This window comes from Harpia harpyja, chromosome 4, assembly GCF_026419915.1.
Source record: "Harpia harpyja isolate bHarHar1 chromosome 4, bHarHar1 primary haplotype, whole genome shotgun sequence".
In the NCBI taxonomy this organism is placed as follows: domain Eukaryota; kingdom Metazoa; phylum Chordata; class Aves; order Accipitriformes; family Accipitridae; genus Harpia; species Harpia harpyja.
The window spans coordinates 85,327,038-85,461,002 of NC_068943.1; the positions used below are offsets into that span (position 1 = coordinate 85,327,038).

General features: G+C 63.1%; 10 protein-coding genes and 2 long non-coding RNA genes across 12 annotated transcripts in view; 7 read left to right on the forward strand and 5 right to left on the reverse strand.

The window, feature by feature from the left end:
- The window catches only part of LOC128140945 (nuclear receptor subfamily 1 group D member 1-like), a 6,046-nt gene extending 3,244 nt beyond the window's left edge, over window positions 1–2,802 (reverse strand). Inside the window, 2 exon segments of the mRNA XM_052785429.1 lie at window positions 1–311; window positions 2,543–2,802. The exon segment at window positions 1–311 is cut by the window's left edge and continues 25 nt beyond it. Of these exon segments, the coding sequence (XP_052641389.1) occupies window positions 1–311; window positions 2,543–2,570 (339 nt within the window). The 5' untranslated portion in view covers window positions 2,571–2,802.
- Window positions 2,803–3,464: 662 nt separating this feature from the next.
- LOC128140664 (uncharacterized) lies at window positions 3,465–4,094 on the reverse strand. The gene is made up of 2 exons (XR_008234806.1): window positions 3,704–4,094; window positions 3,465–3,555 (listed from the first exon to the last, which is right to left on the reverse strand). It is a non-coding gene; the product is annotated as an uncharacterized LOC128140664 (long non-coding RNA).
- Window positions 4,095–9,647: 5,553 nt separating this feature from the next.
- On the forward strand, window positions 9,648–17,038 carry MSL1 (MSL complex subunit 1). Its single transcript, XM_052785439.1, has 8 exons — window positions 9,648–10,160; window positions 12,684–12,907; window positions 13,288–13,673; window positions 14,612–14,676; window positions 14,981–15,048; window positions 15,351–15,475; window positions 15,591–15,663; window positions 15,825–17,038. Exons 1-8 carry the CDS (start codon window positions 10,017–10,019, stop codon window positions 15,913–15,915), a joined length of 1,176 nt encoding a protein of 391 aa, XP_052641399.1. The 5' UTR covers window positions 9,648–10,016; the 3' UTR covers window positions 15,916–17,038.
- A 592-nt stretch (window positions 17,039–17,630) lies between these two features.
- On the forward strand, window positions 17,631–31,252 carry CASC3 (CASC3 exon junction complex subunit). Its single transcript, XM_052785433.1, has 13 exons — window positions 17,631–17,920; window positions 19,287–19,314; window positions 19,669–19,706; window positions 21,435–21,593; window positions 21,685–21,836; window positions 22,267–22,443; window positions 22,691–23,385; window positions 24,967–25,031; window positions 25,284–25,398; window positions 26,017–26,115; window positions 26,877–27,091; window positions 28,324–28,446; window positions 29,381–31,252. Exons 1-13 carry the CDS (start codon window positions 17,663–17,665, stop codon window positions 29,420–29,422), a joined length of 2,166 nt encoding a protein of 721 aa, XP_052641393.1. The 5' UTR covers window positions 17,631–17,662; the 3' UTR covers window positions 29,423–31,252.
- A 3,122-nt stretch (window positions 31,253–34,374) lies between these two features.
- Window positions 34,375–41,785, forward strand: RAPGEFL1 (Rap guanine nucleotide exchange factor like 1). Its single transcript, XM_052785434.1, has 15 exons — window positions 34,375–34,912; window positions 37,191–37,269; window positions 37,766–37,916; window positions 37,990–38,087; window positions 38,380–38,492; window positions 38,694–38,861; window positions 38,950–39,047; window positions 39,196–39,318; window positions 39,414–39,592; window positions 39,675–39,765; window positions 39,867–39,917; window positions 40,177–40,264; window positions 40,360–40,424; window positions 40,771–40,825; window positions 41,526–41,785. The coding sequence occupies exons 1-15, from the start codon at window positions 34,477–34,479 to the stop codon at window positions 41,648–41,650; spliced, it is 1,920 nt and encodes a 639-aa protein (XP_052641394.1). The 5' UTR covers window positions 34,375–34,476; the 3' UTR covers window positions 41,651–41,785.
- A 9,458-nt stretch (window positions 41,786–51,243) lies between these two features.
- Window positions 51,244–59,966, forward strand: WIPF2 (WAS/WASL interacting protein family member 2). Its single transcript, XM_052785438.1, is given in 9 exon segments — window positions 51,244–53,628; window positions 54,415–54,542; window positions 55,050–55,182; window positions 55,347–55,469; window positions 55,968–56,627; window positions 58,019–58,163; window positions 58,165–58,229; window positions 58,396–58,497; window positions 59,446–59,966. Coding segments are annotated over 8 exon segments (1,335 nt in total). The 5' UTR covers window positions 51,244–53,628; window positions 54,415–54,476; the 3' UTR covers window positions 59,487–59,966.
- Window positions 59,967–61,737: 1,771 nt separating this feature from the next.
- On the forward strand, window positions 61,738–65,485 carry CDC6 (cell division cycle 6). The gene is given in 13 exon segments (XM_052785436.1): window positions 61,738–61,886; window positions 61,888–62,002; window positions 62,347–62,565; window positions 62,643–62,842; window positions 62,989–63,152; window positions 63,326–63,431; window positions 63,591–63,647; window positions 63,649–63,732; window positions 63,816–63,916; window positions 64,050–64,114; window positions 64,291–64,490; window positions 64,602–64,742; window positions 64,828–65,485. Coding segments are annotated over 13 exon segments (1,653 nt in total). The 5' UTR covers window positions 61,738–61,775; the 3' UTR covers window positions 64,918–65,485.
- Window positions 65,486–68,826: 3,341 nt separating this feature from the next.
- RARA (retinoic acid receptor alpha) lies at window positions 68,827–91,026 on the forward strand. Its single transcript, XM_052785437.1, is given in 14 exon segments — window positions 68,827–68,988; window positions 76,374–76,678; window positions 87,955–88,103; window positions 88,199–88,340; window positions 89,312–89,449; window positions 89,452–89,471; window positions 89,557–89,733; window positions 89,813–89,903; window positions 89,906–90,016; window positions 90,241–90,279; window positions 90,282–90,398; window positions 90,677–90,765; window positions 90,767–90,793; window positions 90,795–91,026. Coding segments are annotated over 13 exon segments (1,374 nt in total). The 5' UTR covers window positions 68,827–68,988; window positions 76,374–76,500; the 3' UTR covers window positions 90,891–91,026.
- Window positions 91,027–92,180: 1,154 nt separating this feature from the next.
- On the reverse strand, window positions 92,181–93,997 carry GJD3 (gap junction protein delta 3). Its single transcript, XM_052785440.1, is given in 3 exon segments — window positions 92,181–92,727; window positions 92,729–93,040; window positions 93,380–93,997. Coding segments are annotated over 3 exon segments (1,158 nt in total). The 5' UTR covers window positions 93,802–93,997; the 3' UTR covers window positions 92,181–92,303.
- Window positions 93,998–96,007: 2,010 nt separating this feature from the next.
- Window positions 96,008–117,053, reverse strand: TOP2A (DNA topoisomerase II alpha). Its single transcript, XM_052785431.1, is given in 36 exon segments — window positions 96,008–97,512; window positions 97,816–98,039; window positions 99,092–99,217; window positions 99,539–99,600; window positions 99,743–99,893; window positions 100,319–100,459; window positions 100,759–100,864; window positions 101,813–102,010; window positions 102,636–102,719; window positions 102,815–102,961; window positions 103,551–103,642; window positions 104,914–105,109; window positions 105,680–105,880; window positions 106,005–106,139; window positions 106,268–106,499; window positions 107,213–107,361; window positions 107,931–108,052; window positions 108,371–108,485; window positions 108,967–109,059; window positions 109,825–109,934; window positions 110,585–110,690; window positions 110,785–110,895; window positions 111,366–111,491; window positions 111,918–112,075; window positions 112,357–112,495; window positions 112,673–112,810; window positions 113,339–113,440; window positions 113,648–113,821; window positions 114,027–114,239; window positions 114,559–114,656; window positions 115,037–115,182; window positions 115,693–115,756; window positions 116,234–116,324; window positions 116,508–116,596; window positions 116,599–116,653; window positions 117,021–117,053. Coding segments are annotated over 36 exon segments (4,677 nt in total). The 3' UTR covers window positions 96,008–97,362.
- Window positions 117,054–119,449: 2,396 nt separating this feature from the next.
- LOC128140957 (uncharacterized) lies at window positions 119,450–120,215 on the reverse strand. The gene is made up of 4 exons (XR_008234864.1): window positions 120,155–120,215; window positions 119,969–120,037; window positions 119,722–119,790; window positions 119,450–119,528 (listed from the first exon to the last, which is right to left on the reverse strand). It is a non-coding gene; the product is annotated as an uncharacterized LOC128140957 (long non-coding RNA).
- Window positions 120,216–128,445: 8,230 nt separating this feature from the next.
- The window catches only part of IGFBP4 (insulin like growth factor binding protein 4), a 10,253-nt gene continuing 4,733 nt past the window's right edge, over window positions 128,446–133,965 (forward strand). The window contains exon 1 of the mRNA XM_052785441.1: window positions 128,446–128,935. Coding sequence (XP_052641401.1) covers window positions 128,488–128,935 — 448 coding nt within the window. The 5' untranslated portion in view covers window positions 128,446–128,487. The remainder of the gene's footprint in view (window positions 128,936–133,965) is intronic.

Sequence of the window (133,965 nt, forward strand, 5' to 3'; positions counted from 1 at the left end):
GGGCGAGCTGCGGCGCCGCTCATCCACGGGGACCTGCTGCACCCCAGGGAAGTTCACCGAGGAGCCGTACGATGAGGAGGAGGAGGAGGAGGAGGAGGAGGATGAAGGGGAGCCGTCCTCACGGGGGGCCAGCGAGCCCCCGCCGTAGGCGCGGGAGTCCTGGAGGGAGCCGGTGGGCGACGGGGGAAAGTAGGTGGGGAAGGGCTGGGAGCCCGACTGGGAGCTGCCGTTGGAGCTGTCGCTGCAGAGCGAGACGGGGCTGGTGCGGTTGGGCGAGGTGCCGCTGGAGCCCACGTAGCTGATCACGCCGCCTGCGGGCAGAGCAGCAGGGCCACACATGCACCGAGCTGCACCGGGCTCAGCCTCTCCCGGCCCAGAGGGGACCCCAAAAGGTAGATCGCAGCCCCGAGTGGGGTGGGCAGGGGGGGTCCCCAGGGAAGCACCCCGGATGCATCCCTGCCCCGTAGGCGTCCTGCTGCGCCGTGGCCGCACGTGTGCCGCCCTCCCTGAGTCAGGCAGGGTGCCTGCCAGCTGCCACGAGTGCCGGCCCCACGTGGGACCGGGACAGCCGGGTTGCCCAGGTGCGTGCCGACCGGGAATACGGGCACAGCGCCCCGGAAGCGCCCGTGGGAGGAATGCGGGCCGAGAACCCGTCAGAGGTGTAACCGGGAGGTCACGGCAGTTACAGCCACCGGCTCCAGCCCCGTGCCCGTGGCACAGCCCGGCTCCCAGCCCCACAGATCCAGACGGACCCCCACGGCGAAGCCCCCGCATGGCACCGGGGGGGGGGTACAGCACAGCCCCCTCAGTTGGGGTGATGCAGCCCCACCGCAGGGCTGCATTAAAGGGCAGAGGCTGGGGAGGCTCCCCGTGGGAGAACCCCACAAAGGTGGGGACCAGCGCCGGTGCTGTGCCCACGGCCAGCCCTGGCAGAGGTCACAGCCCCCCCCCCCTTCATTCCCCCCTGCCCCCCCCCCCCCCCCCCCCACGCACGGGGCAGAGGCAGCAGCACCGGGACACGGCTCCGGCGGAGTCCGGGACACGTGGAGGGTGACGTTGGGGACACACGGGATCACCGGGGCCATGTGCCTCCCGCCGCACACGGTGCCGCTGGCACAGATGCCACAAGCCGGAGCCAGCCTGCCACCACCAGCCACCCCCCCACACACCCCCCCCTCACCAAGCCACCTCCAAAGGGGGTCACCGAATTGGGGACAGTGGGTCCCGTACCACCACCCCCCCCCAAAAACTGCAGCTCCTGGGGCCCCCCCCAGCTGCTGGGACACCAAAATACTGGGGGGATTCCCCCCCCCCGAAGCCCCGGGACCCGGGGCTTCGGGGGGGGGAATCCCCCCCAAGGGGCTGCACCAGGACAGAGGGGCCATTCCTGACCCCGCAGCACCACGACCCCCTGGGGACCCCCCCCCAAAAGCAGCCGCTCCACAGCTTCCCCCCCCCCCGCCCCCGCCAGCTCAGGCGGCCTCACGCCGCCGCCCCACGTGCTCGAGCCGCACGTGGCCTCCCGCGGGTCCCGCCCCTTCACGCTTTGCCCCGCCCCCTCTCATCCCATTGGCCTGTCGCGACGCCCCGCCCCTTCTCGTTGCCCCGGAGACAGCCCCAACCCCGCCCTCCCCTTCCCGCGTTGGAAAGGGCGAGTGGAACGCGGCGTCCCCGCTTCCGGGTGTGACGTCACGGCGAGAGGAGGGGGGCAGAGATGATGTCATGGGGCGACCAATGGGCGGGGGCGGGGCGGGGCTGCGGGGAAAACAAACTCCGCACGTGGCAGCGGCGGGGAGGGGGACACGTGCCGGGGAGGGGGGGGGGCACCGCCTCCGTTCGTGTCGTGTCCCCCCCCCCCCCCCCGCTTCTCCCGGTGCGCGTCCCCGCGCGGGTCCCCCCGGCACGCGAGGCTCCGCCTCCGCCGCCCACGGGCTGCCCGGTCCCCGCCGCCCCGGTCCCGGCGCTCTCCCCTTCGGTCCCGGTGTCCGGGCGGCCCCGGTGCACCGATCCCGGTTTTCAGCCTTCCTACACCCTCCGCCCCTCCACCCTCCGTGTCCAGCGCACCCCGGCGTTCGGGACTTCCCGGTCCCGGTCTCCGTCCCTCCCGCCCCGGCGACCGGAGCGAGCCGGTGCCGGCGTTCAGGTCGTCCCGGTCGTGCGAGACGTCCCGGTGGCGACGCGCATCCCTCCCTCCCGGGGACGCCCCGGCCCCGCTGCCCGATCCTTACCCCGCTATGCAGGACCGCCCGGTCCCGGTAGGAAGGAGCCCCGTTCCGGGATGCGGTCCCGGTGCGCATCCTGCCCGCCGGGGTGTGCGGGACACCCCCCCGGGTCCCGGTGTCCGGCCCCCGCCGATTCGCGGTCTCAGCGCGCAGCCCCTCGCCGCGGTCCCGCTGCACCGACCCCGACTCCCGTCCGGTTCTCGGGACCGCTCCCGGTGCCGGTGCCCGTACGCTCCCGGCGCGCACGCCCGCGGGCGAGAAGCGGAACCGGGGGTTGGGGAGGGGGGGGGGGTCGGTGGTCGCTCCGGCGGGGCACTGACCTGTGCTGCCGGTCTCGGGGGCGGCCATCCTCGGGGCGGGGAGCGGGGTCGGGGCGGGGGGGGGGGGGGGGGGGGTGTCCCGGGAGCGCCCGTCCCGTCTCCGCCGAGCCTCCCGCAGCCGAAGAGGCGGGGAGAGGTGTTGGGGCGGGGGGGGGGGGGTGTGGGGGGGGGGTGGGCAAGGGAGCCGAGGCGAGGGGAGCCGCGCCGAGCCGTGCCGCGCCGCCGCCCGGCAAGGGCTGTTGTGCGCCCGCCGCCCGCCCCGCCGCCCGCCCGGCACCGGCCGCGGCTGCGCACTGGGCCGCACGCGGCGCCGCCGCCTCCCCCATGTGATTCCCGGGGAGAGCCTCGTGCCCCAGTGACACACTTTCCGCCGGCGGCCCCGGCCCCGCGCCGGGACAACGGGGAGCCCCCCCCCGGGCACGACGGGGGAGACACCCCCCCCCCCCCCGCCCCCCGCAGCGGGGCCGTCTATCCGGTCCGCGGGGACCGGCACCGGTACCCGGACCGGCAGCGGGACCGGCCGCTGCGGCGGGGACGCCCGGGCGCAGCACTTGGCGCTCCTGTCGCCCTGCACGGCACCGGCCCCGGGCGCTGGGGACGCGGGGGGACGCTTGTCACCCTGCACTGCGTGGTGCCTGCACGGGGAACACCCCAGCACGGCACTGTCCCCTGCGCTGGGGACAACTGGGTGCAGCACTTGGCACCCCTGTCACCTTGCATGGCACTGTCCCCTGTGCCGGGGACACCCAGGCGCAGCAGTGTCCCCCCTGTCACCCTGCACAGCACCGTCCCCTGTGCTGGGGACAACTGGGTGCAGCACTTGGCACTCCTGTTGCCCTGCACGGCACCGGCCCCGGCGCTGGGGACGTGGGGGGACACTTGTCACCCAGCACTGCAGGGTGCCTGCATGGGGAACACCCCAGCACGGCACTGTCCCCTGCGCTGGGAACACCCAGGCACAGCACTGGCACCCCTGTCACCCTGCATGGCACTGTTCCCTGCGCTGGGGACACCTGGGTGCAGCACTTGGCACCCCCATCGCCTTGTACAGCACTGTCCCCTGCACTGGGGACACCTGAGCGCGGCACTGTCTCCTGCACCGGGGAGACCCAGGCGCAGCACTGGCACCCTGCACGCCACTGTCCCCTGCACTGGGGACACTGGGGGTCACCTGTCAGCCTACACAGCATGGTCCCCGCACAGAGAACATCCAAGCACGGCGCTGTCCCCTGCGCTGGGGACACCCAGGCACAGCACTGTCCCCCCTGTCACCTTGCATGGCACTGTCCCCTGCACCAGGGAGTCCCAGGCGCAGCACTGGCACTGTCCCCTGGGGACACCTGGGCACCTATGTCACCCAGCACAGCATGGTCCCTGCACTGGGAACACACAGGTGTCCCTGTCACCTCACATGGCACCGTCCCCTGCACTGGGGACACCCAGGTGCAGTGTGACACCAGCACCGCAGGACCCCCCCGCACCAGGGATGCCTGTGCATGGCACAGCAGCGGCACAGCCCCTGGCACAGCCCCAGCACACACCACAGTGCGGCACAGCCAGACCCCTGCCCAACTGGCCAAGGCCAGCACCCCACTGCGCCCCCCCCCCCATCCATGCCCCCCCTGTCCAGCCCCTGCCTGTCCCCAGTGCCACCGGGGCGATTCACTGCCCGCGGCGGGTGCCCGGTGTGGCACGTGCCTGGCAGCCGCAGCCCAGCTTGGCCCCGCTCCCGGCTGCCGCAGGGGCTGCAGCGAGGTGCTGTACCCGGTGCCGTGGTGCCAGGATGGAGCCACCCAGCAGATTTGGGTCGCGGTGCCAGGGCCAGCCCAGCCCAGTGGCACTGGGGTCTCCGCGGATGCTCATGGCCCTGGGCAGGAAGGGTTTCAGGGGTGCCAGCACCCTCCTGGGTGCCACGTGCCGGCTGCTGCCCTGGCCCCCAGCCAGGAGAAGGTGCAGAGCACGGATGTACCAGCGCCGGGAAATCCTCAGAGCTAATCCCACGGGAGGGGAGGCCTCGGGCGCCCTGCCTGTGCCGGGAGCCTGTGGGGCGCCCGGGGGGACACCAGAGCTCTGTGCCCCAAGGAACCCCTGGTGCCAGCGCCGGCGGGTTGCGTGGGGCTGCTCCTTGGCTGGGAGCCCCCAGGGACCCCTGCTGGGTGCTGGGGCTGCTCCCAGTTTGCAGAGCACCCTGCGGCACTGGGGCGGTGGGGACACCCCGTCACCCCGCAGGAATTGTCCTCACCCTGAGTCACCGGGCGGTTTGCGCGGTGCCGTGGCCACGCTGCAGCCGGCACCTCCGGCAGGGAGAAACCCTGGCAGCTTCCAGAAGGATGTGTGGCGCCAGGCTGGCATGGGGGCCAGCGGACCCGGGGAGATGCCGGCCCCAGGGCCGGGGGGCCCTTGCTGCCCCATCCCTGCTCCCAGCGGCGCAGCCATGCTCAGCCGTGCCCTGGTTGCCCCGAGCGTGCAGGTGCCACCGGCCCCGTGCGGTGCCTCGTTCCCCTCCTCGCACGTTCCTGGGCCGCGGCAATTAGCCGTGACTCAGCCGCTCATCTCGGTTCAGAAAACAACCCCGCGCACGGCGCTGCGGCACACGGCACAGAGCCGGCCCTGTACAGGGATCCTTGGCCGGACCTGGCTGCTCAGCTCCCCCGGGGGTCCCCAGGATGGTTGAGGGGCTGGGAGGGATGAGATAAATCCCATGGATTCCCGCTGTGGGGTCCCGCTGTGGGGTCCCACCGTGGGGTCCCGCTGTGGGGCTGGGACCCCGGCACAGCAGGTCGGTGTGAGGGTGCTGTGAGCAGGGCCCCCAGGCTGGGTGCAGCGGGGGACATCCCAGCAGTGGGACGGGGATGGCAGCCGGGGGACGATCCGTGGGCAGCAGGGCTGGGGCGATGGGGCCACCAAAGCCACCGGGAAGGCGGGGTGCTACAGCTGGGCACGTGCCTGCTGTGCCCTGCGCCGGACCCTCAGCAGTCCCGCGGCCGAGCTGTCCCGGGGACCCTCCCAGAGGCCGGAGCTGTGCCCTGGGGGGGCTCCCCGCGGGTCCCCATGCACCCCAACATGGCAGTGCCCATGCCGACCAGTCCGTGGCACAGCCGGGGCACCTCAACCCCCCCTCTCTGATTGTCACGTGCCGCCACGCTCAGGCACCAGGTGAGTCCTGCTTGGCAGCAGCGGGGGGACACGTGCGCCCGTGCCCCCTCCCGTGCCATGCCCCCCCCCCAGCTGCACCCCCTCCGCCGTCCCCGGCCTCCCACTGCCACGTCCACCCAGAGGGTCTGGCTCCGGCCCCCCTCCCCTGCGGCAAGCACCCCGCTGCTCCCCAGGGACAAGGAGGCAGCTGAAGAATCATCTCCCGGTGCCAGGGAGTGGGCGCGAGGGCCGGCGGCCCGCGTGCCCCGGTGCCCGGGTTGCCGGCGGTGCCGTGCGGCTGTGCCACGTGACTGTGCGCTCCGCTTGCCCGTGAACGCCTGCGTGCAGAGGGATTTATTTTTACTCCAGGCTGGCCGGGTTGTTTACCTTGCTGTACCTTTTCCAGGAAAGGGGGGGGTGTCTCTGCCAGGGACGGGGGTTTCTTCCTGCTTGTAGCCCCCCCCCCCCCCCAAGCTGGGCACTGGGGGTCTGGCAGGGTGCAGACCCCCCCCAGCCCTGCAGCCTCGGCACCCACCCGTGCTTGGACGCCCTCCAAACCCACTGTGGGGCTGCAGGATCCCTGTGGGGTTCAGGATGCCATCCTGTGCCATCCTGTGCCTCAGTTTCCCCAGCCATAGGTGTGATGCTGCGGGGGGGACAACCAGAGCTGCCGGGGTCTCACCCCACTTGCGGGGTCCCGCACCCTCGAGCCCCCCTTTCGTCCCCACAGGGTCCCACTGACGGCAGCGGGTGGGAGGGCAGGAGCCCTGGTGCGGCTGCGGGGTGCCAGGCAGGGCTGGGTGCTCAGGGTTTTGGGGTGTTTTCCTGCCGTGCAGCAGCAGATCCGTGGCTGAAAAGCAGAGCGCAGCCCTGGCTCGTCCCCACGGCTCTTGGCTGGGGCTGACAGCTCTGCGCTGCCAGGACTCGCCTTTCCCCTCCCCGCGGAAAGGGAAAAAAAAATCAGGTAAACAAGGCAGGCCTGGCCCGGGGAGGGAAGGTGGGGGCACCCCACGGCAGGCAGGGGCACCCCAACAGCACCCCGGCACCGGGGGATGAGGCAGAGCTGGGTTGGGGGGCAGGCACCCCGGGAGGTGCAGGGTCTGGGGATGCAGGGGGGCAGGGAGGAGCTGGATCTGGGGGTGCAGGGACCCTGGGGCGGGATCTGGGGGTGCACATATCCGTGGAGGTGCAGGATTTAGGGGGTGCAGCTGGGAGGGTGCATGGACCCGGGGATCCAGGGATGGCGCAAGGTGCCCAGGGGGGTGCAGGATCTGGGGGTGCAGAGACCCCAGGAGGGTGCAGGGACCCAGAGATCAGGAGGACGCTGGGATATGGGGGTGCAGAAGGGGGGGGGCAGGGGCCCTGGGGGAGGGGGGCACCCCAGTGTGTTCACCATATGGGGTGGCCCGGGACACCCCCACACGGGGAGCAGCTGGGGTGGGTGGGGGGCACCCCCGTGGCCCCTGCCTGCAGGGTGGGGCTGCGGCAGGGCTGGCCCCCCCCTCGCCCGCACCCCTCCCAGCCGCGGCCCCATAAATCTCAAGCGCTGATGTTTGTGTTCTCCTTGCAGCGCCACGGACCCGGATCCCCGAGCCGCCGGGGGGGGGGGGCGGCACGGGCAGCGCCGGGGGGCCATGGGGGCTCCTTCGGCCTCACGGACCCCCCCACCCTGGGCACGAACGATGGGGAACCCGCGCCCCTTTCCCACGCCTCCGTGGCCCCCTATTCGGCCTTCCCAAAACACGGCTCGGCGGGAATGTGGGGCAGCCCCCAGCAGCCCCCGACCCCACGGGGGACACGGCGGCCGCGGGCTTCGGGGCACCGGGCCGGTTGGCGTCTGTGCCAGCCCATGTGAGCGGGCGCTCCCCTCCTCCTCCTCCTCCTCTTCTTCTTCTTCTTCCTCCTCCTCGGGTGCAGGGAGCCCTCTCCATCCCAGCGAGCTGGCTGCGGCGTCACGTGGCGCTGGCATGTGAGCCCTGCTCCATTTTTAGCCCCAGCAGCCCTCCCTGCGCGGCGGCCCTGCTGCAGAGCCATGTGCGGGCGGGCGCCCGGCCGGCACGTGGGCCTGCCGCAGCGGGGACCGGGTGCCGGGAACCCCTCGGTCCAGGCCGGCGTGGCCGCGCGTGGGCGAGCGTGGCCGGTCGGGCGCGCGTACGAGGACGGCCACGCTCCCGTGCGCACGCGGCGGGAAGGCACGGCCGTCCGTAGGGTTTGGCGCGACACACGGCACGGTGGCGGCGAGAGCCGAGGGGCTTCCCCTGCACCGCGCCGTGGCGTGGTGGCGTTGCCACCGCGGCCCGGCCAGCGCGGCGGAGGGGGACCCCGCGACTCGCGGGGGGCCGCTGTGCAGGGGTGTTGGGGGGGGGCCACCCCACTGTGTGTGCGTGTCCGTGTGTGTCCCCCCGTGAATGCAGCTCTGCGGAGAACCACGTCCCCCACGTGTCCCGTGCGTGTCACCGGCACGTGCCCTGCGTGTCCCCAATGTCATGGCCCTGTGTGCTGCGGGGGGGGTGTTTGTTCATCGCGGGGGGGGGAATGCTGTGTGTGTGTGTGTGCGCGTACGTGTGTACACTGGGGCTGCAGTATGGGGGGGGGGCGTGTGCGAGTGCGTGCAGTGGGGCTGCAGTGCCTGCAGGGTGCGCGTGTGCCTGCAGTGGGGGCTGCGGTCCCTCACTGCGGGGGGGGGGGGGCATGCGTGTGTGTGCGTGTACGTGTGCATGTGTGTGCGTGCGTGTGTGTGTGCTGGGGCTGCAGTCTCTGCGGGGGGGGGCGGTGTGTGTGGGGGTGTGCATGCACTTGCACATGTACACCAGGAACCGCAGGCTCTGCAGGGCTCTGTGTGGGTGTTGGGGGGGGTGAACACGGGGGGGGGGGGGGGGCTGCAGACCCGCGGGGGTGGGTGTGTGCACACGGAGGGGGGGGGCTGCAGACCCGCGGGGGCACTGGCAGAGCCCCGACTCACGCAGGACAAACCCGCCCCCGCAGAACAGGACCTCCCCCCTCCTCGCTTCCCCCCACCCCCCCCGCGTGGGGGGATCGTGGCCGTGGCCCCCCCCCTTCCCCCTCTCCCCGGGACACGGGCTCCCCGCGCCCCGCGGGCTCCCCTCGCCGTGGGGCCGTGCCGAGACCCGACAGAGCCCCGGTGGGCGGCGGGACGGGGCCTGGAGGGGGGGGCGGGGGGGGCGGGCCCGGGACCCCGGCGCGCTCCGGGCGGAGCCGCCGCGCTCGGGAGCCACCGGGCGGCCGGGCCCCGGTACTGCCGGCCCGGGACCCCCGCCCCGTCCCCACCGGGCAGCGCCCCACGCGGGACCAGCGAGTCCCCCGCGTGGAGACCACCCCACGGCCCGGGAGAGCGGGGCAGGGGGAGCGGGTGGGAACTGTCCCCCGGGGGGGGTGGTGTGTGCGTGCTCCCGGTCTTTCCCCCGCGCAGACCTGCCCCGTTCCTCACCCCCCGGGGTCCCGGCACACCCCCCCCTCCCGCCTCCTCCCCGCCCCGGCCGGAGCCACCGCCGGCGCATGCGCACCGAGCCCGGTTTAAAGGTAACCGGGGGCCGCCGCTCGGCCCCGGTCTCGACCCGCCCCCGGTACCGGCCCGCGCCTCCCGCCCCCCCCTCCCCCCCGCGTGGAGCGGTCCCGCGTGGGGCCCCGGCTCGGCCCCTCCCCTGCCCCGCACAGGGGAGGGGGCGGCGGGGCAGCCCCTGCCCGTGTCCCGCGGCCCCCGCCGCCCGGGGCGGGGGATGCGCTACGCTGATGGCGGCGGGGCCCCGCCGCCCCCCGGGCCGCGCAGCCGGTGGTGGTGGTGGCGGCGGCCGCCGCCGCCGCTACGCCGCGTCGTCGAACGATAACGGGGCGGTACGGAACGGTGGGCCCCGGCCATGAGGTCTACCGCCTTCCGGGCGGCCGAGCCGCCGCCGCCGCCGCCGCCGCGGGGGGGGGCAGGAGCAGCAGCAGGAGGAGGAGGAGGAGGAGGGAGGAGGGAGGAGGGCTCCGCACCGCACCGCCCCGCCGCTCCGCCGGCCCCGGGAGCCGCCGCCGCCGCCGCTGGGGGCACACAAGGGCCGCGGCGGCGGGGGTGGCGGCGGCGGCGGAGCAGCAGCAGCAGCGCTGGGCCGGGCTGGTGCCGCTGGCCGGCGGCAAGCAGGCCGGCGCGGGGGATGCCGGCGCCCGGCCGCGCTACCAGGCGGTGCTGCCCGGGCGCGGCGCCGGGGAAGGCTCGGCGGGGCCGGGAGCGGGACCGGGAGCGGGGCCCGCCGAGCCGGGCCCTCCTCCTCCTCCTCCGTTGCCGCCGCCGCCGCTGCCCGCCGAGGGCAAGTGGAAGAGCGGTTCGCGGCGCGGCGGGATGGGGGCCGGCGGGGGCTCGCCGGGGCAGGCGGCCTGCCTGCGGCAGATCCTGCTGCTCCAGCTGGACCTCATCGAGCAGCAGCAGCAGCAGCTGCAGGCCAAGGAGCGGCAGATCGAGGAGCTCAAGGCCGAGCGGGACACGGTACGGTGGGGGGGGGGGGGGGGGGGGAGAGGGGGGGGGGGTGGCGGGAACGCGGCACAGCAGGGGTTAACCCCCTCCACCCGCGGGGTTACCCACCCAGGGTTAATGCCCCCACCCCAGCACCCCGGGGTCCCCCGGGGTTTCCGCCCACCAACAGGTAAGTGCCCCCCCCCCTCCCCCCGTGGCACCCCAGGGGTTAATGCCCCCCCTTGGGGGTTAACGCCCTCCCCCGTGGCGCCCCAGGGGTTAACGCCCCCCCCCAGCACCCAGGGGGTTAATATGTGTGTGTGTTCCCCCCCTTGGGGAGTAATACCCCCTGGGGGGGGGCGTCAGTCCCCCTCCCCAAGATACCCGGGGGTTAATGCCCCACCCCGGGGGTTAGTGCCCCCCCCCAGGGGCAATAATGCCCCCCCCCTGGGGGTTAATACCCCCCCCATAGGGACTATGCCCCCCCCCCCCCAGGCACACCCCGGAGGTTAATACTCCCCCAGGGGCTTGATGCCCCCCAGGTACTGATGCCCCCCCCGGGGGTCGGTGCCACCCCCCCCCCCCAGACAAAGGCCGGCGGGGGGGCGGGGTGACCGGCGGGGGCACAAAGGGCCGGGGCGGGGCGGGCCGGCGGGGGTTAACGGGCCGCCGCCCGTCGCCATGGCAGCGGGCCCGCGGGGGGGCCTTAAAGGGCCCGCGGTGCCTTCCCGCCCCGCCGCGCGGGGGTGAACTTAAAGGGGCCGCGTCACCCTCGTCGCGGGGGGGGGGTACGGCGGAGCACGGTCACGCGTGGGTAATCACCCCGCAGAGGCAGGACCGGCCGCAGCCCTGCCCTGCCCCACCGAGGGGGGGCTGCCCCCCCCCCTCCCCGAGGGATTGGGGGGCCCCCTACAGCCCTGCGAGGCTGCCTGCCTTGCCCCACGCACTCGCGGGGGGGGCCCTGCTGGGCATCGCCTATGCTGTGTGCACCCCACTGCGCGCCTCGGCTGAGGTTTGTCCCCCCCCCCCCCCCCGCCCCGTGGCTGCCCTGCCTGCATTGCCCTATAGGCACCGTGCATTGTCACCTATGGGTGCCCTGCCTGCGTAGCCCTGTGGATGCCGTGCATTGCCCTCCACGGGACCCCTGCCCGCATTGCCCCACGCATGCGGCTGCGCCTCGCCGTGCGCTCGCACCCGCATCGCCCGCCTGCCAGGCCGTGCCCGCCCCAGCCGTCCCCGGCGGGGCGGTGGGTGCCGGGTGCCGGAAGACCGCGCTGGCTCGCCCTGACTGCAGCGGTGGTGGTTGCAGTGGCCCCGGTTGCAGTGGCCCCGGTTGCGGAGGGAAGGGCCATCCCACGTGGTGCAGCCGGCGGGGCCGCACGGCGATGCCGCGTCCCCGCGGTGTGTGCCGAGTCCTCCAACATGGAGGAGCCGCTGCGACGAGGCTGCGACGGGGCTTCACCGTGGCGCATCCCTCCCATGGGGGTTAAACTGCTGGGGAGACGGGGCAGGCGAACCCCGGGAGCTGCTCCCAGCTCCTCTCCTTGAGGCCGTGCCCCCCCTGCAGCCACGTCCCGGGGGGGGGGGGGGGTTGGTTCTTGGGACCCCCCTGCTGCGCTTTGCCAAGTCGACCCCCTCTAAATGGCTGCAGCTCCCGGCTGGTGGGGTACGGGCGAGGGTCGGGGACGGGTGACCGAGGGCAGGTGTGTCACCGAGTCGGGTGCTCGCTCTCAAATGAAGCCCACGTCTAATTATGAACCGCCCTCTCCCTCCCCAGGGCTGGCGGCGCTGCCTCGGCACTCGGGAAGGATGCAGCAGTGGTCGAGACCCCCAAATTGCTCCTCGAAACATGCAGGGTTTGCAGCTAGCTGCAGCCCTCCTGCCACGGGGATGGGCAGCGCCGGAGGGGGAGAAGCAGCCGGAGAGCGAGTGGCCATTTTGTGCTGTTTGGACATCTTAGCCCCGGCCTGCCAGCACTGCAGTTGAACTGTCCGGGTGGTGGGATGCCCGCAGCACCCGGTGCTCGTTGCAGACGCTGCCCTTGGCCTCTTGTCCCCTCTGGGAGGGCAGGCGTTGAGCCATGGCACTCCCGGTGTGCCGGGAAGCCCGCGGTGCAGGCTGAGCCCAAGTGGGTATGGCTCAGGCACCGTTTAGGGTCTCCTCGCAAACGTGCTCCTGCACCCCGAGCATTGCCAAGAAGTTGCCAGGTAAATGCCGGGACGGGCACAGTTTGCCACGGGCAGAAAGCAGGCAGGGCACCGCGGCGGTGTGGCACGGGTCCTCTGCTGGTCCTGCACCGCGTGCGACGCCTGTGCCGGAGCGCTTCTGCGAGCGGCTGATGGCTCAGGTGTGGGTGCTGCGGGTCAGCTCTTCCCCGGAGTGTTTCCCTGCCGTTGAAGGGATGTGCAGGCAGGGCACCGTGCAGGCAGGGCACCGTGCAGGCAGGGCACCGTGCAGGCAGGGCACTGTGCAGGCAGCTGCCCGGGGAGCAGGGGCGCACGCGGGGTTCACCCCCGGGAGCGCACCCGCGAGGTGAGCCCTCGCCCTGCGTTGCAGCTCCTTGCGCGGATCGAGCGCATGGAAAGGCGGGTGCAGCTGGTGAAGAAGGACAGCGAGCGGGAGAAGCACCGCATCTTCCAGGGCTTCGAGGTGGACGAGAAGCCGGAGGCGGAGGCGTGCGAGAAACTGCCGCTGGAGTGTCCCCAGGACCTGCTGGAGCCCCCCCCGACCCTGCAGCCCAAGCACTTCCCCTACGGCAGGAACGGGAAGGGGCATAAAAGGTAGAAGGTGCCCGGCTCTGCTTGCGTGGGGCCTGGGGGGGAAGGTGGGGGGACCTTCCCCGTGGCTTGGCCCTCCATCTGTAGGGCTGGCACTACCCAGGGCACTGAGGTGCCAGCTCAGCCCAGCGACCCTCAAGCCGCTCGGAGAGGCTGCCCGGCACTGGGAGCGCATCCCGTCGAGCACTGGCGCTGGCCAGGGGCAACCTCGTGAAAGTCTGGGCGAGGAGGAGGGGGAGTCCCGAAATGCCAGGGAAGGCCCTCTCGCCTTCAGAAACTTGCCTCCGGCCGGCCCTGGTGTGAGCATGCCGGTAGTCTCCCATGGCAGCCCCTGTGCTGGGTGAGGATCCATGCGCCCGGCTCAGCTCCTCTTCCTCCCGCAGGAAGCCGACGTTTGGGAGCGCAGAGAGGAAGACGCCCGTTAAAAAACTGGTGTCCGAGTTCTCGAAAGTGAAGAGTAAAACTCCAAAGCACTCCCCGGGGAAGGAAGAATCGAGCGGCTCCTTGTCCGAAACTGTTTGTAAACGAGAACTGCGGAGCCAAGAGACTCCAGAAAAACCCAGGTCGCTCCTGGAGACCCCGCTCCGAGCCTCGGTCCCGCTGAAGGGCCCCGGCGCCCACCCCAAGGAGAAGGGCTTCTTCAGCAGCGAGACAGACGACCTGCCCTATCTCTCAACCACGGAAATGTACTTGTGCCGCTGGCACCAGCCGCCCCCGTCGCCGCTGCCGTTGCGGGAGCCCTCCCCAAAGAAGGAGGAGACTGTAGCAAGTAAGCGATGGAGAGCCCGCCGTGGCGCTGGCACCGCCGTGCTGGGTGTTGGGGCAAAGCCGGCGGCCAGAGAGGGGCTCACCCGCCTCGGGGCGGCTGGGGAATGGGACTCGGCACCCTCACCCCGAAGCCAGCAAAGGGCAGAATCCCAATTGCGGTGGGAGAGGTGCAGCCAGTCGTGCCGTGCCGCTGGCTCCTCCCGCGGCAGCAGGTAGCAGCTCTGGTGCCGGCGATGGGCTCTCCTGAACCACGTCTCTGGCTTACCCTGCTCCGGCGTGTGCCGGGCTGCCACTGCCTGCATGGCCGAGCCAAGGGCAGCGCGCTGGGCAGGGCTGCCGGCCCCGCTCCGCTTTAGCCGCCCGGTTTGCCAAGCAGCCCCGTGTGCCCGTTTGAGCGAGGGGTGAAGCAACTTCCCGTTTGCGGTTGGGAAACGTCTCTCTGGCTTGTGCCACCGTGGCACAGCGCGGGTTCCTCCACGGGGTCGCCTGCTGCCCCCGAATCCGGTGCCTGTCCTGCCGGCTGCCCCTTCCCAGCCGGTCTCCTCGGGTCCTGCAGCACGGTGAGCACCGGCGGTGAGGAGCACTGGGCTGTGCCAGTCGCCGATGCTGCCGGCGGAGGCTGCGCTGGATGGCCGAGCGCTCTGGCGCGGGGGGAGCTCGGTGTGTCTCCTCTTGGAGCGGCTCAGGTTTGCTTGCGTGCTTGGCTGGGGGGATGGCGATGAGCTCTGCCTCCCCATGGTCCCCCCCGCCGCCCCCCTGGCAAGCTCCCGCTGCCCTCAGCCGGTGGCATCGCCCAGCCTGGCTCGGGATGGGGGTTTGGGGGAGGCTGAGCGGCACCCTCCAAGGGAGGGATGGGCTGGAAAAAAGCAGCGAGGCGGTGGGAATGGGGCTGGTGGGGGTCCCAGCATGGGGCTAACAGCCTGGCCTCTCGTCCTACAGTTCCGTCTTGGAGGGACCATGTCGTGGAGCCCCTGAGAGACCCCAACCCCTCGGACATCCTGGAGGTACGTACGCCGCCCCGGCGGGTGCAGCGGCTGCTGTCAGAGCCGGCGTTGCCGCAGGCTCCTTCCCGGCTGTTTCACCGCTCCAGGAGAGTGGCTAGTGGCATTTGCTGCCGCTGCGGCTCTGGCGGCATCTTGTCCCCTCATCCGGCACAAACAGCATGGCAAACCCCGGCTGCAGTTGGAGGGTTGGGGTGGGGGCGAAGGGCCAACCCCTCTGTGCCGCGGCGGCTCTGGCTGCCGGCTTGGGGCTGTGCCAGGGCTGCCAGCACCCGGCGGACGCGCTCATCCCCGTCTGTCCTTGCAGAATCTGGATGACAGCGTCTTTTCCAAACGGCATGCGAAGCTGGAGCTGGATGAGAAACGAAGGAAAAGGTGGGAGCAAAGAGGGTGATGGGGGTCTGGGGGCTCCCGGCAGAGCGGGTGGTCTGCATCTGCTCCTGCAGGGATGGGTCCTGGGGTGTCACCAGGAGCGGGGGGACATGGGACCCGGCCGCCCGCAGTGCAGCCGGAATGGGAACCAGAAATACTGCCGGAGAAGGGATGCTCCTGCATTGCTGCCAGTGCAGCAGCCCCGGCACAGCCCCCTGAGCTCCCCGGGAGGGTCAAGCTGCCTGCCTGCTCGCTGCCTGCAGTTTCTCACTGCCCCCTCCGCCTGGGGGCATCGCATTTTCCAGGTGGGACATTCAGCGGATCAGGGAACAGAGAATTCTACAGCGGCTGCAGCTCCGAATGTACAAAAGGAAAGGAATTCAGGAGTCAGAGCCTGAAGTTACCTCATTTTTCCCTGAGCCAGATGACGGTGAGTGCCTTTGGCATTGGGGGGCAGGCAGGGGTGTTGGGGGGCAGGCAGGGGTGCTGCCTGCAGCGGGGGGTGCGGGCAGGGGCTGTGTAACACTCCGGTGTCTCTCCCGCAGTGGAAAGCTTGCTCATCACCCCATACCTGCCTGTCGTCGCCTTTGGCCGGCCCCTACCAAAACTGACCCCACAGTGAGTACCGGTGTCACCGGTGGCGGGAGGGGACGGAGCTGGGCTGAGCCGGACACCGCTGCTCAGGCCGGCATCCTCGGCGTTGCCCGCCGGGAGGGTGCTGGCATGTTTTGGGTCGGGGTCGGTGCTTCGCGGCGCGCTGACGGCGGCTCTGCCCGCAGGAACTTCGAGCTGCCCTGGCTGGACGAGCGCAGCCGCTGCCGGCTGGAGATGCAGAAGAAGCAGACGCCACATCGGACCTGCCGGAAATAGCGGAGCCGCCGGGAGCTCCGTACATCACCGGGTCGTGCCAATGGCCGCTGCCCTCTCCTGCCTTCTCGTTGACGGATGGTTTAGTTCCTCCGTGACCCCAGTTTTGTTCTCTTGGGTTTTGCAACACGTTTCCTGGACTTGTCCGCCCGTGCTGGCAGCCGTATCCCCAGCGGCACCGGTCAGCTACCGGCCGAGGCTTCCCACCGGCTGCTCCGGTCCCAGGGGCAGCGGGTGAACCCCAGACCCTGCCTGCCCATCCTGCCCGTCCTCGCTGCCTGCCGCTGCTCCGCACGCTGCCCCTGCCCTCCCGCAGCCGACGTTCGGTTTATTTTGGACATTTGGCTTCGAGCCGCGGGCGGGAGCACGGAGAGCGCCGGGGCCAGACCCCGGTGTCAGGGGGTGCCGCGTCCGCCAGCCGGGGAGGCCGCGTCCTGCCAGGACTCTGCCCGCCGCTGCCTTCTTGTTACGTTTAGTTAGAAAATGGGATAAACACCGGTTCGTGTCCAAGTGGTGTGAGAGGCGGCAGCGGGTGCTGCCGGTGGGTCCCAGCGCTGCCGGCCGGTGCCCTGCCGTGGCGAGGAGCGGGGTGCCGGAAAGTGCTGGGAAGCCTCTTTGTTTTTCTCCCTCCCCCCCCCCCCCCCCCCCCCCTTGAGTGGCTGTAATGGGGTCAGAGGGGAGAGTTTAAAAACAAAACTTTTTTTTTTTTTTTTTGTGAAATAGAAATCCTATACGCACAATTTTGGTTTTTTTTTTTTTTTAATTTTTTTTTATAATTTAAATGTTTCGAGGTTGGCGAGGTGTGCCGTAAGGAGTTGGGTTGGTGTGAGAGCTGGCGCCGTGTCCGCTCTGCTGCGGCGTCCCCTGTCCCAGCCGAGACCCCCCCGGTGCCACTGGACCCCCCCGCCCCAGCCCTGGCCCCTGGGTGCTGGGGACCGGACCCCTGCGGTGCTGCCGGATGGGTCGGGGGTGGGGGGGTCTCTCTGCGTCCCCCACTCCGGCCAGGCTCTCCCCAGCCTCCCCTTCAGCAGAGATTAAATAGGAAAAACGTTCCGTTTCTTTTCTTGTCTCGTCTTTCCTCCTGTCCCGTCCCGTCCCTGCGTGGGGCCTGTCCCGTCCCCCCCCCCCCCCCCCCCCCCGAGTTTTATTCCCCCCGCCTTCCACCGCACCCAGCTGCTTTCTGGCACCGAGGTTAATTAGCGGAAGGAAACTTGTTTTAAAAAAAAAAGTTAAAAAAAAAAAACCAAACTAAAAAAAAAACCCACCAAAAGAAAGGAAATGTGTTTAAAAAAAAAAAAAGTTATAAACACGTTAGCGGTGGGCGCTGCCCGTCCTGCCCGCGGGGGGGGGGGGAGGGAGGGAGGAGATGGGGGGGTGTCACACGTGGACACACCCGCGCGCGCCTTTTTTTTTTTTTTTTTTTTTTTTTTTTACAATAAACGAGGAAAACGGACGCTGCGTGCTGATGGTGTCTGCTTGTCTCGTCCGCCCTCCCCGCGCGCGCATGACGTCATTTCCGCCGCCGTGACGCCACCCGCGCCGTGACGTCGGCGCCCTGCCCGGCGCGCGCCTGCCCCCTGCCGGGGAGCGAGAGCGGGCGGGGAGGGGAAGGAGCGGCCGCTCGCTCGCTGCCGCAAGGGCTGTCGGGACGGTGGCGGCGGCGGCGACGTCACGGGCCGCGGGGGCCGCCGGGAGGTGTAGTCCGTCCCGTGGTGCCCCGCGCCGCCGCCCGCCCCTGCGGCTGCCCAAGATGGCGGACCGGCGGCGGCAGCGCGCCTCGCAGGACAGCGAGGACGACTCGGACTCGGCCGCCTCCGACAGCGCCGACTCGGCCGCCAGCGCCGCTCGCTCCCGCTCGGGATCCGCCTCTGGCTCCGGTTCCGGTTCTCCCCGCCCGCCTCACCGCCCGCCGCGGGGTGCCGCCGGGGCCCTCAGCGCTGGGCCGCGGGGCCGCGGGGCCGAGAGCGCTGCCGGGGGGGCGGCCAAGAGCGCGCCCGAGTCCGAGTGTGTGAGTGCGGGTGTGGGGGGGGGTGTCACCGGGAATGGGGGGGCGACTGGGGGGGGGGGGGCTCTGGTGTCGGTGGAACTGGGGGAACGGGGCGGGCGGGGGGGGTCTCTGGTGTCGGTGGAACTGGGGGGAATGGGCTGGGGGGGGGGGTCTGGTGTCGGGGGAACTGGGGGAATGGGCCGGGGGGGAGGGGTGTTCTGGTGTTGGGGGAACTGGGGGGGGGGGGGGGGCTCTGGTGTCGGGGGAACTGGGGGGCGCGGGGGGGCTCTGGTGTCGGGGAATGGGGGGGCAGTTGGGGGGCTCGGAGGGGGGTTGGGGCTGGAGAGCTGAGGGAGCACCAGGCTGGAGAATTGGGGGAGCAGGGCTGGGGGGGGCGGGGGGCAGCCCCGCGGGGGTGAGCTGGGCTCTGTGGGCCCCCCCAGCCCCAGGCAGGGGCTTCCCCTCCGTCCCCCCACGGCAGGGTCCTGTCCCCCCACCTGGACTCCCCACAGCGGGGCACAGGAGGGTGGGTTTGCTGCCAGGTCAGGCCTCTTCCGCTCTTTATCAACTCTGAGCAGCCTTCTTGTAAGTGGGGGTGTTAAAAGCCTTTTACGTGTGTGTGTGGGTTTGTGGTGCTGCTCGCCCCCACCGCTGCAGGGTGATTCTCCTTCTCTGGCCGTTTACGGCGGGGTGTGATTTTGTCCTGTCACGGGTTTATAGTGCCGGTTATTTCAAGTTTCTCCTGGATCGCGGCGTATTTCTGCTCGGTTGTTTTGGCGTTTGGGCTTATCTCGTTAACGTGTTGGCTGGTTTTATTTTTGATCTGAGGTTGTTTCTACTGCAGAGCTTGATCAGTCTGTTCTTTCACTAGAAGCTTTTCCCAATCTGAGCTGTTCCGCTTTGTCCGGCATCTTCTCTCAGGCACCGGGTTGTGTTTCTGTCGCCGGAGCCTCTAGCAGATGTCTGCCGGAGTTCGGTCCTGCTCGGCATCTGCTCGTTATTCCTGGGCTCCCGCTTTAAGTAATCCTCTTGTCATTTCCTGAGTTAACTGTCTGGCTCCCTGTTATTGAGGGAGGGGAGCCTGCCTTCTCTGTCCATGTCGCTCTTTTCCCTCCAAAGATCCCCAGCAGTTAACACAGTTTGTGCTTTTATTCCTGAGCTGCGTTCCCCCAGCGTAGCTCGCTCTAGAAGGATCTTAGAGAAAGGTATGGGGAGCCCTGAATTTGTTTCTTCTTTCTGGGTCACTAAAGCTGAACTTCCAAGGGCAGAGGCAATAGGACGGGGGCCAAACCTTGTTGGAATTGTGCCTGGGATCGTAGGATGCCACAGGGACCCGGCTGCTGACCTTCCCCTCCACTAACACACCTTTCTCTGCCTCTCTCCGCAGGAAAGTGAGGATGGCATTGAAGGAGATGGTGAGTAATGACTCTCTGGTGTTGCAAGTGCTGCTTGTGTGCAAAAAGTAAAAACCAGACAAAACGCCTTTCCCGATAGCCCTGTGGTTGTTGTCATCTCAAATAGTAATTCGTAATAGTAGGCAAACGTGGGGTGCAGGGACAGTGAGCCCCAAACTTGCCCTTGGTTCCTCCTGCGTTAGCTGGCAGTGGTGTTAGTCGGGGGATGCTTTGGTGCTGGCCTCTGACTTCCCCTTGCAGGGGCTGTTCAGCGTGTGTTTGCCAGCGGTCGCCCGCGGCGTGGCGTGTTACGCTCGGAGAGAAGCTGCGTTTCTGCTTCTGCCCTGACACCAAACTCCTTTTTCTCCCGCACAGCTGTACTCTCAGATTACGAAAGCGCAGAAGACTCGGAGGTAAGAGGAGTCTCTGTCCTGGTGTTTAAAGGGTTCTGCCGAGTGACTGTATCTCACGTAATTTTAGCACAAAACCCAGTTTGTGTCCTTCGTTCTCTTCCACTGACCCTGTCAGCAGCAATTGCCTTTGTCTCAAGGTACCAGCGCGTGTGCTTTGCACCAGAGACTCGGAGTGAGCCACGCTGCAGCGTAGCCATCGCCGTTGCAGAGGAAAACAGTTTCTCCCAGTCCAAGCCCCTCGCTGGGCAGTTCCCGCACTTACAGTCCACGGCGCTGGGCCCAGCCCTGGGGAGAAGCCACCTGTGCTGCTGGGGGGGTGGATGTAGGGCCAGTGTGTACGGGGGGAAAAAATGCCTGGCTCCTCAGACGTTGGATACTGGGAGCAGAATTTACGATGGCTAAGAAGGGTGTGGAAGGAAGCGCAGGATGCTGGTTGCATTCTAATTAGCTGAAATTAAAAAAACTAAGTGCTGGGTTGGAAGCGTCCCAGGCAGCATCACTGTCTTCTGCAGCTGGAGGGGTGATGCACCCCGTGAGTGCTGGCAGCTCTGTGCTGGGTGTGTGCTGAGAAAATCCTGCCTCGTGTGCACTGAGACCCCCTGCCCCAGCCTGGGCAGCAGCCTGTGGCTGTAGGTTTCCCTGAATTTTTAGTGCAGAACCATAAGTTTAACATCTCCAGGAAGTTTAGAGAAGTTCCGGTTTCTAATGATGACACTGAAGGTTTTCTAGTGAAAACGCTTCTCTTGAGGCAGCTGTTTTGGGGATCTTGAGGGGGGCAAGAATTGGAGAAAAGACAAAACGGGAGGGCAGATGATGAAATCGAAGCTCGTAGGGGCTGTTAATTTGTGAATTAATCTCTGCCATTAGTGAGGAAGGAGCGTGGCGGGCTGTAGAGGCAGCACGTGGAGGGTAAGGGGCAGCTCCCCGTGTTCACCGTGCAGCAGCTATTCAAGCCTGGAAACCTGTGCGGAGGCTCCCTGGAGGCTCGGCGTGCATAGAAGCAGAGCAGCGCTGGTGCACGCTGGGCTGTTGGAGCAGTGGGGGTATTGCATCACTGACATGCCAGGATGACTCTGTTCCTGTGCCTAAAAATAATGCCACGTCTGGGTTTCCCCAACGTAAACAAAAGGAGCAGTTGATGTGCAAATACGCTGTGTTGAAAGAGAAAAATAGAGCAGTCTTTTTGTTAATCACGCAGAGCTATTTTTAGTGTCAGTTCCAGCCTAAGCAAGGCTTGCAGGCTCCTGGAGGGTGAAACGAGGTCATGCTCCTGCGAGCAGAGTGCTCCGAGTGAGTCAGCTGAGTAACTCCAGGGAATTTGGAAACACGGCCCTGGTTGGATCCGGGCCCTCGGTGTGGGAAGGAAGGGACCGTCTGAGGGCCCTTGTTCACTGGTCTCCCTGGCTTGCACAAGCCCTTTGCTTTCAGAGCGGTGAGAGGCTGTGGCTTTGTGGCAGAGATGTTCCCGGCTGTGTTTGGGAAAGCCTGACTGTTGGATCTGATGTTGCTGGTGGGAGTTGGTGGGGAGAGGTGTTGGGTTTAGTCTTTGCTTTTTCCGTAAAAATACAGGGATAGGAAGGATCTCGAGAGCTAATCCTCTGCTTTGAAAGAGTCAGGTCTCTAACAACTGGAACAGCGATCTAACTCCAGATCTGGGGACTTGTGTGGGGAAATTCCTGGGGGACCTGCTGCTAAAGGTGTGTGTATGAGTAACTGGGGCTCTTTCAGGCAGAGGAAGAGGATTACAGTGAGGAAGAAAGTGCCAAAGTGGAACTGAAGCAGGATAGTAATGATTCCTGTGAGTCAGCGGCAAAAGCAGAGAAAGGGGATGAGAAACCTGACTCCAAAGGTGCTGTAACTGGTGAGAGGCAAAGCGGGGATGGGCAGGTAGGTGTTAAATGTGTTCTCTGGGCCATGGGGGGCTTCTCCATGCAGCAGAGGGACTGCTGCAGTGGTAAGAGCTCTCTGATTTTGACAGGAGAGCACTGAACCTGTTGAGAATAAAGTTGGAAAAAAAGTTCCCAAGCACCTGGACGACGATGAGGATCGGAAGAACCCAGCTTACATCCCACGCAAAGGGCTCTTCTTTGAGCATGACCTCCGAGGGCAGACGCAGGAGGAAGAGGTCAGGTATGTGAGCATCCCCCACGTGTCTGCCTTTCTCTGGGAGGGTGAGGCCAACTTCCAGGCCAGTGTTTGGCACCACAGCTCCTTGCTTTGGCATGAAGTGCTGGGAAGGTCTGTGCTTTGGTTGCCTGCTTGCAGTGTCCTGCCAGGACGTTTTAGCTCTTTGTTTTGAAGGAGAGACTGAGTGTGGTGCAAAAAAAACCACAAGGAAAGCCTCTTGTCAAGGAGCAGTGACCCTTCTTGCTGCTTTTCAGAAATAGCAGTGGGTAGAGCAGCAGCTGTTGGGCAGGAAGAGTGGGAGGAAGAAGAGACGCTGTCTCCTGTGCATGCCCTGCCCCAGAAATGCTCGAGCTTTGTGTGTGGGGCTGGTTGAAGCTGCCACATCCCTTGGCTTTGCAACATCTTCTTGGTCCTCCCTGTGTAACTGTTCCAGGCCGAAGGGTCGTCAGCGGAAGCTATGGAAGGACGAGGGCCGCTGGGAGCACGACAAATTCCGGGAGGACGAGCAGGCCCCCAAGACCAGGCAGGAGCTGATCGCGCTTTATGGCTATGACATCAGGTCAGCTCACAACCCCGATGACATCAAGCCAAGGAGGATGCGCAAACCAAGGTGAGTAGCAAAGTCAAACCAGAGGCTGGCTCGTCCCGGAGGGAGACCTCGGCCCTTGTGCCAGGCGCTTCAAACAACAGGTCTGAAGCCCCAAAGGGGGAAAGCCCTGTTGTTGGCTTCAGCCCCGGGGTGGGACCTTGGTCCTAGGAGTTATGGACGCTGCATCCCGCAGAGGGGTTCCCTGGCACAGCAGCACCTTTCACCCATCGATTTATTCCCAGTCCTTTGTGCGATTTTTCTTCCTCAGATTTGGGAGTCCTCCTCAGCGAGACCCAAACTGGTCCAACGAGAGGCCAAATAAGCCCCCAAGGCACCAAGGTGCAGACAGCACTTCAGCTCCCCCGCGAACCTTCACCAGCAGGAGCTCTGCAGGTACAGGGAGGATGCCCCCACCCAGAAACTACCCAAGGATGGGGGGCTACAAAGAGACCCGTCCAAGCTACCGAGCTTCAGAAGCAAGCGTCCAGCATCTGTCTCGAAACGGTGAGCAAGCAAAACAGGACAGCAACTATAGAGCAAAGCGTGCAGACCAAACTCCACCGAGAGACAAGTCACCAGAGATGGAAGCGGCACACATCCACGGCAGCCCTGTGAAGGAGGAGGTTGCTTTGGAAAATCAAGCCATGGCTGCTGATGCTGCACAGCCACCACCAGACAGACCAATTGAAAAGAAGTCTTATTCCCGGGCAAGAAGGACCAGAATCAAGGCTGGCGATGCGGGGAAGCTGGCAGATGAAGTGCCTGCTTCAGAAGGGCTGACTCCTGTGCCTCCAAAACCTGTGCAAGCTGAGACGTCCCCCCCACCAGCCAAGAACAGTAACTGGGAGTCACCGGTAGAATCCAACTTGGATGGACTTGAGCAAGAGATGACCCAAATGAATCTCACTGAGCAGAACTGGACTCCGGGGCAGTCGCAGTTCATACAGCCCCGGGAGCTGAGGGGTAAGTGGGTGCAGCCTGTTGGTTTTCCACTGCAGCCGCAGCCAAATGTAATTCTGCATTCGTGTAGTCGATCAGAGCTGAACTGTCTCTGCCTTAGTCCAGTCTCAGGGTAGGTACGTGGTGGTGATGCATGCTGCTGAGAAAGTGCAGTGGAGATGGTTAGAGAGGACAAAACAGAAGAGAATAAAGGGGAAATGAAACATTCTGGTGTAGGTTAATTGAATTAGGGCTGGGAAGGACATAAGAGTAGATCCTTTCCCTCTCTCTGCCCTGTTTTGTGTTGAGGACGGGGAAGCTTCAGTGAAGCTGAAAGCCTGTGTGTGGAACAGGCAACAGGGACTTTGTGCGGTGTGAATCACAGATCGGCTGCTGCAGCAGGAGTTCGGGAGATAAGGAGTGTTATGCTCAGTTGGCAGGTAAGGGTAATGAATTATCGGGCTCCTGTAACGTCCTGCTAGGAGGGAACTTTCCTCTGTTTATCAGCTTATTTCCTAGCATTGAGATTTGGTTGCCACTAGCTAAGGCCTGACGGGGGTTGGCAAACTCATTTGTGCCCGGTAGGAGGAAGCAGGCAGGCGGGCTGAGGAAGGGATATGTGGCAGAGTCACCCCCGTGCAAGCTAAGGACTGAGTTCTAGTTGAGCATCCATGCGAGAGGTCATTCAGGTATAATTATCTCTTTGCAAAATTAGAGTCTTTTGTGGGGAGTGTTAGAGTTCTTCCTGAGGGAAATAAAACTGGAGCAAGGAGAAGAAAGCAACTTGCTGCTTTCATAAGCATCTCTTGAGGTTTAGGTCATGAAACCATAAGTTGTCTTGTACTGATGTGACTGGGAAAATCTTTGTGTGAACAGACCCTTGGTCTCAACTGTGGATGCGAGTAGACAGGTATTACTCTCCTGTCCCTTTTTTTCTTCCTAGCAGAGAAGGTAGGAGTTAATTCTGGGAGGCATTTGGCTAGGTGAGCCAGCCATCAGGTCATTCTGTATGTACAGCAGGTATGCCTCTGCGTATATTTGCAATATCAGCGATCCATGGGCACTTTCAGTGTTTGTTTTGTCCACTTCAGCTCCCCTGGAATCGCCTGTGATCAGTTTGGCACTGTGGTTTTAAATGTGTGCCCTAACTTTGTTGTTTGAATTGAAAGGAGCCCATGATAAAAGTGGTTACGCCCTGTAGAGGGTTTAAACCGCAGCTTACCCAGTCCCACATGGATCCTTGTTTCTACTCTGAAGAGGTCCTTGTCTCAGCGGGAACAGAGCTTAGATCAGGACCTGGATTTCAAGCTGAGGATTTTTTTTTTTTAGCAAGATTTAAAAGGTGTTGAGCAGCGTGGATGATTATACAGCGGCACAACAGCTTCTAATTTGTACCAAAATATTTAAAATTGTAACCTAAGAAATGAAGTCGCTAGGAGGTTTCTCACCATGAAAGCAAGAGCTGTGCCTGTTTGTAGTACAATAACGTCCCCAGGCTGTCATACGGCCAGCGACAGGCGTCTCCTGGCAGCACCCTCAGCGGGTGAGGTGGCTCTTAACTGGGAACGAATGCGAACCATAATAACCAGTTTGTTTCTTCCTCAGGTATTCCTAACCATATGCACGTGGGAACTGGGCCACCACCTCAGTTTAACAGAATGGAGGAAATGGTAAAGCATGTTGCGTGGAGTGTGACTCTTGCTTTTAGAAGCGCGGAAGCCGAGCATTTACTTGTTTCTGGGTTGTAGTAATTAGAGGCTGCCTGTGACACCTCAGCCTTTCTCTTTTGTGGGTGTTCATAGTTTTTACTGTGTGACCCAGATAGAGGTTTGCAGGGGCTGGTGGGGGAGTGGGTCGGTGCTCCCTCACTGGAGGGAGGGCTCCTGCCCCTCGCTCTGACCCTCGCCTTTGGACTCTTTCAGGCGGTGCAGGGGGGCCGTGTGAAACGCTACTCATCGCAGCGGCAGAGGCCGCCGGTGCCGGAGCCTGCCCCCCCCATGCACATCAGCATCATGGAAGGGCACTACTATGACCCACGTGAGTGTTTCCCTCCCGCTCTTGAGGCTCCCTGTGTGCTCAGACCTGAGCAGCTGGAGCAGGAGTCCCTCTGCTCCTGTTAGGGTCAGGCAGATTGGGGGCTTTGTCTTCCCTTTCCTTTGTAAATAGCATCATGGCATTGTCTCGTATGGTAACTAACAGGCTGTTCTGAGCCTCCCTGGTCGGTGTTTAAACCCACTGAAATAAAATCAGTGTTACCACCACCCCTCCCTGTGCAAGGGCTCTGTAGGACACTGCTTCTCTTCATGGGAACTAGGATTTAAAATTAACTTGAAATCAGAACAATGTCTTTGACATTTAAGAGCGGGGGGAATTACAGAATGAGGCTGAGGATGGATTAGGAATTTACTCCAGCATTTAAAGTGTTGGAGAAGAAATTCCCCGAGTATTCTCCTGCTTTGTAAAGGGAGTAGGAGGCTTTTCTGTTGGGAGTATGTAGCATCTGTGAGCCTGGTAGACTGTGTGTGCCGATGGGAATGTAGCTTGCAGCACTGCGTTCAAGTCTTGTAACTGTAGCTGGCTGGGGTGTGCGTGTGATTTGCTGCAGGAGCATAAAATTCGGTGGAGCTTCTCCTTACCAACCATTGTGTGTTGCAGTACAATTCCAGGGACCAATCTACACCCACAGTGAGAACCCGGCCCCGCTGCCGCCCCAAGGGATGATTGTACAGCCAGAAATGCACCTCCCTCATCCAGGTGAGGAACCAGCTCCTCGGTGGGGCACGGGGCAGCTGATACCGATGTTGTGGTTGTGCCCTGGGGCAGCTCAGCCTGTGCCAGGGAGCAGATTACTCTGGTTTCACATGGCTTCTGTCACTGGGGGAATCCATTTTCCCTATTTCTACAACATGGAAGAGGCCTGCTTCCCTCATCCAGTGGCACTGAATCAATATAAATTTTGAGGAAAGAAAAATAGGCATTTCTGGCCCTTGCAGCCAGTGCAGGACTGAGGTGATCTGAATGTTTTGGCAGCCTTTAGCTGGATGTCTGCAGGTTCTGTGCAGACCCTCCTGGCTGAGTCACTTCCCCTTCAGTGGGACGTTTGGCTTTGCCAGTTGTGCTAGGCTGGTTCTTCAGTCCCTGCTGCTTGTAGGTCAGAAAAGCAGAAATGAGAGCTGTTGAATTGACATGTTCTCTGTCTTGCCCACAAAAACTGTTTCCTGAAGTGGATGTGCTGACGGGGGCCGTGTCCGGTTCCAGTAAATCGGGACCTTGGCATCAGGGAGGGGGCTGAGCTCTGCTGTGCTGAGAAGCGCTTCCCTTTTTCCCTCCCCAGCACAGGAGCTGAGGTCTTGTGGCTGCAGGAAAGGCCTTTGAGCAAAGTGCTTCTCCTTCCTGCTGCAGCAGGGAAGGCGCAGCCGTGCTGACCTGCTGGCATTGTAGTTGCGCCGGCCCTCCATCGGACGCGCTGGCTTTATATGCGACATCATGTTCAGTTTATTTTTGTCTCTTCCCAGGTTTACATCCCCACCAGACGCCAGCCCCCATGGCAAACCCTGGGCTGTACCCTCCGCCAGTCTCCATGCCCCCAGGCCAGCCCCCGCCACAGCAGCTGCTCGCACCGACTTACTTCTCCCCTCCTGGAGTCATGAATTTTGGGAATCCTGGCTACCCCTACCCCCCAGGAGCACTACCCCCTCCGCCCCCTCCTCACCTCTATTCCAACACGCAGGTAAGCCAGCTGCGCGTCTCCTTCCTGAGCAGGAGCTTTCGAGAGCAGATGGGATCCTGTGGAGTGGGGGTATATTCTCTGAGGCTTCCTGGGAGAGGATGTGGAGCAGCTGGGCTGCTCCGTGGTGGGAGGTTGTTTACTGTCATCCCTCTCTCTGCTTGGGGCGGGTAACTGGAAGGGGCTGCTCCCGTGCCTGCTGTGCAGCTACCCTGGATTCAAGGTCTAGTGGATGAAATGCCTGTATTGGTGGATCTCAGAATCGAGGTCTTCCCCTTCAGAAGAGGGAAACAGCCCACCGGGAGCCTGTGAATTGTTACATCCCCTCCAGGTCCATGCTAAGCCAAGGACACCTTGAAAATCCTTTTGGAAGTCCTTTCTGTTTGAGATGGAGGCAGGAGGCTGGAAACTGGCTAGTGCTGTTCTTCGGCACCGGCCAGGAAAGCCCATGGTGTGACCAGCATGGGGCTGGCTTTTTTGGTTTTTCTGGGGGGACGGCTTGGCGTCCGACCTCTGTATCTGCAGTAGCTGCTGGGCAGCGAGGAGGCAGATCTCTGTGGGCATCGTGATGACGAACCTGCCGCTCCCCGTGGCTGCCGTGTGAGCGGCACACGGCTGACACGCAGTGGCAGGCGAGAGATGTGCATGCTCCCCGAGCCCTGCAACCTCTCTGACCTTCTCTGCTGCCCTGGGCTGATTCCAGCTGCCCTGGCAGGGAATCACCCTGCTTTTGGGGCAGATCCCGAGCCCCCGGGCAGCTGGAGGGGATCTCGGTGTGAAGGGGGACTGTTACCTGCCTTGTCTGTGCAGAAAAGCAGTAGCTGCTGCTGTTGCAAAGCACAGACATTATATGGCAGTTCAGAAACTCTGTGGGGTGAAGGAAGCCCATCTGCCGCAAACTTCAATCCGGTGTGGCTACGGGTTGCTGCAGCCTGTACCTGCCCACCCTGCTGAGAGCAGGGAGACCCTGGTAAGGGGCAGCAGCAGGCGAGGGTCCTCCGGGAGCTGTTAAGTGCTGCTTGTTCTTTGTAGCCTTGGGGAGCACAGCACAAATCAACCCCCATCCCCCTGTGGCTACTCACCTTCGGTGCTAGGTGGTAGCATCTTTTCACAGCCCAGGTGTGTGCCATAAAGGCTGTCTGAGGCACATGGTGCTCTCGCAGGGGATGCGGCTTTCTGTGCCCCCCCACCCGGCCGCAAAGAGCACTGACCCTTCTGCTCTCTGGGGAATGCAGGCCCAGTCCCAGGTGTACGGAGGGGTCACATACTACAACACTGTCCAGCAGCAAGTGCAGCCCAAGCCTTCTCCACCTCGAAGGACGTCCCAGCCTGTGACTATCAAGCCACCGCCTCCTGAGGTACTGTCTCCTCGGCATGAGTCTGCGCGTGTGTGATGCGGGTACCGTTGGGGTGTGCGTGATGCTGCAGTCTCCCTCTCCCATCCAAAAAAACACATTGTTCCAAGGAAATCTTAAACTGTCTTATCTTTGACATGTCCCAAACCTCAGCTTCTCGTTGCAGGTGGTAAGCAGGGCTCCAGTTAATTTGAGTTTCTAAATACTTTAAAACTAAACCCATGTAAAAAGTAAGTCCAAAGTTGACCCTTGCTTTTTTTTTTTTTTTTTTTTTTTCAATTTGCTCAGGGTAGAAAACAGAACACTTCAGAGAGAGAAAAATCCAGTCCTAAGCTAGGAGGTAGTGACTTCTCTGGAAAAATAAATGTCGAGACCTTAGTAGATAATTCAGGCAGCAGACTTAAAGGCTTCCAGAGATGAGAGCCGTTTCTCTGTGCTGGGAATGGTTTCCTCGCTCCAGTGCCGTGAGCTGTGCGTGTGTGTGCGTGCCAGAGTGCCACATGTGTGTTTGGTTTCCTTTTTAGTACCTTGCTTAGCGTACGGGAGCTGAGCGAGCCTGAATTGTGGCAAGTCCAGACCCGGGCAGGCATGTGCCGGTTGTTTCCCCGTATGCAGGGAGGCAGCGCGCGGCATGGTAGAGGGCTGGGAAACATGCAGTGTTTGTAAATCCACTGCGAGATTGTCTGATTGAGGTGCTCTTTGAAAAGCCTCGCGATGGAAAAATGTTTAACCGCGAGGAGAGCTTGGCTGAAGGGAGCTGGTTGTGCCCAGAGTGGGCACGGAGGAAGCCGGAGGCGTGGGCGGGCGGTGGTTGTGTTTTGGCATCCAGGCGTGGAGAGTGTTTCTCACAGGACCCTGGCGATAGTGCTGCAACCGCTGCGCAGTGTTTGTGGTGGAGCAGCCTAAGCCTATGCTTCTCTTTCCTCTTCCCCACCAGGACAGCAAAGGTGAAAAATCAAAGGAGAGGAGCAACACGTAGGGATCCGGCCGTGGGAGTCCCATTGCCAGACTCGGCACCTCGGCAAGGAGGAAGCTCCTTCTCGGGAAAGGCTCCTTCCCTGTGCGTAGGTGAGGCAGCCGGATGAAATCAGCTGCACCGTCTTGTGCTCAGGGCCAGGCACCTTCCCTCTCTGGTTTTACTGGTGCCCTCCCGAAAACCGTCTCGCCGCTGCTGATCTGCCCTCCTTCCCCTTCCCTCACTGGGGCACAGGGGTCACCGAAGAATCAACCCCCAGAGTCGGTCCTTGGCCACAAGTTCTCGCAACTTCGCTCTTTTACTAAACGTCTGCCCTTTTCCCTCTCTAGGATGTTAAACTCGACTGGCTTGATTGTGGTCTCTGTTTTTATTTAAGAAATGAACCAGCTCCATCAGTAAAGCTGATTTGTTTCTTTTGGGTATTTCAAATTTGTTTGTCTGGCTAACTGGAACATAACATCCCCTGCCCCCTGTGGAGACAGCTGATAGGTTAATTCTTCGTTTCAACTCTCTTTTTAAATTAGCAAGTTTATTTCTGCCATTGTTTAAGCATAGGAAGGGCAGCTGAGCGATAGGAGTCTGTCAGGAACGCGCTGGCTGTGCAGTCACCACTTAATTTAGAAGCTCCTCCCGTTTCTTTTTCCGAACAAGCCCTGTTGGTAACTTATGTCGTTGACGGTTTCTGTCCGTGTGTGTGCAAGCTCTCAACTCGCATCAGATGGGAATCCGTATGCACGAGCATGGGGCGACCCCCTTCCCTGCTGCCACAAGCTCACCTTGCAGAGCAGGGGGAGATTTCCACCCTCCTCCCGCACCTCTGCCAAATCAGCGGCAGAGAGGGAGGTTTATGGGCGTCCGGGCACCTCGACGCTGCCAGAACAGCCCTGCCAGCAGACAAACCAGCTAGACAAGGCAAGCAGAGGAGTGATTTGCTCCTAGCACTTGGGTGTTGCTGCTGTGGAAGTGGAAGGGGGTGTTGTAACCCGCCCCAACGCATCCAGCCCAGGCTTCCATCCCCAGGAAGGAAGCGCCTCAGCCCCGCGCCTGCCACCACGTAAACCGGCGGTCCCCCGGGGACCTCAGCAGCCTTGTTTCCCCCGTTAGGATTCCGAGGCCGATCTGCCGGGGTGACTGGCACCGCAGCACCGAGCGTGCCAAGCCGGGCTCGGCTGGCTCTCCCGTGCCGCAGCGCTGCGCCGCCTCTCTGCAGCACGCATCCCGCCGGCACCGTGGCAGGCGGAGCGGCTCTGGCTCCCAGTCACGCTCGGGCTTGGCCGTGTCCTTGCAGCCGTTTGCAAATTGCATTAGGAAACTTGGCAAGGCAGGCTGCCGATTCCTGCCGCTCGCCCCGAGCACGTGCTGGGGCAGCATGGGGAGGTGCCAGCTGCTGGTGCAGGCCGCTCGGCGAGAGGGGGAACGTCGCCGCTCCAAGCAAGCGGCATCTTGGCCTCCGAGTCCCCATCTGCGGCGAGGGAGGGGTGCCCAGCGGCCCACCTGCCTGCTCCCTGGTCGAGGTCGTCTCATGCATGCCCGGCTCTCCAGCAGAAATCCCTTCTTTGTTTGTTGTTTGTAACTCGATGACCTTTTGTACCTAATTTCAGACGTCAAAGCGACATTTTAAAAGCAGAAATCCCTTACGTTTTACATGTAACTGTTTCTCTGCCTTAAGGCTGAAATGTATCGTTAACATATCGGTCGCGTGACTGAAGTCCTGGACCTTACAACACTGTGATGGGTTTTTGGTTTTGTTTATTTGGATTCCTGTCCCTTAGGAGTGCACATTTGTAACCAGCATTGTATTGGCACGCAGATGAGAATACGTTTTAGAAAGTAGCCAGCTCTCTTGTCTCTCCTTCCTCGCGCTGAGACCCGCAGGGGCAGCGGGCACACGCACTCTCCCGGGGAGGACCGGTGTCCCTTCCACCGCGCTGCCGGAAAGCTCGGCCGCGTGCCGGGAGCTGCTCTCCCCTTTCCAGGAGCTCCCGGTGGGACTGGAAGAGTGGCTTCTCTGCAGCCGGCGCCAGCCGCCCTCGCCCCCGCACCAGCGTCCCCGGGGAGCAGCTGCAGCCTGTCCCCAAGCCCAGCTCTGCCCCGGCAGCGGGGCTCGGCGCAGAAGCGAACCCCCTCCTCTCCTCTCCTGCAGCCTCGCTCGCTCGCGGAGGAAGGAACAACTGGTGTGTAGGTGGTGCGGGAGCTGCCGCCTGCGCGCTTCTGTGCCGCGCTGCCTCCCTCCGCCTCGGCACCGCCGCCACAGCCTCCCTTTGGCCCGCGGCCCGGCTTCCCATGGCAAAGGGGAGGGTGGGTGGCACGTACCCCCCCCCGCTCCTGCACCCTCCCGGTATGCCCCCATCACAGGGGTATCGAGGGAGCACCGCGGTGGGGTCTGCCCTCCTGCAGTCGGCCCTGGGCTGGGCAGGGGGGACACGGGGAGGGGGAAGGATGCAGGCAGCGTCTGCCAACGCTGCGGTGGAGGGTGGCTTGGGAGGGCAGGGGGACCTCAACACACCCCCCTTTGCATCCTGCCCCAGCCCCTGCAGCTCTCCCTGGCTTCTAGCCTCGCTGCCGGCAGCGGGGTTGGGGTCTCTGAGCCCATCCAGCAGCAGAGGCAGGAGCCATCAACCTCCTGCCCCTACTGCTGTCCTGCCCCTTCCCTCACCAGCACCCCTGCCTCAGTTTCCCTCCCTGGCAGAGGGCTTGGGGCTGAGCCTGGTCCAGAGGCCAGCTCGGACCATCGCAGGGACCTCGTGGAGAAGCTGCCAGCTGAGAAGCCCCTTGACTGGGGGCTCTCCCCTTCCCCAAATGCTGAGATTCCCTCTCCCGGCACTGCAGCCGGGAAGTGGGTTAAGGCGCTGGCTCGGGGAGGGATTTTTCCCTCGGTGTAATTTTTCCCTCCTACACAAGGTCTGTTTTGAGCAGTGCCTGGAGGCTTCGCACCCCCCGCTCGGCTGCCAGGGCGGGGGAACGCAACACGGCTGCAAATGGAGGCGCAGGCTTTGGGAGGGAAGTGCCTGCTCCAGATCCCAGCTCATTAGGAGAAATAACAGCAAATTAATTAAGCTAATAGCTCGCTCTGCGCCAGCAGTGCCCCCGTCCATGCCAAGCCGGGGGAGAGGACCTGGGCCGAGCCGATGGGCCCGGATCTGGGGCGCGTTTCCTGGGGGCGAGCGCGGCCCTTGGCATGGCACGACGCTCCGGGTCCCTCCTGCCCGTGTGGCCCGGCTGCAGCCCTGCTGCCACCAGCAAGTGTGGCCTCTCTGTGCCTCAGTTTCCCCTCCTGCTTCCTCCAGCCTTTGCTGTCAGGAGAAGCCCCTCTCCATGCCGCCACAGCTTGCACCCAGGGCCGGGCACCCTCGTCCGGCTGCCCCAGGCAGAGGGGACGGAGGAGCTCGGCCGGGTGGGAGCGATTTGGGGTCTTGGGTGGGATGTGGCGGGGTCTGAGCACTGGGGCCTGGTGGGGTAGATGGAGGTGCCATGGGGTGGAGGAGGACCGTGCTGTGCCATGCCGTGCCATCCCACCGGGGCCCCATGCAGCTGGGGATGGGGACGCGGGGACACGTTTTGCCGCTTTCCCGCGGCCGCACGGATGGAGTTGCCAAGCAACTGCCTGGTGGAGGCGAAGCGGGAACAAAGCAGGAGCTGCTGGGACCCCCGTCCCTCCATCCCTTCCGAAACCCCCCTGGGGTCTGCCTGCCTGGGCACGGCGGGGGCTACGGGGTCACCCACCGTGTCCCCCCGGCCATTGCCACCATCCCACCCCGGGTCTGTCGCAGGGCCGCCGGTTTGCAAGGAGCCAACCCCGGGAGATAGCAATTGTGGGGGTACGTGGGGTCTTTCCCCCCATCGCTGTCACCACCGTTGCCGTACCCGGAGGGCTGCGGAGCGGGTCCAGGCTCCTGCGCCTCCCCAGCTGCTCGCGGCGGGGCCGGGGGCAACGGGGCTCGGGCAGGGCGGGTGCTCGGCACCCAGCGGGCAGGGGGCACGACGGCTCTGCCCCGGGCAGGCGCCACGTCCCACCCTGCCCTGCCCCGGCACCTGCCCCGGCTTGCCAGCCCGGCAGGGCCTGTTCCCGGCCTGGCAGGCGGCGCGGGGGGCAGGCAGCTGCCCCGACCTGCCTGGCCCTGCCCGCCGGGCGGCCCTGGCCCCAGGGGGGTGCCCACACCGGGGTGGGGGGGTCCTGCACCCACCCCCGGCCCTTTCCCACGCTGTGATGGGGTGCAGCGAGCTGGGCTGGGGGGGCAGGGGTGAGTCACTCCACGCCTGGGGATGTGCCCCCCTTGGAGGGGACACCAGGGAGGGACACCGCGGAGTGGGGGGGGGGACGGTCCCATGTGCCCCAGGGCTGCCGGGTTGCTGGGCTGATATGGGGGGGCCACGTGGGTGTGCCGGGGAACAGGGTGTCAGGGTGTGACAGGGGTGTGACACGGGTGTGAGACAGCACGTGGGGGGGGGGGTGAGACTGTGTCCCTCTGTCGGGGTGTGTGATAGTGCCACCGGTGTGACGGCGTGGGGGGGGTGACAGGGTCCCCCCCCCGGCAGGCCGTTCTGCGGCGTGAGGGTGCGGGGGCTCCGCCGATGCGTCCCCTGCGCGTGACTGATGGCGTGTGGGCGCGTGGCCGCGTCCCCGGTGTGACGGTGCCGCGGGTGGGGGGGGGCGGTACGGGGGCGTGCAACGCATCACCTGTGCGGGGCTGCTGGGGACGGGGCGGGGGGGGCCGCGACCGCGTCCCGGTGCGTGCCCGTCGCCCGTGCGGCTGCACCCCGGTGTCACCGCATCCCCGGCCCGGGTCCCGGTCCCGGTGCTCCGGTGCGGCGGGCGGGCGGCCGGGGGGGGGGGGGGGGGGGGGGCGGGCAGGTGCCGGCGGCGGGGCCGGGGGCGGCGGCGGGGCGGGGCGGGGCGGGCGCTGGCGGCGGCTCCGCGGGCCGCGGCGGGGCGCAGCGCGCAGCAGGCGCGGGGCCCGAGCCCGACCCGAGCGGAGCGGAGCCGCCCCGCCGCCGCCGCCGCCGCCGCCGCCCATGGCCCCCTGAGCCTCCGCCGCCGCCGGCGCGCCCGGGCGGCCATGAAGCCGCTGGAGAAGTTGCTGAAGAAGCCGGGCTCGCACCTGCCCGCCCGCCCCTCCGCCGCACCGGGACCGGCACCGGGTCAGGGATCGGGACCCGGAGCGCGGCGGCAGAGCCTGTCGCGCCCACCCGCCTCTCCCGAGGAGCCGGCGGGGCCGGCGGGGCCGCAGCCGGGGGGCGAGGGCCGCTGGTTGGAGCTGCGGCCGCCGGAGGCGCCGCTCCGTTCCCCCGAGGAGCCGTCCCCGGGCGGCGACCGGGACCGCGACCGCGACCGGGACCGGGAGCCGCCGAGCCCCGAGCCGCCGCCCGCCGCCCGCTGCTGCTGCTGCGGCTGCGGCTGCGTCCCCGCCGCGCCCGCGCCCCCCGAGCGGCTCCTGGCCGCGCTCCTGGAGCGGCTGCCGGCGGGCGGCGCGCACGGCCGCGGCTGCGGAGCAGGTACCGGGGGTCGGGGCTGGCGGGGGCGGCCGCTGCGGGACCCCCGGGACCGCGGCCGCGGGGCGGGGGGGGGGGGGGGGGAGGATGGAGGGGCCGCGGGCACCGGCGAGGAGAGGCTGCGGGGGTGCCCGCTGCGACGGGGAGACGGGGGGCGATGCGGCAGCGGGCGGCGCTGGGATGGGGGGGGGGGGGGACGGACCGGGGGTGTCTGACGGGCAGCGGGGGGACGCCGCCGGGGTGGGAGACGCCGGGTGCCCGGTTGGGGTGGCACGGTCGGGCCGGGTCCCCGCCGGGCCGGGGCGTCCGTGGCAGCGGGGACGGGCAGAGGCACGGCGGGGTGGGCAGGGGTCCCACCGGGCATCGCTGCCCGCCACGACCCCGCGGCGGAGGGGGGTGGGCAGGGGCACGGCGGGGGCTCGGCGCGGCAGCGAGGGGGGCGGCAGCGCCGGGCCCGGGGCTCGGGGGGTGTGGGGGGGGGGGGGGGCGAGCTTGGCCGGGCACCCACTGCGGCCGCACCGCGCAGAGCCGGCAGCCTCCCGGCTGGTTAATCTTTAACATTTTCCCGGTGCTAAAATTAGCCCCGACGGGAGCCGCAGCGCGGGGCGGGGGGAGCCGGGCGGACGCCCCTTCCCCCCGGTAGCCCCGGTGCCGTCCCACCGCCGGGGGTGTCGGGGTGGTTCTGGGTGCGCGGAGCTGGGTGGGAGCCAGGCTGGGTGCAGGGGGGGTGGGAGGGCTCCCACGCCGCGGGGATCCCTGCTCCGGCCGACCCCCCCCCTCGGCTGCCGGGGTGCGGGGCCGGGGGTACCCGGAGATGGGGGGGGGGGGCAGCGGGGAGCCCCAGCCCCACGCTCCAGGGACCCCCAGGGCCGGGGTGGGGCTCACCCACCGACACGAGGGAGCCCTTCGGGTAGGAGCGAGATGGGACTGGCAGCGCCAGGCCCTGCCTGCACCAACACGCTGCCAGGCCCGGCCCTGCGGTTCCCCGGGCTGGCGGGGAGCGGGGGGGCAAGAGCCAGCGTGGGGGTCCAGAGGGTCCCACCAGCCCCACGCTCCCGGTGTGGGAAAGCCATCCCTGCGGCTCTGGGGGATGCTGTGGGTGCTGCAGAGGGATGGGGAAACTGAGGCAGGGCTGGAGGGGACTGCAGCCTGCAGGGACATGGAGCGGGGGGGTGTTCGATTCCTTCAGCCCCCCAGGCAGAGCCCGGGAAGGGGCTGCACCAGGGGCAGGGGGGGCTGGGGGCCATGTACCCGCACCCCCTGCGCCGCCAGTGCCCCTGCCCACCCCGGTCCCCACGCAGGTGCAGGGCGCTGGATGTGGGGTACCGGCCCAGCGGCACTGGGGGCCGGTGTGTCCAGCCTGTGTCCCAGACCACCGTGTCCCGCTTTCGGCAGCAGCTTGTCCCCCACGGGCGCTGTGCCCCAGCGCGGTGGTGCCAGGGGAACCTCAGCCCCAGCTTGGCACAGATCCGTGGCCGGGTTAATAGGCCCGGGGGGCGGCCGGGGGGACGCTCTGCATGGCCCCTCCCGCAGGGACAGGTCCTTGGGCCTCGGAAGGACCCTGCGGGGGCACTGGTGTCCCACCATGGTGCCCCTGGGGCACGCAGGCACAGCCCTCTGGGCACCCATCTGGCCGGGGACCCGCTCAGGGCCCAAGGTCGAGGGTTGCTCCAGTGCTGGGTGAGGGAGCGGTGCCTCATCCAAAGGTCGCAGCGGTGGCAGGGTGCTGGCGCTGATGGGCACCGCTGCCGGTATCAGCCCCTCGGTTCACCCGGCCGTGCTGTGCCAAAACACCCTCCCCGCGGCCGGTGCTGCCTGTGCTGGCCCTGAGAGTCCAACCGTGGGCACCGGCTTCCCGGGCACCAGCGCAGTGTGCCCTGAGCGTGGCTGCCCAAATAGTTGCTGCTGCCACCTGCCCTCACCGCCTGCCTCGGTTTCCCCATTGCCCTGATCCGTGTCCTGGTTTGCCCAGGCTCTCGCCGGGGCCGGCGGGTGTGCCGGGGTGTCACGGCTCAGGTCCTGCCCTGCCGGTGCCTCTGCCCCTGTGCCACGCTCCTCCCGGGACCCGGCTGCCCCGCAGGGCTGGGAGTGGGTTTGTGAGTCAGCATCGCGCACGGGGAGGGGGGGGCTCAGCGTGGGGTTCAGCGTCTCCCGGTGTCGCCCTGGGAATTAACGTCGCTCCCCTCGGCCGCCCGCTCCTCCGGATGCGGAGCCTCCCGGGGGTGTCCCCGGGGGGGCTGTGTAGGGCAGGGTGCCCACGCCTGCCCCCCATCTCCCCCAGAATCGCTGCTGGACGACATTGTGCTCACGCACTCGCTCTTCCTGCCCACCGAGCGCTTCCTGCAGCAGCTGCACCAGCAATATCCTTGGGGGGCACGGAGGGCTGTGGGTGGGTGTGGGGAGGGCATTGGGGTGCCACGAGGGTGGGCATGAGGGTGCAATGAGGAGGGGTCCGAGGCTGGGCATGAGGAGGACACCGGGGTGCAATGAGGGTGGGCACAAGGGTGCCGTGAAGGTGGCAGGAGGGTGGGCACGAGGTTGCAATGGGGAGGGGTCTGAGGCTGGACCCAGGGAGGGCGTGAAGGTGGTACAAGGGCGAACGTGAGGGTGCAACCAGGAGGGCATCCGGGTGGGCATGAGTGTGCCGTGAGGGTGACAAAAGGGTGGGCGTGGGGAGGGCAGCAGGGTGCCATGGTGGGGGCACATGGGAGCAGCAAGGAGGGAATTGGGGTGCCATGAGGGTGGGCATATAGGTTTCGGTGCAAGGCGGGCAGCGGGGTGCCACCAGGGTGGGCAGTGGGTGCCGGCGGGTGGCTGGGGTCCCTCCTTGCCATGGTGTCTCCTTGACGGTGCCACCTTCGTGCTGGCGGTGGGCAGCCCCCCGCCGCGCTGGGAGGAGGGGGCCGGGCTGCAGCGCAAGCGGGCAGTGCTGGCCGTGCTGCTGCATTTCCTTGAGACCTATAAGGGGCTGCTGCAGGAGGAGGAGAGTGCCGGGAAGGTGATCAAGGTGGGTGTCGTCGTCCCCGTGACCCCTCAGCCCCCCGCAGCTCCCCGCGCTGAGCCCCTCTTGCCCCCCCCAGGAGCTCTACCTGCTCATCATGAAGGACACATCCCTCTACCAAGACCTGGAGGACGAGATCCTCAAGCTGCACCAGCTCGTGGAGACTGTGGAGCTCAAGTGAGCAGGGAGGCAGGGGGTCCCCGGGGAGGGCAGGGGGTCTTGGGGGGCCAGGAGGTCCCTGTGGGTCAGGGGGTTCCTGGGATGGACAAGGAGTTGTGGTCCTTGGGGATGCCCAGCAGCTGGGGGGGGGGGTCATTAGGTCATTAGCAATCCTTGGGTAATGAGCAAGGACCTGGGGGGGGGTGTCTGGCCCCTGCTCTGGCAGAGCACCCGAACAGGGCTCGTGGTGTGGCACCCAAGGGTGCTGGCTGTGCCGGGGCCCCTGCCTGACCCCGCGCCGGTACCGCAGGGTGGCCGACGAGACGCCCCCCCCGAACAAGCAGGTGAAGCCGCTGTTCAGGCATTTCCGCCGCATCGACTCGTGCCTGCAGACGCGGGTGGCTTTCCGGGGCTCTGATGAGAGTGAGTGACTGCGGCCGGGTGCCAGGATGGGTGCCGGGTGCTGGGATGGGTGCCGGATGCCGGGGTCCCTTCCCTGGCCCGCCGTCGGCCGCCAGGGGCCGTGCCTGCTCTGTGCCTCAGTTTCCCCAGTCAGGGCTCCGGAGCGCCCCGGGGAGGTGCGCGGGGTCCGGCGTGGCCCTGATGCCCCCCCCCTCTCCCCAGTCTTCTGCCGCGTGTACATGCCCGACCACTCGTACGTCACCATCCGCAGCCGCCTCTCGGCCTCGGTGCAGGACATCCTGACCTCCGTCACCGAGAAGCTGCAGTACTCGGAGGAGCAGAGCGCCCGCGAGGACGCCCTCATCCTCGTCACCATGGCCTCGTCCGGAGGTGCCCGCTGGGCCAAGGGGGGGGGGTGTTTGCAGGCAGGGGTGGGGGTCCGGCCGGTGCTGACCCCCTGCCCACACTCTGCCTGCAGAGAAAGCAGTGCTGCAGCCCAGCGAGGAGTGTGTCTTCACCACCCTGGGCATCAACAGCCACCTCTTCGCCTGCACCAGGGACACTTTCGACTCCCTGGTGAGCACCGCGCCGTGCCGGGGACCCCCCCAGCCTGCCCAACCCCCAGGGCTGCGGTGACCCTCTGGGCAGAAGAGGGGGGACCCTCCTGCGGGACCCCCGTGCTCCAGCACGCTCCGAGCGTCCCTGTCCCCACGTCCCCTGGCAGGTGCCGCTGCCCGAGGAGATCCAGGTGGTCCCGGGGGACACGGAGATCCACCGCGCCGAGCCGGAGGAGATCGCCAACCACCTCACCGCCTTCCACTGGGAGCTCTTCCGCTGCATCCACGAGGTGGGGGGTTGGCTGGGGGGCTAGTGGGGGGGCTACGCCGTGGCAGGGGGTCCCTGACGATGTGCGTGTCATGTCCTGCCCCCCCCCTCCGGCAGCTGGAGTTCGTGGACTACGTGTTCCACGGGGAGCGGGGCCGGAGGGAGACGGCCAACCTGGAGCTGCTGCTGCAGCGGTGCAGCGAGGTGCAGCACTGGGTGGGCACCGAGCTGCTGCTCTGCGAGTCGCTGGGCAAGCGCGCCCACCTCCTCAAGAAGCTCATCAAGATCGCCGCCATGTGAGCGTGGGGCCGGGGCCAGGGGCGGGGGGGGTGCGTGGGGGGGTCCCCTGCCTGCTCCTCACCCTCTCTCCCTCCCCAGATGCAAGCAGAACCAGGACATGCTCTCCTTCTACGCCGTCGTCATCGGGCTCAACAACGCTGCCATCAGCCGCCTGCGCCTCACCTGGGAGGTAAGGGGCCGTGGGGTGCCCTGGACACCCCCAGGTGCTCCCAGACACCCCCCGCCCGCCCCGGGTGCTCATGTCTGTCCCCACCCCGGCTTATCTTGCAGAAGCTCCCAGGGAAATTCAAGAACCTGTTTCGGAAGTTTGAGAACCTGACGGTGAGAGGTGCCTGGGCACCCTGTGGGTGTTGGGGGAGCCCTGGCCCCCCCCCTCCCGGGGTATTTGGGGAGCTGGTGGGCAGGAGGTGTCCTTGCACCGTCCCGGGATGTCCTTGCCCCTGCCCAGGCCACCAGTGATGGCCGCAGCCCTGTGCCCATGGCAGTAAGCGTGGGCAGGGGGGTCCAAGGCAGGCTGGGCAGGGTGCTGGCACCCATGCGGAGCTGCGCCCCCCAGCCCTGACCTCCCTCCCCCCCCCAGGACCCCTGCAGGAACCACAAGACCTACCGGGAGGTGCTGGCCAAGATGAAACCCCCTCTCATTCCCTTCGTGCCGCTCATCCTCAAAGGTGAGGGGGGCACGGGGGCTGCCCACACCCCATGTGGGCTGGGGTCTTGCTGCTGCCCCATGGGGCCCCCCCTCACCCCCTCGCTCACCCCCCAGATCTGACCTTCCTGCACGAAGGCAGCAAGACCCTCCTGGATGGGCTGGTCAACGTGGAGAAGCTGGTGGGTGCCCCTTGCTGGGGGGGTGGGGGGGGGGGAATGTGGCCAAGAGACCCCCAGGGTGAGGCCAGGGAAGGGGGGGAGCCCACCGAGGGGCTGGGGCCCTCCTCCTGACCCTGCAGTGGAGTGGGGGGCCCTGGGGGGTGCAGGGGCCCTGGGGTGCAAAATAGGATCCGGGGAGGTGGTGGTGGTGGGGTGTCCCTGGTGGTGGGTATGCCCCAGGGTGTGCAGCAGGGTCCCAGAGGGGGGGGGACAGTCCCCAAGGTCCTGGGGGGCAAGTGGTCCCTGGGGAGCTGGACAGGGTCCTGTGGGGCTGGGGACTGACGGGGCTGTGTGCGGTCTGCCCCAGCACTGCATCGCTGAGAAAGTGAGGACCATTCGGAAGTACCGGAGCCGCCCGCTCTGTGAGTATGGCGGGGGGGGAGCCGGGACCCCCACAGCCCTGGCTGGGCAGGGGCGAGGGGCCAGCGCTGCGGGAGGGGGTTGACCCCGCAGGGTGGGGGGACGTGCATGGCCCCTCATCCCTCCATCCCCGCATCCCTCCATCCCCGCATCTCCATTCCCTCATCTCCATCCTCCCATCCCTCCACCCCCGCATCCTCCCATCCCTCCATCCCCGCGTCTCCATGCCCTCATCTCCATCACTGCATCCTCACATCCCTCCATCCCCGCATCTCCATCCCCTCATCTCCATCCCCTCATCTCCATCCCCTCATCTCCATCCCCGCATCTCCATCCCCGCATCCTCCCATCCCTCCATCCCCGCATCCTCCCATCCCTCCATCCCCGCATCTCCATCCCCTCATCTCCATCCCCTCATCTCCATCCCCTCATCTCCATCCCCGCATCTCCATCCCCGCATCCTCCCATCCCTCCATCCCCGCATCCTCCCATCCCTGCATCCTCCCATCCCTCCATCCCCGCATCTCCATCCCCGCATCCTCCCATCCCTCCATCCCCGCATCTCCATCCCTGCATCCTCCCATCCCTCCATCCCCGCATCCCTATTCCTGCATCCCCGCATGCCTCCATCCCCCCATCCCCATCCCGGGGGCTGCGTGGTCCAGCCCCCACCCCCCCCCCAGCACTGACGACCCCCCCCAGGCCTGGAGCTGGAGGCCTCCCCCAGCCAGCTGCAGACCAAGGCGTACGTGCGGCAGCTGCGGGTCATCGACAACCAGAACCTGCTCTTCGAGCTCTCCTACAAGCTGGAGCCCGGCAGCCAGTGAGGGCCGGGGGGGCCCCCGCCCCGGGGACCCCCCCCACCCCGCCCGGGGGGGCCCGGCCCCCCCCCAGCACTGACGCACTTTGGCCAGGGGTCCCGGCCTCGCGCGGGGAGGGGGGGGGGGGGGCACAGCTGGGTGCTGCCCCCCCCCCCCCCGCTCCTTGGCACGGGGGAGGGGGGGGCAGGTTTGGGGACCCCGGGCGCACTCCCCCCCCCCCCATTCCCCCTGGCACCCCACTGCTCCCCGCCGCCCCTCCCCCTGGCTGGGGTGCAGGGACCCCCGGGGGGGCCATTCCTCCCCCCGGGGGGGGCCCCCGCTGGGTCCTCCCCCCTCTATTTTTGTACGTGCCCCCACCCCCCCCCGCCCGCCCCTGCCTCGCCCCCCAGACGTGTATATTTTGTACCGAGCCGCCGTCCGGAATTGTACATTTATTTTTTAAGAAAAAGAGGAAAAAAAAAAAAAAAGGAAGGGGAAAAAAAAAAAAAAAAAAAAAAGCCCGGGGGAGGCGGGGGGGCGCGGAGCCCCAATAAAAGGCTGTCCCGGCGCCCGTCTGCTGATGTCATGCTGCGGAGTGATGTCATAACCGTGCTGCTGGGTGAGGTCATGCCGGGAGCAGCGGGAGGGGTCACGGGCACTGTCCCCCCGTTACCGACCGGGGGGGCCCCCTCGACCTTCTCAAGGTGGCAGCAGCGCGGAGTCACGCGGGGTGACCTCCTCAATATGGCGGCCGTCAGCGGTCCGCCCGACCTTCCCAACATGGCGGGCGGCGCGGAACTGGCGGCCGTTGCCGGGTGTTGGCCACGCCACTTCCGGCCCGTAGCGGCGGCTGGGCTCGGAGCGGGGAGTTTGTCCCCGGCGTCGCCGCGCTCCCCTCGCTCCTGTGGACGCCCGCGGAACCAGGCTCTCCCGCCGCGGGGGTGACCTTCCCAAGATGGCGCCCCAGACCCCTGCGCAGCTCCCCGTCCGTAGGCCCCTTCCCATCATGGCCGCCCGACCTCCCCAGCATGGCGCCGCGCCCTTACCGCCCCGCCGCGCCCCGCCCACATCCCCCCCTCCAAGCGGCGCAGGCGCAGGAGGCGCGACCGGGCCGCCATTTTGTTTGGCGGCGGCTGAAGGCCGGACGGCGCCGCGGGGCCGCGTTTCCGGGTGCGGCGGGAGGAGGCCGCGGGCGGCGGGTGAGGAGCGGGGGCACCGGGCCGGGGGCTGCGGGGTCCGTGGCCTCGACCCGCGGGGCCTCTGTGTGGGGTACGGTGGCTGGGGGTGGGCTGCGCGGGGTGCAGGGGGGGCTGCGCGGGGCCTGTGAGGAGCCCGGGGACCGGTTGTGGGGTGGCCCGGGGTCGGTGGGGTGAGGCCGGGCGAGGGGGGGGGTTGTGGAGGCGCTGGGATCTGTTTTTGGGGGGGGGGGACGCGCTCGCCGGGGTCTTTCGGGGTGCAGGAGGGCGGGGGTGGCTGTGGGAGCGCTTTGGGGGTTGCGGTGGGACGGGGGTGGCCGTGGGTGCGGGGGGCTCTGCGCGGGGGTCAGCGGGGTCCGCAGGGACGGTTGTGGGGGAGTTTCCCAGGGGAGGCCCTGGTGCAGCTGGGAACGGCTGTGCTGGAGGGGTGTTGGCAGAGGGCACTGGTGGAGGCCGGGGGTCTCTGCGGGGATGCCGGGGAGAGCTTCTTCCCCCCCCACGCCCTGCTTTTCCCCGTGTCACGGGAAGGTGCCCGTCACGTTCTTCACTTTGTCCCCCTTCCAGTAGTGCATCCCTGGGGGAACGGGGGAGACTCCGGGTTTGGGTGACCGGTTGTGCTGTCCTGGGGAGGGGATGATGCTGCCAGGGTCAGGCCAGGACCAGGGTCTCCAAGCAGCGTCATGGTCCGGTCACTCCTCTTGGCTCAGCCCTGGCAAACTGCGGCCTGAGCAGCCTCTGCCTGCGAAAACCCAAGCACGGGGCAGCATATGGCCGGGCATCAGAGTGCTGCGAGTGCCACGGTGGAGGCTGAGCTCTCCCTTCTGCTCTGGGTAAACACGGCCGCGGCTGCGTGCTCCCGGTCTGCAGGCCCTCCCCACCCATGTAGCCGCACGGCGGTGCCTGCCCCTGCCAGACGCTGCCCAGGCAGTGCCCCGGCCTTGAGGACCAAATTCCTGCTGTGGGTTTACACTCCAGACCCCTTCAGAGCCCTGGTTGTAAGCAAACAAAATAAGTAGCATATTTTTTTCCGTGTGTCCTTTGGGACAGAGGAAGAGTGGCGGCACCGTGGTACCAGCAGCCGCAACCTTTCCTCCCCAGGAAGACTCAGCAGAATTGATGCGGCTTGCGCCTGCCCTTGAGTTTGCGGCTGGCCCTGGCGAGCGGCTCTCGCCCACCCCGGCTCTCTGTTCGCAGTTCCCAGTACGCCTCGATATCCTCGGCCGTGATGCGGGAGGGACACGGATGGGTTCAGGCTGTGGGGTACGTGTGCCGCGTGGGGATGAGCCCAGCAGGTGGGCTGCATCCGTGAGCCAGTGTGCCTGGACGCTGAGCTGTCCCTCCTCGGGGCTGTGCTCCCGTCAAGGTGTTGCTTGTTTTGGTGTTTGCCCCGTCACAGAGAAACCACAGTGAGCCCAGACCTGGGGGAGGCAGCGGTCAGGTTGGATTTGGGGCACTGCAGGCCAAAGCTCCAGCAAGCCTACTGCTGCACAGCATTCTCTGAAACAGTTTATTCTCCAAGCACTGCTCAGAGACAGATTTTTTGCAGTGGTTTACCTTGAGTCCCTGTTGCTGTTAACCACGGCTCTGCTCCAGCTTACCCCCCTGCGGTGAGCGGGTTGGGGGCCCAGGCTGTGTCCCATCCGTGTCCTCCCCCCAAACCTGCTTGGACTTGGGGCAGCATTTCCAGGGCCTGTGGGGTGGGATGCAGAGGGAGGAGATGCTGGCTGCCTCCTGACCCTCAGCTGATGGGTGGATGTGGGGAGTTGAACGCCTCGTGACTGCTCCGGGTTTCCTCACCCTGCCGTCCAGGTCAAACATGGGCTGGGGGCTGCTGCCACCCCCAGCTGGTGGGAAAGGCGGCAGCAAGGAGCCGGTGCAGCAACGTCCTCAGGCCAGGTGGAGGCAGAGGTTTTGCATGAAAGTCATTTCAATGAACCGCAGCCTATGCGCTGGGCTGAGCAGGAGCCCTTGGAGAGGTGCCGCGATCCCAAATCGGCCTCGTTTTACCTTTGGCAGACTTGGCTGCGGGTGGGTGTCCGCCTGGGTTGCTCTGGCCTGGCCTGATCTCTGGTGTGGAGTGTCACTGCCCTGCTGATGGCTGCCAGAGAGGATCTAATCTGACCTGACTCCCGTCTCCGCTGCCGAAGGAGTCGGCTCGGTTTGCAGATGAGGTGTGAATCCGCCCGGCTCTGTCTCGGACATGCTCTCCGGGGCAAAGCTACCTGGCGAGTGCGTCCTCTGCTTTTCACAGCTCAGCTGCCTGCCTTCATTCCTGCCTGTCTCGGCTTATCCAGTGTGTCGTGTCCCTGAGGTGTTCTGGCATCGCTGCTTTGGCCGAGACCCCTGGGGAGATGTCCCCTCTTTGCACCTCGCGTGACGGTGGCTGCGCTCCCCGCAGTGGGGGCTGCCAGGCGGTGGCACGGCGGCTCCCCCACTCGCAGCCATGCGTTGTTGCTGGAATGCAAAGGCAGAGCCTGTTTTCCCGTGGTTGCTCCGGGACCGGGAGCACAGACCCCTCTTTGTGCCCTGGGGGGTGAGGGAGGGCTTGGCTTCATCCTACCGCGAACAAATGGGAACTGTCGGCCACGGCCTGCCAAGCGGGTGCCATCTGGAGCGTGTGTCGTGCCCGGCGCTGAGACGTGAGCGTGGCACGGAGGGGAGCGCGGCTGACCGGTGCCACCTTTACCACCGCTGCCCACCCTTCTGCCTCCCTCTCCAGTGAATTGGGCTTGTTTGAGTTAGTTTCTGCCACTAAAAGCAGGTCTGCGGTTCCGCACCGTGGCAGGCCGGCTGGTGCTGCAGACGTGCGAGGCTGCAAAGCTTTCGGCTGCTGCGGCCGCGGGGTATTAGACCCTGACACAAAAGTCACTGCGCAGAGTGCCACTCTGCTGCTGTTGGATTTTCTGCTTTTGCTGAACGCGTTCCCTCCGAGGTGAGGCATGCCGGGCCCCCCCTCTCCGCCAGCGCCAAGGTGACGGGGCATGTTCCAGGTCAGGGCTCGCTTCCCACTTTGCTTTGCTTTAAAGTGCTGTTGTCGAGGCGCTCTGGTCCTTGTCTGACCTACTTACTTACATCTGGCTGCTTGGAAGGAAGGCAGATTTGCTCTGCCAAAGAAGTAGCTTTCTGCTGGGAAGCGAAGGTGGGAGGAGGGAGCGGTGGGGGAAAGTGCCCTCCTAACAAGGGGCTGAGCGTGTTGGGTTTCTCCTGCTGCCTTTGCCAGGGCAGCTCTGGAATGAGCACAGCTCCCAGGGCTTGCTCCTTGCTCTGATGTTACAAGGTTGGTTCAAAAATTAAATGGTCTCTTCCAGAGTTGAGCCAGCTTCTTCATCACCGGCCTTGGGGGGGGGCTGTGGTACTGGGAGCCGAAACCGGCTGCGGGGTCTCTTGCAGCACAGAGGCTGTGGAGCTCCATGCCCTGGTGTGGCTCTGGGGTTTGGGTGCCTCTCTGCTTCCTTTGGCCCATCCCCACTCCCCTTTCTTCCTCTGGTGTCTCCCACATGCAATACCATAACCGTAGACATTCCTGCTGCTGGGCAGGACTGGCTGCACCAGCCGGAGCCGCAGCAGCCCCATGCCCTGGGCGCAGACTCTCCCTCTGGCAACCCCCGGGGCGGAGGCAGCTCAGGAGGAATGCTTGTGGGGAAAGGGGAGAAGCTGCCGGGTGGGTGCCGAGGTTTGCGGGGAGCTCCGCTTTCCCCTTTCCAGCGGGAGCAGGTGAGGGGAGTTGCAAATGCTGTTCGGCAGGTAAATGTTGCTCGCAGCGTGGCCCCTGGGTAGTCTGGGCCGTGGGGAGATGTGGGTGTGCCGGGCCCTGCGTGCTGGGATTCGGTGCTGCCGCGCTCAAGTGTCCTGGTCAGGTCTGACCTGCTGTCGCGGTGCTCCTGCAGCGATGCATGCTGTGCTTGCTTTCGCCCAGGGCCTGTCTCTGCTTTCACCAAAGCAGCTGGGCACCTTCCCTGCGTGGCCAGCGGTGTTTCCTCCTGCAGACATGGGGTTTAAATCTTCCCTCGCCTGGGCTGGAGTCTGGGTCGGTGGCCCGGGGGTGCTCGTGACTTTGCCCAGGAGCTGGCAGTGATGGGGTTGCCTCTGCAAGGACCGTCCGACCCTGTCGCTGAGTCTCTCCATCTGTCACACCCCATTACTAGATCATGTCTCAAAGCAAGCCCTCCTCTCCCTCTGCACCGGCTGTAAATTTGCAGCGTGTTCTTGGCACCTACCGACCTGAAAAGCAGCCGAGTGTGGATCCGACTGTGCGGAGAACTCGCTCTGACAGGGCTTGGCTCAGTTTCCCCTTGGCATTGACACAGGCGCTTCCTTCGCACTCTTACACCTCCCGCAGCTGTGGCTGTCGCCGGGCCCTTGCCACCTTCAGCCTCCTGCCCCAGCAAGGGCTCTGCTCGCCATAAGCCGTCCTGTTGATCCTGTGGCACAGATCAGCCCCATTTGTAAGGTTTCTGTAGCTTTAGGGTCTTGCAAAAACATCAAGTGTATATGTGTGTCCCAAAATAACACTTAAGTGCTGGGTATTCTATGGTAGCTTGTAAATTTTCTCCTAACGACTCTGACAGCAAACCTAGTTAGAGGAAAGATGCATTTCTTTAGCCAATTAATTTTTTTAGAAGCAGTCAGCGATGGTTTTCCGAGTGGCTGCTTCCTTTCTGCGAGGCCGTTGCGGCTTTGGGGTGGTTCGGGGTGACTTTGTTCTGTGGCAGGGACTGCGCCCTTCCAGCAGGCACCTCCTGACGGCGCCCAGCGACTTGCACTCTGCCTCGGTTACTTGCCCTGTGTATTCTGGATCGTGAATCGGCATATCTCTGCTTGGCCTTTGCCTAGGAAAACCCTGAGAATACTTGGCTGGGTTTCGTGGAACAAAAGGAGACCTCGCGCTCCAGCCCTGCTCTGCTCGTCTCCTTCAGGGCTGCTTCCCGCAGCCGGGCTCGGACCAGCTCTTGCAAAAGAGTCGGCACGGGAGACTGGTGAGCAGGCAGAGCCCCAGCACCTCTGGCCTGCAGGAGAGGGGTGGCAAAAGGGACTAGAGCTGGAGGTCTCTGTCCTCAGCCTCCCCGAAAGCCCCATCAGCAGAGGAAAAGGGAGGGAGCATCAGAGATCCTTGGCAGGAGGTGGGAGAGACCCCAGCGGGGGGCACAGTGGGGGGCTGTCTGTCCTGGAAGCTCCTGGCCAGGGCAGGGGAGACCAACCCAGCCCTGGGTGCTGCCTTGCTGAGCGAAGGGGCCGAAGGACTGCAGGCAGAGCAGGAGGGCGGCCGCTGCAGGGGCACAGTGGGGTCTCGGGTGTGTTTAAGCCAAGTGCTTAAACACAGACGGTGGCTGGTACAGGGGTTTAAGCTGGAGCTGGTCTTTAAAGGCACAGTTACGCACCATCCAGAGCAGGAGACCTCCAGGCAGCGTGTGTGTGTAGCTCATGGATTTTCACCAGGATTTTTTTTCACGGTTATAACCAAACTCTCTGGGTGGGGGCCTGGGGACTGGGCAGACCACTGGCTTTTCTCCTAAAACACCGGCACAGCCTGTTTGGTCTCATGGCACAGTGACTTTTTGCAGAGACGCTGCCTGTTAGACCCACACCAGGGCAGGGCTGCCTCTCCCAGGGGGCAGAGGAGGAAGACCCAGAAATGTCAGACCCTCAGCATTGGCCTGGCATTGCTTCTGCTGAGAGGGTGGGCCGGCTTGTTGCCAACCTCTCGGGATTGGGGTGAGTTTGGGAGAAAAGCTTGGCGCAGGGGTTTGGTTTGAAAGTGTGGCCTTCAGTGGGGGCCCCCTCCAATTAATGTGCTTTTTTTGGCAGAGAGTTTCACCTGGGCATTTTGCTGTTCCTGCCTCGTGACTCAGACCTGTGTTGGCAGACGCTGCGGCAGCGGACGGCGTCAACTCAGGGTGGCAGGCTGGAGCTGGAGACTGGCTGCCTGCTCCTGTATAAGGCTGCTGGTACCGTAAGCTCTGCGCTGTGGAGTGTCTGGTGCTGTTTTACAGATAACTTTGCGCACTGTCGGTTTTGAGTGACGGTCGGAAGAGCCACGGGTTCATTCGGTGTTCCTTGCTCTTCACTGGTAGTGTGTCAGCCGCAGCCTGGCGGAAACGAAAGGCTGACACGGTGCTGGGTATGCCGTGCAGAGCCTCAGATGTGGCTCGTTAGTGCCTGCTGCTAAACGAGCCTGGCATGAGTGGGCTTTAAAAGGCTCTCAGAGGTGGCTGGAGCTCTTCTCTGTTCCCTGTCCTGCTTGGAGCAGCCTGAAGTCACCAATATTTTCCTTGCTCCCCTTGTGCCTTGAGGGGCTCCCGGCTCTGCTCCAGCATGCAGGCATTGTTTGCTCTAAATGCACAGACAGCTTTGGAGCACACAGAGAAGGGGATGGTGCACGTTGGCAGTGGATAAAAAGGCATTTTTATCTGAACAGTAACATCACCGGGCTCGGGACCTGCTTTCCATTCAGCGGTGTATTGTTCTCCATGAGGTGTGGGCCGTGCAGCTTGTTGTTCCCAGCCGTGGGTCACCTCGAAGCAGCCGGGAAGTCCCTGCGTCTCCCGCCGCTTCCTCCTGCTGGAACAATTGGAGATGTCTGTCGGAGAGAGCGGTGGTTCAGAGCGGTTCCTGCCCGGTCCCCTCGTGTGCCACCTCTCGCTCCCCGGCTTCCTTTCCCTTTTTGCCTGGCACATGGGACAGGGAGAGGCAGGGAAGTCTGCGGGCCCTTCTGGGACGGGCTTTTCCTGCTCTTCCCTTTGCTGCAGCCCCTAATGTCAGGACATGATTCCTCGCTCCTGATTAAAGGTTTCCTCTGCCAAGTGAACCGAGCTGAGCTTGGTGGAAAGCTGCTGAAGGATGGCCTGGCTCTGGGGTCTGTCCCATGGTCAGGGATGGGGAAGCCGTGGCTCCACCAAGGGCTGTGGAATTCAGCCCCGAGGCGTTAGAAACTTTTGTGTTCAGGGTTTTGTTAAAAATGCATTGTCAGTGACCGTGGATTGTTAATAATTCACAGTGAATGTCTGAGTCCCGCGGGGCTGGAGTGTGTCTGTCTGTCTGCACGCAGAGATGCACCGGCTCTTTGAGACGCTCCAAATCGAGATGGCAGCTCGCTCTCTTAAAGCATGCTGATACGATTTTAAAAGCCTGAATGACCTTAAATCCTGCGATGGCTGTCTTTCAGGATAAATTATTTATGTCGCATCTTCAGCGCTGCCGAAGCCCTCGCTCCTCAGGAACGGGCGGAAATGTCAGGCTTTGGAGGACAGGCTCTGAATTTGGAAGGACTGTGCTCAGGGTAACGAGGAACTGAGGGTTTGGATGGGAAGAGGTGGAAGATAAAGGCGCCCTGCGAGGCGGGGGCGGGAGGGAGGGTGTTTGAGAGGTCCAGCCTTGGAAGTCGTCCCCAAACCGGTGCAGCCGCATTCTGCAGCCGACATCAGAGGTTTGGAAATTCCTCTTGATCTGCAGTTCAAAGCCGCTGCCTCCCTGAGGATGAAGCGCTTCATCTCGGGTTTGCAAATGCAGGCTCGCCGCGGCAGCCAGCGTAGCTGTGAAATACAAATCTGCCACAGCACCCAAATCCCCCTGAAAAGCGAGGAAACGTGCTTATGGCATCTGAAGGTCACTGCTGCCTGTCCTGCTAAAAAAGCAAACCCTCCCGAGGGATGAGCAGGATCCAGGGCTGCTTGCTGGAGAAGGCATTTCATTTCCCTTCACAGCAAATGGGGACTTGAAAAATGCCTGAAAAACATGGCGTCTTGTCCTGTCCAGGCCAGATCTGGCTACTTCAGCTGTTTTATGGGAGAGGGGGGCTGCTGAATGTAGCATTCTTGGGTTTTAATAGTGTTTTGAACCCAGGGTTGGCAAGGGAGTGCTGATTCAAAACGCTGCGGGACTGCCCCACAGTCGGTGCTGCTGTGGGGCGAGGAGTGCTGCAGTGATGGTGGGGTCCAGAGTGGCTGCTGAGCAGCAGCTCTGGAAGCAGCTTTATGCAGGGTCACCTCAATTTCAGTGAACTCTCTCTCCTCCAGAGTGATAGCTTTTCACACGTCGTCTTCCTCCCAGTTTTCTCACAGCCTTCTTGGGTTTTGTTTTTTTATTTTAAAAGGAAAGCTAACGTGCAAACCTGCCCCTCCTGGCTTAACCGAAGACAAGCTCTCCTCTGCGCTTTGATCTAGTGGGTGTCTGTCTCGCTGCCCCGATTCAGGTCTTTCAAACCACTTTCCCTGCAAGCGCAGTGAGCTGCCGCCGCGGCATATGGAGCTCTCAAAGGCTCAGATCTGGCTTGGTGAAAGGATCCCTGGTAACGAAGAACAAAGGAGAAGAAATGCAGAGAAGTCGGCTGTCGGAGCAGCATTGTTTCAAAGGGCATGGTTTCCGTAAGGCCTACGCCAGACATTAAGGGGTGGTAAGCAGTGCTGGGAGAAACCCCCCCCCCCCCTTTTTTTTTCCTTGAGGATTTAGCTTGTGTCTCCCTAATCTTTATCAGCTGTGTTGTCTTCATGAACATTAAAGATCTAGACTTTATTTTAAAGACAGACACGGATCACTCCAGTGTTTCCACCCAGAGGTCTTGGCTTTTCTCGTGGTATGAAATAATCAGCAGCTGCCATGTGCTGAGTTCGGTGCCTCTTGATTTTGGTTTTTCAATGTGACCTTTGTTGTTAATCCACAACCTGAACGGGGCTGTGTGCTGAAACGAAATGACCTGTTTCTCGGGAATTCAGCTCCAGTTTATCCTCAAGCTGCTTTAGCTTAAACTCTTCTCTCCCCTCCTCTCACTCTTCTAGGTCAGAGCCTTTATCTGAATGCTGGTTTCGGTGCGGCACTAGTTTTAAGGGCATGTTAGATATGGGGAGATAATGACTCATGGTTTTCTTTGTAGAAATACCCCTCTTCTCCCTGGCTGTGCTTACAGGAGGTAACGTTGCTGTGGGATTGTCCCTAGCCTCTCCGTCTGACACAGGGCTTACGTGGGGGGAAGCAGGGCAAATGGGGGGACCTGAGCGGCATGCTTCCCTTGCAGATGTGGCACTGACTTGTTTTCTAACAGCCGACAAACCCCTGTCCGTCCATCTGCATACGGCGAGGCAGTGTGTCCCTGTCGCGGGAGTATCTGAAGGGTCTCCTGTGACCCAAAGTGCTGTCGAGGTGCAGAGCTGGGTGGGAAGTGTCACCCTGTGAGTAACCAGCAGGAGTGTAACGGTGAGGTGATGTGGGTGTTTCTTTTCCTGTGGGTCAGGAGTGGAGTGGAGTGGAGGTGACGGCCCGCAGCACTGGCACTGCTCCTGTGCTGGCTCAGGCCTGTGACACATGAGACGGAGTCAGGAGTCTCATTACCTGGCATGTTTCTCAGCTGTATCTCTGCTAATTACCTCCAGCTGCTGGTGTTCAAACAAGGTCGGGGCTCTCCTGCCTGTCCCCTCCCACTGGTTGTGCCACGACGCCGTTGTGCCGTCGCCCCGACATCACGCTCTGCCCTGGCAGCAGCTTGCGCCGTCCTGGCCCTGCGATCTGCTGCGGGGTAGGAAGGAGCATGGGGGAAAAACGCTCCTGTTGCAACATGTCCTGGCAGCACCGGCAGGTCCCAGACGAGCACGTTAGGAGCCGTCTCTGATCTTGCTTCGGTGGGAAAGGTACAGGCCGAATGGGTTTGCCAGGCTTCATTCCAGTCTGTGGAGCGTCCCAGCTTGGTGGGACTGGTAGGGCTGAAGGAGAAATTGATGGATATTGGCTTTTCTTTGCAAGGCCTTTAGCTCAGTCTGGAGCAAAGTAGCTCCGCACATATCAGGGAAGGGTGCATTTCTGAGAGGCAGGAGTGAGGTGGCTTCCCTGGTGAGGTGGACGAGGACCTGCTGAGTCACGCCAGGTTTGAGCTTGCACCGTTCCCGGCTCTGCAGAAGTGTGGCTGATGCCACCAGTGAACTTGAGATCTCAAGTGACTCAGAAAACACCAGAAGATAGAGGGAGGAACTTCTTCCCAACAAGGGTGTCTGTAGCTGAGGAGTTTCTTACTTGGTAGAAGAGCTGCTTTTAATTAAAAGGCAGTTTACTTACTTATTTTCCTGAACCGCAGAGAACTGGTGGTTTGCTTGAGGGCAGTGGAGCCGTTGGCATTGCGGTGATGCTGCTGGTCTGTTTTTCCTGTTCTCACACCTCTGCCATGACAGGGAGTGGGAATGTCTAACACGTGAGGATGGACCTGGTCTTATCCTGGCCTCCCTGGCATCAGTAAATTGTAGTTTATCTAGTAGAAGGTGAGTCTCAGAAGGGATCCGGATTTTATTACCTCATACAAACCATTTCAAAGGTTGTGGACACCTGGGTTTCAGTGCCTGGGTCGTAAAGAAACTTTCACTGTCATGGTGGATGTATCTGTGATCTCTCTGGTCGTGTGCCCTGGAGGTCGGGGATCAGAAGTCGGAAGCTTCAGGTGTGAAACTGTCCTGTACTTACCTCATGTTGGTATTGTGGTCCCCTTTAATGGTTAAGGAACAGGTTTTCCTGGGGGAAAGACATCTGCGGCCCGGAGAGGGGCATTTATCCCCTGCCTCTTGGTCTGCCCCAAGCAGCCGAAACTCCTGGGGTGGTGAGCGAGGCCTCCAGTCATCACATTCCTATTCCCTGAGCCGGTGCTGCTGGGACAGCCCTACCTGCTTGCTGTAAGAGGCACGAGCTTGCCAGGGGCCCGTCCTGTGATCTCCGGGTGATTCAGGCTCCTCTTCCTGTCCCTGCTTCCTCCGTGCTCAGTCTCCGGTGCCAACCAGAGCTGCCGGGCTCTGTGGACCCCCACCAGCAAAGCACCGCGCGGGCTGGGAGCCATTCTGGGTAAGCCACAGTGCAGGATGGATTCGTTTTGGGCTTGTGATGAGATGGACTGAAATGTAATCAGATCGATATTGGGAAAGATTGTTTCCCTGCCTGCTTGGACAGCTTCAAGGGGGGCTTTGGAGTTGTGGAAGTGGAGTGGGGCACAGAGAGCCTTCAGAGTGTCGGGAGATTACTGACGTAGGATCTGAGTGGTTGGGAAAATCTGCCTTATCTGTCAGGGCTGTTCGGGGACAGGAGCGTCTCTCCTTGTGCAAGCCACAGGACAGCACCGTGCTGCTTCGTCTGCCTTCTGCTCGGTGATCCGTCTGGCAGATTTAACGGCGTTCATGGCTGGAGGGGCCTGCTGGGGACGTGTGCCAGGGCTGGCCGCGGTGCCTGCTGATGGGCTGTAGGCTTTGGGCTCCTGTCGCACTTCCACGTGAGCAGCCTCCGGCTGCAGATAAAGGAGCTGGATTGATGGTGCAGGATTAGCTTGGCTGGGTTTTCTCTGCTGAGCGAGGCAGTCACGTGAAAAACGTCCTGGGTTTCAGCTGTGGGCTCTGCGCTGCGGTGGGGGCCCTGGTGATTTGGGGCAGGGGGTCATGCTGGTTCCCACCTCTGCGACCTGCTGCTCTGGGGTGCTGGGAGAACCAGGTGGCCCTTTTGAGCCAGCTGGGAGAGAACAGCCCCAGGCTCTGCCCTGCATGAGCTCCAGGCACGGGTCACTAGCCTGGGGCCATGTTTCTCCATGGCCAGCTCGCCGGCTTTCCCTCCAGTCCCTGACCGCTTCCTCCCTTCCCGCAGGCATGAGTGACCAGGCTTGCCCCCAGCACTGAGCAGCCAGAGCCGCCGGGAGCCGGGCCAAGATGCCGATCCCTCCTCCCCCACCCCCGCCGCCGCCTGGCCCCCCGCCGCCTCCCACCTTCAGTCAGGTAGGGGTCTTCTCACTGCCTGGTGACCTGGATGGTTGTAGGGCGGGGAGGTGGCCTGTTTCTACACGGTGCTACTTGCCAGGGCCCCCGTGTTGTCTCTCGATATCCTTGAGTCCAGCCTACAAGCACTTCAGGCGGTCCGTGGGCTGTGCCTCGGTTTCCCTTGCAGCAGAGTCTGTACACGGAAGGGACTGCACGTGGCTTTTTTTGCATTAGTGTCTTCTGCACCATGATGACTTGGGAGAGCAGGGGATCTTGCACGTGGCTGTAACTGAGCTGCGCCTTGGGTCTAGGTAGCACGGGGTCTCAACCTCGCCCTGTAGAGCAACAGCATACCCTGTCGCTCCGTCTGGAAGAGACCCCCTGGAGAAGGCTGTCTGCTGGCAGGGGGTGGGGGTGCCTCTGGGCTCAGAGGAGAAGTGGGAAGGTGGGGTTGGGCTGTGCCTGCTCTGTGGATTGGGGTGTCCATGGGCACAGGCGAGCTGCTGAGCTGCTGCTTGTCTCCAGGCAAACACAGAGCCGCCAAAACTGAGCCGAGAGGAGCAGCGGGGCCGCGGGGCCCTCCTGCAGGACATCTGTAAAGGGACCAAGCTAAAGAAGGTGACACAAATCAATGACCGGAGCGCACCAGTCCTAGAAAGTGAGTACCCGCTTGGCACGTCCCTGGGAGGCACTCAGCCCCACCCTGGGTGCCGCTCTGCCCTTTGGGATGGCTTCTGGGCTTTCACTCATCTGGTTTCCAGTGGCTCCTGGTTGGAGGAGCTGATAATACCAGGCTTAACTTCTCTGTCTCTCTCCTTTCAGAGCCCAAGGGCAGTGGTGGTGGCAGCAGCTACGGGTCTAGCTCAGCTGCGATCCAGCCAAAGGGCGGCCTCTTCCAAGGTGGTGTGCCCAAGCTCAGACCCGTGGGAGCAAAGGACAGCTCAGGTAATGGCTGCCTGGCTGTGGTTTGTGTGTGGGTTCCCTGGGGAGGTCCCCGAGCAGGAGGGGGTTGAGGATCTTGCTGTGTTTGCCTGGGGATTTCAGCTGGTTAGAGACAGGGACTCCAAATCAACACCCCACGCGTGGCCGCAGGCAAGCTGCGCTCTCTCCATGCCACAGTGTCCCATGACACAAACCTCCTTGGAGGGCCCAGGAGTCGCGTGTGTTGCTGAACGTTTCTCTCTGCTGTTTTCTGTGGCAAACTGCCTTCCAGCAAGCCAGAGAGCGAATAGCAGTGGTGAGAGAGGAGCTGTGTGTGGCTGAGCACGGTGCCAGCTCCCTGCCTGTGCCAGACAGCGTTCCCCGCGGTCTGGCCCTGTTCGGCCGAGCGGGCGGGCTGCCCCGCGCTCTGCGCAGGCTCGGAGACGGAGTGCCGCATGTTGCTCTCGCTGACTCCTGGACCGCGCCGTGCCTGGCCAGTCACTCTGCTTTCCTTCACCGCAGACAGCTCCAGTAAGCAAACCCTGCAAGTCCCCGGCTCCAGAGCAGCCGCCCCCAGGCCCCCAGTGCCAGCCAGCAACAGCCGACCTCAAGATGATGCTGACAACAGCCGGGCCTCTCCCCCAGAGCTGCCGCGCACGCAGAGGCCCTCCCTGCCGGACCTCTCCCGGCCCAACACCGCCGGCAGCACTGGCATGAAGCACAGCTCGTCCGCCCCGCCGCCTCCCCCTCCGGGACGCCGAAGCACCGCACCTCCCGCCCCCCCTCCGGCGCACGGTGCCAAGGTGTCTTCCTACAACCGGGAGAAGCCCCTGCCGCCCACCCCAGGACAGCGACTGTCTGTGAGCAGGGACGGACCCCCTGCCCCGCCACCCATCAAGCCCCCTCCCTCCCCAGTCAGTATCCGAACGGGATCAGGGGCTCAGGGCCAGTCTCTCGCCCCCCCACCACCCCCTTATCGGCAACCCCCCGGTGTCCCCAACGGCCCTTCCAGCCCCAGCAACGAGTCCGCCCCGGAGCTGCCGCAGAGACACAACTCCTTGCACAGGAAGACGCCAGGCCCTGTGCGGGGTCTGGCACCGCCGCCACCCGCTTCAGCCTCCCCATCTCTCCAGAGCAGTCGTCCCCCTCCGCCGGCCAGAGACCCCCCCAGCCGGGGAGCAGGTAAGAGCCGTTTGCTCTGCTGGACCCGGCTCCTTCATGCCTGGGAGCAGCCGTGGTGGGTCAGGCTGCGGCCGCTTGCCCATGGGGTCTTTGGTGGCTGGTAGGAGATGCCGGGGGAAGAGTCAGCACCGGGGCACAGCGAGGCTTCTCCTGCACGTGGCAGTCAGTGTAGTGGTTGAGCCAGGGGCAGTAGCTGGGCTGTCACCTTCAATAGTCCTGTCCTGTTTATCCAGCTCCTTTCAGGCCTGATGTTGGCAGTGGGTTGCTGCTGGGCAGCTCCTGCCCGTGAGGTTGATGTGTCCTCCTGGGGTGGGAGGTGAAAATGTGGTGGAGCCAGAGCTGTGTATGCTGCAGCTGCTCCCCATACCTTCCTGAACGTCACCGGGGCAGTGACAAAAAGCTGTGGCAGAGTAGGTGGAAGCCTCTCCCTCGCCGGTGTAGCCAGACACCCTTGCTCAGCCCTCGGGAACCATCCTGCCCCTCTCTGAGCTGGTTTCGGTGCTGCATGGTTCAGAGCGCAGCTGGTGATGAAGGCTGTTGCTGCTGGTGCAGGGCTTTTGGTGTCAGGCACCCATCGAAGGCATGGCTGGGTGAAAACCGCTCGCCGTTCCCCCCACGCACATGGAGCTGGGTGCGAGCGTGTCCCTGCTGCTGGGAGCAGCAATGGCCTCGCCCTGGTGCCCCCCCCGTGCGCTTCTGGGCTCTGCGTCCAGACCGCAGCTCCCGCCTGGTCCCCTGCCAAGCCGCTCTGTCCTTCCGGCCCTGCCAGAATCCCTCCTTTGAGTTACGGCTGGGGATCTGCTCTGTTAGTCTGTGTGTAATTAGCCTAATGAGGAGCATGAACTGCCACTGTGCATCTGTGGGAGGCTGGGCAGGAGCGAGAGGTGGGTCGTAGGGGCCATGGGTCCTGTCACCGCCTCGGTAGCAGTGCCGACGTGGCTTCCCAGCCCCGACAGGCAGCATCTTGCTTCCATGTGGGAGCCGCTACCCTCAAACTCTCGTGTGTGCGGGCTCGTAGCTGTTCCTTGGATCCCCTCTTGTGCAGAGGGTGATCTGGGTCCAGCTGTGGGCTGGTAGTGTGGGGGGGCTGGAGCAGCCCTGCCGGGCGTGGGTGGTTAGCTGTGGGGGAGAGGGCTGGCCGGTCCCCTCCGCTGCAGCCGATGGGAGGAATGCAGATGTCAGGAGCGAGCAGGAAATCTCTGGGTGCGCGTAGGAGCATCCCTGGGCTGGCTGCGCTGGCCGCTGGCGCGGTCTGCCTCAGCAGCTGGCCTGGAAAGCTACCTCGGAGTATGTCCTTGGCCCTGCTGCGGGAGGGAGGGTTTGCCCTGGGGGTGCTGTGCCTTGGCAGGCTGCGGTGGGCCATGCCGGTGCTGACCCAGCTCTCCTTGCAGCCCCACCACCTCCTCCGCCAATGCTGCGAAACGGGGGGCGTGATGCCCCCCCGCCCCCGCCCCCCTACAGACTGCACGGCTCCACCGAGCCCCCGAGCCGAGGGAAGCCGCCACCGCCGCCCACGAGGACGCCGGCCGGGCCGCCACCCGCCGCCTCCACCAGTGCGGAATGGGCACCGGGACTCCATCTCCACTGTCAGAGCGTTCCTGGGTGAGTGGGGCCCCAGGCACGGATCCGTGCTCACAGCAGCTGCTGCTCTCTCGGGGGGGGCTGGAGCTGGGGGAAGCCCCGGTGTGGAGCCGAGTCCTTTGGCTTCAGCTGTGCTCGTCCAGAGCCACCCTCCCTGACCTGCGCGTTTTTCCCCCCTTCTCTGCAGATGACTTTGAATCCAAATACTCCTTTCATCCTGTCGAAGACTTCCCAGCCCCAGAAGAATATAAATACTTCCAGAGAATCTACCCCAGCAAAACAAATAGAGGTAAGGGAGGAGGAGGTGTCCCGCAGTCCCGCATGGCCTGGCTCCCCTCCTGCGCTCTCGAGGCTGGCAGGAGGTGACAACAGTGCAGCCGTGGCCACCCGCTGTCCTGTTTGTCCCCACTCAGGATGGATTGTACAGGGACTGGCAAGAGCTGCCCCGAGCCCCAGGCTCCTGATCCACATCCCTCTCTGTGCAGCAGTGTTGCTCCAGGGCCTGCACACATTCCCCGGGGTGCTGAGCCCTGAAGGCAGCCTGCTGCGCTCGGGGGGGGCCCCCCGAGGATTTGGGCTGTGCGGATGTCACGTCCCGCCTGCCCCCTCTTTTGCCTGCTGAGCCTGTGTAGAGAAATGCCGCAGGGCTTGTTCCCGCCTGCGCTAAGGGCCTTTGGTGCTGGAGCGGTTACAAAAGCACCCCAGGAGCCGGCCCTGCGGCTGAAGCTGGTGCTGGGCAGGGGCTGGGGGGGTGAAGAGCCCCTGGGTGTCCCAGGACGAGCCCCTCCACAGGGCCCTGAGCAGCAGCATTCGGACCTGGTGCTGCCAGCACAGCACAAAGTGCCCTTGCTGTGCCGCTGCTGCGCGTCAGCCCTGCGGATCCCGGAGGAGACTCGGGGAGAATGGGATGCTCGTTTATTTTTAGAGCGATGAATGTTTAATGTGGATTTGAAAAGCCCTGAGCTTTCCATGCGTGCTGCAGCGGCTGGTTCGAGTCGCAAATCCCAGGCTCCAGATCTCCGCAGGGAGTACGAGGGGGGGGCAGCTGGAGCGGGGGTGTGGAGGAGGGAAAGCAGACGTGCCAGATCCTGCTCTGCGGAGCACCAGGGCGGTGATCCTCTGAACCGGTGCTGGCGGCCAGGGAGCAGCCGGTCCAGTGCGTGCCAGCAGCACGGGGCACGCCGTGCCAGCCATCTCCGTGCAGGTTCTGGTTTCAATGGGCTTTCTTGTCTTTCAGCTACGCGTGGGGCCCCCCCTCTGCCCCCCATCCCCAGGTGAAAGCAGGCTGCACAGGCGGATTGTTCCTGAGCAGAGACACGGACCTCCTTCCCCTTCCTCAGACAGACCCTCCCCACCTCCCTGCCTCCCAGGATCCTGCATGAGAAACTCCCAGCGTCTTTGGTTTTCCCAGCTGCGCCAGGACGAGCAGATACCCCCGGCCCAGCTCTCTCCGCCAGCCCACCCTCATCTATGCATCTCCCCCAAGACTCGGTGACCTTGCTGGCAAGCCCAGATGGGTCCTTTCCTCCTCGCTCGTCGCAGATCCCGGGTCGGGCCGGGACCCCGCGTCCAGCCGCAGCCTGGGAGCCCGGCACGAGGACTTGAGGAAGACGCTGAGCTGTGTGCGGCCGGCTGTTGGTTCCAGAGGTGGCTCGTGCCCGATTCCTCGGGGCCGGGGCGGAGCGAGGGGGCTTGGAGAGGAGCTGGGGTAGGTCTGGAGATGGACACGTTGTGTGATCACCGGCTGCGCCGGCGACGGGCCGGCAGAGCCTCGTTACCCCGGCGCAGCTGATTGCTTTTTTTGCAACAGGAGCCAGCGGAGGAGCGTGGGGGGGGGGGTGAGCGGGGACCATCCAGGGAGACCCTGACGGCACTGGGGGCTGTGGGTGGCTGGGGGGGGAGGAAACCCCCCTGCCTGCTCCTGCGGGGGGACATCCCCGATGCCACCCAGCAACATCGCACCCCAAAACAGCCGCAGCCGACGGCTTTTCACACCGCTGGGTTTTGATGGCCGAGGAGGCGCCCGGCGGTGGCAGCCCGGCTTTTAACGCTAAATTACCAAAACTTGAGCATTTTAACGGGAAGACACTAATTGACCGTGGAGGAAGCCGGGGGTGCCGTTACCGTGGGGGGGTTGTTTGTTCTGTTTCTTATGTGGCAGGTGGGGGGGGGAGCACGGGGAGGGACTTGGGGCCACGGCCCCTGTGCCGGGGGGGCTCCGGCTGACGTTTTGCCTTACACACTACCCTGTCCAACTGTTGGTACCGGGCTGGTTTCTCTGTATTTAAGCTCGCAGTACCGGGGTGGGCTGGACATTAACCGTAGTTACTGATCTATTTTGTACGTTGTAAAAAGCTTGTACTATAGGAGGAAGGTGGGCTCGCTGTGGGTGTACTAAACCCTCCCCTCTAACTGTTTCGGGGTTTGTTTTGGGTTGGTTTGGGGTTTTTTTTTGGTTTGTTTTTTTTTTGTTTTGTTTTGTTTTTTACGAAGATGGAAACTTTCCTTGTTCAGGCTGAAGCGAGGCAGCGCACAGGGTGAGGGACACTTGGGGTGGGTTTCTCTGGAGGATGAGCCCCCCCCCAACGCTGTCGTTTGGTTTAAATAAAGGTAAAAAAAGGTTCTCCCTGAGCGCTGGCTGCCCCTCCTGGGGGAACGAAGGGCTGTTTTAAGAGGGAACAGAATGAAAACTGAGGAGCTTGAAATTGCATTTAAATAAAAGTAATAAAGATACGCAACTCTTCAAAGGCAGTGTCTGGGGGGGTGGCTGGGGAAGGAGGGGGGGGTCCCTAAGCCACAGGGGTGCTCTGCTCCTCCCTGGGGCCCCTTCCCCTCTCTTTTTTTGGGGGGGGGGACGGGGACTGGGAGCCAGGCTGCTCTGCCTGCAGCGAGGCTGGTACTGGGAGGGTGAGATGGGGGGGGCTGGAGGCAGGAGGGGAGCACTGGGGAGGCAGGAGGGAGTACTGGGAGCGGAGGAGGGGGCACTGGGAGCGGTGGGGGGGGGGGCACAGCGGGCCGTGAGTCCCGCCCCGGCCGACTACAACTCCCAGCGCGCCTTGCGCGCCGCGCACGACACCTCCCGGCAGGCCTCGCGCGCCCTCGCCTATTGGCTGCTCGGCAGCGGCTGCCTCCTCCCGCCGCGGCGCTTGGCGCGGGACCTTGCGATTGGCGGCGGCGGCGGGCGGCGCAGCCAACGGGGAGGCGGGGGCGGGGCCAGCTCGGCCTGGTGGCGGGAAGTGCGGAGCCGGGGCTGAGTTGGCGCGACAAGGTCGGTGGTAGCGGGGGGGGGGGGGGGGGGAACACCGGGGGGGCATGTGGGACTGGGATGGGGGGGACATGGGGGGGTCGGGAGGGGTAGGGGGCTTTGGGGGGGGGGGGGGAGGGCTGTGCCGGGGAGGGGGGAGGTATCGGGAGCGGCGGTGTGGGACGGGGCTGGGGGGGGCAGAGCCGGGCGGGGTGGGGAGGGAGGCAGGGGCGGCTGGGAGCCGTGGGGCCGGGGGTCTCCCCTCCTGTGACCGGTGTTGTTCTTCCATCCGCAGACCGCACCCCCCCACCGGCGCCGCCGCCATGGCTAGCAGCAGCCCGCAGCACCAGTCCACCATCGGCTTCCCCCGCAGAAGGAGCGCCCGCCGCCTCGCCGCCGCCCCCCCGGGCAAGAGCGGCCCCGACCCCGGCAGCCCCGACCCCGGCAGCTCCGACCACCACCGCCCTGCGGCTCTCGCCCTACCCCAGGGCCCCAGGCACACGCTCAGCCCGGACCAAAGCGCTGCCCCTGAGCCCCTGCAAGCGCCTGGGTGAGCTGCCCCCCCCCTACACCCTCCCCTGGGACCCTCCCCGGGAAAGGTGTGTGGGGGGTATCCCTTTCCTGAAGGCAGCTGTGGGGCTGGGACCTCACCCTGGTGGGGCTGGGGCAGGCAGACAGACCCAGCTCCGTCCTGTCCCTCGCACAGCTGCGTTTGCAGCTTCCCCCGGTTTCGGGAGGAAAAACTGCTCCCGCGGGGCCCGGGGGGGGCTGAAGCGCGAAGCCTCCCCCCGGGGAGTGTTACAAACAGCCTCTTGCTCACACACAAGCGCACCGCGAGAGCGTCAGGGTCAGGCCCACGCGCTCAGCTGCTCCGCTGACCCATCTCCTCCGCAGGTGACGACAGTCTCTGCAACGTCCCCCATGCCCTGCCCTCCTCCCCGGCCAAGCGCAGCAAGGAGAACCAGGGGCGCCGCTTGCTCTTTGGGGACCCCCTGACCTCCCCCGAAAAGCCCAGCAGCCCAGGGCCGTCCCCGCGGCATCGCGGGCAGGAGACCCCCCGGAGCTTGGGCCTTGGCAGGCAGCCTGCCCGCACCCGACTCTTCAGGCAGGAAGGTGAGTGTAGTCAGGGAGGGGGACGGGGTCCCGGTGGTGCCGTGGCCCCCCCTGAGCCCTCTCCCTCCTCGGCACAGGCACCTGCTACCAGCAGGCGAAGCGGGTGCTGCATGTGGCTGTGCCTGACCGACTCTACGCCAGGGAGAAGGAGACGGGAGTCATCCGGCAGTTTCTGCGGGAGCACGTCTGTGGGCACCAGCCCGGCAGCCTTTATGTCTCCGGAGCCCCCGGGACCGGGAAAACGGCCTGTCTGAGCCGCGTCCTGCTCGACTGCAAGGTGTGCCATAGCTGGGGGTCTCGTTTTGGGGGTGCTGGTGGAGCAGATTGGCAAGGAAAGGTGGGGGCACTGGCAGGAGGAGCAAGAGCCGAGCGTGGCGGGGCGGCGGTGGGTGGCCAGCAGTGTAACGCTCCCGTCCCTGGCAGGACGAGCTCACCGGGAGCAAAACCATCGTCCTGAACTGCATGTCGCTGAGCAGCCCGCAGGGCGTCTTCCCCGCCATGGCACAGCAGCTGGGTCTGCCCGCGGCCGCCGGCCGGGAGGGCGTGCGCAGGCTGGAGAAGCAGCTGACGGCCCAGGGGCCCATGGTGTGAGTTCCCTGCCGGGGGGGTGACGGTGTGGGGTCCCCTCTAGATACCCTGAGCGTGCCCAGCCGGGAGAGGTGGCCCCGGCAGCAGCTTTCCCCTGCTTGGGGTACTGTGAATGGGCCGCGGGGGTGGTGGGGAAAGCCGGGGCTGACCCGGGCTCTCCCCGCCTCTGCAGTCTGCTGGTGCTGGATGAGCTGGACCAGCTGGAGAGCAAGGGGCAGGACGTGCTCTACACCCTCTTCGAGTGGCCCCGGCTGCCCGGCTCTAGGCTCGTCCTCGTGGTGAGTGCGCAGCAGCATGGCACTGCCAGCCCTGGGGACCCTCCCTCTTTTGGGGGCGGATGGGGGGTTTGCCTCCTTGCACCCTCTCCTGCCCACCCCGCACCCTCTTTTGGGCATGGCCCTCATCTTCCCTCCCTTCCTCACCCCGCTGTGCCCGCAGGCTTGGCCAACGCGCTAGACCTGACAGACCGCAGCCTGGCCAGGCTCGGTGCCCACCCCGGCCGGCAGCCCCCAACTGCTGCACTTCCCACCCTACACCAGGGAGCAGCTCACCGCCATCCTGCAGGAGCGGCTGGGGCAGGTGGGACGCAGGGGGGACACGCCGGGGGGGGGGGGGGGGGTGTCTCTGCCCACGCAGGCTGACAGCATACGGTGCCTCGGCAGGTGGCTGGTGACCCCGTCCTGGATGCCGCCGCGCTCCAGTTCTGCGCCCGCAAGGTCTCCGCGGTCTCCGGTGATGCTCGCAAGGCCTTGGATGTCTGCAGGTCAGCGCCTGCCTCAAAACCCAGCGGTCCAGGGCCAGCGTGGCCCCTGCGAGCCCCGCACAGCTCCCCCGCGCCGGGGGTGCCCGTGCTGGGGCAGCCGCTCTGCCCGGTGCTCAGGGCTGTCTCTCCCCAGGCGCGCCGTGGAGGTGGTGGAGCTGGAGGTGCGGAGCCAGACCCTGCTCAAGCCGCTGCCTGGTGGTGAGTAGCTGCTGCCGGCTGCAGCGCCGGAGCCAAAACCCCGCGGGGGACACCTCCGGGCTGGCCTTAATAGCGGGTCCAGGGTCCCCTTCTGGGGCACCTGCTCTGTGGTGCCACCCGCACCCCTTGCTCATCCCCCCCCCCCGAGGTCCCCTGTAGCCCTGTCTGTCCCACAGGTGACTCCCCGGCATCCCCCGTCCCCAAGCGTGTGGGGCTCCTGCACGTCTCCCGCGTGATTTCGGAGGTGTTTGGGGACCGGCTGGCCGGGGGTGGCCGGGGGACCCAGGACGCCTTCCCGCTGCAGCAGAAGGTGCTGCTCTGCTCCCTGCTGCTGCTCGCCCGGCACCTGCGCAGCCCGGAGGTGACGCTGGGGAAGGTGAGTGGCGGTGGGACCCGCTCGGGGGCCGGATTTGGGGAGCGGGCGGGTGCCCCCGCGGTCTCCCTTGCCTGCGGTGCCGCGGCATAACGCCCGCCCTGCCTTCCCCAGCTCCACGACACCTACGGCCAGGTCTGCCGGCGGCAGCAGCTCCCCGCCGTCGACCAGGCCGAGTGTCTGTCCCTCATCACCCTCCTGGAGTCCCGCGGCGTCCTCGAGCTGAAGAAGGCCAAAGAGGCCCGGCTGGCCAAGGTACCGCGGGGGGCGGCGGGGCAGGGTCCGGCGGCGCGGCGGGGTCCGGCGGCGCGGCGCTGAGCGGTTCTCGTCTCTCCCCCAGGTCTCCCTGAAGATGGAGGAGGCGGCGGTGGAGCACGCGCTGCAGGACGCGGCGCTGGTGGGCAGCATCCTGGCCCAGGGGCTGCGCTAAGCGCCCCCCCGGCGGCCCCCTCCCCGTGGCCCCTCGGCACGGGCTGGGCGGACGCTGCCCCGGGTGGGACTTCGGTGCACGATGCGCGGTTTGGCCGGACCGCGGCGGGAGCAGGGAAATGGCTCCCAGAGACCTCGGCTGTTGTTTGTTGAGTCCTGCCTTGGGGCCCTCAGTCTGGGGCAGTTTTATTACTATTATTAATATAATTATTACTATTTTTGTGTGGCTGAAGCTGAGGGTTCCCAGCGCCTTTACAGCAATGGACGTGGACAGTGGGTGCTCCCGGCTCTTCTCCCACGCCGGCACGTGTGATGCCGGGGCCCGGCATTGCTCCCTGCTACGACCTATGGATGAGTTGGCTCCCGGCTCGTTCGGAGCCTTCTGGGGCCCCCCCACGCCCCCAGCTGCAGGAAGGAGGGTCCTGGTGCCAGCCCCGCTCTGGGTCCCAGTGCTGGCAGTGGTAGAGGGGGTGCAGGGTGTGCTCAGCTCCAGGCTGTGCCAGGCCGGAGGGTGGGGGGCAGCGGGGGCCCCCTCTATCTCCTGGCATTAATAAAGTCGTTCTGGTTCAGTGCTGGCTCCTGCCTCTGCCCCCTGCCGTTCCCTCCCTGCCCCAGGGCTGTGGGGGCCTGGCCCTGGCCCCCCCCACCCCAACCCCTCTCCTCCTGGGTTGCAGCCCCCCCGGCTCCCCCCAGCTCCTGGCCCCAGCTCCTCCGCTTGTGTTAAATAATAGACGCTTTGACCTAATTTTGCAGCTTCCCCGGCTGGGGGGGGTGCGGGGGCCCCAGGCAGGCGGGGGAGCGGGGAGGGGCTGGGGCTCCGTTGCTGCCCCGCATCCAGCCATCCCACCCTGTCCCCCAGGACCCCCCGCTGCCCCCCTCGGCAGCTCCTGGCCGGGGATGGGGTGCTGGATGTGGGGGTAGAGTGGGGGTGCCCGTGTCCCTGGCGTGCCTCAGTTTCCCCTGGCCCCACGGTGTGGCCCCGGTGTGTGCCGGCGCAATTCTGGCCCTGGCCCCATGGCTTGCGGGGGTCCCCACGGGGTGCAGGACGGGGACATCGGCTGTGTCCTCGCTCTGGGCACCCAGTGCCAAAGCAGAGCTTGGCGAGGCTGCTGGATTCCACCGTTGAACTGGGGGTCTCGGTGCAGCCCCCCCACCTCCTCCCACCCATTTTGGCACGCTGTGGCAGTGCCCATCCCTGCTGTGCCAGGGGACACTTTGGGGACCAGGCAGGCCCCGGCCACCGGGTCCTTTCCCAGCCACCATTCGCCATGGGGAGCGGTGGGGAAACCGAGGCAGGGACAGTGCCATGGGGCCGGGGGTGGCCGTCGGCCCCAGCTGGGCCCCGAGCGCGGCTCAGCCGATTGCCGTCGCGGGGCTATTTATAGCCGGAGCTGCCATGTGTCGGACGTGTGCGGCGGCGCGGGGGGGCGGGGGGGCGGTGGGTTCAGGCCAGGCTGCACCCGCTCTGCTCCACGTCCCCGTCCCTTTGCCGTGCCGGGGGGCTGAGGGGGACCCTGTCCCTGCCCCCTCGCCACACCGCGGGGCTGAGCGGCGACCGTGGCCCGGCCACAGGGTTCAGCGGGTACCGGCATCTCCACACCCGTGGGCAGAGTTGGGCACGGGCTGCCAGGGGCCCCCCCCTGCTCCCCACGGGCCACGGCGGCCGCACCCTGCCTTGCGCCAGCCCCGTAGCCGTGACGCAGCCCCACGGCGTGGAACCACGGCACACGGCGACAGCGGCTGGAAGGAAGCGGCTGGCAGCGTGTGTAACCGCAGTGACGCCGTGGTGACGTGGGTGGGCATCGCGGTGCCCCTGCTCCCCACATCACCAGCCCCCCCCGGCCCCGGCTGCTCCATCCCTGGACCCCGCTCTGTGCCCACCGTCGTGCTGGGCAAGGTGGCGGCTGCGCAGGCAGATTGTGGGCAGGGCACGGGGGGGGCACCCCCCACACCTGGGCCTGACCGGCCGTGCTGGGCATGCCATGGCAGGGTTGGAGGGTCCCTGGTCCTGGCGCTGTCCCCAGGGTGGTCCGGCTGCCCAGGTGGGGTCGGGGACAGCAGGGCAGCATGGGGGGGACGTGGCCCCACGGTGCGGGAACGCGGCTCCCCTCGCCGTGCCAACCCACCGGGGTGCCCGCGGTCGTGCCGGCCCTGGCTCCGCGCTCTGCCGCAGTGGATGAAAAATCGATAGCGCAGATGGATTCAGCCGCGTGGGTGCCGGAGCTCCCGCCGGAGCCGTTCATCACCGCTGGGTGAGGGGCTGGCAGCACCGCGATGGGAGCACCGCGGCTCGCGGATGTCTCCGCCGGCCCTGGGACGCCCCGGGACACCCAGGCCCCACGCCAGGGCCGCAGCCGGAGCGGCAGTGGCAGCACGGGGAGGTCGAGGGGCCGGCGGGGTCCCGTCCCCCCCACTCCGGCACACGTGTGCCCACGTCCCCTCGCTCCTGCACGCACGTGCCGAGCCCGCAGGGCCGGGCAGTGCCCGGCTGCGCCGCGGGCAGCTCCCAGCGCGCGTGGCCGGCTGCGCAACCGCCCGCGTGTGCGTGGCGGGGGCTCGGTGTCCCCGTGGCGGTGTCCCCAGCGCCCCGGCCGCCTCCCTGTCCTCCCTTGCACTTTCCTTACATAAGCGGCCACGTGGCGGCACGGCCCCCTCCCGCCGCGCCGTCACCGCCGGCACCCAGATTCCATCTGACAGCCCCTTTCGCTCGGCTGCGCTCCTGCCGGGCACCGGGACCGGGGGTGCGGGGCAGGACCCCGCACGACCCCACCGCGCCGACACCGGGCCCCGCGCCGGGCGAGGGCTGCGGGGCCTCGGCGAGACGGTGACACCGGGGACGCAGCCCTGCCCCAATGACACCTCCCGTCCGCGCCTCGGCACCCCGACGCCGCGGGACAGGCTGGGGCTGGGCCCTGTGGCAAGGCAGGATCTGTCCGGTGAGGGGTTCGGCCCCGCGGGCAGCCCTGCGATGGGGCGGTGTGGGGTCCCCGGTGCCCGGCGGCCACCCCGGTGGGCCGCGGAGGGGGTGGCGGGCTGGCCGCCGCGCACATCTGGGAGTGATTTGGCACATTCCTCTCGGCTGAGCACATGCCGGCGGCTGGGCCTCGCCGCGGCCGGCAGCCCCGGCGTGCTGGGGAGGAGGTCGGCGGCTGCACCGGGCTGTGGGTGCGCAGGCCTCGCCGTCCACCGCCTGGCCCGGGGCGTCCCACCTCGCTTTGCTGAGCACACAGGGGAAACTGAGGCACGGGAGCGCAGCTCAGAGCGGCCCGGTGGGCACCCAGCCCTCCTGGCGTGGGCACCGCGGGTCTGACAGGCACCCAGCGGCCGTGGAGGGGGGGACAGCGAGACCCCCACAGCGCGTGCGCTGAGGCTGCCCGGACTCCTCACACCTATGACTTCCCACGACAGCTCCCACCGGGCTCTTGCGCGGTCCCCTCCCTGCGTGGGGCTGTGCCGAGGCTGCCCCTGGGCGAGCGTCGGAGGGGGGTGGTGGGGGGAGAGGGGCAACGAGGCTGCGGTTGCGCGGTCCCTTTAAGAGCTCCCCCCCCTTCCACACACACCTTCGCGCGGCGCGCGCACCCACTTTCTCCCCTTCCGCCTTCTGGAGACTTCAAAGAGTTCCAATGCAGCGCCGGCCCCGCCCACGCCCCGCCCCTCCCGCCAATGGGGCGCCGCCTCCGGCGGCGCCCCATTGGCGGGAGGGGCGGGGCGTGGGCGGGGCCGGCGGGAGGGGCGGGCGTCCTCCCTCGCTCCCCCCCCCCCCGCCCTCCGCCGCCGCCGCGCCGCCGCCCCGCCCGGCCCAGCCCCGGGTAAAGTTTCCCCGCGAGCACATGACTCGCAATGGCTGCGGCCGCCCGCTCGTTAAGCTCCCTATACCCCCCCCCCAATCCCGTTAACCCCCCCTTCCCCCTTTTCCCCCCCCCTTTCCCTTTCCCCCCCCCTCTCCCTCCTCTCCCCTCTCCTCAACCTCCCAGGCCGGGTCTTTCCCCGTGCCTCTTCTTCCTCCGCCATGCAACCGCCACCGGGAGCTTCTCGGTTTTAAGGATTTCGGTGTGACGGTCTCCGGGATCAGGTAAACGAGTGGGCCCCCGTGGTGGGGGAGGGAGGCTCTTGCCGCGGCTCCGGTACCGCCTCCCCGGTGTTAGGTGCGGGGCGGGGGGGGGGAAATCCGCTGCGTCCTGCCGGTGGCGGGGCGGGCGGGGGGGGGTCCTCCCGAGGGGCCGAGGACCGGGTGAGGGTGGTGGGTGCTGTCCCGCCGTGCAGCCGGGACACCCCCCGTCGTCCCCCCCCGTGGTGGGTTGGGGGGGTGGGGTGTCTCCGCCCCGGGGGAGGGGGCTGCGGGGGGGTCCTGGCCCCGGGAGGGGCGTCTTGGGGGTCCTAGGGGGGTGGGGGGGGCCCCCCGCCTTCCGGGAGGCGGTGCTGGGGATCCCCCTCCGGTGAGGGGGGGGAGGGGGAAATCTTGGGGATCCCCCTCGCTCTGTCTCCGTGGTGGGGTCCCCGCGGGGGGGTGAGGGCCCCCGCTTGGTTGTGGCTTGCCGTGAGCCCCAGACGGGCAGCGTTGTCCCCCGGCCCGGTTCCGGATCGTGGCTTTGACCCCCCCCCCCCGGCTTGGCGGTGCTGTTCCCCCCGCCCCCCCCTCCGGTTACCGGTGCTGGGGTCCCCCCCCCCCTCCCGGGACCGGCTGGCTGGACGCTCCCAAGCGGCAGCACTGCCCCCCCCGCTGAGGGCTCGGGGCACCCCCGACGCGGCGAGCTGCCGTCCCCCACCCCGGGGGGGTCCGGGACACCGCCACGGACCGCGGTGCTAGGGCCGCCCCCCCCCCCCCCCCCGGGATCACCGCCCCCCCCCCCCCACCCACCCCGGGCCGCCGGTACGCGAAGCCACGTCCCCCCCCCCGCCGTCCGCCTTCCCCTCCCCGGCGGGGGCGGGTGAGGGGGGGGCCGGGGCAGCTTCCCCTTTTCGGGGTGCGGGGGGACACACACCCACACCGGGGCGCAGACGGCAGGACCCGGCGGGTGAGCGGGGCCGGGAGCGCGGGGGGGGGGGCGGCGGCGGAGACCGGGGGCCGGGGCCGGGGTCCGGGGGGGGCGGGAGCGGCGTCTGCGCCGTTTCCTGGCCGGCGGGCGGAGGAAGCCATCGCTCTCCGCGGCTGACAGGGCGCTGGCGCGGCGGCGGGGCCGGGGGGGGGCGGGGGGCGCCGGCCGCCGCCTCCCCCGCCGCGGCAGATGCCCGGGGGCGGCGGAGCCCCCGCGGGCTCCTGGCAGCGGAGGGGAGGGGAGAGGGGGGGGTGTCCACCGGGTGTGTGTTGTCGTCGTCGTCGTCCCCCCCCTCTGGCCGCGGCCCCGTGGGTGGGGGGAGCCCCCCGGGGATGGGCAGCAGTGCCCCAGACCGGGGGGGGGGGGCAGAGGGCTGGGGCTGGGGCCCCCTTGCCCGCTGGAGCCGGGGTGTCTCCTAAATCTGTGCCTCTGACCTTTGACCTCGTTGGGTGGTGGGGGCTGTCCCACAGCCCAGCGAGCTCGGGGGGGGGGGGGGATGACACAGGGGGACACGGGTGCTTCCCCACAGTGGTCACACCGGTCCCCACCAGTCACACACCGCTCAGGGGTGCCGGGCAGGCGCCGGCCAGCGGCTCTGGGTGCGGTGCCCCGACCGCCGGCCTCCGTGCCGGGATTAGCGGGTGACGGCTCGGTGGCTTAGCGGCCCCGCGGCCACTGCTCCCGGGCCATATGTCACCCGTGGGCCCCCGCGCCCTGCCCTTGGGGGTGACCTTGCTGCGGCGCAGGGACGCGCGTGGCCCCGCGGATGCTCGCACTGGGAATGCCGGTGGGTGCCCGGTCCCCTCGTCCACCGCTCGCGCCCCCCCCCCCCCCCCCCCCCGGGTGACACGGCCGCCACCAGCGGGCACCGGGACAGCGGGGAGGAGAGCAGAGCCCCGTGCCCCGGCCCAAACTGCCCGGTGCCTGTGGGTGCCCCACCCCAGCCGGGCTACCCGGCTTCTCCCGGCTGTCCTTGCACACCCGCCACGTCCCTGGCGCTCGGTCCCCTTGCCGGGAGCGGTGTCACAGCCGCCGAGCCCGGGGAGGGCCCGTGCCGCCACCTGCCCTGCAGCACCGGGATTCACCAGCTCCACGGCTCCGGCTCTATTTATAACCAGGAGGCTCTGGCGTGTCAACGTGCCACACTCGGCTGCGCCGGCCACGGGCAGAGCGTGCCCTGGGCCACCCGCCCCGGCAAGGACCCGTGCCGATGCCAGCGCTGCCACCGAGGGGGTGGCTGGATTCCGGGGTCCCTTGGCCCTTTTTGGGGTGCTGTTGCAGCACTTCGGGGGGCCCTCGGCTGGCGGAGCTCTGGGGGCCTCGCGGCACGTGCCCGGAGTCCCCCCCCCCCCGGCACCCACAGGCACCCCTGTGCAGCAGGGTCCCCCCGTGGCAGTGCCAGCCCCGGGGCTCGGAGGGAAGGGCTGCGGTGCCGGCAGGCGTGGGGGGGCTGCGATCATATCTGCGGTGACACATGTGCTGATTACGGAAAATGGGTTAATCTCCCTGCGGCTGGAGGCAGCTTAGCGGGGGGGGGGGAGCCGGGGGGGTGGCTCGTGGCAGGGCCCGGCGAGGGGCCGCGTGCGCCCGCCCCGGCCTCCGCTGTCCCCGGCTGAGCCACGGCTGCCGGGCTGTGACGGGGGACACGGCAGCGGCACACGCGTCTGCACGCCCTCCTGCAGCCGGCCCGGTTGCGGCACGGTGGGTCGCGGTGCCCGCGGCCCAGGGTGGTTCGGCTGCCCCAGGTTACGCCAGGTCCCGGTCCTGCCTGGCCGGATCCCAGCCCCTAGGAGCCTGCCCAGGCCGGGAGCGCGGTGCCACCACATCCCGGTGTCCGGGGGTGTCGAGCGGCTGCCTGCCCGTTGAGTCCACCCACGCCGGCCCCGGGCACCGTGTCCCGAGCGGCCCCGTGCCGCGGGCCGGCGGCGCAGCCAGCTGCACTTGTCTGCCGGCTGTCGCCGAGCCAGAAAGGGCTGTCTGGGGCCGCGCTGTTCCCGGCACGCCGTTCCCAGGGCGCCGGCTGTGCGCCGCATCCAGGGCTAAAAACAACCGGGGGCTGCTGCGAGCGGCTGCCGTGGCACAATCCCGCCGCTTCCCGGGAGCTGGCGGGGAACCGGGATGGGGCACTCTGGGACCGCGACCCCCCCACCGGCAGCGGGCAGGGCTGCGGGACCTGCGGTTCCCTGGGCTGGTCCTGAGGGTCGGGGCTGTATCGCAGGGTGGGGGCCGGGCTGGGCCTGGGGGTGCCAGGGTGTGGGTGAGGGTCCCCAGGGTGCTGCGGCGCTGTCCTGCAGCGCGAGGGGCTGAGCTGGACTGGCCCGCTCCTTCCAGGACCCAGTGAGCCGGCACCCACGGGGCAGCCGGGCTGCGGTAGTGCTGGTGCCGGTGGCGGCGTGGCACGGTCGTGCCCATCCCGGGGGCCATGGTGGGGGCCGGGGCACCTGTTCCTGCAGAAGAATGGCGCGTCTGGCGGCGGGTGCGGGAGGTGTAACCGGAGCGGCGCGTTCCCGGCGTAACCGGAGCTGGCCCGGCCGCGACAGGTGGAATTTCAGTTTGTGGCTCCCAGCCGGCAGTGGGACGTGGGGGTGCCGGGGCGAGGACCCACGCTGCGGGGTCGGCAGCCGCTCCCTTGGGTGCCGCTGTGCCCCCGCGGCATGAGGAGACCAGCACGGACACCATCCCCGCCGGCAAGGACACCGTCCCCGCCGGCCAGCGCGATGTCCCTGGCCCCACGTCCGTGCTGGGGGAAGCGGTGGTGGCCGGGCCTGGGTTGCTGCTGGCCCACCGGGTGTGGGGACATCGGCACCGCCCGGGGACTTGCGTGGGGCTGAGCGAGCCCCCGGCTGTGCCGCTGGCCCTTGGGAGCGGCGTGCGGGTCCTGAGGTCCGCACCGGCCCCAGGACCCCCAGATCCCAGATCGGCTGCCTGTGCCGAGCGTGTGCCGCCGGCTCCGGCCCTGCCGGGCTGGGGCATGATTCACACCTGCCCGGGGACGTGAGAAACGTGACGGTGACTCACGGCCGAGATGCTTCGGGGCTATGGGGAGGGGGTCTCGCTCGGTGGCCCTGCCGGGGGGCACCTCATACCCCCTGCACGGTGCTGGCTGGCCCAGGGGGAGCTGGGGAGAGGGGAGGGGGGGCGGTGGCAGCAGGGGAGGGGGGGGGCAGCCGGGCTCTCGTCCTCGCGTGTGAGGCCGCCCTGGGCTGGGTGCCGACAGCAGCGAGGAAACCGCAGGCTGTGACCGCACAGCAGCTTCGTGGGTGCTTCCTGCCCTGCCCGGGAGGCTGCCAGCGGAGCGGGGCCACCCTGCTCCCCCCGCACCGGGGGGGGGGGGGCACGGCACCCCCTCCCTCTGCCCATGCGCCCGCAGGGGCGGCCTGGCACCGGGGTGTCCCCGTGACCTGGCCGGTGAGGATGGGGGACGTGGGCGGCAGCCACCCCTGCCAGGTTTGGGGAGCAGAGTGGGCTGGCAGGGGGCTGGGGCCGTGGGCTCTGGGGTGACGGAGTCCGGGGTGGCAGGGGACCGGGGTGACGGAGTCCGGGGTGGCAGGGGACCGTGGCTGAACTGAAACCTGGCCGCCCAGGAATCGAGAGCGGCAAGGGGAAGCTGCGGCCGGGAGCGTGGTGCCCGCAGGCATGACAGGAAGGGCTCGGTCACTGCCCACTGCCCCGCCAGGTACCCCACAGCAACCCCGGCCCCGCTTGCCCCCGCGGTGCTGGGGGGGGGGACACACACAGGGCGGTGCCCCCACTCGCTGGCGTGTCACATCCGGGCGCTGGCGCTGCCATCGGCGAGTGCCCCGGCAGGAAGCGTGGCTGGGTTTGGTGCTGTGACATGGGCACCGGGGCTGGGGGTGCTGCCTGCACCAGGGGGTTCGGGGAGCCCGTGGGGTGGGAAGGGGGGATGCTGCTTGGCCCCCTCGACGGGCACGGCTGGGGACGGCCGCTGGGGAGGTGGGTGTCGCTGTCCCGGTGCAATCCCTGCTGCTCTGTGGTTAGCCGCGCTGGCCGTGCCAGGTGCAGGGGAGCAGGATGCGGCCCTGCTCGGGTGTGCGCAGTGAATCCAGCCTGGGGTCACAGTTGGGGGGCTGTATTTTTGGTCGGGGTCTCTTGGGGGCTGGCCTGTCTGGGTGTCTAGGGTGGTCATGCTTGGGGTCGTGGTCGGAAGGTAGCTCGGGGAGCCGTGGTCCCCCCCCCGAGCCGTGCTGCTGCTGGCCCTGGGAACTGCTCGGGTCCGGGCGTCCGTTCTCTCCCGGGGGCCGCCCCCGGCCTGGGCGGGAGGTTCCTCGTGGCTGGGATTTGGCCCGGGCCCCGCGGCCGTGTTTTCTGTGGGGCTGGAACGAGGCGCTGGATTCCAGGAAGCTCCGGGCTCCATCCAGCTCCTGCCGGGGACTGGAGGAAAAGGCGCCGGGGAGGGTGAGCACAGGCCCCCCCCCCCCCCCCCCCCCCCGCCGAGGGGCTGCACGGCCCCCCGGCCCCACGCCGCTGGCCTGGGGCGCTTTGGGAGCGGGGCCTGTCCAGGATGCCCAGGGCCCCCATTTGGGATGCCCAGGACCCCCCAGTTGGGGAGCAGCCACGGGCCGGGGTCTGTGCCGGCACGGGGGCCCGTGGGGGCTCCTCTGGGCCGCAGCTCCTTCTGCCCACGGGGACCCACGGGAGCGGGGTTGGCCGGGCTCCCTGCACCCTCCTGGCCGCTGCTGGTCCCCTGGGGTGTTGGGAAGGGGCCAGCAGCCGCCTGCCAGGTTCGGGGTGCACGGTGGCCAGCCCGGCGGTGCTGGCCTCGCTCGGTCCCAGGGCCGGCGGTGTGCGGGGGGGGCGGGGGGGGGGAGCGGGTTGAGTAATTGGGCCCCGGCGTGGCTGGCGCGGTGCCCAGCGAGCACTTGGCACCGGCAAACATAAACAGTTCTTCCCGCGCCTCCCTCCCGCCTGCTCCCCCCGGCCAGCGCGGCTCGGGGGCCACGGCCGGACTTGGGGGGTGGGGGTCATGGGCAGCCCCCCAACACTGGGGGGGGGCCGGGGTCCCTGCAGCCCCATGTGGGGACCCCATGGGAGGGCCGTCCCCTATCCGGGGCTGAGCCGTGGCCCCTGTGCCCGGGACGGATGCTGACCTGGCAGCCGGCACCGTGCCCCGGCAGTGCCCGTGGGAATCCCGCACGCGCTGCGGCGCCTGGCGGGGCGCCCTGTGCCGGGGGGTGGGGGGGTGATGTGACCCCCCCACCCCAGCCACTGCTGGGTGCCCACCCTGGGGGCAGCTGGACCATGGGTCTCCCCGTGGGTGCTCCAGTGGGTCCCCACGGGTGGGGGGCAGCACCGGGGCTGTGGGTGCTGCTGTGAGCTGGCAGGATGGGGGTCCGGTCTCCAGTGGGTGCACCCAGCTGGGTGCTGGGGGGGGGGCACAGGCAGGGCTGTGCCCGGCCCAGCCCCTCCCCAGCGCCTCGCCGGGCGGCCCAGCCTTGTTCCTCTGGATCCTTTTCCGCCTCCGCGGGGCCGGGAGCCAGCACTCTCGGCAAATAAACAGCCCCCGCCGGGCCCCGCGCCAGCGCTTAAATAAACAGCCAGCCCGGGATTGTGAAAGCCCCGTGCCCCCCTTCCCACCGCCACCCCCCGGCCTGGCCCGGGCCGTGGGGTCTGTGCCCCACCGGGTTGGCGTGGGAGCTGCCGGCGCAACCCGGCACATGGCGGCGGCTGCGCCTCGACGGGCAGAGCCCGGCCCTGTGGCAGGCGGCCAGGCTGAGACCCCCCCCCGGGTGCCAGTCCCGGGGTTGGGGGGGGGGGGGGAGTGTGTGTGTGAGCCCCCTCCTGCCCCGGGGGCCGGTTGGCTGAGCCCCCTCGCGCTCGGCGCAGGCGTGGGGGGAGCGGAGCCGGCGGGGGCGCGCAGCCGTGACAGCAGAGAGCTGGGCTGGAGCAGAGCCGCTGTCCTCAGGGGACCTCGGTGTGCCTGTCCCCCGCCCCCCCCAGCTGCCTTGCAGCCCCCCAGGCTGGGGCAAGGGGTGCTGCCATCCTGGGACCCCCCCCCCCCCCGTGCGCCCCTGCTCCCAGGGCAGGCTTGGGGGAACGGGTTTGGGGCCGTTGCATGACCCCTGGCCTAAGGAGCTGCCCTGTGGGGCCACAGTGTCCCCACACCGTCCCCCCGTCCCCTGCCCCCTCGCCCGCTAAGCCGGGATTAGCGACCTGTGCCTGCCGGGCCCCGCTGGTCCCGGTGTCGTTAATCTGGGGGATTGTCGTTAATCTCGTGGGGAGCGCTGCGCCCGGCCGGCTGCGCCCTCCTGGGGCCGGGAGGGGATGCGGCCCCTTTGGGGGCGGGGGGTGGGGGTGGTGGTGTCTGGGGAAACTGAGGCACGGTGGGTGGGTGCCCCATCGGGGCGGGGGCCAGGCATCCCAGCCCCTCTGCTAACCCCCCCCTTCTCTGCTCCCCCCGCAGCGTCGCAGGAGCCAGCGCCGCCAGCGAGGACAGCCGCCGGGCAGCGGGTCACCCGCGGGCCCCATGCTCTGCTCGGCCCCCGTGCCCAGCATCTGAGAGCCCCTGCCCTGCAACGGAGACCCCCGCCATGGCTAGCAACAGCAGCTCCTGCCCCACGCCCGGAGGGGGGCACCTCAACGGTTACCCCGTGCCCCCCTACGCCTTCTTCTTCCCCCACATGCTGGGGGGGCTCTCGCCGCCCAGCACGCTGGCCGGCATCCAGCACCAGCTGCCCGTCAGCGGATACAGCACCCCGTCGCCTGCCAGTGAGTACCGCGGCACCGTGCGGGGGTTGGGGGACCCCTGGTGCTGGGGTTGGGGCGCGCGGGGACCCCTCTGTGCCAGGGTCTGTCCCCAGCGTGGGACACAGGTGCCACCCCCAGGCTGCTGCTCCGGCACTGGTCCGTAAACTGCCCCAAGGCGGTGGCACCGGTGAGGGTGGGGGTCTCCCTGCTCCCAGCCACCTCATCGCCCACCCGTGGGGAGCTCGGTTTGGGGGGCATCGGCTCCTTGTCCAGTGGGAAGCGAGCGCTGGGCTCTTCTCCCCGCGTGTCCCCATTAGTGGTGCCGCTGGGGAAACTGAGGCACGGAGCGGGCAGTGGCACCCGGCGAGGTGTGTGTCAGTTAATTGCTGCTGTGTGGCCGCCTTCGTTAATGGCTGTGTTTATACCCTGGCTGTTAACGGCCCAGCTGGCCCTGGTTAGGGGCCGTTGGCTGTCACCGTCCCCAGCACCCACCGTGGCCAGGCTGGGAGATGGAGGGCTCGGCGGTGGCGGGGGACCGAGGAGGCCGGTGCTGTGCTGCGTCCCCACGGCGGCTCTTTGTTCGCCGGCGGCGCGGGGGCCGCCCGTGGGGGGAGGCGATGAAGGCAATCATCGCGTCTGCTCCTGATTCAATTTCCCCCTGACAGGGTCGTCCATCACGGCCCCGGTAATCACCACCCCGCCGCGCCGGCAGCTGGGAGCCATGGGAGGTGGGCTCCCGGACGGGGTCCTCCCCGCACCGTGACCCCAGCCCATGGCTCACAGCGTGCCTCAGTTTCCCCGGATCCTCGCTGGGTGCCGTGGGGCGGCTGCCAGACCCCTTCCGGAACATCCCCGGCACCGCTGCAGACGGGCGCCCTTGCCCGTTCCCAGCGCCGTGCCGGCATGGGTGCCCCGCGGCACCCGCCGTCGGGGAGGCCCCCGTGGGTCGGGGTGTGGCGGGGGCCCCCCCAACCCGTCCCTGGCCCCGGGGGACGGTGCAGGCCCGGGCAGGGCCGGCCCCGGGCGCTGTCCCCCGCCGGAGCCGCCCCGGCGGCGGTGGGACCCAGTGGGACCAGTTCAACGACTGGGTGGTGGCGGGTGGGGCCCCTCCCCCGCGCTGGCTCTGGGGCCATTCCCGCCGCACGGTGTTGTGGGAACGGGCTGGGGGGGGGGGGCGCCTGTCGTGTCCCCCCCCTTGCTTCTCTGGCACTGGGGATGGGGGCCATGGGCAGGGGGCCAGGCAGGGCTGGAGGGTGCCGGGTGGACCGTGCCTCAGTTTCCCCTTGCCCTTCCCTGCTGGGGTGCCCAGGGATCCCAGGGGGTGGGGGCACTGTGTCTGTGTGTGTCGTCCCCCCCCATAGCACCTGTACAGCCTGGTGGGTGCCCTGTTTGTGTAGGTCCTACAGTATTTGGTGTGTGCCCAGGCACGATGTTCCTGCTCGCCCTCCTGGTGGTGGGGCTGGCAGGGAAACACCAGGGTCCGTGTCCTGGCTGGGGGGGACTCGGGGCTGGGGGGCCACGGAGGGGCCCGGTGCAGCCACCCCCTCCTCACATGCGTCTGGCCCCGCCGCCAGCCCGCCCTCGCCAGATGTGCTGCAGCTGCCTGGCCCTGGGGCCAATCCGGCTGGGCCCTCCTGGGGGTGCAGATGCCCCCCCCCCGGGGTTCGGCCGGGCGCCCCGCCGGGGCTGTGGGTGTCGGGACAGGGATCTGCTGGCGCTGGGGCTGCAGGAGGGCTGCTGGTGCCGGATCCGGCCCCGCGGGGTGCTGCGTGCTCTGTCTTTGGCGCGGGGAAATGGGATCTGCCGTAATCTGTGCGTGGTGCTGGGGGCTGCCCCACTTGCCCCGGGCGTGGGTGCAGGGGGGGCCCATTGCACCCCCCCTGGCCTGAGGTGGGTGTCCCTGGGTGCCCTGGGAGCCACCGTCCCAGCCGGGGCCAGACCCGTGCGGTGGGGCCCTTCGTGCCGTGAGTCGAGAACGCCCGGCAAAGGGAAAGTGAGCAGCGGTGCTGGGCACGGCCCTGGGGACCCCCAGGCACGGCCCCCCCCCAGCACAAGTGCTGCAGCTTCCCCTGCGGGGTGGGGACGGGACCCCCTGCCCCACACTGGGCCCCGATGTGGGGCGGGCAGGGGACAGTAGCGGTTGCGGGGGGCACCCGGGGCCGGAGTGGGGCCTCACCAGGCTCAGAGCTGTGCATGGGCACGTGTGCGCTCGCACGCTGGGTGTGCATGTGTGTGCTCGTGTGTGCACGCTGCGGGGGGGGTGTGCGCGCGCGCGTGCACCCCGTGCAAGGGGGTGTGCACATCCGTGTGTGCGTGGAGCTGGCTGCGTGTGTGTCCGTGGCGCTGCACGCGTGCGCTGCCAGCTGTGCCTGCGCGTGTGTGTGCACGCCCGTGTGCGCGCAGCTGGGGCGGGGTGTGTGCGTGTGTGCGTGCGTGTAGCAAGTGTGCACAGGGCTGAGCGGCTGTGCTGGGGGGGGGTGTGTGTGTGCGTGCGTGCATGTGTTTGCTCAGTGCCCAGCCCACTGTGCGTGTGCCCGTGCCCGTGCGTGCACGCCGCACGCGGCCGCCTGTGTCCCCGTGCCGGGTGTGCGCACGCGTGTCGGTGCGTGTGGCGGTGCCAGGGCTGCGCCTGTGCCCTCATCCCCGTCCCCAGGGGCTCCCCGGTGGCCTTCTGCCGTGGGGCCCGGTTGACCCTGGGGGTCCCCCTCCCCTCGCCCGGCGCTGGCCCACGGAGGGTCTTGGGGGGGGCCATAAGGGATTTCCGCCCGTCGCCCCGCGAGGGTCTCCCTGGGCTGCCACCCCCACTGGGGACCCTCCCTCCGCCCTGGTTCCCAGGCTGCGGGAAATGGGACCCCAGCGCGGCCCCCCCTCCCCCTGCAGCCGGGCCCCCCAGCCCCGCTCTCGGCTGCCGGGACGGGGGGCCCCGCGGCCGGGTCCGGCCTGTCACCCTACCCGCTGGCTCCGGTTTCCTCCGCGCCGCAGCCGCTCCCCCGCAGCGCCCCGTAATTAATTAATTTTTAAAAATTAATGAGCAAAACGTGCTCCCTGCAGGCCGGGGGCCGCGGGCGGGGGGGGGGGGTGGGGTGGCGGGGCTATGGGGGCCCCGCTCGGGGCAGGGGCCGGGGAGCCCCTGTGGGGTGCGGTGCTGGGGACCCCCCCCGGTCCCGTGTCCCCCCCCCCAATCCCTACCCGGGGAAGATTGATGAGGCCGGGCTGGGCGCTGGGCCCCCGCGCCTGGGAAAGCCCATTACGGCGGAGGTTTTCTATCACTGTCACGGGGGCCGGGGGGAGCCGCCTGCGCCGGCCGGGAATTCGCCGCGCTCAAAAGCCGCTGAAGGGGATAAATGGGGTCTTTTGAAGTGGGCGGGCGGGAGGGGGGCTGCGGGGCCCCGAGGTGCCGGCGTGGGGATGGGGGGAAGGGGCCGGGGCCGGGCACCCCCCTACTCCCAGGGCTGGGACGGGTGGGTTCGCGTGGGGGTCCCGGCCGTCCCTGCCCACGTCCCGTCGTCTGCTGGGGCTGTGACGCCGCGCTCCCGGAGGCGCCCGCTGCGGGCACAGCGGTGTCCCCCGTGGTGTCCCCACGGGCTTTGTAGCCGGGTCTCCATCATGCTTGCGGGGGCATCTTGGGTTCCCCGGAGCATCGGCCGCCCGCGTGAGTGGGGCCAGGAAGAAGTGGGGCCGAGGGGTGCTGTTGGGGGGGTGGGGGGGGGCCATTCTGGTGTCTCCAGGCTGCTGGCGTGGCGGTGGGACGGGGCGCATGGCAGGGCGTCCTCGTCCCCCTCGCGCCACGGGGCTTCGTGCGGGGCGCTCCCCTCGCCCAGTTCCTCTTGGCTTCTGCATTAAGGCTTTGGGGTTTGGGTTTTTTTTTTAATCTCTGTTTCTTCCTGTTGCCGTCGGCGCGGGACGGGAAGCGCTGCCCGGTGGGGCGGCCGCTGGCGTGCGTGCATGGCACAGCCGTGCCGTGGCCGAGCCGTGCAGTGCCACCGGCCCGCGTCCCCTCCGTCCCCTCCGTCGCAGCCACATTCTTTCCAGCGCTGGTAAATGAGTCAAAGCAGACATTTGTCATGTTCGCTGCAGGAAGTTGGAGGAGCGCTGGGCTTTTGTTCAGAAACCTGCTGGCTAAGCAAAGCCTTTGACTTTCTATTATTATTTAAACAGGCGCTGCTGATCTGCTCTGCGCAGACACACACGCACACACTTGCACACACATACACACGCACACGCCTCCCGGCCTTTTTCTTATTCTGTTTTGGTTTTCCCCCCTTTCCCCCCCCCCTCTCTTTGGAGGGGGCAGGTTGGAAATAAAAGCGGGGCGGCCCTGGCTGCTCACTTTGGGGCCGGGGGTGGAGGGGCTGCCGGCATGTGCAGGGCCGGGGTGCGTGGGTGTGCAGAGTGCGGCCATGCCGGTGGGAGGGTGCCCGCAGCATCGGGGTGCGTGTGCGCACGCTGCTGTGTGCGTGCATACTGCCGTGTGCGCACACGCGTGCACACGCACATCTGCTCATGCACGTTCCCTGCTTGCTGCGTGTGGCCGGGCTGGCCTGCATCTTCCCACCAGTGTCCAGCCATGCACATGCGTGTGCTCCTCCTGCCCCTTGCACGTGGCAGGACCCGGGCAGGGGTTCGGATGGGCCCAGCACCCTGGGCTCTCCCTCTAAGGGCACGCCTGCGGTGGGCGGCGCGGAGCTGGGGCAGAGCGGACCCCCGTGGCGTGGCAGAGGCCGCGTGCCCGCCGTGGAGCTCACCGGGGCTGGGCCCAGCGGCGTGGCTGTGCCGGTGGTGCCGCCCTGCAGGAAGCGAGGGTGGGTGGGTGAGACCGTGCGGCGGGGAGGTTACCGGCGCGTCAGGGAAGCGGCACCGCCGGCGCCTGTCCTGCCAGCCTGGCCTGTGGCCGCCGTCCTTGGCGTGGGTCCGTCCCTGTCTGGGTGCGGGCAGCGGGGCTGAGCCGGCCGTGCTGCGTGGGGTGATGCTGGTCTGCGTGGGCAGTGCCGTCAACCGCTTGGGCGGCCCCGGGAGAGGCCCTGGGTTTGGGGTGTCACTTCCCGTGGGGACCTGTGTGCACCGGGGAGGGGTAGCATGCGGTGCTCTGCCCTACACGGACCACACGCGAGCACACACGTGTGCGGTGGGGGTGTGCACACGCACACACGCAGATACAGTGGGGACGTGCACACACGCACACGTATGTGTTCGCACGCTCAGCCGGGGACACGGTGTCACACACATGTACGTGTGTGCAGAAGGAATGCACACGTGTGTGTGCGCACACAGGCTGCCCCGTGCGCACACGCAACCCCCCCCCATGCAACGGTGTAGCGGGAGCACCCGTGGGCCCCTCTGCAGGGGGGGTGCAAACCCTGTCACGCAGCAGGAACATGCATGCACATCCATGCACACACGCATGTGCACGCACACACGCTCCCCCCCCCCACCCCGTGCGGTGGCACCCGTACCCCCGGGGGGGCGGCCGGGGGTCAGGGCGAGGTGAGCCCTTCCCCGCCGGGTTCACCCGCAGTTCACCCGCATCCCATTAGGCAAATGAGCCCCGGCCCCGGGCAGCCCCCGGTCCCGCCGTGCGCCCCCCCCCCCCCCAACCGCGGCCGTGTCCCCCAGCGCGGCCGGTGCCGGTACCGGTGCCGGCCGTCCCGGGGAGGGGAGGCGGCGGCGGCGGGGGAGGACGGGGGCGGCCCCGCGGCGCGGAGCGGGTTAAGGCTGTGGGGAGGCGGCTGGTGTCGGGAGGGACCGGGGCTGCCGGAGCCGCAGAGCCGGCGGGGCTGCGCCTTCCTCCCCTCCCCCTCCTCCCCCTCTTCCTCCTCCTCCTCCTCCTCCTCCTCCTCCTCCCGTCGCCGCCACCGCCGCCTGCCCGGGCGCGGAGCGGAGCGGCGGGGCCCCGCTCCCCGGCTGAGCCGCGGCGGGGCCATGGCAGAGCGGCGCGGGGCGCCCCGGGGGCCCGGCTGCCGCGGGGGGGGGCGCTGACCGCCCGGGGCCGCCCCCCCCGCCGCAGGATCGGGGGAGCCGCCCCCCCTCCCCCCCCCCCCCCCCGCGGCCCCGGGCCATGTACGAGGGCGCGGCGGTGGCGGGGCTGCCCCCCGGCCCCTTCCTCCGGATGGATTTCTACGGGCCGGGTCGGGGTTGCCTGCTGCCGGAGCGCGGCCCCCCCCGCGCCCCGCGGGACCCCCCGCCGCCCCCCGCCCTGGAGCAGCTCCGGCCGCTGTAGGTACCTGCGCCCCGGGGGCGGCCGGGCCCCTCACCGTCGCCTCGGGCCGGTGCTGGAGCCCGCCCGGGGGGGGGGGGGGGCGAGAAAGAACGGCCTCAAACCCGGCTCTGATCCGGGGGGGGGGGGGGGAGAAGGCTGCGGGGTTGGGGGGGGGGGTGTGCTGGGCTGGGTGCTGGGGGCTTGGCCATGGGCGGGGGAGCTGAGCAGGGGGGTGGGTGCTGATCGCGGGGGAGGGGGGGGGTGCCCGGCGCCCTCCCCGCCGGCTCCATCGCCGGGCCGAGCTCTGCGCAGATGCCGCCGGCTCGGCCATAAACAACCCTTGTCCTATTTCGGCGAGAGCTGGGGCGGCCGGGCCGGGGCTGAGCCCGGCGAGGCGGGGGGGGGGCTGGGGGGGGGTGGGTGTCGGGGCCCGGCGGGGCACCCCGCGAGTGGGGTCCGCGGCAGCGCCAGCTCCGCCGGGAATTTCGTTCCCTCCTGATAAGGGCGCCGACAAAATCCAATTAACTACAGAGCCGCTGCGCCTGCTGCTGCTGCACGGGTGGAGGGGGAGCGCTGGCGTGGACCCCCCCCCCGCCACAGCCCTGCTGGGGATCGGGGTGTCCTGGGTGCTGATGTGGGGATCAGGCTGGCAGGATCCTGCCCTGTGTCCTTGGGGGGGGGGTCACAGCCCGGCGTCCCCTGTGGGTCCCCCGCCGTCCTTGGGGACGGGCAGGCCCCGTGCTCTGGGCAGACTGGGGGGGGGGCGGTGGGCGTGCGGGCATCTCCGTGCCAGGGTGGGCAGCAGGCAGTGGGAGCGGGCAGGGGCGCGGGCAGCAGCAGACCCCGAGCTGCCAGCCAACCCCGGGGGCTGCCACCCCCACGGGGGGACACGGGGCCCTGCTTTGTGCCCACCGTGCAGGGGCGAGTGTGGTGTGGGGGGTGAGCGGGGCCTGGGCAGGCTGGAGGGGGGTCCGGTGCCCGCCGCCCCCCCCAAGTGGGCAACTGGCCAGCCTGGCCTGATGCCCAGGGGCCGCGGGCGGCGATATCGGCCCGGGGAAAGTCCTGCCGGGCTCCGTAGGACTTTCACCCCGTAAGGGCTGCGGGGGCCCTCCCGCGGGGTGCGGGCTGGGGGACCGCCTCATCCCTGGGGGGGCTGGCGTGCCCCTCTCCCTGCCGCCGGTTCGCCCTTCCCGCGGTGATGCCCAGTGCGGTGCCCGTGGCCGGGGGTGCGTGGCCGTGGCCCCCGCGGTCTCGCTCCCCCCCATTGTCTCGGGACCGCTCGACCTTTCCGCTGGCATCGAGCGCGGCGCGAGGGGCCTTTGTCTGCAGCTGGGGACGGCGCGGGGCTGCCGTGGGGGCTCCCGCCGCTTCTGGGGGGGGGGTGGTGCTGCCTTTGGAGCCCCGGAGCAGGCAGGGCGCAGGCAGGGGCTGTGTGTCCCAGTCTCTACTGCCATCCCCTTAGCACAGGCCCCCCCCTTAATCCCACTGGGGCCATGCTGTCCTGAGTGGGGTGGCTGGGGGCCATCGTCCCTGCCCTGTACCCCCAGTCCTGCAGAAGAGGGGCGTCCTGGCCAGAGCTCCCTCCCGGTGGGCTGCAGCTGTGGGTGGACCCAGGCCAGGGCACCTCCGGGGTCTGGTCGTGGTGACCGTGACCCGGCAGGCGCGTGGGCAGCGGGTGCTGGCAGGACTCCCTGGCAGGGTGCCCCGCTTCCTACGTCACGCCGAGGTGCCGTGTCTCCCCAGCCTGGGGGGTGCCAGCCCGCGGCACGGCTCGGTGGTGTCGGGGGCGGCCGTGCCGTGCCTCGGTTTCCCCAGAGACAGCTGTGGCTGGGCTGTGCCCAGCGGGGCTGGCCCTGAGGTGCTGGCTGCTGGCCCGGCACCGACGCTGCCCTGCCCGGCGGGACGCCGTCTCGCTGGCACAGGGGCAAGAGCCGCTTTTTGGGGCACGGGGAGCCTGCCTGCCGCTGCAGCGGGTCCTGGGGATGCTGCCACGATGCAGCTGGGGAAACTGAGGCACCGGGCGGTTCCCGATGGCAACGGGGGGGGCTTGCAGGAGCCCACTGAGGCAGTAGGCATCCCCTGCCCGCCTGGGTCCACATCCTGCCAGGGGTTTTGTGGGGGTCTCGGGGGGGGGGGGGGGGATATGTAGGGTTGGGTTGTACATGAGCACCGCCCCGCCGGGCACGGGGTGGCCCCGCCGTCGCCTCGCGTTAGCTGCGCTCCATCACCCTGGGCCGGCCGGTGGCGCGCAGCCAGCGCAGCGCTGCGGCACGGGGTGGTGGCGGTGGCGGCGCAGCAGATGGGTGAGTCGGGGTGGTGGGGACCCCAGGCCCCGGTGCTGGTGGGGGACGGGACCCCCTGGGTCCGCTGGGCAGGATGCCCTGTGGGGACCAGGCGGGGTGGTGGTGTCCGGCGGGCTGAGCACCGTACCCGGTTGCACGTGAGCAGGACCGGGCACCGCATGGCCTGAGGTACCCCATGGCTCGGGGCTCCCAGGACCCTCCGTCCCCCACCTCGCTCCCCCAGAGGTGCAGGAATTCGGGGCACGTGGGATCCTCATCCGTAGCAAAGCCCTGAGCGGGCACCCACCCTCCTGCCGGCTGTGCCGGGCCCCGCGGTGTGGCCGTGGTGCTGTCCCGCCTGGCATGGCGCTGCCAGCCGCACCGGGCCCTGCAGCTGCGTCCCCCAGCCGGGGCTTTGCTTCTTGCGTCCCCCCCCCCGGTTCCAGAGGCCTGGGTGTCCCCCCGGCTCTGGCCCGGGAGTGACGGCCGGTTGTTGGCGAGGGTAGCGGCAGTCTGGACTCCGGGGTCCCCCCGCAAGCGCTGGCACACGGTGTGGCCCCGCCGGCGCTTTCCCACGCCGGGGTGTCGGGGTGTCGGGGTGCCCCGGGGTCCCTTGGTGCGGGCAGGAAGCGGCCGGTGGGGCCGCGGGCGGGGGGCGGCGCGTTCGCCCGGGGATGCTGGCGGAGCCGCAGCATCTGGTCTGCAGCTGGGCTCCGCTTCCTCAGTATGGGGGGGGGGCAGGATGGCTGGGTCCCTCCTGTTCCAGGAGGAGATGGGGCTGGGGGAGGGGAGGGAGCTCGGATGCCGGGGTCCCTGGTGTCCCCAGCCGGCCCCTCCTGCACCCAGCCCCACGGGAGCAGGGGAGATTTGCACCCATCCTGCCCGATCAGCACCTTTGGGTGCTGCTCTGTGCCCTCCCGTTGTCCCGCAGGGGCGTGAGGGGCACCCAGGCCTGATGCCACCGCGAGGGGCTCTTGGGGTGCGCTGGCCGGGCAGGCGGCTGTGCCCACAGCCCCGTCCCCTTCCCGGTGGCACCGTGGTCCCTTCGCTGGCGGCTGCGGTGGCAGGGGATTCCCGTGGTGCTGGCACAGCCGTGCCTACCGACGTCTGCCAGCGCGGGGGGGGGGGGGGGGGGAGCCGGGTCCCCTCCCCCCCTTCCGCACCCAGCACGTCAAAATCTTGTCAAATCTGCATTTTGTGAGTGCAGCTCTCCACGAGGAAGTTCTTAAATTATATAAAAGAGGCGATAAATTATAGACGACGTTCGCTCAGTCACTTTAATGGCTCCGCTCCCTCAAGTGGCAGCGGTGATTTATTCAGTGCCGCCCAGGAAGCGCTGCCCGGGTCGCTCGCCTCCGCACCCCGCACGCTCGTATCCCACCTCGCACGCTCGTATCCCACCCCGCACGCTCGTATCCCGTTCTGCACGCTCGTATCCCACGCTGCACGCTCGCCTCTGAGCCCCGCCTGCTCGCCTCCATGCTGGCGTGCTCTCCCGTCCCTGTTGTGTTGGGGGACGAGCATCGTGGGTGGCTTTGTCCCCGTTGTCCCCCCCCCCGGCTCCATCTGCACCCATGACCTTCGGCGAGTGGCCAGTGGCACAGCCAAGCTGGGGACACCCCACCCCTCGTCCGTCACCCCCCCTAAGCCCCACCAACCCCAGTGGGACCCCTCCTCAGCTTAGCTCTAGGGTGGGGGGGGGTGGGTGCCCCTGGCCAGGGTTTCTCCCCGCAGCACCCCAGCCCCGGGGGGAAGCGGGCTGCGGCGGGGCCTTTTTTGGGGTGCAGGGGCCGGCAGGGCGGGCTCCCCCCCGCCGGGCCTGGCCTTTAATATCCTGTTTGACTGGTTCGCTTGGCTCCTGCTGCAGAAAAACATTCGCAAACATCCCAGAGGAGCCGGGGAGCGCTTAACCCCTGCCTGGCTGCACCCCGTGCCGGGGGCTGGCACCCCAGCTGCACCGCACCCCCGCCACGGCTGGGGCTACGCTGGGGGCGGGGGGACGGGGCTTGTCCTGGGGGGCTCGGGCACCTCCTGGGCGGTCCTGGTGATAGTGGGGGAGAGGGGTGATCCTGGGGGGCAGCGGGCATGTCCCACGGGATTTTGGGGTGCAGGAGTGGGAGCAGACACGTCCCATGGTTTTGGGGAGCAGCGGGCACTGGATGCGTCCCCCGGGCTGGCTCGGCTGTTGCAGCACATGGTGGCCGGGGGCTCCCACCCGTCACCGGGACGAGGGCAGCGCTGCCCTCGGGGATGTCCCCCACGGGGGGCCCGTGGGGGTGCCGGCTGGGTGCCACCATGCCCGTCCCCTCCTGGGGGGACTGTGCCTTCGGTGCTGGGGCGGTGGGTGCAGCGGGTGGTCACCGCATTGTGCACACGTGTGTGCAAGTGAGCGCGTGGCACTGGACCCCGCACCGGGACTGCACCGCACCGGGACTGCACCGCACCGGGACTGCACCGTGCCAGTCCCGCAGATGCCATCAGTGCCGCCCGCGCAGGGGGCTCCTGGGATCCCGGCTTTTTTCTTTTTTTTTTTTTTTTTTTTTCTTTTTTTGTCTGCCTGAATTCCACATCGTCTCTGTGGCCTGGAAATGTCAAGTTGCATCTTCCCAGCTCACGTCCTCTCCCCACTGGCCCCGTGCGACCCGGCCCCGTGGCTGGGCAGGGCTGGGGTGGGCAGCGCAGGGAGGGGCTGGCAGGACCACCGGACCCGGGGACCAGCCCTAGCGCTGTCGGGGGGTGCGGGATGGGGTGGGGGGTCCCCGCAGGGCCAGCCCTGCCCGGGGGTCTCCGTGTCCTGAGTGCCGCCGCCTTCCCTGCAGCCGTCGAGACGCAGAGCACCAGCTCGGAGGAGATCGTGCCCAGCCCACCCTCACCCCCGCCCCTGCCCCGCATCTACAAGCCCTGCTTCGTCTGCCAGGACAAGTCCTCGGGGTACCACTACGGGGTGAGCGCCTGCGAGGGCTGCAAGGTGAGAGCTGCCAGCGTCCCGAGCCGGGGCCACCGTCCCCGCGGGTCCCCAGGGTCCCCGGTCCGGGCGCTGACCGGGGCGTGCGGGGTCCCCAGGGCTTCTTCCGCCGCAGCATCCAAAAGAACATGGTGTACACGTGCCACCGGGACAAGAACTGCATCATCAACAAGGTGACGCGCAACCGGTGCCAGTACTGCCGCCTCCAGAAGTGCTTTGAAGTTGGCATGTCCAAGGAGTGTGAGTGTGGACAGGGGTGGGATGGGGACGGGGACGGGGATGGGGACACCCTGCCTGGGTGCAGCCGCCGGGGGGGGGGGTCCTGGTCGCGGTGGGCCATCCCGGCAGCCCCCGCCATGTGCCCAGTGAGGCCCTTGGGGGGATGGAGGGGGGGGGCTGGATTTGTGTCACAGCCTGGCCGTTGCCCAGGCAACGCGTGATTGATGATGTCAGAGATAAATGATGCTGACGAGGCCTCCTGGCGTCTGCGTGCCAGTTGTCATGGTGCCCGGCTGTACCCCCAGCGCGGCACGGCATCGCCGGGGATGGGTGACCGGGGGCGATGGCTGCTGGGGCGCAGCTGCCCCCCCCCCGCCCAGTCCTGCCCCATCTGCCTGCCCCTGTGGGGCCCGTGACCCCCCCCCCGGGAGAGGGCTAGCAGATGCTGGGCTGGGCACTGCCGGGGGGGGTGCTCAGCATCCCAGGGGCTGCAGCTCAGCCTGCACCTAAGGGGGGTCCTGGCCCCCCCACGGCCCACAGAAGCTGATCCCTGTGGGGTGCGGGGCTGGGGCTGTCCCCGGCCGCTCCCCCCCCCCCGCCGCTGCCGCCTCGAGGGCATCCTCCGCACGCCCCCATGATGAGCGCGGTGGCTCAGCTGCCATTTTCTCTCCCTGGCGTTATTCTCCGCTGTATCGGCTTTGCGGAGCAGAGCTGAGCACTGTCCCCGTGGCCAGGGGTGTGCCCCCCCCTGCCACGGGTGTGCTGTCACCCCTAATTGCCTCCTAATGACTTGGGGGCTTATTTAGAGGAAAGCTGTGCAGGCTGGTGGCTCCACTGGCCATTTGTCACTGTGGCTGATCCATCATGGGCGGTGGGGTCCTCACCCTGCCCTGGGGGGGGGGCACAGAATGCCGAGGGGCCGAGCCCCACCTTGGGCAGGGGCTGCTGGGTGGCAGCGGGGGCGGGTGACCCTGACCCTGCCGTCCCCACAGCCGTCCGCAATGACCGGAACAAGAAGAAGAAGGACGTGCCGAAGCCGGAGTGCTCGGAGAGCTACATCATCACGCCCGAGGTGGAGGAGCTCATCGAGAAGGTGCGCAAAGCCCACCAGGAGACCTTCCCCGCCCTCTGCAGCTTGGCAAATACACTACGGTGAGTGTTGGACGGTCCTGGGGGGGGGTGCTGGGGAGCGCGACAGCCTCCCCCGTGCCCTCATCCCCCCGTTTTCCCGCTGCAGAACAACAGCTCGGAGCAGAGGGTCTCCCTGGACATCGACCTGTGGGACAAGTTCAGCGAGTTGTCCACCAAGTGCATCATCAAGACGGTGGAGTTTGCCAAGCAGCTCCCCGGCTTCACCACGCTCACCATCGCCGACCAGATCACCCTCCTCAAAGCTGCCTGCCTCGACATTCTGGTGAGAGCGGGGACTGGGACGCGGGCAGGGACGGGGAGGGGACACCAGGGCTGAGCCCCCTCGCCCTCGCTCCCCCCAGATCCTGCGGATCTGCACGCGCTACACGCCGGAGCAGGACACCATGACCTTCTCGGACGGGCTGACGCTGAACCGCACGCAGATGCACAACGCCGCTTCGGGCCCCTCACCGACCTGGTCTTCGCCTTCGCCAACCAGCTGCTGCCGCTGGAGATGGACGACGCCGAGACGGGGCTGCTCAGTGCCATCTGCCTCATCTGCGGAGGTGGGTGCTGGGGGGGGGTGCCCAGCTGTCCTCCCCAAATGGGTGACGAAGACGACCCCAAATGGTGCCCTTTGCCGTGACACAGGCACCCCAGTGCCCCCCTTGGGGCCTGGTACAGGGAGCTGGGCCATATCTGCGCCCACGGGGGGCAAAGGGGAATGACAGGATGAGTGCTGCCCCCCCATAACCACTGTCCAACCCCCCCCACCCCGCTCCCTGCCCAGACCGCCAGGACCTGGAGCAGCCCGACAAAGTGGACAAGCTACAGAGCCGCTGCTGGAGGCGCTGAAGATCTACGTGAGGAAGAGGAGGCCCAACAAACCCCACATGTTCCCTAAGATGCTCATGAAGATCACGGATCTCCGCAGCATCAGCGCCAAGGGTGAGCGCTGGGGCAGGGCCGGCCGCGGCTCCGTGTCCCAGGGGAGCATCCCTTGGGCTCAGCATCGTCGCAGGGAGGGGGGGGTCCACGTCATGCATCCTTCCCCAGGGCACAGCATCCTCCGGAGGGGGTACCCCCAGCACTGCATCTTCCAGGGACGCTGGGGACGTGGCCGTGTCCCTTATCCTCGGCACCCGGCGGGGGGAGCAGAGCCAGGGGGTGCTGGTTTGGGGGTGCCAGCGAGTGCCGTGCCCTGCTGACCCCGACCCTTCCCGCAGGCGCTGAGCGGGTGATCACGCTGAAGATGGAGATCCCAGGGTCGATGCCGCCCCTCATCCAGGAGATGCTGGAGAACTCGGAGGGCATGGGACACGCTGGGGGGGCAGCCGGGTGGCCCCCCGCGCCGGCAGCCTGGGGCCCCCCCCGGGCAGCTGCAGCCCCAGCCTTTCGCCCAGCTCCAACCGCAGCAGCCCGGCCACGCACTCGCCGTGACCCGCGCCCGGCGCGCACCAGGACAGAGCCCGGCACGCCGGCATGCGGGGGGGGGGACGACACCCTGCGACTCGGCCCTGGCTGCAGCCCCCCTGGGGCGGACTTCTCGGCAGCCCCCGCGCCGGCGCAGCCCCGGGACTCCCCTGCCGGAGCGGACCCCCGCAGGGAGCCCCCCCGGACACCAACCCCCCCCCCCCCCCCAGCCCCGGGCGAAGCGCGTTGGTTGAGTCACATTTCAGGGGCGCGGGGGCCCTCGGCCGCATCCCCGGGGACACCCCGGCCCCACCAGCACCAGCACACATGGGATTGCGACCACCGAGCCACCCCCCCGTCCCGTCCCGGCCGTCCGGCGGGGAGGACCCGGCCAGACCCCGCACGCCGAGGAAGCAGAGTCATTTAAAAGAGAAAAGAAAGCAAAGTATATATATATAAATATCTATAAATATCTATAAATACGTTTTAAAACCTTTGTAAAAGTTTGGAGGGGTTTTTAGGCCTGTGCAGGTGGAGGGGGCACGGCGGGCGCTGCCGGGGGGGGGTGGGAGGGGGCACACGATTTATTATTATTACTTTTTTTTTTGTTGTTGTTGAGATTTTAGTGGTTTTAGAGTCAGGGGTGCCGGGCAGGCCCTGCCCCGGCCCCCCCCCGGGTGGGGTGGGGGCCACAGGGGCACGTGGTGGTGCCAGCCCCGACCTTGCGGGGAGCGGGGCCCGGCCCTGCCGGCACGGGGAGGATGGGGGGACGGGGTGGGGGGGGGCTGGCTCCAGAATAAAGTTTATTTATTCTAGTGCCTGGCTCGTTCTTGCTGTGGGGGACACCAGGGTGGGGGGTGCCTGGGGGGAGGGGGGTGGCATGGTCAGGGCTGCAGCACCCTGAGTCTTGGGGGGTTCTTTGCTGCAAGGGGGGGCACCCCAGGACCCCTCCCACCATCTGCCCTCCTTGGCTCTGGCTATCCCCAAAGGCTGGGCTGGGGCAGAACCCGTTGGGGTCCCCCCAGCACCCCCAAAGCTCGGCCCTTCCCAGCCCTGACGCTGCGGTCGCATCCCCCATGCCGGGGCCAGCCCTGGCCTGCAGAGCCCCAATGCATTCGTGACACGCTTGGCACGGGGTGTGGGGGCAGCTGTGCCCCCCTCCATGCCGGGCTGGGGGGCAGTGGGGGTCAGGGGCGTCCCAGCTGCTGCGCAGGGATGGGACCTATTTGTCTTCCTTTTGTCCATATTTTTTTTTCCAGCAGCTGCCGGGTGAGGCCCGTCCGCCATCCACAACAGGAACCGGAGGCACCAGGGCACGGCACAGCCCTGCTTCCCCGGCACGGCGAGGGCTGGGGCCGGGAGAGCCGCAGCCGCCCGCTGGGCACCGGCCGGGCTGAGCACAGCCACAGCTCGTGCCAGCGATGGTGGCCCCGGGGCCGGCTACACAGTCAGGTCCCCCCGCGGTGGGGGTCCAGGGGGGCAGCACGGCTCCTCCGCGGCCCCCGCCGGCTGCCCGGGGGCCGGTCCCCGCTCCTGCGGCCGGTGGCAGCACCCAGCCCGGGGCGGGGGGCCCTTGCGCAGGAGGTGGGCGAGCTCGGCCAGGCTGAGCAGCGCCGAGATCAGCCCCACCACAAAGTAGAAGTGGATGAAGACGGTTTTCTCGGTGGGGCGGGAGACGAAGCAGTCGACGCGGTGCGGGCAGGGCCGGCGGCGGCAGACGAAGAGCGGCTGCACCCTGAAGCCGTAGAGCAGCGCCTGCCCCAGCAGGAAACCCAGCTCGGCCGCGATGCGTGCCACCACGCTGCCCACGTAGAAGGGCTGGAGGCGACGGGCGCGCTGGCCGGCGGCCCCCCCCGCGCCCCGGCTTGGCCGCCTGGTGCACGGCGAAGATGACGAAGAGAGCGGCGGGGGCCGAGAGCACGACGATGTGGAAGACGAGGAAGCGGTAGTGGGAGATGGGGAAGGCGGCGTCGTAGCACACCGGTTTGCAGCCTGGCTGCTGCGTGTTGCAGACGAACTCCTCCTGCTCATCCTCGAAGACGTCGCTGCCCACGGTGGCCAGGACCAGGATGCGGAAGAGGAGCATCACCACCAGCCAGAACCGCCCCACCATGGGCGAGTGCTCCTGCACCGCGTCCAGCAGCGAGCTCAGGAAGCCCCACTCGCCCATGGCCGTGCTGTGGGAGCGGGGTCAGCACTGGGGGGGGGGCACCGTGCCCACGAGAACGGATCCCAGCGGGCAGCACGGCCCCTCCAGCTCACTATCCTCCATGACAATCCCAAATACATCACACCATCCCCGCTCCCAGGAGGGTGCCCTGGCAGTGCCAGCCCAGTTCATCCCTGTCACGAGTGTCCCCAGGTGTCTGCTGTGCTCCAGGACTCACCCCCCCCACCAGAGATGGGTCCAAGGACACCAGCTGGGGCAGGACCAGCAGGTTGCCCATCCCTTGTCCCTCCCGGATCCCCCCAAGCCCCCCCCACAGCCCCAGCCTGGTGGGGGTCAGCCCCGGTACCTGCGGAGGCTGCGGTCCACGGTGTGCCAGCGCGGCTGGTGCCGGCTGTCCAGGGCTGTCCGGGACTGTCCGGTCCCTTGTCCAGCTGGGATGGGATGACGGTCCCGCAGCCACGCCTGGAGTCCTTTTAAAGAGACAGAGCAGCCGCAGGGGCGCCTGGAGGGGAGGGAAGGGCTCAGCTCTGCCCGGGGGGGGGCCTCAAAGACAAACGCTGCCCCTGCCCCAGGGCCAGCAGCTGCCCAGGGCGCAGGTTGGTGCAGCGGGCAGCGGCTCCCCCCCCGCCCATATGCAGAACTGCCCTTGTGCCTTGGCCTCCCCAAACTCTCAGGATACCAAGCCACAGCACTCGGCCCCCAAAAGGCCCCCCCCAGCCCTGGCATCGCCTCCCTGGCCTCGGCAGAACTCGCGTGCGTGGGCCGCATTGGACCGTGCTGCCGCAGCTCCTGCCCCGCGGTCTTGCCTGGGGCCACCCTCTCCCCCGCGGGGCTGGGGTGCTGTGCCCAGGGGATGCTCAGGATTGGCACCAGCCCTCTCTGCTCCGTGATGCTGTGCCCGGGCTCTCGGGGACATGGAGGGTCCCATGGACTGGCCTGGGCTGCCCCAGCTCTGGCACGTACTGGCAGACAGAGCTGCGCCGGCCGGCGGGAGGCCATGCTGCTGGGCAGCTGCGATGCTCTGCAAGAAATCCTCTATGGCACGGCCAGGGCTCCCGCCAGCCCCTGCCCAGCTGGGGCAAGTGCCGATGGCCTTTGCCTGAGGTTCCCTTTCTGGTAACGGGAGCAGAGCCCTGGCCGATATGGGTCACCCTCAGGCCCTCCTCACCCCTCGGGGACGTGCAATGCCCATGGTGGGTTGATGCCCGATGCCCCACAGCTCAGCTCCCCTCCAGCAGCGCTCAGTGTCCCCAACGTCCTCGTCAGGGAGATCTTGTGATGGAGACAATCCTGGTGTAGATAAACTGTGGTGCAGAGAGAGTGTGTGTGTATGCATGGCTCACAGAGCTCTATATACACATTTGGGTGATGCTGGGGTTACAGGAGCAGCTACAATCCCAGCCCGGAGCAGCCCACACGGCGCGGCCATGGCCTCGCCATTTGCTGTGCAAGTCATAACAACTGATTCTCCGGGCACGCTTGCAGCAAGGAGAGCTGTAAATAGCACGGCCCCTCGGCAGGGACGCGCCGGAGACGCTCTCCAGAGCCCGGCAGTGGAAAATCTGACAGCGCTTTCCACACTTGACTGGGTTCCAGCAAAGCACCTCGGTGGCACCGATAGTGCCTGCACCCGACCGCCGCGCCATGGCTGGTGGGGCACGGGGGGGCCCCAGGGTTTGCCAGTTGGTCCCGCAGCCACACAGCTCCCTGTGTGCAGTGAATCACCAGCCTGGGACATGGGGGAGGTGGGTGTTGCAGCTGGGTCCTGCTCGTCCCCCCGTGCCAGCCCAGGAGCCACCGCCTGCTCCCCGTGCCCACCGGCACGATGGCAGCCCTGCACCAACCCTGCGCTGTGCGTTTCAGCCATGTGCATGATGCTCTTGGGGCCCCGGGGTGCTGAGCACCCAGGTGCAGGGACACGGGACAGCGCAGCTCATCGCCCAGGGCTTCATTAGTGACCCTGATCCCTCCCGCTGTGGACACCCCACACACTGACCCCCCCATTTCTGCCAGGAGCAGTCGGAGCAGAGCCCGCTGCGTGCCCCCCGGCAGACAGGCAGCCCCCCAGGGGTGCAACTCCAGCCCGGAGAGGTGATTTAGCACAAACCCATCACTCACAAATAAAACTCTCTGGCCCAGGAGTGCCGAGCACGTTGGAAACTTCAGCCACCGTTCACTCGCGGCTGCCGGCTGCAGAAGCAGAACCTGGGGCAGACAGTCTGCGTGGGCAGACAGCGGGTGCCACTCGGGTGTTCACAGGAATTTGGAAGCCTCAGCTGTGGAGCCGAGGTAGCAGGTCCAGCCAGTGGTTTTTGCAAAGCCACAGTGTTGACAGCGAGGAACTGGCAGGGAAACAGGGCGGGCAGCACCTGAGCCAGCTGCAGGCACTGCCTCAGGCAGGGTTCAGGGCTTGGGGGCAGCAAATGTTGAACCCACTCCCACCCAGGAGCTGCCCCTGGGACAGGCAGGACGCCAGTGGGGTTTTCATCCGCCTTTGGCAGCTCCGGCTGAGCGACCAAGGGACTTCCAGCTGACGGCACCGGGTTGTCCTGGCCCAGTGCTGAAGCACCAGCTCCCAGCCGCAGGTGGCTGAGTGGGAAGCAGAAGAGACGCCATCTGAGCGGACCATGTCAGCAAAGTGCGATGGAGCTCCTTTCCGTGGCTCCAAGCCACGGTGACCACCTACACCAACCCTACGCACAGACCAGAGCTTTGCAATGGTGAAGCAGAGGGCTTGGCGCAAGCTCTGCGGTGGTCATTTCCATAACAATGCCAAAATTGGCTAAATCAGCACTGGAAATGGTTAAGACAATGGAGATGACCCATTTAGAGCAGTCTTGGCAGCAGAGGGTGGGAGCTGATGGCCTCTTGCTCCTGAGAAAGTCAGAGCTTCATGTACTCGCCCTCAACAAAGACAAGCCCGTGGCTTTGGAGAGCAGGTGCAAGGGAAAACCGAGGGAACAGGCAGCTGAGGACAACTTTTTATTGAGGAAAGCTTGAGTAAAAACACTTTTATTACATAAATATTAAAAAGGACAAACTCGGGACAGCAAGAAAACCACAGAAAATATTTACATAGACAGTCAAGAAACAGTGCTATAGAAATGGCTCTATGAAAAGCAAAACACGACTAGATAAATACTCCAGTGAAGTACTTCTAAGGGGAAGGGGAAGATGACACTTCCCTGCTTCTGCTGAGGAACCCGAGCACTGGAAGGTCTGACCACCCAGTGGCCCTGAGGTGACAAACAGGCCTCACCTCGCAGGGGACTGCACTCATCATGCAGGCTGGCGTGCAGAAGCTGAGGGGAAGTTCTTTGTCCCCAGGAACAAACGGGGAGGAGAAGCTTCACGCTGCTGAGCAGCCGCTCTGCACAACAGCCTTTTCCAGTGCCAAGTATGGCAGCAGAGAAGCTCAGCACGGAGGAACCTGCTGCTTTCCAACGCGTGCATTGGAATAAACGACCGGCTTTCCTGCAAGTTTGCACAGATCCAAAGATCCTTGGATGGCGAATGTCTGTCCTGCCTCTGTCGTCCTCTCCAAGAGCCTGTGTCACTCAGCTGGCACGGCAGAGACATCCGTTTCGCTCTAACAGCACAAGGCCTTGGCAGCCACAAGCATCTCTTACCTGAAGATGACCTCTGGGCTGAACTAGCTGAACACGGGGTTTCTTGGCAGCCGGACAGAAGATAAGACTGCCAACACTGAGCACAGTGTGGAGACAAGTCTGCACAAACCTCCCTTACTTAATCTGAATTTAAAAAACCAAAGGCTAAAACTCAACATGGCAGAGGTTGAGCAACAAGGGCCTGCACAGACATAAAGGACTGCAAAAGAGAAAGAAAAACACTAGCATGGAGTTCTAACTGCCTACACCTCACAGGTCTCTACAGCTGTGGAGTTAAAAGCTTATACATTTTATTACTTTTTAAGATATATAAAGAGAAAGGTATCTATGTGAGAGAGTATTTTAAAGGATTTTATATGTTCTAAAGGTCTACTTTAACATTAAAAAGACCACAAAGTTTCAAAAGATTCCAGCTAGCTAATGGGTCAGAGGGAAGCGCATCAGCACTAACTGGAGGCATGGCTCCAGTGTTCACGAGAAAGGAGTGGGGGGGTATTTCTGTTTAAACAAATCTAAGTTATTTAAAACCAAGAAAAATAGATCTGTATTCATTTGTAACAAACATTTTTTACTAACTTAAAATCAGTGAAAAGATTTCCCAGTCTGAGATGTTGTTCTTTGGTGAGAGCTTCTCAAGAGCTCTACTGAACGCTAGTTTGTAGATAGGTTTGGATCGGCAGTTTAAAATCTTCATAAAAATTCAAAACATATCGTCCTCATCAGACTCCTCCAAGTACCGGACAGGCTTTTTGACACGTTCAGGCCTGGTATGGGGCACGGCTGCTACAGGGCTGCCCGCATGAGCAGTTGAAGCAACAGTAAAGCTATCGTCGTCTTCCCGCTTGGATTTCTAGAGGGAAAGCATAGTCAAGAAGTGAATCATGAACCTGAGCATAAACAGGGAACACTCAATTAGCATAAAACACACCAGTGTGTCACGGGTAAGGCGATTGTTCGGACTGATGAGACCAAACTCACAACCTGGGATAAGTACGTGTGCCCGACCCCCCTTTCTCACCCACCTTCCCCCCACCCAGTGATAAAGATGGGAGTGGCAGAGGGGGGTCTACCCCTACCACGCTTTTTCTGCCAGAATAACCGACACCACGCTCCGCGGTACCCCCTCGGCTCTAACAGGTGGCAGAGTACAAACCTTTGCTGCAACTGATTTCGAAGGCTTCGAGCCAAAATCTGAATCTGGATCCGAATCCAAAAAGCTTGGCTGCCTTTTGCTAACTTTCAACCCCTTGGTCTGGCCATGCTTCTTGTCACCCGCTGCTCTAGTGTCAGAATCCAGGGATCCCTCCACTGCTGTCTTCTTGGATTTAGGTGCAGCCTTTTTCTTGGCTAGAATATCCATGATGGACGGCTGGTTATCTGAAACAGAACTCTGCTTTAAAGCCTTGTTTTGCTGCTTGTCTTCTCATTCGCAGTTTGTGAATTACTTCCAACACAAATACAGCTCCGCACTATACTGCGAGGTCAGCACACAGGTCGTCTTATTTTGAAGCATGGTTTTCTAGAAAGACTGCTTTTTACCAAGATTATGAGAAATGAGATTGTTTATCTGCTTAGTTCCACTACATTTAGAGGATCAAATTAAAATGTACCCAAAGCAATTTACAGATTATTTCAGACTGAAAAGTCCCAAACTCTCAAGGCTGTGTGACCAATCTTATACCTTCAAAACTTTTGCACAGGAAGGGAATGAATTTACCATCTATACTGAACAGTTACTTGTGGAGTTCGTTCTTACCTATATTTTGACATTTTTTTAACAGCATCTTGAAGCATGTCTCCAAGTTAAGCTGAAATGAGCAGGCCATTTCTGAATGATAATAGGCTTTCTCAATTTAGAAGTGGAAGAAACAGCTATTTTGCTGTGAAGTAACATCAAAACCAGCTAGTGATGGAATATGCAAAACAGCTTTCAAAGTTTGACAAAGACTCTGGGCAGTTAAGTTTAAAAAAACCTGAGTCAAATGCTGTAGATTTATGAGGTCGAGCTAGCACTACATAGATCAAGCTACTCCAAAGAAGCTTTTCTTCTTCCTGGGAAGCAAGCTACCAAGTAGCTTTCTTCCCAAAAAGACATGAAGTAGAACATTGACTGCAAGACACAAATTCCACTCGGATTATTTCTGCCAAGTATTACATAGCACTGTAGGAAGCATTCACTTTTCCTGTTCCCAAACTAAAATTCACTCCCTTCAAGCATGTCTGAGATGAACTAGAACATGGTATCTTTGGAAACAGATGACTTTAAAAATGACAACAACTAGGCAACATTTGCCACAAACCTCAGATCTTTTCTGAAATGAAAACTCAAGTTATTCAGGCCTCTGAATGCCTAGCAAAATCACTCAGATTTGTTTCCCACAGGAATAATAATTGTTAACTAAAAATGATCTTACTAAACTTCGCCTTACCCTTAGTGGCCCTGGCCTTCTTAGCTGCAGCAGGTATTTTAGATACGGCCTTACTGCGAGACACAGAGACAGAAGGAGCTGCGGGAGCTTGACTCACATTTTCATTAGCAACATCCTGGACTTGAACTAAACAAAGAAAGCAGAAGGTAAGCCTGAAAAAGTCAAATTATCTACTCTGCCTATAAAACATTAGAGCAAAAGGAAATAATTTTGATCCACTTTATAAAAAGAACAACTGTTAAAACTGGATTAATCACAATTTCAAGTCAGAAACAGACAAAAGGTCTGGTGCACTGAAACCAACTTGTACCCTAGCATCAAAGTTTCTTTGCAAGACCTTGTGACTAATGTCTGGCCTTTGTCAGTGTTAAGCACTGATCAGAGTGCCCAGTGCGCTCTCATGGGGTTTTAGGAAAATCAACAAGGTTTAGAAGGTCTTGTACTCACCAGGGATAGCGCTTTGCACTGGCTTTTTCTTCGGAGCTTTAGCTGCTCTTTCAGTGGTTCCCCTAGAATAGAAAACCCCAAGTATTTTTTCAACTTATGATGCACTAAATAGGTGCATTGAAGAAAAAGAGCTATTAATTTCTATTTAGCATTAACACTAGGAAGCACAACTAATTTCCAGTGACTATGTGGAGAAATACTCACTTTGGAACAGCTTTGGGCTTGGGAGAAGGTTTTTCTTTTGAGTTTGTATCCGATTCAGTGTTGCCTTCACTGTCACCCTGAAATTCAGACTCCTCATCTGAGCTGGAGAGATTTGCATCTGAGTCCGAACTGATTATGGTCTTGACTTTGGCTGACGAAACGACACAGATGTATTATTTTACACATTTGGCAATATGCAGCTCAGTTTCTTTTTCAATGTTTTAGCTGCAGTTATTAAAAAAACAAAGATCTGAATAAAAACAAGCAGATATTGAGACTGCCAGTGAGAAGACTCCAAATCACAAGTGCATTCTGCACTCACCAACAACGCATTTGATTTTACAAGACAACTGTGTAATTAAAACCGATAACCTAATTTTTCTAGTCACCCATTTCTGCTTTTCTTTGAAAAGCATTGTGAAAATCTGCTCAAATGGTAGAAATATTTAGTTGTTATATACAGTAAAATAAAAATTATTTCTGACCAAGATCGCAGACTCTGGGAGCTCTCTAAATAGTCTGTTCAACTTTCTCCTCCACAGACCGTCCCTCTTCTGCATTTGTGTCGTCACTCACCTACTGCTTGGCGAACCAATCTCTCTCTTTGAGGAGGTGCTTCAAAATCAGACTCTGAATCAGACCCTGAGTCAGACCAAGGGTTTCGTTTCTTCATTTTCTTTAATGGCTTAAATGGTAGAGTGGCCTGTCTCTTAGCACCTGAAAAACATTGAGAGGCAGGATGAACCAGCAAACTTCCATGTGTACTTCAGGCTCAGCAGTTCAAGCTCACCTTAGAAATACATCACTAAATTCAGAGGATCCTGGCTTAAACATTGAAGAGAAATAGTAATCTATCCCACTTGACAGTTATCCAGGATCACTTTCTCTCTCACCTAGTTTTTCCAAAAATACTGATCCGAGATGTTACACATCACCTTCAGGAAGAGGTCAGATAACCAAATTTACAACCCTTCCCCTTACTTTCCATTGATGGAATAACACATAAAAGCATTTACCTTGCTCAGTATTAAGCTTCTGCACTAATCTCTGCTTAAGGCCTGAAAACTCTTTGTCTCCTGATGTGTTTTCTTCCTGATTCTCATCAAATTCATTTTTTTCACTCTGAAGGTACAAGCAGATATCAGATAGCGAGTCAGCTCACACAATTAGAAGAGGCACACAGAGTAATGTAGAAAGGAGCTGCTTATTTTAGACATATGAAAGTCAGTGATAGAAGAAATCTCAGTTTGTGAAACAAACTGCATGTAAAATTGATTACAGCCAAGTAAATCATACTTGATCTGTCCCCAGATCAGGTGACTTAAAATGCAAAATCCAACATTAACAAAAACAGGAACTTTGTCCCCACTCCTGAGAGCGCTTTTGTACTGCCTTTGTGTGCTGATGGTATGGCTCTAGGGTGTGTTGAGGATGCAGAATTGAACAGGGTGGGTTAAAAACAACAATGCAAGTTATGTGGAAAAACTGTCAGATGGAACCATCTGTAGGAAAGGAGCAATATGTCTGGCTTACAGGTCAAAACAGGTGAGGGGATATTTTAATTTTCTATGTTGCAAATGGCTAAACGGCATAATTTCAACTAGCCCTATAAAAAGAGTTAAATCTTCTTTATGTCCTTGATATCAAGAACAATACTGTCAGTAAGTGGCTGAAGGCATTACTGGAAATGCAAAGGCTGTTCAAGAGAAGTGAATTTACCAGCTGTATTTCCTGCCTACTAGAGGATTTATAAAATTCCCAAGACACCTAGAACAACCTTACTTGCATCTGCCTTTTCATTTCTAAGCTACCAACCCATCTCTAACATTGCGATACATGCTCTTGCCAAAAGATTTCCCTCTAAGCTGTCTCCTGATACGTTAGAGAATCTGTTCCCCTTTAGACTGAGAAACATCCATTTCCAGTGTTCCCAATGTCCTAATATTCTGTCCCTCTCCCTGAAGAGCTGCTTCATCAGGAGAAGTTCAGCTAACAAGAACTTGCCTTTCTTTAGGACTGTATTGAAGAGGATGTAAAGAAAGCTTAAGCATTCAGAATGTTCCTTTTTACCTTTATTTTCTTTTTAGTTCTCTTCTCTGCCTCTGCCTTCATCTCTGCAGTTATCTGAGGAACAACCCTTATGCCATGAGGCGATGGCATTACTTCTGACAGTTGCGCCTTCTTCACTTTTGTTTTTGCTCCTTTCACCTTTAAAGGTTTACCAACATGACCTGCAATCTCATCCTGAACTTGCTTGGCTTCCACCACCTGCAGAGGTGAGTGTAAAAGAATACAACCATGAGAATACAGAAGAAAATATACTACTGAAAAAAACCACTATCATAGCCCTTGCAGTAAAGCACTCTATACTTGCTGATAGATTTCCTACCATCAGTTTAAATGAAGCTTCCCACTCTGCTACAGGTTTGCTCATTTTCAAGGAATGATTTAAGCCAGAGCTGTAGTTTGGCTACTCGGAGCATAAGAAGAGACACAGGCAGTGACCAGGCATGTTGGTGCACAGACACCTCCCCACAATTAGGGCTCTGTTCAGTGAAGTCCAGCTCCTCCCTCACTTTTTCAGTGTTGAAAAAGCCCTTTGATCTACATCTCTTCAGACTATAACCTAGTACTGGTTTTCTCTCAAGCCCTCCTCACTACTCAGACTGGTAATTGACCGTCTTCCAATGGCCACCTTGGTGTTTTGATTTCCTGGCCCAAAGCAGTGCTAGTCCTATCCAAACTAGGAAGGGAAGAAAGCTTTCATTCTTCTCAATGAGTGCAAGACATAGGAGTTATCATTTTTTGATCCCTTGTTATGACAAAAAAGTCAATGAAGAGCTGTGGATAAGACTACAAGGGAGTCAGTAATCTGTACTGAAGATTGACATACATCAAGTTCTTCAACAAAGACAGCAAGGTCTTCCTTCCACAGATCAGAGGGACTCTTGCACTTAAGGTTTTCCAGCTCCTTTTCCTAAAGGGAATCACAGTTGATAATCAGTCACATATTTTAACCCACTATCAAAAAAATATATAACAATGCTTTTATAAGAAAAGGAAGGAACATACTTTCTTATCTCTCTGCTTACAGAGCTCATCTTTCTTCTCTTTAGTCAGATACCAAAGGGGCATGTTCAGCAGATAGTTGAAGTCTGGTCCAGTAGCTGCAGCTGATTCTTTGTCACTCTCCTCCTCCTCCTCCTCCTCCTCCTCTTCCTGAATGTGGATTTAAAACAAACTTTGTCAACAAATATATAGACATACCAGGGTAGGGCTATTGATCAAATTTGGACTGCATCACAGGTACTCCATGTCCTTATGGTGTCCTAGGCTCTTCTAGAACTATTCAGAAATGGATAAAGTTACGTTTCATAAAGCCTCAGCAAGTATCGCACAAAGGAATCAATCTGAAAAAACAATTCTCCAAATCTCTTTTGCTTTACTCTGTTTGGCCTCTCTGTCTTGATAGTCCAGATTTTCTCCTCAGGCTACTTAAAACTGTCATCTTCCTCACAGCCCTTCCACAACTGTGTCCCACAGGTGGAAGGAAACCCTTAAGGAAGAGCAGAAATTGCTGTGGCAAGAGGACTTGACCTGACAAACTCAAACCTGAATGACTAGGTCTCAGTGCCTTCTGAACAAGACACTAAATTTTTGCTTGTCTTATATTTCCTGTCACAGACATACCGACACACAAATGAATCCTACAAATTGAAAAGTAACTTGGGCTTCTTCGTACGAATTACGAAGCCTCAGAGATAGGGGCCAGTTTGGATATGTTTAGAGAGGATGACTGAAGCGTTACCTTGTTTTGCGATTCCTTCCAAGCCTTCACTGGATCAGATTCATATCCTCTCTGGATAAGAACTTGAATCAACTCTTTCTTGGGTTTGTTTTCTGTAAACAGACATTTCAGGATTGTCAGTTAGTGACCATTACCAATTACTGTTAGGAAAGACAGATGAGCTTTAAATTTTGGATCCCGTGGTTCTAGCAGCTCAGCAACCTATTGGGCTCTAAAATAGCCTTTCCTCATTAGAGGTAGGACATGTGGAAGAGCCTGAAATAACATCTGAAATAATAATTACAGTTAGACCACTGTAAATATTTTTCTTCATTTCCATATATGCATTTCCTCTGCCCTAAGTAGTTTTTGAACTTGGAAAAAAAACAGGTGATGGTATCAAAAAGGTTTCATGATAATAGGCGGGCAGGTGGAGGAAAAAAAACCCTAATAGCACTCAAAGGCTTTGGTATAGCTTGCACCTTATTAGACATCACCTGAGAAATTTATGCTGTAAGTACCCCAACCAGTGGAAATGCTTCAGCTGGAATTTGTCGCTTTTTAAGATATCAGAAGCAATCAACCACGAGACACAAATACAAATGAAACCAGCTCTGTCAGCCTTGGAACTGCTCATTACAAAAACCCAAGAAAATGCATTTTGGGGGGAATTATTTCTCTTCCTGAGTCAAGTCAAACAGACACAGGCTGTTGGGATTATTGGGCTGCCTTCAGACACAAACCACAAAGCATCTTATGACACTTTGTCTAGCTGCATCCTCGATGAATGCAAGTGAAATACAGACTGCCTTTTAGACTGAGGTGGAAAAGTTGATTGAAAAATTTGAATGCTGGGAACAAAGATCTGTTTCTTTTTCTAGCTCATGATTCTCAGATGCTGCTAACTTCTTAGAGTATCTTCTAAGTTTGAAACCCCAATCCACTGAGAACATGATTTGGAATATTTTTGCAGAGGTTCACAAAGATAACAGAGGGACACGGGTTCTTAAGAAGTATGCATTTAAACAGAAAACACTCCCCTTTTCTAACCCCACCAGTACTTAACTCTTATTTCTACTGAGTCAGAAATAGATAGGAATTATTGCTAAACTATTAAAAAAAAATTATACTCTCAAAATAGAGTCAAACACACAGTAAGAAAGCTGTACGAATATCCCGTTTTGATTAACATGTGCATAATGCTCTATAGACCAAGGATACTCTGTGAAGCATTTTCTTCTTGTGTGTTACTGGAACAGAAAGATAAGCTCTGGTGTAGTTTGTTAAAAGCCAGTCCGGGGCTGAGGGGGTGCTGACAGAACTCAAGGGAGCACCTAGTTCTTCTCCCAGTTTCACAGACCGAGTAACCAAGAACAATGCATACCGATCACAATTTTGCCATCTATTTTCTCCAGGATGAAACGAGCCTGGTTGCTCAGTTTTGCAGACTCGGCACCTAGCATTCCAATAAGCCATTCTTTTCTCAGACTGTAATATCGGAGCCTGAGTTCAAAGAACTCTTTAAGAATATCCTGGGGAGAGTCGTACTTCTTGAGAAAGCCGACATGGTCAAAAAGAACCTAGATGAAAGAACGCAAGCATTATGATGATAAAACTGATTTCCAAAAGCACTGAAAATTAGCTATAACACAGACGTGATAGCACAATTGAATTATTAGCCAACAAATTATAAAACCGTAGCGTTGTTTTAGAAATTACTTCAGTTTGCAAGCTTGGCAGCAGAGACAATTTTAGAATTTCAAAGTTCTTGAAAACACATAGTAGGGTTAAGGTTACTTGAATCTTAAAGCTATCTGTAGGATAAACATCTTGCATCAAGCTTCACACTTTGTCAGAATCCCAACATTCAATAGCGGTGCTGTTGTCACAACAAAGGTCTCTGTAAACTGTGTGATTTCAGATCACTTTGACTCCTTCAGGCAAAACCATGCCACTGGGGCCAGTTCCCAAGCCAGTCTCTTGACCTTTTGAAGGCATATTTAGAAAGCTGATTTAAAACCAGTAACAGCAGAAAAATTTAAGTGAATAGGTTACTGGAAAAGAGTATTTTTTGTTACACACAGCAACCCCAGCTGTCCACAGTCTTTGAGTTAAACCAAAAACTTTCTTCAGCAAAATCTATTACATACCATGGAGTTGCATGTTAAATTTGTTTGGAGTTTGAAGACCTTATGCAGCCCCACTGCTTTAGCTTCTGCTAGTTTTTCTTCAGTCATCTTCACTATAAACTTCACTGTCGTGTCTGTGTGATATTCTTTATAGTCCGTGATTAGTGGGGGTGTCTTCTCAGTCCCATTTAACATTGGCTCCAGAACTTGCTCTTTATAAGTCTGACAAAAGAATCGAAGTCAGACTCATGTTTTCCACGGAGATTAAAAGCTCCAAAACCCACTAATCACTTTTTGCTTTACAGGGCAAACTATACATTCCCAGGGCAAATTCACTGTTTATTACCTGTGTCCATGTTCTGACAGGCAGCTCAGTGATCTCAATGGTTGTAGAATCAAGGATGGACACTTCACCACTTATCACATACTGATTAGGTCCCAACTCGTCTATTGTGCCTTTGAAATTTTTGTAACTAGGAAGCTAAGCAGAAAAGGACACTGGATTCAGTTTTGTGTTGATGCTTCTGTTTTTAAGCACTTGCATGAAATGCTCCAGTATGTGCTAAATAAACTAACGAGCAAGACATTGTTTTTAAATACATTATTTACCATTGGCAATGGCTCTTCTCCATCCATCAGACGACGGATATTATTCACAACTTCCCTGATATCAAAGTTGGGGATCTTACAGGACCAACCAGTACCAATCCCTTCTGCCCCATTTATCAGCACCATTGGAATGATGGGCATATACCATTCCGGCTCCACACGTTGATTGTCATCATATAGGAACCTCAGGATATTGTCATCCATTGGTGGGAACAGCAACCGTGCTAGTGGGCTAGAATGAAAAAGAGAATTTAAGCCCAAATTCTTGTTACAGAACAGTGACCACCATGCAAAAAGAACCCCCCAGAAAACAAACAAAACACATAAATCAGGTTTATTCCTATCAGCCAGCCTTAGCCATACAGCCTGGGTGTCTATGTTAGGAAACTAGGCTTCTAGAGTACACTCAAAACAGAGATGCATCTTCAATGATCTCACTGATCTCTACAGGTTCCACTGACTATATGGGACCCTAAAATTGTAGTTTTACTTATGTAAATTAGACGTTTAATGTCTGGGAAGGCTTCAGTTCTCTGTATACCTTGCTTTAGTACAATCATACATGTGCTCAAGTAACAGATTTGATCAAGTTCAACCTGAATAACCATTGGGCCATAGAGACCACAGCACTGTACTTTCAGATACTAGAACTTCATTCTCCCAAATCAAGTTCATTTTTTATTATCCTACCCAAATTTCTCCCTTTGTTTTCGTTCCCATTTCCATATTCTCTGCTATACCTTTCTGTTCTCTGGGATGATAACCAAGTTTACGTATCTGAATCTAGGATCCAAATCTCACTTCAATCGTTGCTATTCTGAGTATGCAAGTAGTCCAAAGTTTTAAAGGGACAAAGTAAATTCATTTTTCATTTTAAATGCTGTCAAATTGAGTCCTGTAGCATGCTAAGAACATTTAAGACAACATGAAATCTTTAATGCTGACCTGAGCATTGTAAAGATGTATCGAGGGCTGGCAGAGTCTTTCCCACCATGCAGCCTTGTGCCAAACTGACCAATAGGCTGTAGCAAGTTGAGGTTGTTACTGCCCACAAAGTTCTGAGCTAAGTTAATAATAGTCATCATCAGCGATGCCTGCAATAGAGGAAGGTTTAAAGCTAAAAATGCAGAATTCTTTACTGAATGGACAAAGTTAAAGGCAAAATTCTCACCAAGAACAGAATTGATACAGAGGATAAACTCAACTAATAAAATGCTGGAGGAAACTCTCACTGAAAGCGCTCCCCAAGACCCTCTAGTCTGGATGACTAGATGTATTCCAGTCACCCACCACATATTGCTATGTACCTGTTCTTGAAACCTCCAATGAAAGATTCTATCAGTCTCCCAAGAGAAGCTTGTTAGCAAGCACAAGCAGTGCTAAACTTCTCCTATTAACATCTGCCTAAATCTATCACAAATAAAGCAGGTTTTTCCCTGTTCTACGTTTTGAATGAAATACACTCCCATAAAGTCTAGGTAGGACAGACAGACTGACCATGAAATTAATATTGAAGTATTAACAGCAGATATACAGCCACTTTGCTTTGGCTTTTATACTCAAACACCTAATCCTGCTTTAGAGACATCTTAACTGCCAAGTCAACAGAAGGGCTTTTTTGCCTTTCATTTAAAAAGCATTTTGCACTGGGCCAGGTTCTTACTTCACCATGATGGTATGAAGACATCTCAGCTACAGAACCAGCCAGCTGAGCAACCTTCACCTCCCGCTTATCATTTCGTTTGAAACATGTAAAAAGAACTTTTCTTTGACCTGGCTTCAAACCTGTATAAAAAAGAAAAGACCTTGTGATTAGAACACACAATGTGTTTCAGTTAGCTTCTGCTCCGTAGAGACTGAGAACTACTTACACACCTAAAGATTCCGCACCAGGTGAGTAAGGTACTTGAAATAATATACTACAAAATGGACAAGACATTAAATCCAAAGATTAAAAAACTTGGGACAGCAGAAAACGGACTTCAGAACACTGACCCTGAAAACTCAGCAGGTTCCCCAATTCTGATGATATGACATACACACACCCATTTAGTAAGTTCTGGGGAATGCACTATGCAGAATCACTATCTTGAAATAACTTACCATCAACCAGTGACGGGATTGATCTTTCATTATCTGAGTTTGAGTACAGCACTAACTCCTTGTTGATGAAGTCATTGTATGTCAGGTTATTAGTATTTTTCCCATATAGGTATTCCTAAGAAAAACAGGTGCAAAATTGCCTTAATTTTAACAAGGTCTAATCTGTTTTTTAGCTCATACTTGGCTAGTTTCACTAAAAGGGAAGCTCCTTGTAAGACTGGCTAAACACAGCTCAAGGGCTGACATTCTTAGCAAGGCAAAGTGAAACATTGCTTCCCATGATGCAGGCCCATTTTTTGAGAAATAAAGTCTTCATACAATCCTGCTCGAGTTACAATTTCCCTATTGATAAAGTAATTTGAAAGGTAAGAGTTAAAAACAAAATTTAACTGTTGGACAATTGACAATGAGGCCACGCTGACAAGATGAGAGAAGCTGCTGCTCTGCAAAATCTTGCAACATTTTAACTGTCCCGGAATGCAGTGACTGACTCACTGACTCGAAGCTGTGAGCAGCCCTAGCATACCAGAATGAAGCTGAGAACAGCCCCAGGGAGAGACAGGAAAGCAGTTTCCTTATATACGTAAACCTTTTACCTCTGGCAGACCATGCAGCTTCCGTTGTCTTCTGTCCTCCATGAAATTAGTCAGCCACTCCTTTCGCTCTTCTACCTTCTTCTTGCTAAAGGCCTGTATATTACAAAATGAAAAGTAACTCAATTCTAAGACATTCTGTGGTGTGCCCTATTGGACCACTTGAGAAAAAGAAAGCATACAGGAAGAGTTTACCCAGGAGAATAATGTGCTAAACAGGCTGACTTAATAGCCCAAGAAGCGCAATAAAAAGTTCTTGTAGCTAAACATATTTAAGAGCGTAATTTCCACCAGTCTTTAGGAGACATGGTAGGTAGGTTTAAATGTATAGATTTTTAACACAATAACAGAAAACTAAAGCAGATTTGGGGGGAAATTAATATTTTGGGGAAAAACTTGGTTTTTTGGCATTGCCTAATAGCTCAGAATACTTAAGAGTCAATGACTACTGCAGGTGAAGAAGTTCACAGAAGTGAGGACTGTTTTAATCCACTGGTGAACCATTTTACAAGAAGAAAATCTGGGGGAGAAAGGGAAGGCCTGACTTGGAAAAAATTGCAGCAGAAATGTGCAGAAAAAGGTTAAAAGAATATTTACTATTGTGTCTGAAAATGCCAATTGGTTTGTAGTGATTAATTTGTTCTGAGCTATATTTAAAAACCATCATTAAAAGGGTACTCTTGGCCTGAGGTCTGTGGACAGATGTGCTTCTACTGGTTAGATTAAAGCCGTAGCCTTGGTAACAAAGAGATTGTCTCAAGCCCAAAGGCCTCTAAGAGCATTTTAAGAGAAAAAACACAACAATCTAAAGAGTGGAATACCAAAGGTAGTAAGTCAGCAATTAAATCAAGTGTTAGTTACCAGGGTGATCGCAGCATCATCTTCAGGACCAGAATATTTAAAACCAATTCGATGTTTAGCCATATCTGCAAAGTATTCTTTAGCCTCCTTCGATGTGCTGGTACCCAAACCTGCAGAGACAGTACTAGTTAATCCTAATAACTTCTTGCTTAAATTAAGTTGCAGTTCAAAAATATTTTGCTATGTCTAGTTTCTGTGACACATCATATAAACGTACAGCAGGAAGATGACTTACCGAAAACTTAGGTTATTTTAAAAATCACAAGAATTACAGATAAGTGAGCAGTTGCATGTTGTACTTTTGGATTTTGTCTTTAACTCCTGTAGATATCTGAAATGATTAACTGCAAATTGGAAATGATTCCTCATCATCCATTGTTCTGCAGTTGGCAACTTTCTTGCTGGTATTAAGCAATTCTGGAGTAAGTACTTAGAGCTTAAAATGCTAACAGTACACAAGGACTGTAGGGAAAATAGCACATAAAACTGAGCATAATTGCCTAAGAGGGCTGAAAGAATCGTTACCTACAATATTGTAGTTCCACTTTGAGAGATTTTATTGAGATTTTATCCAGTTAGAGGTTATTGTTTCCGGACTTCTATATTTTATTTTATGTCGCATGTATTTGTAACAAGAATATCTTAGGAGGTAAGAGACACCCGGTCCAAACCCTTTCTGCAAAAGCAGGGCTAACTGAATTTAATCATGAATGCTCTTACTTGGATCATTTAATTTCACCATACTAAGTCTTCTACAAACCTTTATAGTACTTGATTTTCCATGAATTGTAGTTCTGTGTACTGTTTTTCCATTCTTGAAATTCAGGAATGCTGTAGAATGCAATTTCTTCTTTGTTTTTAGAGGCCTACAAATGAACAAATATTTTAACTGTGAAATGAGAGACAGATTTGGACCAACGGATACTTACTCATTCACCTTACCATCTATCCAACCCTTACCTTTATGATGGGAGTAATAAATTCCTCCAGAAAGTTGTGTCTTAGAAGAGATGGCCAGTTGTGATGGATGAAGTTAATCAGCAAACCTTTGATATGTGATCCATCCTGATCCTGATTTAAAAAGAAAAAAAAAAAAAAAAAGAAGACATATTTCATCAGAGACATGATGGAATTGACAATTGTTAGCTTAATAGCAAATGATTCTATAATTCCAGCTGACCCTATTAACTTTCACTTCTAAAAAGGTGACCACGCATTGTTTAACTACTGAAAATTAAGAGAAATGGAAAAGACACATTCTTGGTGAAAAAAGGTATCAAGGACTGGTCAAGGACCTTGAATCAGCAGACTGGAAAGACAGTATTTAGCTCTTTGGTGATGCCACTCTCCCCTCTAGTTTATCTGTTTTGTTTTGTGGTTGAAAAGACGTTATGACCCACTAAAATATAGAACGATAAAAAGAAACAAAGAGAGAGAATTAGGTACAACAATGGCAGTGGGAGAAAGGTAGTATTTTCTTTTTTCCTCTGTATTCAAGTGTTTATTTTCCTCTCTCAATTTTCAGTTTTAGTGAACCTAACCTGATCTGTCATAATCATAATCTTTCCATAGCGAAGACTCTTTAAAGATTCTTCATCTTCATAGTTCTTTTTATATTGTAAACCCACAATCTTGATGATGTTGTTGATTTCAGCATTTTCCATAATCTGGAAAAGATCACACAGAATAAAAACTTGTCTTTCAGACTTAAATGTAGCTCAAAAAAGTCTAAAATTATCCATAAGCATACTGTTGACTGAGCTTTGTCTTGTCAGTGGTTTTTTGCTGTTTAGAAACTTACGATTTCTAAACTGAAGTCTAATGCTTAAATTATTCTAGATCATTCCAAACACTTTCTAGTCCACAGGACAAACACTATTCCTTCAGGCAAAACATCGAACAGGACTTAATCAATATTCCCACTTAACCAGCAAGGCAGGCTGAAGGTGAGACTAGACTCAGGCATTTAATACATTACTCCTATGAGTTAGTGTTCCAGGGGTTCAGCTGTACCGACTCAGTTAGAACACATTGCATTACACAAAGCATACCGCGCCTTCTAACATGCAGGGTATAACGATTTTCCAACTAACCTGCTTATGAGAAGCTTCTCTGACGTTGAGCATTTTCCCACGAAGGGGAAAAACTCCATATTTGTCTCTACCAACCACTCCTAGACCAGAGACAGCCAGTGTTTTGGCTGAGTCTCCCTCAGTCAGAATAAGTGTACAATCTAAAGAATTCTTGCTGCCTTTAAAAAAAAAAAAAAAAGTCAAATTTCTGATTAAAAAGTGAAATCAAAGCCTGCATACTCACAAGTAATATAATAAATATCTTCTAACACATACAGGTTTTGTTGCACTGCACATAGTAAACGGGGATAAACATAGTAAATGGGACTGTAAAATGGGGAAAAAAACTATAATTACAGGTTTCCTCATTTTTCCTTAGGAGACAATTCTTTCGTTTGTCTAACAAACAAGTTTTAACTGTTTTTGAATGAATTGGTTACAAAGGATGTATAACACTTACCAGCATCATTGGCATCATCCAGCTTAGGAATACCCTTAATCTTAGTGTGTTTCACAGCCGAACATTTCTTATTCAGCTGGCTCTGAGCTTTAAATTTTACCCAGTTTAGGATACTTTCAACAATGCCACAGGCAACTGCCTGCAATACAAAAAATAACCCCAAACAATTATGGGAAAAGCCTTAACAATGACAGAATTTTAAGTTACATATTTTTTCTTTAGTTCATGACATTACTTCAAAAGTATATATTTGCCACATTAAACATAAGATGCAGTTTTACGGACATCTTGATTATCCATGTATATCAGTACTTACACCCTTAATAAATTTTTCACTCAGTTTACATGTTGAGCCAAAGTTCTTTGCCTGCAGAGTCATGTTCTCCTTAGTCTGAGAGTCAAATGTTGGGTTTTCAATTAAGGCATTCACAAAAATCCACATGTGGTTCTTCACCTATAGTTAAATACAACATGCACCACACATTATACAGGCTCACCTCAGTAACAGCAGTGCATTCTGACATTTGCCTGTCAGAATTACACAGTGAGGAAAAACTCAGCGATCACTGTATGTTTTTGAATTTTCCTAGATGTCTTGAAAGAATTTAGGACAGCTAATGAACATTCATGAACAATGTTATATGATTTGGGATGTCAAGGAATCAGCAGCTCTCAGCCTAAATAGGTATTATCTAAGAGATACTGAGTTTTAGTGCATCTACACTGACTTATAGTGTTCTGATTACAAAACACAGCAGCCAAACTAAGAGAAGATTGTTAGTTGGCTTCAACTGGACAGTATGAGACTTCTGTAATTAGCAATTTTATATATATTGTCTGTACAATAGAAATATGTTAATATTATTAATATGTTAATATTATTAATATATTATTAATTAATGTACTAATGCATTAAGCTGTAGTTACAATTTGCAATAATGCTAGAGTTGTGTTTCCCACTGGGGAAATTCTGACATTGTACCTGAAAAGGCTTCACTCCAACTCCGTTTTTGTTCTTCTTTTTCACAACGTCAATGATTTTAGTCACAAGCTGGTCAGCTATATAATCAACGTGCCTGCCACCCTAAGGGAAAATGGGACAAAAGACCTGGTGGTGATTCCATTAAAAAAAAAAAAAGTATGCATATCTATTTAAAACTTTAAGCATAGTCTTTGCAACATTAAGCAACTAAGTATTTTTCACTAACATGTATACATCTGAAAATAGCTAAGAATATTAATGATGAAGAATATGGCATTAGCTTGTCTAAATAAACTAAAGAAGAGTTACCTTTGTAGTGGCAATGCTGTTGACAAAGCTAACTTGCTGGAAGCCTTTTTCACTTAAAGTCAAACACACTTCCCACCGAGAATTTACTTCCTCATGGATAACCTTAAGTGCATTACCAGTTTCATCTACTTTGTCCTTCAGATAGAGGTCCACATAACTGCGGAATCCTTTCACCTGCATACAGATGAAAGCAGATGACTCGTTTATAACAGCTCCTATAAATACTTAATTCATATCCTCCTGAAAAGTGGGCAGAGAAATCACTCATGCAAATTTTTCCTTTGCTATGTATAATGACATAAATTGCTTCAACAAAATCTCACTGTTTAAATGGCATGAGAAATACAGATATCACTGTTTCTTTTAAATGGTCACTTACAGGCAGCCTCTGTCCATTTAGGAAAACTTTGACATCCTTCGTGGATCCAGCAATATCATATGCTCTTCGAGACATTAGTGCTACAATGTCTTTATCAAGAATTGTCATTTTGAATTTTGACAGATCAGGTTGGAAAGTGACACATGTGTAATCTTCTCCATCAAAATATTTCAGTTTCATTTCACCAGCCTTTCCCATGTTGTCTGTCCAGGTCTGAGAAAAGGAGGTTTTGTGAGCTGCAAGTCTAACACACACGAGCAACTAACTTAGTTTTTAAAAGCAGTAAGCTGATTTATGAGTTTTAAATACTTTCAAATTAAAAAAAAAACGCTGGTTAAAAACTAGATTCTGATTATGCCTGCTCATTTCATTATTCATTGGAATTACATTCTGTGGTACAGTAACTGTGGGCCAAATTTATCCTAATCACGGTGCACTGATCGCAAGTTATGCCTAGATTTTTAGAACAAAAACTTAGGGTCTTATTTGAAAATCTTGTGTGTAATCTTACTAAAATAAGGCGTGTTCATACCTGCTTGAATAACTTTTTGTATTCATGACATGCAGTTTCCACAGTAAATTTTGTGCTAAATATGTTGCACAGTTTGGCTCCATAACCATTTCGCCCACCTGGAATTAGAAGGAAAGCAGACTTGTGTTATTACCTTTGTTCAAAACCATCTAAAACAATTCCCAACTAACAGGAATTCAGCCACTTCAGCACAATCAAAGTACAACTGTCAATAAGCACCAATATCCTACAAACTCGGTACGTGACTATAAACCCATATTTAAGTGGGATTAGCGTTCAAAGAGAATTTTGTCCTGTTCTCATGTTTGTACCATTATTATGATAAAATAGAGCATGGAGACTTCTCTCTGACGGACTTAGAACGCCGCTTTTACGTTGCACCAAGGACCCTCTCCCCCCCTCCCTTTAGTTCAGTTCACACATTTAAACCAATCAGGCTGCTCAAAAATACTAGCGCATATTTGAGAGTCTTCCCTACCTGTGACTTTCTTCTCATTATCATCGTAGTTGCTGGATGTTAGTAGCTGTCCAAAGATAAGAGCAGGCACATAGACCTTTTCCACTTTGTGTTCAACAACTGGAATACCTTTCCCATTGTTCCATACACTGATTGTGTTATTCTCTCTAGGGGAAAAAAAAAAACCATGTGTTTTTAAGGCTGCAAATGACGGAGCTATGAAACAAGTAGTATACAAAAGCTCTGGGGAAAGGCCACCATTTCATCAAGGGCAAATCCTGTTCAGCGAGCGCAGAAACAGCCAGCAGAGGGAGGACAAGTCAACAAAAAACTTCTCAGATCTGCAGATACCGTCTCTAAAATGGATCACCAGACATAAAAATCCTCTATCTATGCTCAACGACAGAACAAAAAGATTGAGAGGAAGAGGCAAATGGCCACAACAGAAAACAACAACAAAAAAGCAGTCATTTCACAAGTCAGCACTCTGTAAGAGACCAAGGGACTAAACAAAGAAAAAGGCTTTCACAAGTAGTGAATTACATTTGATCTAACTTGGATCGGCCATCTCACAGAGCCCTCCAGTACTACACCAGCTCAGCAGAACAGCATCTGAGTGAGAAAATCTAATGCACTTGAGTTGGGAAGGCAATGAACAAAGGTGAAATAAAACTTACACATCAATTGTAACTTTAATGCACGACATGTTTTTATCCCTCTGCTTGTTGTCTGCAGCATTGACTAGAATAGAAAAATTATTGTTATTATATTACATTCTCAATCAAGACAAAACTATTACCTATAAAGTGTCTCCAGTAGAATGAATGCAAAAATTCAATACAATGTAACTAATAATCATCTTGGTATGCAAATATTTTGCAAGTTACAAAGAGGAGTACCGGAAATTAGCATAAAAGGGACAATTTGGGGCTGAATTAAATTGATTTTGTAATAGCATGCGCCATCATCCCATGAGTGACTTACTATTAAGTAGCACTAATGGAAGGACATTAGTATCCAATATTTTGAAGCACAATCAGCAAACACTGTACTCTGTGAACACCATCCATCAGATTACATAAGAGACATTACTTGGTCAACAACGCAACCAGATAAAAGTACACTTGATAAGTTCTTATATTTAGTTCCAGTTTCTTAGACATTCAGCACCCATTAATAACTCACCAACCATTGACTCAACAGGACAGGTCACCTTACCTAGAATCTCATCAAAGATTTTGTATAAGCCAGGCACAAAGGTCACATCTCTGCAGTTAAGGCCCACATCCTCATCAAAAACCCACATTTGCTGAAAAGAAGGCAAGAAATACATAAGCCCACAGGTACAACCTCCTCTTTTGTACCATCAGTTTGTAAGGCAGAGGTTTTGTGCTTTATAAACAGATGTTAATGATTTCTCGCCTGCACCGAGGAGTTCAGGCGGCTTAGCCCCACGACCCTCCTCCCTTGGCCCACTCCCCCCCCCCCGCACCTGGGTGACCAGCTCCACAGAGCCGATGTAGGTGTCGGGCCGGAGCAGGATGTGCTCCAGCTGCGTCTTCTTCTGGTAGATGTGCTCACCGAGAGCTGCTTCTTGGTGCCATCGCCCTTGAGCACCCGCAGGTTCTCGTTCGCGGGCTGCTCGGGGGTGGGGGGGGAAGACAACGGCAGTGAGGGGCAGCGGGATTCGGGAGGTGAATTGGGGGGGGCCGAAGGGGATCAAGTCGGGGCGGGGGGGGGGGAGTTGTAGTGGGCCTGGGCGGCAAGGGACCCCCGACACGGTACCGAGGGAGAGGATCTGGGGTGTGGATGGGGGAAATCTCAGAGGAACAGGGGATCTGAGGAGCCCGGGGGGGGCTGAGGGAAGAGGCCGCGGGAGGAGCCCGGGGAGACCCTGAAGCCGGGGACGCCGAGGGGACGGGGCGGCGGGGGAACCCGAAGCCCTGCGGGGACAGGGGACCGCGGTGTGTGGGGCGGGAGAGGGTAGCGGGGCGCCCGCACGCACTCGGAGGGGCGACGGGGAGTGCTGGAACTCCATGGCGGCGGACGCTGCTGAGCGGAAGCGATGGCGGTCCCAACGGCCCGCGCCTTTCAAAACTCCCCTCAGCCGCCGAAACCCTCCACCAATCGCCGCCCGCGGGCTCCCAGAGCGCCGCCAATCGCAGTGGGAGGGCGGGGACACGGGTGGCGCCTCCTCCCCTCCCTCTCGCCAGTCAGAAGGCGCTCCCGGCGCATTCAAACCAGCCACTCAGAAGGGAAAGCCGCGAGACGGGCAGCAAAATCGGCCAATAGAAGAGCGAAGGGGCGGGCGCTGTGCGGCGGCGCTCCACGCCTGCACGGTTGCCGTTGGTGGTGTGATGTACTGGGACGCGCGGGGCAGGTCTCCGGGGTCCCACTGGGATACACTGGGCAGCTTTCTGGGGACACGCAGGGACCCTACTGGGCAGGCCCCTGGGGACCCACTGGGCTGGCCCTCATGTCACACTGGGGGTATACTGTGCAGGCCCTGGGACCCACTGGGGAGGCCCTGGGGACCCACTGGGATACACTGGGCAGCTTCTGGGGATATGCAGGGACGTGCTTGGGCTGGCTTGCATGTCACACTGGGGCATACTCTGCAGGCCCTGGGACCCACTGGGGAGGCCCTGGACACACTGGGAACACTGGGGCACTGTGGTACGGCCTCTTCAACAAGCACCGGGCCCTGGAGCGTGCCCCCGTGTACCCACCCCAGAGCCACCGACCGGCGGGGCTGCCGCCCCGTCAGGCAGAGACCCAAACCTCTCCGCTGCTGCCTGAACCCCGCGGCCACCAGCCCTGCCTGTGCACCCTTGCCTGCCCGCTCCTTTGCAGGGAGGGTGGTGGTGCCTGCTTCTTGTGCATGGTGCCTCCGTCCGCTGCTGGCGCTCCAGGAGGGGCAAAACCGCGCTGCCCGCAAGCCAGGAGAGGCGAACCCTCCTGCCTGCGCTCTGGGAGAGGCTGTTCTGTTGACGCAGGGCCTGGCAACAGGCTGACATCACTAGAAATGGAACCCTGTGACTTCACGCCCCCCCCCCCCCCGTGGTGTTCCCTCCACCCTGTCCCCCTGTTTGTGCTGATCCCAACGGGGCTGAAGCCCACGCGTGCTCCAACCCTTTCCCCACTCCCCAGGCTGGCTGCAGCGTGCCCCCCCCCTCCCCGCCATGCCCCTCACTGCAGTAGGCAATGTCCTGGGCAGGCCCCCCCCACCCCATAACAGAGCGCTGGGTGTCATCCAAAACACCGACTTTTTTGCATCTTTATTTCTGGGGCAATGACAGCGTTCGCTTCACTGGACGTGCAGGGAGGTGGCCAGGCACAGCCTGGCATCGCCCTGCCGCCCCGCGGCACGGGGATCTGCAGGGACAAGCACAGCCGGGGACGAGTATGGCACAACCCGGCCACGGGGCTGGTGTCCTCTCAGCGGTCTCGCTCCAATGCCGCAGTTCTCCCCACCGGCCCTGCCCACGAGGCTCCCGGGGCTGTATCCCCATCCCTGCAGGATGCGGGGGGGGCTGCGGCGGGGGGATCACCGGTGCTGCAGTGCCGGGGTCACCACATATGCCGGTAGGGAAAGGCCACCTCCACGCAGAGCACCACCAGCGCCTCGGAACAGTTGTGCCGCTGCCCGGCCAGCAGCCTGCCCTCTCCCAGGGGGGCGGCCAGACCCTCCCCAGGGCCAGAGCTGCGCCAGCCCTGGCAATCCCGCTTGCGGGCTTGGCCGCCCCGCTGCGTGGATCCGTGCCAGGCCAGCCGTCGAGGCCTGCAGACGGGGATGGGGGTGAGAGGGGCTGGGGGACACCCTCCGGGACACCTCCAGCTCTTTGCACCAGCTCCTGCATCCGTGCAAGCGCCAGGGGTGGAGGGGGGGGAAACCACTGCAGCCCCCCTACCCACCCTGGTTCCTGGCATGGGTGCATTTGCTCAGGGTTGCCCTGCCGGCGATCACCCTGTGGCTGGACTCACCAGAGGGGATCCGTCAGGACATTGCGCCCGTCGAAGGAGTAGATGGGGCTCCGTGGGGCGGCACTGGCCTGGCCCTCGAAGAGGGAGCTCCAGGACTTGGCCAGCAGCTGGCCCTGCGGGTGCAAGCAGCGGTGCTGAGCTGGGGGCTGGGGCCATGCCCTTGTGGGCAATAACTTGCCCTCGGTTCCTCCCAGCTCCCCAAAATGCAAATGCCAAGCACGGCCGGGGTGCAGCACCCCCAGCGCAGGACCGGGCAAGGATCCCCCCACCGAGGCTCACCAGGGGCCACAGGGCTTTGCCGCCTTCAGCCCCCACGGGGGACGGGGGTACCTGCCTTCATGTTGACGACGGGGAGGGTCCTGTCTGTCCTCTTGACGATGGAGACCAGGTCCTGGGTGGGGGCCGAGAGGAACGCCCGGAAAGTGCCGTAGAGCCGAGCCTCCTGGGACTGCCGGTAGCACTGCAGGTCGGCACCTCGGATCCCGCTCATGTCGCCAGCGAGGGGCACATTCAGGGCGGCCAGACGGAGCTGGGGACGGGAGGCAGGGCAGCGAGGAGGCTCAGGCACGGCCAGACATCGAGGTCTCTGCCCCCCCCTTCCTGGGAGGGTGCGGGTCTCCGACGGTGTTGGCCAGGCATGGAGGGGGTCCCCCGGGCACCTCTCTCCACTCTCCCATGGCTAGGCCACTTGTTTCCCACCCCTGGGGCCAGGCATTGCTTACTGACGGGATCCGCGGTGCGATGGTGGTCGGCAGGATCTGGGGCAGCCCTTGTCCCTCCTCCTTCTGGACCTGGAATAACACAGCTCAGGTCAGCCCAGGGACACCCATCCTTGTGCCATGGGTGCAGCACCCTCCCCAGACCAACACGACCCCAGGCTCTGCGTGTGCCGGGCTGGCACTGCCCTGCCAACAGCCCGTCTCCACAGCACGTCCCTCCCGGCGCGGCCGGAGCCGCAGCAGGGCTCACCAGCGAGTCCGTCGGGGCCAGCACGGGCAGCCCCATGTCAGGACCTCTGGTCTTCACCTGCTTCGCCTCCTGGATGGAAAGGAGACGACAGTCCCGCAGGGGCCTGTCCCCCCCCCGGCAGGCAAAGGAGGGCTCTTGTCCCTTGCCGGGACATGAGCGGACCCGGCGGCTGCCTGCACCCCTCACCTGGTACCGTGGGGTGGAGGCGGAGGGGTCATCACCGACAAAGAGCGATTCCGAATCCTCCAGCTGCTCAATGCAACGACCAGAGAGACGGGTTAGGAGGGAACCGGCTCCTTCCCCAAGCTCTGCTGTTCCAGGGCCAAATCCAGCCCAGTGCCAGCTGCCAGGGCTGGAGCCCGGACCCCCCCTCCCTGCGAGGGACCCCGAGGGGTGTCCTCGGTGCACGGTACCAGGAGGCGGCTCCAGCCGGTGGGGGTCCGGAGGTAGGCACTGCTCCCTTCCCGCACGTAGACCAGGCTCCCCTCGGGCACGGCGCTGCCCGACTTCAGCATCAGCTCCTTGGACCTGAAGACCCACGTCTGGCGCTGGGAGGGATGGAGAGGTTCACGGCCCAGCCGGGGCGCGTGGGGCAGCTGGACAGCCTGGGGGGCTTGCCCGCGGCCGCAGCCAGGACGCACCCGCAGATCGGCGTGGGAGTCCGGCGGCTCCGTCTGAGGGATGTCAGCATCTGGAGAGCCCGGAGAGGGTGGGGGGTCACAAGGTGCCCTGGCACAGGGGCTAGATGCTCCCGTGGGAGCCGGGTGGGAGAACCAGCTGCGGTGCCAGGGACCCATGCAGGGTGGCGTGGCCCCGGCACCCAAGAAGGGAGGCAAGACTTCACAAAAGGTGTTTCTGTGGAGGCTGGACCCCCCGAAACACCTGAGAAATGCCCTTACCTGCTGCCCAGCCTGTGTCGGCAGCTGCCTGCGAAGGCAAGCGGGGGGGCCCATTACTGCCGCTGGGCACAGGGATGCCCTTCCTGGTGCATGGGGAGGGGACAGGGTCTCTCTCGGGGACAGCGAGGCCGTGGCTTACCGGCTGCTTGCAGGGCACATCGGGACGGATGGGGTAAATCCTCTGGAAGCAAAGACAGGCAGGTTTGTGGGGAGCCCCTCATGCCATGCATGGTCACGCGTGTGTGTGCTCTGGCACAGGCATGTGCACAGCCCATGTTGGACCTTACGTTGAGGTAGAGGAGACCTGGTGCTCCAGGGGGGCCGGGGGGGCCAGGTGGGCCAGGGTTCCCGGGGGGACCTCGAAGACCCTGCAGTAGAGCAGTGTGGAGGTTGGACTGGGCTATTTTGGTGCTGCCTTTTGGGAGGGCAGCTGTAAGACACCCCATTGCTGTCCCTCATCCTTCCCGCTCCGTTCCCCTCCTGGGGCTGAACCTCCCCGGGTCAGGGCAGCGCGCAGATGCGAGCCAGGCAGTGTCTCTCACATGGGGTATGATCGCTCCGTAAATTTCTGGCTCCTCTTTGCCACGCTGCAGAGAAAGAGAAGATTGAGACTGATCTCCATCCTCCCCCTCTCCATCCTCCATCCCTCCATCTTCCATCCCTCCATCCCAGCCGGGGCTGTGAGCCCTGCGGGGCTGCTGGTGGGGTCAGCTGTGGTGTGGGGCATGCAGAGCCAGCCTGGGCTCCAGCAGCAGGGTCCCCAAGGCCAGGCTGGGGTCCCCGGGCAACCCTCGCCATAACAGGGCCCCATGAGCCCTGAGGACTCACCGTTTGGTACCCACTGATGGGCACCCAGGAGCCGGACTGGCTGCCAGTGCTGGGGAAAGGGAGGTGGCCTGGTCTGCATCCATGTTCCCCGTAGCAGCACCCCTGGGTGAGCCGCAGAGAGAGGCACGATTAGAGCCTGTGCTGGGTGGTGGGGATGGATATGTGTGCACGCTGTGTGTGTGTGCACAGGTATGTGCTGTGTGCACGCATGGGTGCACTGCATGCTTGCATGGGTGCACTGCATGCTTGCATGGGTGTGCACGCTCCATGTGTGCATGAGTGTGTGCATCTGCACGTCCCCCAGGGGATGGTGTGACTCGCTGCCTGCCCCCCCCCCCCAGTGCCCCAGCCCATTTGGGGACTTTGGCGGTGCCACCGGGGTGAGCCGAAGGCTGGCGCTGCCCTGGCAGAGAGGGCAGTGGGGGAGCGGAGGCAGCGCATGGGGCTCAGGGGTTCACACTCAGGGTGTGCGGACAGGACCCCCCCCCCAGCCAGCTCCCCCCACGCCGGTGCCTGCAGCTACAAACCCGCTCTCCAGGGTCACCCTTTTCTCCCTAGAAGGAAAGCAGAGAGTTCCCATCAGTGTCCCTGCTCCGGGGCTTCCCGGGCACTCCCGGCCCCCCGGCACAGCACCGTGTGTCTCTCCACGGGGTAACACCCGCCACGGAGCTGCGTGGTCTGGGCGCCGGCACTGGGGAACGGCCGCGGCCGATGCCGTCCCCGTGCCCCCGCTCCTACCACCCGTCACCCACGGTGCCCGCTCCCCCGGCTCACCTTGGGGCCCGGTGGCCCGGCCGATCCACGGTGCCCTGCGTGGCGCGAGTCGCACTGGAAGGAGAGGATGTGCCGGGGTGAGCGCGGGGGGCTGCCCCCCGCCCCTGAACACCCACAGCCCCGGGACCCCCTACTCACCCTGTAGTCCCCCGGTGGCCCCGGCAGCCCCATGGGACCGGGCATGCCTGGGGAGCCCGTCTCTCCGGTCCGGCCAGGGCTCCCCGGCATGCCCGGTAGTCCGCGTTCGCCCTTCTCACCCTGCCGGCACATGGCACACGGGGTGGTGAGCATGGGGGCTCAGCACCCCGTGTCCCCCTGGGCCCCACAGCGGCAGGGCTCTGGCCCCAGGGCCATGGATGGGCTGGGCTGGGAATCCCCCCTTACCTTTAGTCCGGGGAATCCCGGCTCCCCTCGGAGCCCTGGTTTGCCAGGGAGGGATGCAGGTCCTGCGGGACCGGGGGGTCCTTCGTGCCCAGGCACCCCGGGGGGACCCTGTGGCCCTGGGAGCCCTGGTGCCCCCGGGGGTCCATCTGGCCCAGCCGAGCCTGGAGACCCTGGAGGTCCTTCAGCCCCAGGGAAACCGGATGGTCCCACAGCCCCCTGCAGACCAGGGGGTCCCGGCTGCCCCTCCCGCCCAGGGACCCCTGGGGGGCCTTCATGGCCTGGGTAGCCTGGGGGTCCGGGCAGGCCAGGCTGCCCGGGGGGACCTGGGGGTCCTGGGTTTCCCACAGGGCTGGACGCTCCCAGCTGCTTGTTGGGTTGGAGGGAGAGAGGAAAAAGAGAGCAGAGTCGGTGAATGGCTGCGTCCCCCATCCCCTGGTCCCCCTCCTCTGGGCTGCCCACTCCCACGGCCACGCACCCCAGCCCTCCCCATCCTTGCCAGTCCAGCCGGGGATGGACACAGGAGCCAGCACCGGCATGGCCCACCCACCCCGGCATCGCCCACCCACCCCGGCATCGCCTCCCTGTGCCCCTCACCCTGGCTCTCACCTCGTTCTCCAATCCCTCGGGGAGGGCGGCGGGCACGGGTGGGCTCCTGGCTCCCCAGGCGCCTGGTGGCCCCGGGGGCCCCGGCGGTCCCGGCGGACCCCGGGGCCCCTGGTGACCTGGCTGCCCTGAGCTGCCGGACTTTCCTCTCTCCCCAGGGAATCCAGGCTGGCCTCTCTCTCCCGGGGACCCTCGGTCACCTTTCTCTCCCTGTCGGGGAAAGACAGAGCCCGGCTCCCAGCTCCCGGCTCCTCATGCTTTCCTCCACTGGTGCCCACTCCGGGAACCTGCTGCCCCCCTGCCAGGGGGACACCTGAGTCGCCCCCCCCTCCCCAGACCCCACAGCGAGAGTCCAAATCCTGAGCAGAAATGGTTTTGCACGGCCAAAACAGACATGGGGTTTCTCCCAGTGGGTCACTGTGGGTCCCCGCACCCCTGTGCCTCTCCACGGGGAGGACCACCTCACCTTTGGGCCGGGAGGGCCGGGACGCACGGGGCAGACGCAGCCGGAGCCGTTGTGCATCTGGAGTGGGAGAGAGCGGTGAGCCACGGGACGGCAGCCCCGGCTGCAGCGTCCGGCATGGGTGCCCTGCACCCACCTCTCACCTGGAGAGCAGGGTCTGCCTCCGGGGCTGGGGGCACCCGCCGGGGCAGCCCCTTCGCTGTCGTCTGTGCAGAGGAGAGGAGGGGCTGAGCGTGAGACCCCCCCGAGCACCATCCCCGTCCCACCCTGCCAGCCCTCCTCCCCCAGAGCCCCTTGCCCGAGTGCCCATCCTGCGCTGCCCCTCGCAGCCCCCGTGGGGACCAGGACCCCTCCACCACCTTGATCTGCAGGAACTCCTCTTCCTCCGCGCTCCCCTCGAAGATCTCTGGGGTGACCATGGGTCGGTGCTGCTAGGACGGATGGAGAGAGCTCAGTGTGGGGCTGGGGGGATCCTGGGGGGCACGCGGGACCCTCCCGCAGCCCCGGGTGGGGGCTGAGCCCCAGCTCTGCCGTGGGGCTGTGCCATGCGGGTGGACGCCGGGAGCTGCCACAGCTCCTTTCCAAGGGGGCAGAGGCGGCTGAGCCGTGGCTGGGGGCTGGAGCAGGGCACGCTGCCCTGCCCGGGCTGGTGCGGCTGTGTGGGCAGGACACAGATAAGGGGAAGGACGCGGCGAGGGGCCCGGCAGATGCTGGGGAGTTTTGGGAGGGCTGGGGGAGCAGGGGGGGGATGCTGCCGGGGAAAGGCACCTGGCCTCGCGTGCGCAGCGGAGCATGGCCTGGACCCTTCGCTGTCCCCCTGGCGAGGGGGTCCCGGCGTCTGGGGGTCGTCGCCAGTGGGGGTTTGCTCAGCAGCACCTTCCGCGTGGGCTCCATGCTGCGGGCATCTCCATCTGCAGGAGCAAAGGGGCAATGGGGTGGGAGGTGGCAGGGCTGGAGGGGGACCGGGGTGGCACGGCACTCCCAGTTCCCGGCACTTGCCATGGCCACAGCGGTGCCACCAGCAGCCCTGAACCTTGGCACCCCACACCTCCTTTCCTCCTCCTTGCTGGGGTGCAGGAGCCGGGGGTGCCGGGGAATCCGTGCTCTCATCCTGCCGTGCCTACCTTCCTCCCCATCCAGGGTGGATGCTGTGGGGGCCGTGGGGCTGGTGCCCGGATCCGGCGTGGTGTCCTCCAAGCCCAGGGGGTAAAACCACTGGGCCGTGGTGGGGGGCAGGCGTCCGGCCAGCACCGAGAGGATGCAGAGCACACGGAGGAGGTGCTGGGGGCCGCTGGACCCCATGCCGCTGCCTCGGGGCCAGGCTGCCCAGGACGTTGAGGCTTGGCTCATCCCGCTCGCCTGCACCGTCTGCTCCCGCTGTCCCGGCACGGCTCCCACTGTTATCACGGCGGCCCCCGCACCGCCCGACACGCCCCTCGCCCGCCCCAGCACCCGTGTCCCACGGACCGCATCCGGCGGGGGCTGAGCACCCACGCAGCCATGTCACCCTCTGCCCTGCGGCCAGGGGCAAGGAGGGCAGCCGGGAATCGCAGGGAAGGGAGCCAGGGCCAGGAGGAGCTGCTGGAAGTGAGGCAAGGGAGGGCCAGGGAGGAGATGCTGCTTGGAAATGGAGAGTAAAACCAGCGAGGAGGGGAGTGGAGGAAGGGGCTGGCTGAGAGCAAGGGGCATCAGCTGTGGCGAGAGCAGCTGGGTGCTCCATGGGGTCTGCCCAGCCACTGGTGCCTGGCGCCGGGAGGGGATGGAGACCAGCTCATGGGTCAGCCAGGCTGAGCCCGGGGGACGAGGCTGTGAGAGCCCAGGAGGCATCAGGGTCCTGCAGCGGGCACGACACCTGCGCCCTGCAGTGTGTGCAGTCACCGTGTCCCACACTGGGCGCAAAGGGCCCTGCGTCTCCCCAGCTCCGTCAGGGCCACCCTTGGCCGGGGGTCTCCAGCCCTCTCTGACCTCCAGCCCTTCTTCTGCCCCTGACCTGCAGCCTTTCCCCAGGGCTGGGGTTGCTCCAGACCCTGCTTGGCGGAGATACAGGGAAGCAGCCTGAGCCCCTCACATCCTTGGGAACCCCGATGAGCCACCGAGGTTGGGAAAGAGGTGTTAGGAGCCCACAGAGCCCCGGGCCTGGGTGCATGGGGCTGCCCCATCACAGGCGGGGGAGCTGGGCTGCACCGGGCATCCTGTACTGTGCACCGAGCACCGAACACCATGCACCGAGCACCCTCCTCGGCTGCAGGGTTGTGATGGGGGTGAAGGGCAGCATGGCTGTGGGGGTGCACCAGCCCAGCCCCTCTCCATCTCGCAGGGTGGTGCTGGGATGGGGACCCGGAGGAGCCGCTCCTGGCCAGAAGGGGGGGGCAAGAGCATCCCCGTCCCTTGTGTGCCCCGCCGGCCCCCAGCGCTGCTTTGCTGCCTCCACCCGCAGACACAACAGTCTCCCCAGCAGGCGCTCAGCGCTGCCAAAGCCTGATAAGGTGCCGCAGCCTGAGCGGGGCCGGGCACCTGTTTGGGTTTGGTCCCCGCTTGGACACTGTGTCAAGGCTGGCGCCTCTGCCCCGAGTCACGGCCACCACCGTGCAGCAGTGCCAGGCAGGGCAGGGGCTCCAGAGCTGTGCCGGGTGCCAATGCCTTGCAGGGCCCCCACACTGGCTGGGAGGGGAGAAGGGGGGCTGGGGAGCAGGGGGGGACACGGACCCTGCCTGCCCACCTCTAGGTCCCACCTGCCTGCCCGTGTCCTGCCTGCACACTTGGCGCTGACCAGCTCACCTGCACCGGAGAGAGAAGGTGGTCCCGGGAGCCCCCACGGCCAGTGCCACCAGTGCTGGCACACAAGCCTCAAAATGCTGGTTTGAGCACTAGATGTACTCACCCATGAGATGAGTTTGGGGTTCTCAGCCCAGGCGCTGCATTACAGGCTGGCTCTGCTTCTCTCGTCCTACCCACTACACTGAGCCCCACTCCAGGGCCCTGCAGCGAGGCCCAATGTTTAATGACTGTTAATTGCCATGTACAAGGTGCAGAGCGCAGTCATAAACCCCAGTGGCTCCCACTGCTCAGCCAGGTCCTCGGTGGGTCCAGCGCAGACCCTGCGGGATGTGGTTGTTCCCTGCATGTTATGCAGTGCCGCAATGGGCCAGGCTGGCTCCCCGTGTCCCGCAGGGTGAAGGTCACCTTCCTGACAGGCTGCACCGTCTCCCCGTTGGTGCTGGCAGTGGGGGATGGTGGTGGTCATCTCATCAGTCTTTGTGGAGCCTGGGGTGGCGGATTTGCTGGCCTTGACCAGGGCCAGTGTGGTGACACGGCCAGCACCCAGACGCTGCCGTGGCGGTGTGTCCCTGGGCATGCGGGACAAAGCTCCCTGCGGCGCGCAGCCGCTCCTCGTTCCACGGCACGAGTTCAGCAAGTGTCTGCCTTACCCCTGGCCACAGCGCGTCCTGTCCCCGGGACAGGGAGAGGGGCTCTCTGCCCCCTTGCCACCCCCTGCAGCGAGCCGGGCGTGTGGGGGACAGCCCGTGCGAGGCCTGCCCGGGCGCCGTGGCATCTCCCACCGGGCAGGATCTGCGAGGCCGTGCTTGTGCCAGCACTCACCCACCCCGGGCCGTGCCCACGACCCTCCTGGGGCATCCAGGCTGGTCCCCTCGGCTGCCCCGAGCCCGGTGCTGGCTGAGATGCCCCTGGGGCCAGCTCACGGGTCACCCGTCCCCCCGGGTGATGCTCGGGGACCGGTCCCTCCGGGCACAGGGACCGGTCCCTGCCGTCTCCCGGGCCTCCGCCCTGCCGCGGTGCTGCCCGGCCGTCCCTGCCCGGGCGCTGCGGGGACTGGCGGGGCCGGAGCCGCGGGGAGGGATGCTCGGGCTTGCCGCCCGCTTTTCCTCAGTAGCCGCTAGGTGCCGGCAGCCTTCAGCTTATCCCGGGGCTGTGCGGGGGCCCGGGGGGGGCGCGGGGAGCCGGCGGAGCCGTCCCGGGGCGTCGCTGTCAGACTGGGGCTGAGCTGCCCGGGATGCGGTGCTGCCGGCACCGCTTTTGCTCCCCCCGCGCCCGGGACGCGGAGCCCACCCCGGGCTGCTCCACGCTGGGGGTCTCAGCCCCCGCGATGCAGCCCCGTATGGGGTGTGTGTGTGTCCCAGTTCATCCCAGTTGCTCTCAGGACCGGGCGGGCGGCAGCGGGCAGGGTGTCGGGGCGGCTGCCGGGGGGGGCAGCGGGGCTGCGAGGGGGTGGTCTGCGGGGACGCGGGGCTCGGGACGGCTCGGGGGTCTCCGTGCTGCCTCTCCGCGCTACCCGGCGCCGGAGCCGCCCCGCCGGTGGCCCCGGTGCTGAATCCGCCCTCCCCGGTGCTGAACCCGCCGCCACCGGGGAGAGCCGCTCCCCCGCCGACGGCGGGGGAGCGGCTCTCCCCGGTGGCTTCCCGGTGGCGGCGGGGGCTGGGGGGGCGGCCCCCGCCGGTGGCCCCGGTGCCGGCGGGCGGGGAGGTGTGGCCAGGGGCCGCATAAAGCCGCCGCCGCCGCCCCGCGCCCGCCGCCAGCCGAGCGCCGCCAGCCGCGGGCGCGGAGCCGCCATGCGCGGGGCCGCCGGGCGTGCGCTGCCGCCGCAGTCGCCGTCGTCGTCGTCGCCGTCGTCGTCGTCGTCGTCGTCGCCGTCGTCGCCGCCGCCGCCGCCGCCGCCGCCGCTCTTGCCGTTGTTACTGCTGCTGGCGGCGGCGGCGGGACCGGGCGGCGGCGAGGAAGCGATCCAGTGCCCGCCGTGCTCGGAGGAACGGCTGGCTCGTTGCAAAGCACCGCAGGGTTGCGCGGAGCTGGTGCGGGAACCGGGCTGCGGTTGCTGCGCGACCTGCGCCCTCGGCCGCGGCACCCCCTGCGGCGTTTACACCGCCCGCTGCGGCGCCGGGCTCCGGTGTTACCCGCCCCGCGGCGTACCGAGGCCCCTGCACACCCTCATGCACGGCCAGGGGGTCTGCACGGACCTGGCCGACGTCGAGGCCATCCAGGAAAGCCTCCAGCCCCCAGGTAAGGCCGGTCCCGGGGGGCAGAGGGGCGAGGGGTGGGTGCCGGGGGCTCCTCGCCCCTCGCCGGGTTGGTGGCGCAGCTCCCCCCATCGCCCCTTCCCCGGGCAGCCCCGGTTTGCGGCGACCGGCTCTCCGCTCGCTTGGCGAGAGTTGGGGCGACGGGGCTGGGAGCGGGGCTGGGGGGTTCAGCGGGGACCCTGCGGCAGGAGGGGACGGGACAGCCCGGGGATGGGCACGCACGGAGCGCGTCCCGGGGAGGGAGCGGTGCTGAGCTCCCGCAGCCGGGTACCAGCGGGTCCCATTTGCGCCATCCTTACCCACCGCGGGTGCGGCAGTGCCGCGGCCAGTGGCACCGCACGTGCTGGAGTGGGCTGCCTCGCGGGGACTCATCACCGGCTGTGCCCCAGCTGCAGGGTGCCCCTGGATGGCAGGGCAGCTCGGGGTCCCGCCGGCACCCACGGTCCCCAGGGACAGGTCCCAGCTGCCGGGGAAGCTCCCGTTGCACAGTGACCCCTGCGCTGCCCCTTCCCTGGGATGCTCCCGGTGGGAAACAGGAAAGAGGCCTCGGGGCACCTGCTTCCCTCGCAGGCAGGTCAGGCTGGGCTCTGTGCCGGGGCTCTGCCAAGAGCCGTGTCCTTCCCGCGGCCGGACAGGGCAGCGCAGTGCAGGCAGCAGGCAGGGCCAGGCCAGAGAAGCCTGCTGCCTGTAGGCTCTGCCTACGTTTGTCTGCCCCAGGACCCTCTCACAGATCTCGATCGTGGCCCCCTGCCACCCCCCTGGTGCTCGGGCAGGGTCTGGGGGCCGGGAGCGGAGCTGGAGCTGGGAGCCCAGCCCCAGAGCTGCGCCGGTCGCACCGTGGCTTTGACAGTGGGAACAGAACCACTCCTGGGGGCTGAGCGTGGAGACCTGGCCCGTGGGGCTGGGCCATCAGTGGGTCTGGATGCTGTGCTCCCCCTTCCCTGTCCTGTGGGCTGTGATCAGGACCACATCCCCTGGAGCTGGGGAGCAGCATCCCGCCACAGGACGGTCCACAAGCTGTTCTGGCCCTGTGTCTCCGCATGGGGTCACCCGGAGCTCCCCGAGGGGCAGAAGGGGCTGGAGCGGTGTCTGTCCCTGTCCCCCCCTGAGGGCTGGAGCCCAGCTCCGCTTCCCTCCTTGCATGGCTGGTCCATGGCAGCTCCACTGGTGTCCCCATGGTGAGGAGGGCCCTTCGTGGATGGGCCCCTCCGGCGACCCCTCTCCCTGGACAGGAGTTGGCCGAGAGTGCTCGGCATGGGGTCCGCTGCGGAGACCCCCTACCCTGCCTGTCTGTCCTCATCCCACATCCTGCAGGAGCTGTCTGGGCTCCCTGGCCCGGGGCCGTGTCAGGCTGCCAAGGCCTGTTGGTTTTGGCCGTGCCCTGTGTAACGCAACATTTTTTCCCAGAGCCTTTAGGAAACAGACTTGCAGTTTTTTCCCTCCCGCCGTGTTTTGGCCTTGCTGGGGATGGATGGGTGGCCGTGGGAGCTGGGCTCGCTCGCCGGGCACCGCGCCTGCCTGCAGCGTTGCAGGTGGCAGGATGGGGGGAGCGGGCAGCAGCGAGCCCCTTCGCCCAGGACAGCCCGGTGGGACATGGGCAGGAGACCCCGCAGCACATTGCCCAGTCCAGCCCTGGTGGGACATCCGAGCCGTGGGTCCCTGTCCCGCTCCGGCAGCCCGGAGCCAGTGGGAGTGTGGGGCTGGGGGCTGCAGGCTCCATCGCTCCCGCCACAGCCCTGCCTGGCACAGCGAGGGCACCCCGGCACGGCCGGTGCATCCAGTGGGTCCCCTGCGGGTAAGCAGAAGGGAATTAAATGCCTATTTAGGGGCAGAGAAGTACGGAGCAGGTGCCCCCCGGCTGTGCCTGTGTCCCCCGGGGCTGAGCGGGTGCCGGGCCAGCGGAGGCTGCAGCGGGCGGACGGCTGGGAAGCAGTTAACATGCAGCTCGTACAGTAAACACTTTGTCTGGGGGCTCGGCCCGGGGGGGGGGGCTCCGCATTCCAGGGAAGAGGCTGGGATCGGTGGGGGGCTGGGCCTTCCGAAGGGTTGGGCGATGGCTCCCTGCTCCATCGCCAGAAAAGAGCCTCTCCGCTCGCCGGGGACCCGCAGGACTTGCTAGGAAGCGAGGGAGCGGGTGGCCGCTCTTCTGACCCGAGACCCTCTCCTGTGGCTGCGGGTCTGGGCACCTTGTGCAGGACCCTGGTCCCTGCCTCCCATCCCAGCCTTGCCAGCTCCGGGCTGGCTCCCGGGGCATTCCACTGCTGGGCCAGAGCCCTGTGACGGGGCCAGCCCCGGGAGGTTCCAGTCGTGGCTTTTCGGCACAGCCTGCGGGTGCCTGGGGGAGGTGATGGCTGAACCCTTGTGTGGCAGCCGGGAAAAGGTGAGGACGTTTTCCCCAGCACACAGGAGGAGTGATTTCATGCTGGGTAAATAATTATGTCTGGGAAAAACTGACCCCATGGGAATTGCATTCATCCTGTGTAGTTGCTGTAAGCAGTGGCAGGGACGGATCCTGTTCCATTCCTGTGTGCAGTGGCCAGGAGGGACAGCGATGGCCGAGCCCCACCTGGACGGCACACGGGCAGCAAGGACAGGCTGGGTTCAGCCCCCGGCGGTGTCCGCCCCGCATGCATCCGTCACGGCTCCTTTCTGCCCGGTCAGGGGAACAGGCGAGGCTCTTGCCCTGTCCCATCTGTCCCCTGGGATGGCGTCTGGCCTTCACCCATGCTTGGGTTTCTCCGGGCCAGGTGCTACTCCCGGCAAGGCTCTGGTCCCTATGGGGAAGTGCCCCTCACTCCCTCTCCTGCATCCCGACCTCTCCTCCATTGGGCTCACATCGGGCGCTGAGCCGGGAGGTGCAGATGTGCTGGCTGGTGCCCCTGGCCAAGGGGCAGTAGATGCCTGTGCCCCAGCCACCCCCGTGCCCCGGCTCCCCACGCTCCGCCGGGGCCAGCGCTCGGCAGGACGAGCACAGACTTCCCCGTGCCGGCACCTGCCAAATCGAAAGCGCCGGCAGCCAAGAGAGCCGGTGCTGCACCGTGGCCCTGCCAGGACCACCCGCAGGCGACACCGGGGGTGCCAGACGGGGAAGCGGAGGGTGCTGGGTCTCACCACGGCTCGTGCCATGTCGGCCACAGACACGTGGATGTGTCCCCTCTGGCCCATGGGGCACGTGGGGTCCTTTGCGCCTGGGCTGGTGGAGTAGGGGGGAGCGGGGCTGGAGCTGTGGGGACCCCTGACACTTGTCCCTCTCCCACGGAGGGGGACACACACGGTCCCGGGCCTTCGCTCGCTGCCCCAGGCTCTCCTCCCACAGGAACCGCGCGGTGGAGCCGGAGCCCTTCCCTGCTCCCTCGGGCTCAGCACGGTGAATCACAAGTTCAGCATGTGACCAACCTCATTTGCTGCTCCCGTTAATTGAAGGCGACGCTGAATGACTTGTTTGTGTCTCCTGTCCATGGGCTGAGCAGAAGGCTGTGCAGAAACCCTCCTCCTGCTGGGATGGGGCGGCCGGTCCGCACGGTTGGCGAGGGCAGCACCCGTTCCCATCCCCTTGGCACCCACTTCCATCCCAAACCGAGCAGAGGGGCTTACCCCAGCCCTTCGCCAAGCAGGCACCCCCCCCTCCGCTCTGCCTGTCCTCCCCCGCCGCTTGGAGACCTCTCTCTGCCGGCACAGCCCCAACCGCAACCGGCAGCACCAGGGTGGTGGTGGCCGGTGCATGGGCTGCCCTGCGTGGCCAAGGCTGCCAGGCAGAGCAGGACCGGGGAGGGAGAGGTGTGGGGAGGTTTGGGGGCACCGCGCAGGCACCGGTGCTGCTGGGCCGGCATCCAGGTGGTGCTTCCCAAGGGACTGGGGCAGAGCAGGCTGCACCGGGAGCCGTACGGGGGGGCTGGCAGGTCGGGGGCCTCCAGGCTCCACAGAAGTTGCTTTTTCCATATCTTTGTGCATGAGTGCGAGGAGTTCCCTCGTCCAGCTGGTGCAGGAGGATCGCCAAGGGAGGCGAGAGGCTCCTCGAGCTGCCGCGTGTCGCTTAGCAGGTGGGAAAATCACCCCAAGGACTGCAGCGATCCCCGTCACAGGGAGGGATCCCGGAGCTGGTGCATGAGTCAGGGGACCGTGGGTCCCAGAGCTCTGTCCCCAGAGCCAAGTGCCGGCAAGAGCCGCCTCGCTGCCCAGAGGCACCGACATTTCATGTGACCTTATGAAAATGTTATTGGCATCTGGTTTTATTTAAGCCAAGAGATTTGACGCTCTGAAGGTGGCTGGCGGGGGGGAGGAGGGGTGTTTGTCCATGCTGGGGCTGGGTGAGGGCTTTCCCCAGGCAGTGGGCAGTGGCCGGTGCCTCCCGGTCCTGCCTTTCCACGGCGCAGGAGCAGCGCATGGAGGTGCCGGGACTTTGGCATGGTGGTCCCCACCAGTGCCAGGTCTCCCACCCGGCTCTTCCTTGTGTGTCTCCCCGAGGAGGTGAAGGGGGGGAGGCAGAGGCGGGAGGGAGCATCCCTGCCCGAGCCCCCGGCTGGGCTCTGCCGCCAGTGCCTGCGTTGCGCCACGGCCCCGTGGCTGGTGCGCGCCAGGGCTGGCATCGCTCTGCACGGGGGCCTGGAGACTTTGGGTTTGTGTTTCAAATTTCAAGGGCATGAGCCATTTCCTGGAAAAAACTGACAGATTAAACAAAAAGCAAATCAACACAGGCGAAGGAGAAGGCTTTGATCCGGGCTTTGCTGTGAACTTTAACCAGGCTGCTGGGAGCCGGTCCAGGAGCCCTTCGTCGCAGGGGAGCCACCGCGTGCGGTGCCGATGGGAGACCGGGGCTGGGATCCCATGGGGATGCGGCAGGCAGGAGGCTGCAGCTCTGACCCTGCTGCCTGCCTGCTGCCTGCCTGCTGCCTGCGGGAAGGGCTGGTGCTGGGCATCACCCTGGCAGCCTCCGTCCCTGGTGCTGTGAGCCCCTGGGTGCTGCTTCCACCCAGTGACCGCCCCCCGCCTGGTTTGGGAGGTTTTTCCCATTGC

Coding starts and splice junctions, on each gene's coding strand:
- MSL1 (XM_052785439.1), top strand. CDS start 10,017: ATGGGGGCCGGCGGGGGCTCGCCGGGGCAGGCGGCCTGCCTGCGGCAG. Junction 15,476..15,590: donor TTTCCCTGAGCCAGATGACG/GTGAGTGCCTTT, acceptor TCTCTCCCGCAG/TGGAAAGCTTGCTCATCACC. Junction 15,664..15,824: donor CTACCAAAACTGACCCCACA/GTGAGTACCGGT, acceptor CTCTGCCCGCAG/GAACTTCGAGCTGCCCTGGC.
- CASC3 (XM_052785433.1), top strand. CDS start 17,663: ATGGCGGACCGGCGGCGGCAGCGCGCCTCGCAGGACAGCGAGGACGAC. Junction 21,837..22,266: donor ACGCAGGAGGAAGAGGTCAG/GTATGTGAGCAT, acceptor TAACTGTTCCAG/GCCGAAGGGTCGTCAGCGGA. Junction 22,444..22,690: donor AGGAGGATGCGCAAACCAAG/GTGAGTAGCAAA, acceptor TTTCTTCCTCAG/ATTTGGGAGTCCTCCTCAGC.
- RAPGEFL1 (XM_052785434.1), top strand. CDS start 34,477: ATGAAGCCGCTGGAGAAGTTGCTGAAGAAGCCGGGCTCGCACCTGCCC. Junction 39,048..39,195: donor GGGACACTTTCGACTCCCTG/GTGAGCACCGCG, acceptor GTCCCCTGGCAG/GTGCCGCTGCCCGAGGAGAT. Junction 40,425..40,770: donor TGGTCAACGTGGAGAAGCTG/GTGGGTGCCCCT, acceptor GGTCTGCCCCAG/CACTGCATCGCTGAGAAAGT.